The 142108-nt window shown below is 41.2% G+C and overlaps 9 protein-coding genes and 2 long non-coding RNA genes across 21 annotated transcripts in view; 8 read left to right on the forward strand and 3 right to left on the reverse strand.

Moving 5' to 3' along the window:
• Positions 1 to 5675: 5675 nt before the first annotated feature.
• Positions 5676 to 9008, forward strand: LOC139623760 (leucine-rich repeat transmembrane neuronal protein 4-like). The gene is made up of 2 exons (XM_071482250.1): positions 5676 to 5996; positions 6408 to 9008. The coding sequence occupies exons 1-2, from the start codon at positions 5942 to 5944 to the stop codon at positions 8027 to 8029; spliced, it is 1677 nt and encodes a 558-aa protein (XP_071338351.1). The 5' UTR covers positions 5676 to 5941; the 3' UTR covers positions 8030 to 9008.
• Positions 9009 to 10144: 1136 nt separating this feature from the next.
• LOC139623764 (uncharacterized) lies at positions 10145 to 12881 on the forward strand. Its single transcript, XR_011691587.1, has 2 exons — positions 10145 to 10503; positions 12480 to 12881. It is a non-coding gene; the product is annotated as an uncharacterized lncRNA (long non-coding RNA).
• Positions 12882 to 21854: 8973 nt separating this feature from the next.
• Positions 21855 to 27252, forward strand: vsig8b (V-set and immunoglobulin domain containing 8b). The gene is made up of 8 exons (XM_071482255.1): positions 21855 to 22013; positions 22336 to 22415; positions 24044 to 24213; positions 24410 to 24611; positions 24884 to 25036; positions 25118 to 25240; positions 25461 to 25599; positions 25699 to 27252. Exons 2-8 carry the CDS (start codon positions 22343 to 22345, stop codon positions 25940 to 25942), a joined length of 1104 nt encoding a protein of 367 aa, XP_071338356.1. The 5' UTR covers positions 21855 to 22013; positions 22336 to 22342; the 3' UTR covers positions 25943 to 27252.
• Positions 27253 to 27973: 721 nt separating this feature from the next.
• tas2r202 (taste receptor, type 2, member 202) lies at positions 27974 to 31286 on the forward strand. The gene has a single exon (XM_071482256.1). The coding sequence runs from the start codon at positions 29877 to 29879 to the stop codon at positions 30852 to 30854; it is 978 nt and encodes a 325-aa protein (XP_071338357.1). The 5' UTR covers positions 27974 to 29876; the 3' UTR covers positions 30855 to 31286.
• A 3757-nt stretch (positions 31287 to 35043) lies between these two features.
• dock5 (dedicator of cytokinesis 5) lies at positions 35044 to 66034 on the reverse strand. Of its 3 annotated transcripts, XM_071482254.1 has the most exons (51): positions 65877 to 66034; positions 59688 to 59771; positions 59404 to 59444; positions 59260 to 59315; positions 58891 to 58987; positions 58587 to 58735; positions 58308 to 58443; positions 58038 to 58195; positions 56912 to 56993; positions 56191 to 56320; positions 55429 to 55501; positions 52094 to 52236; positions 51806 to 51931; positions 51561 to 51685; positions 49970 to 50068; positions 49666 to 49738; positions 49440 to 49543; positions 49016 to 49196; positions 48577 to 48674; positions 48366 to 48455; positions 46102 to 46202; positions 45834 to 45968; positions 45629 to 45740; positions 45186 to 45256; positions 44853 to 44959; positions 44532 to 44668; positions 43397 to 43492; positions 43084 to 43182; positions 42612 to 42782; positions 42387 to 42487; positions 42244 to 42302; positions 41835 to 41989; positions 41617 to 41702; positions 41125 to 41281; positions 40958 to 40998; positions 40794 to 40884; positions 40521 to 40640; positions 40117 to 40206; positions 39582 to 39686; positions 39157 to 39298; positions 38528 to 38609; positions 38332 to 38416; positions 38089 to 38175; positions 37791 to 37967; positions 37124 to 37207; positions 36899 to 37036; positions 36495 to 36667; positions 36155 to 36299; positions 35769 to 35928; positions 35435 to 35553; positions 35044 to 35313 (listed from the first exon to the last, which is right to left on the reverse strand). In XM_071482254.1, exons 1-51 carry the CDS (start codon positions 65917 to 65919, stop codon positions 35212 to 35214), a joined length of 5616 nt encoding a protein of 1871 aa, XP_071338355.1. In that variant the 5' UTR covers positions 65920 to 66034; the 3' UTR covers positions 35044 to 35211. The 3 variants fall into 3 exon arrangements, with proteins under 3 accessions (XP_071338355.1, XP_071338354.1, XP_071338352.1); XM_071482253.1 differs by having other exon boundaries at positions 36155 to 36278; positions 38332 to 38609; XM_071482251.1 differs by having other exon boundaries at positions 38332 to 38609.
• A 5875-nt stretch (positions 66035 to 71909) lies between these two features.
• Positions 71910 to 75801, reverse strand: neflb (neurofilament light chain b). The gene is made up of 5 exons (XM_071482262.1): positions 75712 to 75801; positions 73508 to 74841; positions 73186 to 73310; positions 72647 to 73062; positions 71910 to 72550 (listed from the first exon to the last, which is right to left on the reverse strand). Exons 2-5 carry the CDS (start codon positions 74642 to 74644, stop codon positions 72348 to 72350), a joined length of 1881 nt encoding a protein of 626 aa, XP_071338363.1. The 5' UTR covers positions 74645 to 74841; positions 75712 to 75801; the 3' UTR covers positions 71910 to 72347.
• Positions 75802 to 75843: 42 nt separating this feature from the next.
• cabin1 (calcineurin binding protein 1) lies at positions 75844 to 113562 on the forward strand. Of its 5 annotated transcripts, none has more exons than XM_071482257.1 (39): positions 75844 to 76005; positions 76622 to 76678; positions 76843 to 76935; positions 77027 to 77140; positions 77347 to 77481; positions 77614 to 77794; positions 77903 to 78032; positions 78145 to 78294; positions 78618 to 78925; positions 79039 to 79216; positions 79318 to 79451; positions 79540 to 79757; positions 80568 to 80640; positions 81172 to 81359; positions 81460 to 81597; positions 81810 to 81998; positions 82092 to 82334; positions 82432 to 82585; positions 82683 to 82798; positions 83013 to 83174; positions 84220 to 84426; positions 84603 to 84748; positions 84910 to 85171; positions 85380 to 85550; positions 86405 to 86494; positions 86674 to 86834; positions 86930 to 87141; positions 89615 to 89680; positions 90494 to 90673; positions 91196 to 91590; positions 92869 to 92982; positions 100695 to 100858; positions 100945 to 101041; positions 101168 to 101851; positions 104640 to 104714; positions 108555 to 108813; positions 111281 to 111439; positions 111537 to 111739; positions 111870 to 113562. In XM_071482257.1, the coding sequence occupies exons 2-39, from the start codon at positions 76676 to 76678 to the stop codon at positions 112011 to 112013; spliced, it is 6696 nt and encodes a 2231-aa protein (XP_071338358.1). In that variant the 5' UTR covers positions 75844 to 76005; positions 76622 to 76675; the 3' UTR covers positions 112014 to 113562. The 5 variants fall into 5 exon arrangements, with proteins under 5 accessions (XP_071338358.1, XP_071338361.1, XP_071338360.1 ...); XM_071482260.1 differs by having other exon boundaries at positions 86930 to 87027; XM_071482258.1 differs by lacking the exon at positions 75844 to 76005 and adding an exon at positions 76025 to 76358.
• LOC139623768 (uncharacterized) lies at positions 97256 to 100688 on the forward strand. Its single transcript, XR_011691588.1, has 3 exons — positions 97256 to 98227; positions 99229 to 99291; positions 99436 to 100688. It is a non-coding gene; the product is annotated as an uncharacterized lncRNA (long non-coding RNA).
• Positions 113563 to 117780: 4218 nt separating the features above from the next.
• tbx16 (T-box transcription factor 16) lies at positions 117781 to 121203 on the forward strand. Its single transcript, XM_071484161.1, has 9 exons — positions 117781 to 118159; positions 118318 to 118474; positions 118589 to 118691; positions 119055 to 119219; positions 119450 to 119596; positions 119693 to 119763; positions 119914 to 120002; positions 120093 to 120306; positions 120393 to 121203. Exons 1-9 carry the CDS (start codon positions 118144 to 118146, stop codon positions 120829 to 120831), a joined length of 1401 nt encoding a protein of 466 aa, XP_071340262.1. The 5' UTR covers positions 117781 to 118143; the 3' UTR covers positions 120832 to 121203.
• A 2987-nt stretch (positions 121204 to 124190) lies between these two features.
• Positions 124191 to 131137, reverse strand: klhl22 (kelch-like family member 22). 2 transcript variants are annotated; one of them, XM_071482265.1, is made up of 7 exons: positions 130318 to 131137; positions 129145 to 129310; positions 128728 to 129039; positions 128111 to 128520; positions 127213 to 127405; positions 126811 to 127044; positions 124191 to 126344 (listed from the first exon to the last, which is right to left on the reverse strand). In XM_071482265.1, the coding sequence occupies exons 1-7, from the start codon at positions 130563 to 130565 to the stop codon at positions 126003 to 126005; spliced, it is 1905 nt and encodes a 634-aa protein (XP_071338366.1). In that variant the 5' UTR covers positions 130566 to 131137; the 3' UTR covers positions 124191 to 126002. The 2 variants fall into 2 exon arrangements, with proteins under 2 accessions (XP_071338366.1, XP_071338364.1); XM_071482263.1 differs by having other exon boundaries at positions 128716 to 129039; positions 130318 to 131127.
• A 202-nt stretch (positions 131138 to 131339) lies between these two features.
• npy8br (neuropeptide Y receptor Y8b) overlaps positions 131340 to 142108 on the forward strand; it is a 14898-nt gene continuing 4129 nt past the window's right edge. The window contains exons 1-2 of one of the 4 annotated variants that reach the window (XM_071482268.1): positions 131340 to 131607; positions 133360 to 133490. The gene's annotated coding sequence lies outside the window, so the exon portion shown is untranslated. Of the gene's footprint in view, positions 131608 to 133359; positions 133491 to 139072; positions 141661 to 141687 lie in introns of those variants that run through there. The other 3 variants (XM_071482269.1, XM_071482267.1, XM_071482270.1) reach the window with 3 other exon arrangements.

Raw genomic sequence — 142108 nt, forward strand, 5'->3', positions numbered from 1 at the left:
CATACACAGACAATTCATCAAACAATATGTCATGGTTAACTATGTTACAAGCTCTTTAAGGAGATCAATATTTATGTTTTTCATTAAGAGTGTGAATAATGTCAGACTGTCCTGGGATATCAAATGAACTAGCTGCATTTAATGAGCTCTACAGTGCAGGAATGAGTATATGGTTATGATGCTGTGCCACTTTCATCCATTAAGTCCCAACAATACACAATTATATACATATATTTATGGTTGAAAACTGCTTATATATTTTGGACAAATTTACAGCATAATTCTACTTTGTTATGGGTTTTATCTCATTGGTCTATTGTTAAATCTATGATGATATATGATGATATAAATACCCCAGAGATTTATATAGGAACAAAGCATTATCTACTGTTGTAATCCCATGGTTTAAAATCGCAACACGTAGCTGCTGTGCAATCATTCCATGCTGAGTTCTTGTAAATTCCTTATGGTCTGTTTATATTGTCGAACAAATCTGACATGACCCACTTTCACATTTCATTCAGCTTTTTTGGGGTATCTGGTATAACTGGCATACTCGAGCGATGCAGAACTGCCATGGATCAATAATTGAGTTTCACGGTATATTTATAGTTAACGCTCAACACTGGAAGGAATATCACTACCTCAACTTCTTTTAACTCTACCAACTTGAATGTTTTCTTGTTTTTTTTTTATCTTACTTACAACTGAGATTTGACAGCTTGTTGGAACATTTGTCAAATGAAATGACTTGTGTTTTAGATTTTGTGGTGTGCTGAGTCTTTAATGATCGTCTGTAGTGCTTGATAAGGCTCTCTCAGGTGTCATTAAGTAAAAATTAACCCCGTAAGAGAACAGAATAGCACTCTGTTGTCATGAAATGCAGAGAAATCCAGGCCATAAACAACAAAGGTATAGTACCATCATATGCACTCACCTCACTTTGCAAATAACTCAGGCACCAAATTGCTTCCTATGAAACTTTAATGACTGTCTGTGACTGACTGAGTCCTGAATAATAGAGCAACGGAAGGACCTGCTTTTTTGCAGCATAATGAATCCCACTGAAACAGGGTGTAGAAATGCATAAATAGTAAAATAATTAGGATAAAGACAGACTTAAAAGTGTGTTGAAGCAGCTTGTATTTACTCTGACCCTGATCACTGAATGTGTAACTTTTACAAATTGTACGAATTACACGTACAAAATATCTGAGCAGCAGGTAAATAGTAAATATAATAATATAAGACAGAGGTCTGCTTCCATAGACTGTAATATAAAAAGGCTTGTCCCAGAACATCTGGCACTTTGGCCCAATTGCCACTATGACTCAAAAAAAGCAATTAAAAAAAAAAAAGAAAGAAAGAAAATGCATACACTTTTCTTTGTCTTTTAATATATTATATTATTGACTTTAAATATATATTTAGTTATTTCCTTAAAACTGACCTTCATCTTAACACAAAATTAATATTTAAATAAAACATCTCAAAGTTGTGTCTCTGCTTAGAAACTAAAGCTGAACTAGAGTCAGAGCACCGAGGAGAGTCTTGAAACCTAATGATTGAAATGATGATTTATATTATGTTTTATTTTAGGCTGATATTTTCTTAGGATGCATTGTAAACATCTCGGCTTTTTAGACTGATTCATATTCTAAAAACACCAGCAGCAGAGGTGTTACAACATTCATGATGCTGATGAGAGAAAGATGCTTGAAAACACCATTAAACCACCATTAAAACACCATTGTTCCAAAGGTTAAACCAGTTCTCCTCAGTGTCTTTTCTCCAGCTACATTCCACAGAACCTGACGATACCAGGTTTGAGTTTGTTTTTTTTTTCACTCTACCTTTTCAAATATCACTTTCATGCATAAGAAAAAACACTTCTGCCAAGAAGTCTATGTGGATCAGTTGGTAATGCATTATAGAAATGATGATAATGGGCTCTATATTTAAAGCCAGAGTCAAACATCCATAATACCTGACAGGTTCCTGCAAAATGAGCAGTTTTCTGCATCACCAATGTAAATGTTCTTTTTTACCAAATCTTGTTTGTTTTATTTTTTTGTACATTTCCTCATTCATAATTCATCACGATAGCAAATCACTACACATAGTCTGCTGGGCAAAGAGGGTTGTTTTGTTTTTTTTTAAATCAAAAAAAGGTTTCAATCTTGTGCTTATATGCTTCTACTCCAACAGGGAGAAACTACAGACAAGCAGCAACAGGTAATATAACATTTATTCTGGATCAGTTAAATACTTTGCCAAAATGACACACAGCATTTCCTATACTATTGAGGTTTAAATGGGAAGTGTGAGAAAGTAAATTCAGCCAATAAGAAGACGTGATTCCTTCCTGTCGGTCATATCTTTTGCTTCACCTGAGCGGGAGAGGCTGGGAGGTATTTCCCAAAACACATACTTAAGTACTTAAGTGCATCTTCATGTACTGCAGGGCCTGAATTTACTGCCTGTGCACATCTGAAAAATAACACACTGCACAGTCAAACCAAACTTGATGCAACCTTATACTGATACTGCACCAGAAAATCATCAAGGCTTCAATGAATTTATTTCTCACATTATTTGAAAGTTATCAAGTTCACAGATTTAGCTTCAGTGGTACATTTATTTGCCAGGCTGTCACACATACACTTTAAAATATTCAATTGTTTTGGTTCCAGGACAAAATTCCCTTTAGATAAGAAGAGAACTTAATCTTAATAAGCAATGAGGAGTGTCAGGATTACAAGACTGTTATTATATATATATATATATATATATATATATATACATGTATAGACTATTATGATTAAGACTGAAACTCTATCTGCTTTGAATCATTACAGATTTTATTTTAGATTAATAATCTTCCATAAGGCATATATGTCAGTGTGACACAAATATTATATGATAAATTGTAAACATCATGTATTAAAAATGTCTCTTTTTATTTTCTCATTCCATGTTCTTTTTTATTATATTTTATGAACACTGACTAATAAACAAAAACCATGTAATGTTTTTTTTGGATCACTCATTTGGCTTCGTGAATGTTTATTTTTCTGTTACACTCTTTCATTTTACTGTTGATTGTAGAGTGCTGGCTGGTTGTTCCCATGCTGTTTGTTCTTTACGTGCAAAATAAAATTTTAATGAAGCACCTGAGATTGACTGAGTGAGAGTCACATATTTGCATGAGCAACGTAATGCTCTGAAGACCTCACACACTCTGGCAGTCTTACCATTTGCTCTATGGGCACTCAGATCAATTTCAATGTACCTTGTCTTACAGTAGCATGGTATGTGTATAAAAACATTAAACACATTTGTATTGTATTACAGTCATCACATAAAATATACATGACTTGGAAATGGTTTTTGTGGACTACTATGGTGCTGTCCACCCCTCTCAAGACAAAGGCCACCGGCTTTTATCGAGAGATTATCTTACAGTTTAAACATGTCAAATAGCTTGAAAGGCCATTTTGAAAAGATGAGCATGGATGATAATCTGCTCTTTGCTTACTACAGTGGTTTTGGTTGGGTGACATGCTTGCACCCTCTGCTCTGACACACAGAGGAAAATAGGGGCTCAGTGAGAAGGTCAGTGAAAGATGAATAAATCTATCTGTCTATCTGTACACCATCTGTGCAGATATTGCATTTATAGCAATGATAACAACTGCATATAATGCACTGTGTAATGCACAGCATGTCAGGCCTTCAACTCGCCACTTTACATGTATGCATTCAAAATCCAGCAGTCCGTAAGCTCCTGCTGTAACTTTAGCAAAGGTCATATTTTGATTTCTCTTAATGGAACAGGTTATTTGTGCAGCCTCTCAAAGTGTGATGTATCATCCACTCCCACTCCTCAATATTTTTGCTGTCATTGGCAGTTAGAAGATAGTAGCTGTCACCTGTCTGAGATTGATTACATTGTCATTGTCAATTGTCAGTTTCAAGATGTGGTTTATCTGTGAATACATAGTCATTTCTGCATTTTCATAAACAAGATAAGATCGAGCTGATAAAGTGATTGTGGAGGTGACACATGATCAGTGACTTCAGTGCAGCACCTCCTCCTGTCTGTGCAGAAACCACCACACCGCATTCTTCTGCCTAAACGTTGCAAAGTGGCCTCCCCTGACAGCGTCATTGTTGAGCAGCACGTTTTCCCTTTCTTTTCGTGCACATCTCTTCAATAACGTGATCTCCCAAGACACGTGTGAAGCAGCGCACCCTTTCAAGAGAAGATTTTTTTTGACACTCAATTGCAAAATGTGCTACTATAAGTCCAAGAGATATTATTTTAACAGAATGGCTCATTTTCACACCTCTCAAATCCACTCCTGCTGTGGTGCTCATGGAGCAGATTTTGTGAATATATTTCTTCTTAATGCAATCCACAGGCATCAGAGGGAATCTTGTTTGAGCTACAGTATTACCACATCCAAATATTGGTACGAATTAATGAGCTCATCTCTTCATCACCAAAAGTAATCTTGAGGCTGATTTCTCTCTCATCTTAGCTGAAATCTTGATCAGTCTTGTTCAGCAGCTCTTAAAGCAGAGCATTTCTCTCTACGTGCACAAGAGGTTGCTGTTACCACACATTACAGCTCAGACTCTTCAGTGCTGTGCTGCCAAATGTGCTGTTTTCCACGCTGATGTGTTCAGAGTGATGAACGCCTGTTCAAAACAGAATGAGCAAGGGATGAAAAATGAGTATGAAATGACCACAGAATTATAGGTTTTCCTATCTCCTCCTGCCTTAAGCCTGCTTCCCCCCTCCCCTAGCCCCCCACCCTCCCTTCCTCTGCTGTCTGTTGACTGCCCAATTCATAAGCGCCATTCATTTGACTACCAATAATCCTATTGTTTGCCACCTCTTCAGCAGCGTCTCTAGACACCGAGAGGTGTTAACTGTTTATCTACATTAACTCCCCCTGCTGCCTGAGAGCGTGGATGGATGCTGCATGTCAGCATCACCTTCAAGCTGTTACCATAATTATCATCTAAACAAGCAACAGAGACAGGGACCAAAAATTCTGCTTACCCAACTTCCTGCTGTTTTTGAATGACTGATTGAAAGCATTAATGCATTAATTAATTCATTTGGATCATGCCAACCTCTTATTTTGATAAAGGAAATATTCATCCTAGTCAACACTGTGCATTGATACACTGCTTTTGATGCCATCTTTATACTGTAACTCCTCCTGTCACCTCAGCAGCCTTCAGCAAGATTTGGATCATAAGCAAATAAACTGAAATCTGACAAAATAAAATAAAAAATAGAACTGTTGAGGCCACCGTGAACACACACGTACACACACACACACACACACACACACACACACACACACACACACACACACACACACGTATAAATAAATTTCATACCAACTTTTGTCTATTTTAGAATTCATAGCTGCTTCTAAAAATTGAGAATTAAAATTGAGAATATATTGAATTAATCAATGAAATAATAGCCGAATTGATATGGTTGGTATATATAGCATATTTATAAGCTCAAATGTGTGCTTAAGGACGCCTACGCCTCTGAGAGAGGAGAAAAGGGGGAAAGGGGGGGGGGGTATAGGAGACACACAGAGGAAGAGAGGAGAGAGAGAGAGAGAGAGAGAGAGAGACTGCGTGGACTGGAGGATTGTACATCAGTCTATTGGCGCTCAAATGGGTTATTGCGCACACAGCAGGCTGAACTACAGCGGCGTCTCCAACTACGACCCAAGTGTGAGGGCGTCCTATTTGTGAGCGCCAGACGGAGATCAGGGGGTGTCGGACCGCTGCGGAAAACTTGCCTTTATTTGATTTTCTCCTCAAATTGAAGACATAAGTGATGCTCAGTATGCGGACCGACCCCGAGGCTGCATGAACTGCGTTTTGCTCATCTAAGAGCAGTTTAATGTGCTCTTTATTCATTTCTTTCAGAGGATTACTCCTTCACTCAGTGACGATGGGTAAGTCATCATGTTCTTCACTATTTAGTGACACAGTTTCTCTGTCTTGGCAGCAGAGACGACAGCTATGATCAATTTCCCCTGTGACAGATTTAGTAGTTCCTAAACTGAATTTCTGACATGTAAAGAAATCTGTTATTTATTTAAGCATTAATTCAAATCCTATCCACGTTTCTCTGGGTCTGAATATGTTCTCATGTACATACCTTAAAAGTGGCAAACGTCTGTCATCAATTCTTCATGAAGCAGGTCTGGTGTCTCAGACATCAGACCCCAAACTGCTCCTCACTACATGATCTCCTGTTTGAAGAAGATATTTCTCACCTTTACTTATTTAAACGTGTCTGAGCATACATTTTCTAAAACCAAGTCATCCCTTTGATTTCCTGTGCCTCACTGTACCCCCAACAGGTTCGGTGATGTTGGACTGGAGGGTATCATGTCTTCTTCTGCAGGCAGCTGTTTTGCTGCTGCTCAGCAAGGGGGAGAGGATGTGCCCTGCGAGTTGCCGCTGCGAAGGAAAGATTGTTTATTGCGAGTCTGGCATCTTCCAAGACATCCCAGAAAACATCACCACAGGATGCCAAGGTCTGTCTATGCGTTATAACAACTTACTGGTTCTGTTGCCGTACCAGTTTGCTCATCTCAATCAGCTCATTTGGCTTTACTTGGACCACAACTCCATCAATGCAGTAGATGCTTTAGCCTTCCATGGCGTGCGCAGGCTGAAGGAACTGATCCTCAGCTCCAACAAAATAAACCATCTGCACAATAACACGTTCAGTGCCATACCAAACCTACGAAATCTGGACTTATCCTACAATCAGCTGCAGTATCTGCAACCGGGGCATTTCAATGGTCTGCGCAAGCTACAAAATCTCCACCTTCGTTCAAATGGACTGAAACAGATCCTCATTCGCACGTTCCTGGAATGCCGCAGCCTGGAGTTTCTGGACTTGGGTTATAATCGCTTGCGGAGCCTCACCCGTACAACGTTCTTAGGCCTGTTCAAGTTGAAAGAGCTTCATTTAGAGCACAATCAATTTTCCAGGATTAACTTCTTCATTTTTCCACGCCTTACTGACCTCCAAGCTCTTTATTTGCAATGGAACCGCATACGATCCATCAGCCAAGGCGTGCCTTGGACCTGGCACAAGCTACAGAAATTGGACCTGTCAGGGAATGAAATCCAAATCTTGGACCCAGCTGTTTTCCAGTGTATGCCAAACTTACAAATGCTCAACCTTGAATCAAACAAGCTGAGTAGTGTGCCTGTGGAGGCTGTGGCAGCGTGGACCTCCCTGACCATGATCAGCCTGGCTGGAAATGCCTGGGACTGCAGCCCCAGCATCTGCCCTCTCATGGCATGGCTCAAAACCTTCAGAGACTCCAAAGACATAAGCATGATATGCAGCAGTCCCAAGTCTGTGCAGGGAGAAAGAGTTGTGGACGTGGTGAGGAACCACTCCACATGTGTGGCCATGTCAAATGTGTTCACGACCACAGCTCTTATCCTCCTGACGCCAGCCCAAGTTGTGAATGTGTCACCTCAGCCCTCTCCTTCCGGGGTTACAGACCTGACTCGCAGTGCTTCACCTGCACAGAGATTAACCCCTTCGCCTGTCCATCCTAGTTGGACAGCCAGGAAGACAACAGAGTCTACAACCATGAGCTCTACAACCCCCATCTCTCCTGAACCCCCAACATCGTTTATCCCTGAGCCACAGTTTGAACATATGGCTTTCCATAAAATCATTGCAGGCAGCGTAGCCCTGTTCCTGTCAGTGTCATTGATCCTTCTGGTTATTTATGTCTCGTGGAGGCACTACCCCAACACCATGAGGCAGCTGCAGCAGCACTCAGTCAACCATAAGCGCAGGAAAAAGGCCCGCAAGCAGGAGCAGGATCTTAACTCTCAGTTGCAAGAGTACTATCTGAGCTACCATTCAAACTCAGAGACTTTGGACTCTTTGGTCAATGAGACGAGGCCGTGCACGTGCACCATATCAGGATCCATAGAATGCGAGGTCTGAGCTGCCCAGTCCACCTTAAAGAGACTAAAAGTGCCATTGCTAAGCAGAGGTAAATGGTTATTCCATGCGATTAAGTGGTTTTATCTCTAATGTGAGATGATAGATTCTGCAGCACTGAAGAAAATACTTGGGGGCATAGTACAATATAATTATGTGCACAGAAAAGAAGACTGGAATGGAGAGATATATTTGGAGAGAGCTAATTATCACCCTGACTGACACAAGAACAGTGGCAGGGTCAGCCAGGTTCGCTGTGTACGACTTAACGTAACAACCAGACCTCTGGTACAGTAGAAGTCAGCTCTGAAGAGAGACTGACCATATTCTTAGTCAACCTAGATCGCCATCAAATATGAACCAACAAGCCACTTTTTACTTGCTAGTTTTGTTTTTTATTATGTAGCTTGTAAAGCATTTAGGGTGTATTGTATGTGTGCATCTTTGAGCGTATGTGTGTGTGTGTTTGAGTGGCTATGATCTGATAATTCACTTACTTCTGGTTGGAAGAGTTACAGAGTGACAGACACTATTTGTCCAGTTATCTTGTTTTGCATTTCGTGAACTACTGTAGTGCAGCGATTAGAAGAAGCACTACCACAAAAAATATGAGGGAACAATCATAGAGAGAGGATCTTGTCCTGAGGTCTTTTGCATGAATTCATTCTCCTTAAGATGCTTCTCTCGTCTATAAAATGATCAGCTGTAACTGACAGAACAATATGCATTTTGGTTCACTGTGGTACAGACCACACAAACTAACTAGATTTAAAACTCATGAGTCTAATCTCAGGACTGATCTTTTCCAAGGTGTACAAACCTGTCAGGTCCAGCAAAAGTGATGATGTTGATTTTCATAACAAATTTTGTATTGATTATTCCTATCATTATGATTATGCATTGTTTGTGTAAAGACATAATATGGGTACTAGGCATTCTGTGTGATAATGACTGTATAATTAAAAGAAACACTGACAATTGATGAGAAGTTGTGTGTGTGATAAAAAAAAATCGATGACTGCTGCATCACATGTAGAAGAGAAATCGCTCTCTGTCTTTGCATTGTGTTCTCGATGTTAATACATTTCATTGGATTTGCTGCTGCATGCGAGGTTAGCTGACATGTTTTCCATTACATGTCTTGTTTTCTGGCTCTCTTCACTTCTATCGTCTCCTGGCACTACACTATCGACAACTGTATTGATTGCATCTGTGTTACACACCTCTCACTCAGGGTAGGGGGCCCCATGTCTGCTTTAAGTGCGAGTGGAGCCCAAGTGGGTGATGCCATTCTTTGCCTATCCATTGGACAAGAAGGCACTCCAGTCCCTGAAACCAAAAACAGATTAGGACTCTGCTCTTATATCACCGTGAATTCTCTGTCAGTTTGGAAATATTGCTCATGTGCAGTGAAAGGAAAGAGAGAATTGAGGCAGACTACTGAGGGACGCTGGGTGTTTCGGGTCAAGGCAGATATGCTATTAAGAAGATATCACCCACCTAGCTCTGTCTTCTATCATCCCCTCCTTCCTTTCTTTTCTCTGTCTCTTTTTCTTTCTTTTTTTTCCACTTGCCCGCTGTGCGGACAGAAAACTAACCTGCGCCAGAGGACATATGTGGATGTGTTAAGCCAGGCAGGATTAGACAGTGCTGGTGCTAGCACCTGAGAGCTTTCAAAAAGGTGTTTTCCCCTGTGTGAGACTTGTTGAAAACAATAATCCACTGCTTAGTATAGTCTTTCGCCCACCACACATTTATACCACAGCTGTGAGTCGTTTTCTTAGGCCTCTGGTGAAGTCTTGTTATCAGCCATGAGCATGTTCACGCATCCCGTCCGCAGCATGTTTAAAGTTTCTGTCTGGTCAAAGGTTGTTCTGATATGGATTTATGATCTCCCACAACTCACTCTCTCAACATGACTCAGGCTTTCTTCATCCTCCAGGCAGGCATGGAGGCATGCTGCCAAAAGAATTTACATCCATATATTTAGTTTCCAGCTCTCACATATATGATGAATTTGTTCTCAGGGCCGACAGAAAAATCTGCGAGGCCGTACAAAAAAATGTAATATAAACACGACAAATGATTTGTTGATTTAATTTTGTCAGATATTCTAATTAGTGTTTGATTTGTCATATTGTGACTGATGAAAAGCAATTTGCCATGTTTTGAAATCTTTTGGTGTTGTGTAGTGTTGAAAAGAATGCTGATTAGAGAGCTGTGGTCTGCATCTTGCAGATCATTATTGAGGACAGTTGTTTGAATGAAAAATTATGGCAGTGCACTGTATTGACTTCAAACAACAATGCACAAATAGAGGCAAACTCCACTGGCAAAATATGAAGAAAAAAGAAGACTAGAAATGAAAAATGCCCTTTTGAGCTAATCGGCACTCTAAGCAGATCAAAGAAACAGATTCGGTAAAATCGTGCCTGGAAACATCCAGAAGTATGTTTTTTCTGTGCTCTCTGTGTGAGGTAAGTCGCTCAGCCCTCACTAGCAGGCATGAAATTTTGATTTACATCTCTCACTGGGGATCTTTTCTAGGGTAACGTGTGCAACGTTCTGTTCATCTTTGCCAAAGGTTATGCTGGCAGTTTGAAAGGTAGGCATATTTAAAGCAGTGATGATGAGTTTTATCATCAGTACCTTGAACACATATTTTCTTTTTATCATCTGGCCTGATTTCTATTTATTAAATAAGTAATTTAAAGCAATAATTCAAAATTTAATTTACTTTCTTGACTGGTTGATTGCCTCACATAAACTGGATATATCATGCTACTCAGCTAGCTTTAGAGGTGCTAGTAGGTGAGCTTTGCTACCTTTGCTAGCACAGCTAGCTTTTCCCTTTCTTTCCTGTCTTTTTGCGAAGCTAAGCTAACTGGCTGCTGGTAGCTTCATATTTAGTGTAGCCTGCAGATACAATAGAGTTATTGAGCTTTTCATCTAACTCAGCAAGAAAGTTAATTTCCCAAAATGTTGAACAATTCTTTTGACCAAAGATTTCTTTTTGAAATAATTACAAGCAAATCAGTTATGCTAATGTTTTCCAAGTTGTCTAAATGCTTTTAGCTCTTTTCTATGCCATGAGCATTTTTCATTATTGTACTCTCTATTGCTTTTGTACTTATCAGCCTACCATCCACTGGAAGGGATTTCTTCAAGGATGATTGAGCCAGAAATCTTAAATTGGACAAAATGAGCTCACTAGACAGAAGTGAGCTCTTCTTTTCCCTTCTTTCTTTCTTTCTTTCTTTCTTTCTTTCTTTAATTCTTTCTTTTTCTTTCTTTCTTTCTTTCTTTTTCTTTCTTTCTTTCTTTCTTAACGCCTACTGGAATCACATCTACTCTTATATGAATTTAAGGATCCAACATGTTGTACCTTTAAACTCGTCAAAATAATGAGTTCCAGGCTGTTAAATTCAAATGATTAACGTCAGCTGCAAATAGAGTCAGTGAAGTATGAAGGCATTCAGAGACGGTTGTCACAGTTTGAGTGACGGAAAAAAAAAAAGTTGTCCTGATCCTGTGCTCCAAAATAGGATTTCTTTGTTACTCCACCTTTTGTGCACTGCATGTCACCTGTAAAATTCATTTGAATACTAATGCTTTACAGCTTTTGTTACGTGTCCCAGTAAGCCTTCAGAGGAGGGAGTAAAAAAAAGATTAGTCAGAGTGGTGGTGGTGGTCAAAAGGGCCTCTGAGTGCTATAAAAGCAATCTGTTTTCTGAGTAACATCACTGCTTCAACAGGAGGACACTCAGAGTAGCTAGAGTGTGGCCACAAAGAGTTTTGAAATCACCTCCAAGAAAATGATTTTGTATGATAATATATTCCCTCCCTCTCATCTTTCCAATTCATTACTCACTTGAAACTTGAACATATACAGGATGCTTAATGAGAAAGAAAAAATTTAGATTGCTCTGCATTTTGTGTAAAAGCAGTCGGAGGTAGAAACTTATATCCGTCAGCAAATGTATTCATTGTGGGCTCCTGTCCTGTCCAGTCAGTATGCGTATCTTTTTTTGTGATTTGTGTGCCTGTAATAATTCCAGTATTCACATGGTTTTTCACAATTAAAGTAGCTTTCTATTACAGCAAAATCCTTGTGTGATACTACCAAAGCCAGATTATGTTCTCTTGCATGATGAGTGACCTCAGAGCAGCTTTGGTTTACTTAACATCAGGGAATTACCTGAAGCATAAACCCAACAGTTTGACCTTCATAGCTGAAGTTTTACTTCCTTTTGACTAAATGTCTGCTACATTTAGAGCCTAAAGTAATATTAGTATAACTTGTCGCCACAAATTTGGAGCTTAGATGAAGTTGGCTTGTAGCTAACACATGGTCATGCAGACTGAGATGTAACAGTAATATAGTCCTTTCTTTTGAGATGTTACCTCATTGTTTCATTGTTTCTTTGATTTATTTCCCCTGATTCTTCAACAGCTCTGCCTCCCACACCGGAGAAATCAACAAAAAGTCAACAACAATTAAATGTATAAGATTTATAAGCAGTGCACCTAGTCATATTGTGGTTTCCTGAGTAATAAAACATCACCATGGTACCTATAATAAAGACAATGTGGCGGTGTCCACCGAGGATCCACTTTGGAGGTAAAAAAAGAAAGTGCTTCAGTTGTGTGAAAAACATTTTCATTCTCTGGTTGCCTCACACAATAATACACACACACACACACACACACACACACACACACCATGCATACCACTCAAACCCTCCTTTCAAAGAAAGTCTTGTGATTTGACAGCTGCTTATGTGACTGACAGACAAGCTGACTAGACAAAAATGGAACAAAAAATAACAACAATAAATAAAATATGTGAAATGTACCCACTCTGTCCAGATTCTTTTTTTTTTGTCACTATTGCTCTTTAAATGAAATAAAACACAACCAAATATCAAACCTGACTCTGAAACAACACATCCAAATTAAAATGGTGAATATTTATACCTCTAACTGTTGTGAATCCAAGGTTACTGCGTGTAAGAACACAACCACAAACACTGCCATTATAAACGGCTGTAAAATATTGCTCTTATTAAGTTTTTTCTGCTTAGGGCCTCCTTTTGACAGAAGTCCCTCCGGCTCAATGCTGTGGGCTTCTCTGCTACTGCATGAATGATGGCGGCATTAGCACAGTAGAGGCATACAGTCTGAACCTCCCTAATAAAGATAAAAAGTACCAAACCCATCTTTATTACCACAGAGACTCCACAGTGAAGGTTGTTAAAGGGCAGGAAAAAAAATAAAGGTTACACAGGAATGAATGGGTGGTGGATTGCTGTTGGATCACTGAGGTTTGACTGCCTTTAACAACTTGCTCCTTGTGGCGGCTGGGATTTCCCCCACAGGACCCTGTCTGATCCCACTGAAGCAGATTCTTCTTCTGTGTCATCTATCGACCTCTTTTGGCAACCACAGAGCTGTGACGACACCAGCATCGGTCTGGCACAGCTGACGCCGTGCCATAAATAATAAAACCACATTTTCAGCAGAGCTTGTTTGCTAATTAGAGCAAAGATCCATCAGCAGAAGTGTATGAATATTATAATGGAAAGTAGTGTCATGATAATCCTGTTTTTGACATTTTTTTGGCTTGAGAATCAAATGACTTTATCATAGATCCATTCTCCGTGAACCCATCATCAATATACTGCACGTTTTGGCCAATGGGACGGTAGAACTCTCACTTGTTGACAAATAATTTCAGTTGACAAACAGAACAATCTTGTATTTACATGATTGTGGTCCTCGATGTGACAATCCAAAGACACCCAGTCATCATTCATCACAACAGTTGTTGTCACAGACCCGCCTCCTCGCAGCTGATTTAAATGGCTTGTTTATATGTTTTCTCTTTAAGAGCAGAACTTGTTTCTAATGCTGATCTTTTTAAAAGCTGCATGTGAACATGTGTCTTTTAGTGAGAGTTACTATGGTTTGATACATATTGTTGTTGCTGGTGACAACCAGAGCTGGAGGTGTTAAGTTTTCAATTTGTCCATCCGTGCGTATGACTGTCTGTCTGTCAACCCATACATTTACATGATAGCTCAGTAATGCCTCAAGGGAATTTCTTCAGATTTGGTGCAAATTTTCACTTGGACTCATGGATGAACTTGATTAGAATTTGGTGGTCAAAGGTCAAAGGTCAAGGGCACTGTTACCTCACAAAACATGTTTTAGACCTCATTGATGTGATATTTCAGTAACGCCTTGAGGGAATTACTTCAAATTTGGCACAAACATTCACTTTGATTCAAATATGAACTGATTAGATTTGGTATTCAAATACATACAAAACTACGCTTTTGGCCATAAATCAAGAATTTACACGCTAACTGACTGCGACTGGACTAGCTGGCAGAAGCATACACCTGTGAGGTGGTAATTCTTGTTTTCTGTATGAAATGCTTTTCATACTGTGTGTCATCTATTGAATACTATATAACACTTCTCCACAATTCAGTGCTGTACTTAGATCCAGGTCAATAACACAGTAATCAGCTGAAGTAATGATTGCTCATGGTCTCCCACAGTCTAGTCTATAACTCATGATATTTATGAATGAGGGCTTTACTATAAAAATGTGTTTGGCATTGTGCTTCTCAAAGACAGAAGTGAGCTTCTGCTGATCACTATGAGTGTGATGCCAAATAGTGAATTAATTAATTAGCAGCTAGCTGATGAGAATGTCTTCCTTTTTGTTGACTTCAGTGCCCTAATTGCTCTCGAAATAATCACATTCATTGCTTTTGGGTAACTACTGAATTATTTTCTTTGGGTACAATTAACATAATTTCCATTTTAATTGCTTATGCAATATGTAAATATTTTTTATTGAAACATTGCTGCAGTATTCATGCATTTTGTCCTTAGCACGGTCATCTCTTTAGTGTTATGATAATTTGTGTAGTGATGTGCAACGAGTGTTGTCATAGCAAATTGCTTTGCCTGGTTACACTAGAATGATGTTTTAACATTTTAAACAGATTTATCTATTTATCTGAATACATGCATGCATGCATTGAAATATGTAGGCATGCATATGGAAACAGACACTAAGCTGACATCATATCTTTGTTGAAATGTGTATGTTTCACCTGTCTGTGGTTCTAACCTCTAACCTTCCTTTTGTAGGAAATATTACCATAACTTTTTAACATTGTCTGTACATGGCATCTACGATGTGCATTTGAATTGCAAAACCAGCATACAAATAAATAAAACATGCCCATGTAATAAATTCATAAATTAGTAGATCCACTGATCTGCATATTTACAACAGTGTAAAGTTCCTGTCAGTCATTATACAAATCATGATATTCTATTGCTTTTGTTATTTTCTCATGAAAAAACAACTTTCTGACGACCCAGTATTTCTGTGGCTGTCAGCCTCCAGCCCATTTATTCCTACAGAAGATATAAAACTTAAAAAAACAACATGTACTTTAATGTTCAAACTAGTTTCAAAGGTTACAGAGAAGCTAGCAACTCTGTCAGGCTGTATCTAGGCATAGCATTGCTTTGAGCTAAATGCTAATACCAGCGTGATAATATGCTAATATTTAGCATATATGTTGTTTACTGTGCACATCGTCTTAGTTTAGCATTAGCATGCCAACATTTTCAATTTAATTATCTTTGAAGCCATTTTTGAGCCTTAGTATGATGGAGATGTGACAACAGACAGGAAACATTCATAAGGGAAGAGAGTTGGGGAACGAAAAACAGCAAATGGCCAGGAGTCAAACCAGGGACTCACTGTTCAGAACATTTACACCCATGTAGTATGGGCCCTAATCACTCAGCTATCAGGTCACCCCAGCAAGTTAGTATTTGAATGGGGTTACAGAATTTCAATTCATACTGAGGGCAACACAAGTGTCTGCGCCAGCTTTCATGGCAATCCAATAGTAGTTGAGACCTTTCACGCAAAATCACAAATGTCAATCTCATGGTGCTGCTAGAGGAAAAGTCAGGGGATCACCAAAGTGATTAGGATTCATCCTGAAGCCAGCAGACTGACATTGCCATCCCTAGTAATGACATAGCTAAAAAGGCTAAATAATTACCTATAACAGCCTGCAACTGTAATTTAAACAAGAGTAAAGAGAGCATTTGATGGGAGCTACTTTTTGCTGTGGATGTGGAGCTCTATTGAATATTTACAGCACCAAGACGTTGTATGTGGGAGTGCCTATGTTTATTATAATGAAGGAACATGTCACCCAGTACAACAGTATGGCTCATTAATATGTTTTTAAACAACCACAGGAGAATAAGCTTTATCAGGCTTCGGCTACACAGGCAATAGAGGGATCTCTTTGTTGATTTGTTTATAATAAGGCAAATATAGAATATCACTAGACTTATATTTAAACCCTGCATTTAGTCAGCTGCAGATATTTTACCTAAACAAAGCATGGTTGATAAATCTTCTGTTTACAAAGTCCTGATTAAAAACCCTGCCTCCCTACAATACATTTATAATTGAACGAAACCCATCTAATTAAATTTACATGTAAAATAATTTAAATATGGCGAGAGGCACAAGTTATTTATTTGCACAAATGATGAAATGGCGCATGACAGACTAACACCACAGTTGCAGTTAATGCACAATGAGTAACCTCTCGCCTGGATAAATGTTAAGTGCAACATAACAAAATATCAAATCAATACTGATAAAACTTTAAATGCAGAAACAGAGATTTATCAATAAGATGTGTAACTCTCAAATTCCAAACAACTGGACATCTCTGTAAGTTTATGACCTTATCAAAGCCTCTCAGCTAATTTGCACAGTGAGTCATTAAAACACTCATTAAACATCTTGATGAGGATTGACCCATGCAGCTGCTGGAGCACACAGTACCTTATCACACACATGCACACACACACTCTGGATATGAAAGTCCTCTGTTTCAGCCGCAACATAACAAATGAGACTCCATGTTCTCAAAGCCTGAGTTTTGTTCTTCATCAAACGTGTATAAGAATTATATAAATAAGAAATTGCTCTGGTGTGGATGAGAATCTAAAGCCTGATGTAAATGACCCAAAAGATAAAAATCTATGCGGAGTAGATTGTTTAAAATATAAATATTTTGTTCAAATAATGAAGAAAAAAATGGTTGATTATTTATTTTGAGTGAGATTTTGCAAGGTTACAGCAGTGTTATGTTGTTTCTGTCACCTGTTCTCAAAACCTGCTCTATTATTTCCAACTATTCATCTGAACAGTGGAGAAAAACTGCACAGATTGGATGGCGGTGCTGCTGCCCACCTAATCCCTGTTGAACTGTGTGAGATTCATCATCTGTATGTCTAAAGTGGAGTAAAGCCTCTCTGGTCCACATTTCAGTACAAATTGCAAATTGAGTATTTCTGTCTGGTTTATTTCTCTTCGTCGCACCAGACTTGTGTCAGAACTCTTTTTTCTTTTCCATTTCAAATTGGCAGCTCAGCTCTGAGCAGGCGGTCCATCCACACCACTCATTCATCTGGATGGTGTGGGTGTGTATGTCTGTGTGTTAGAGAGAGAGAGAGAGAGAGAGAGAGAGAGAGAGAGAGAGAGAGAGCGTTTTAGTCCTTCAGAATATTATGTGAGGTCATTGTATAATGTCTTCTGGCCTGATCTTGCTTCTTAACAGGCTGGTTTACAGTTTGCAGTTTGATTTAACGTTACAGGATTAGGCTTGGGTTGATAATATGTTGAAAGTGTTCTACTCAATATTTTTATATTAACAACACATCAAATGACTGTGTGTAATGTGAAAGGTCACTCATAATGAGAATTGTCATCCTCTGCTGCAGCTCTTTTAGCATCTTTCAGCTCATTCTTTTGATTTTATAGCCCACAGCTCGACTGTTTTACTTCAGTCTTACTGCACTTATCAAGCTGTATCCAGCTACAAGAAGCAGCTGTTGTTTGTGAAAAAACATTAGGAACCAATACAACACTACCTGACCAGGACTAAAAAGCAGGCGGACTATGTTTGTGAACATAATGGAGCCTTTAGCCAGGAGTTGAGACCAAAACAGAGCAATTTTAAAACATATTAATAATATCGAAATTAACTATATTTAACGATATTAAATATTGTTTTTTATTAAGTCAAATATGACTCCAAAGCTGTGTTCACTAATTTGTAGCTGTGACAGAGAACAAGGACAAACAGCATCAAAAGAATGTAAATTCTACTCCACAAACTATTGTTTTTGTTATGATGGAAATTTCCATCACTCCATGAATTATTATGTTGATTTCAAGCATGGCCAAGCACATGTTCAAATCCATTCAACTGCGTTTGAATTCTGCAGAGATTTCTTTCATTCTTTCTAAATGAATGTTTGCTTTTTTATTGACTGAGATTCAAGAGACAATAAAGCATAACATCACGCTCACTTTCATCACCAGTCTTTTACCCTAACACAGTCATTCGACCAGGCTGTTATTCCAAGAATAGTTTTCGTCATTTGTATTTTTTTTTTTTCTTAGATAGAAGTCAGCATTAAATTACATCATTATATCATAATTCCCCAATGTGTGTGGGAAATATGAACTATCATAGTAGCAGAGAGGGGGAGAGAGATCTGAAGTTCTTTATCAGAGAATACAGTATCCATCCCACTCCTGCAAGTGAGGCTTAGGGGACTGTACTCTCCATGGACTCTCTCTCTCTCTCTCTCTCTCTCTCTCTCTCTCTCTCTATCTATCTATCTATCTCTCTCTCTCTCTCTCTCTGTGTGTGTGTACCAGACTTCACTGGGTTTAGCACAAGAAGCACAACTTATTGGATTATGGGGTCCACCGTCTATGCTGGAGGCAGTGTGTGTGTGTGCTTGTGTTTGTACATGCGGGGGAATATGTGGGTGTGCAGCTCCTGAACTGAGGGAGGGATGGAGTAGTAAATACATAATAAATTCCAATTTACTTTTCTACTTCAGAATTTCTAATAGAGCCCTACCTTTTCATGTTCAGAGGTTAGAAGTTTAAGCAGGCCCGGGGAGCAGTGTACTGTAAACGAAGCAGGACTGGCAAGCCTTGTCTTGTTTCACGTGGATTTAACTGCACCTGTTTAATTTCAATCCTCGGGAAGTGTTTAGTCTGCATGGACAGGATAAGGTTTTGGCACACGTCCCTGGTTAGATAGACTGTCTGCTGATGATAATTGTCCACACACAGACAGCAATTCACAGGGGAAGTGATTTACTGGCACAAAAACACTCTCTATTTGTGTACTTGGTGCATATTTGATGTAGTAACCCAGCTCAACCTTCCCAGATTTCAGCCCAGGTAGTGTGGGATGTTGAATTTTCATGCCGAAGTTAATCTTTCTCTCTTTTGCACTCTTTTGTCCTCATTTCACTGTACATCCGCTTTAAATGCTGTAGACATAGAAATAAAGTCATGATAATACTTTCACCAGTTTCAATATCATTAATGCTTGAGAATGGAAGCATAGTGGGGAACCAATGAGATTTTATCCTGCTGTGTCCAGCATCAGTCAAGCATGCTTTGATGGTAGATGTGCCCTTTCCTTAGTACTGAGATACAGAGGCTGGGAGGAATCCCTCCATTTGCCTCTTTATTATTTATTCTGCAGCACGGCACATGGAAAGCATGCAGGGCAGGAGCTACTAAAATTGCGCTCTGCTCAGAGAGAGCCAGTAATCACACCATTTTCACAGTGTAACAAGAAAACAGTTAGAGTCAGATGATAACTGGCAACACTTATAATGAAGCTACCTCTGTACTCATTACCGCATGGTCCAGCTAACACCACTGTAGAGGGGGTGTATGTTTATGATGGGCAGGGCATCTTTGAATATCAAGTGATTGTTGTAAAGCAGACAAAAAATCAATTTCACTGTCAGAGTGGACATTTAATTGCAGAGATTCAGGGGGTCATGAATATCGTGTGTGGCCCACAGAGTGCTGGCTGTATTCCTCTCACGTAGCTCTTTGAGGGGCTGAGTGACTGCCTCCCTCTGCCAGAAGCGCCATCCTTGTCCCAGTGGCGTTCCACCTTAAAAAGACGAATATATGTGTCTAACTGGCTCCCTGACATTGACACACCGTGACTCACGCTGCCGTGCTATTTCAGTATGGCTGCTGGCAAGCCCAGCCTCTCTGTCGCCTCTCCACTCTCATGCTTAGGTCATTTGTTTGCCTCCCCTGCTAGGTTGTTTACTTGTAATTTGGACATCTGTCAAGGTGGTTTGTTTGCTACCCTGCGGTGTGATTAGGCTACCTTTGCCAAATCTGGGAAGAAAGATGGGGTTATAGCAAATCTTGGCTGTAAAGACAAAGCCACAGTTTGGCTACTTCTCATCTCCAAAGTTTAGTAGGCTAATTAAGAAAGCGCTGGGAAACAAAAAGGGCACTGTGAAAGAGATGCAACAAGTTCAGCAGATTCAGGTCACCGGGCACAAGTGTATTCATCATGCTTGTTCACACTCTCTCTCCTTCAGTCTTAATGGTGGTCCTGTGCAGTGTCCCAGTACTGTCTGTGCGGTCCCGCCTTGTCCTGTCACACAGTCTGTTCAGCTCCGGTGCCAGATCCTCCTCTTACACCAGAGGGAAGGAGAAGGGCAATTAACCACCTGCTGGTAAAGCAGCCATACCGCATGGCCTAACACACACCCTAACATTTGCAGGATCGCTCATGAAAGCAAAGATTTATCGATACGCTGTCACTCATGCACCCCGCATGAAGCTGGTGCAACAAAAGAGGGGGCGGGGTGGTGCTGATTTCAAATTTGCTTGCTGATCATGTTTCATCCTGAGCGTTACAAATTTGTTCATCTCCTTAATGAACATTATTGCCAGGATCGCATTAACCCAGCACTTAAGTTTCCTAATGGCTAACGTCATGCTCCACGCTCACATCACATACTGTACACTCTCAAAAATGACACAGTCAATACTGAATAATTTCACCAGCCCATCTAACTTTTTTGACAATGTCTTTCTTATAATTTTTGGATCATCAGCCACAGTGAGATTTTATACATTAAAACAGACCACATTAAAAAAAAGACCCACAATGACCAGTCATCTGGAGCTATTCCTGCAAATGAAACTCTCCATGTTGGTGAATCATTCACAGCTGATAAGAACCTCTGCTATTGTGAGATGGTTCAAATAACACAGTTTGTTTGTGATGCCTGTGATAAGCTTAATCAGCTAATAAAATGCTTAATTTACAGCCTGAACGCTGCAGCAGCTGCAGTAGTTGCACAGCAGTCTGCAGCTCTGTCCCTGTGCTGCCTCTAACATACAAATCAACACACACATCTCACTGTCTGTGAACAACAACAACAAAGAGTGTGTTTTCACGGGTGTGTCAGGAGGGTGTGTTGGGGATGGGAGGCCCGGGGGGGGGGGGGTGCCTTCACACATGAAGCAGTTTCATTAATATAAAGAAGAACTGCTGTACAAAAAAAAATCAATAGCATTATATCATGAAGAAATTCTTCTTTATTGAGTCACAGTCACACACAAGATTATGATCTGCGTTACGATGGAGCGACAGATGATGGATCTGTTGATATGCACCTTTAAAAAAGCAGCACAGCAACATAGTTGTTAAACTTCTCCACACAGGCAGGTAATAATTAATCTCTGCCATCAGCTACCGTTCACAGGTGTATGATTAGAAAACATGTCCACACTGTAAAACTACTAAAACTCTTATTCACCTATTCTTATTTTTTAATATGTAAAACAATAAACATGTTTCCAAAAGTGAAACTTTTATAAGGCTTTGTCGGAAGTTGTGTTGTGTTCCCAACTTTAGGAGTGGCCAACAGATGTACTATGGACAGAGAGGGTGGGGCCACACTTACTGCTGGGTGAGTTTCACCTGAGAGCTAAATAAGCAAGCTCCACCAGTACTGAAACACTGACAGGCCTTGAAGTGCACACTTTGGATTATTTCTTCACTTTAAGGTAAGTCAGAGCTATTTTATTCTTTCTTTTACACCTTTATTGCTCCACAGAACTCCATTAGATTTTCTTTGTTGTTTGTGCTGAAGAAAGAAACAGTTTGTGCGAGTGCTTTTTGTTTCACTTTTATATTCACATATTCCTCTATTCCTATGTGCATGTTAGATTCAAGATGAGTCTATTGGTAGAGGTGGATGACAACTGTGCCAGTAGAGATATTTTTGTCTTCTGTGAAATTAACTAAGAGTCATTCAAAGATTGTAGACAGTGGCTGAAATTACATTCTCAGAATAATTTCTTCACTTCATGTTACATTTGCTCTCAGGGTCATAATGGAGCCGGTAGTCACAGGTGTGACGATGAAGGTGGCTGTGCTCTTTCTGGTAACAATTCAGCTGAGGACAGGTGAGTCTAATTTCATATCTCAGGCCAAAGCAAATATCACACCTGACACGTTCCTGATTGCCCTTGTTTGCCCATTGACTGCTGTTTTATCAGAACTAAATATTCAGAGTAGATAACATGTAATCACTGACAGAGCAGGTCTTTTGTTTTTCTGGGTGGTACCGGTCTGATCAGTGATTCATGTGATAGCCCGGGCAGTCTGACTTGCTCTTAGCCAATGATCTGAATGTCACTGAGTGAATTGCATTGCAGACACTCAATGAACCATGTATATATATATATATATAATATGAGCCCCTAACAGGTACCCTGCATAACATGCATACCTGTACTGCTGCCGGTTGCTGTGTGTAGCCTATTTGTAAAGTAAGAGCCTAAGAGACTTTATTATCCCCAGTGGTCTCAGGCTTTAATCCAATCTGCTGATTTTGACATACAAACAACATGTAAACAGAGGTGAAATTAAATCAAATGCAGAGTGAAAATAAACACTGATCATACAGAAAACATGTAAAACTCTTATCATATCCCACTCTTCATTTTGCACCACCTCGTTAGATCAGTGGTTTACTATTTAGTGTTAAGTGTTAAGAGCCTTGATTGATTCCTTAATTTGCAGTGTGACTTCCTGGTAGTGAACTGAAAGGAAAGTGTCATCCGAGCCTGTTGTCTGTGTGCAGGATTTGAATATGTGCATCTCTTTGTATTAAGCTTAGTGACTGTTCTCACTGGCAACTTAGTTTAGCTGCGTCTGCACATAGGAAACACGTCTTCTGTAGATGGCAATGCTTTGCCCAGGGGGGCTTTCACAGTGTAAACATTTGAGTGACTAATGCAAGCTTTTTTTTTTCTCAGGCTCTCTTCATGACATCTGCCATTTACACGCTTTCATAAATACCTCTGACATACTTTGTTTTGATGCAGTGGCATTAAAGTGCTTTCAGAGAGTTATAGTGGATTTAATGATGAGAGGCTGATTTCATTTATCAGCATGCTCCATTCAGATATTTAGGGAAGGTTAAACATCTAAAAAGTTGAATGATTACATTACCAGGACAGATAACTCAGATCTGTTGAAATGTGTTGCCGTGTAATAATAATTAGCATTGAGTCCTTTCTATGAACGACAAGCTATCAGGAATAATTAAAATCCACGGTCATAAACAGTGAGTCAGCAGTGTGTGTGTCAGCTGCAAGACAGATTTTAACTGCCACTTGTCAACTGCGTTTTTCATGTTTGCTCATCTATTCAGTTTTCATCAGCAGTTACCAATAAATTTCTGACAATTAATGAGCCTCAAGAGTTTTTAAATTAACACATAACTCATTTTAACCAAAAATACCACTTTTACTCTTATTCCAGCTCTAAACACTCAAATCCTCAGTTTGACTTAAGAGGCCAATTAGACACAGATCAGCAGTCCTACTCCACTCTGAGACTGTTTATGAGCACAGGCCCAGAGCTTGAATGTCATTAAGTGGGAAAAAATATTAATGCATTTGAGAGAGAAATTAGTGTATTTTTTCTGTTTAGTCTTTTGGTCGGGGAAGATGATTATGAAAGTCAGAGGGAGAATGGACTGTGGCTTATATTATAAAAGCTAACCAAAATTTTTCTGGTCCATCAGATGTGACGGGGGCAATGGAGATAACATCCTCAGGGCCACAAACCATTCGAAAACCCCAGTGGGACACAGTCAACCTAGGATGCACCTACACCCCCGGGTCAGGAGACACAGGAGAGCTGGACATTGAATGGTCCAATCTCAGCCCAGATATGACGCAGAAAGACAAACTGGTAGGTGTATGTTTGAAGACAGAGAGGAATGTCATATAAAAAAAGGAAAAAAAAAAACCTTGCTGGGAGGTTGGACAGTTGACTTCTTTAGCATGGATTAATCAAGCAAGAGGGTGGGTTATCTTTTACCTTTGGGCTCTGTTCATGAAATAAAAACCTGCTTTGAAGATCACTCAGTGCAGTCTTTGCATCTCAGATCTTATCATATACAGGGGGCCAGACGCACCACTACGGCGATGCCAGCCTCTCCAAAAGGCTCCGCTTCATAGGAGACCCCAAACAGGGGGACGCTTCCATCTCTTTCTCAGATGTGAGGCTCTCAGACACAGCCACCTACCAGTGCAAAGTCAAGAAGGCTCCGGGTGTCGACATGCGAAAAGTCACTCTGGTGGTGATGGGTGAGGAGAAATTCCTTTATACCGGTTTTACCTGTTCATTTTCTCAGCATGCTTTCATTCTTCTTTTAAATGTTGCTCTCATTCACGAGGAACGTCTGGGCTCTTTCTAGTTTCACCCCCTCTCTCAGTCAGTGATCACACCTTTCTCTGCAGCCATACCCAGACTTGTTCTGCTCCTTCACACATTTAATTCTCCACCTGAGCCAAGCAATGACGCATTACTCTAAAAAAAAAAGTTTTGTGCCATGTGTTTCTTTATTTCCTTTCACTAGTTCCCCCATCTGTGCCAAAGTGTTGGGTAGAAGGTGGCGAGGAGAAAGGTGGCACAGTCTCCCTCCGCTGCAAATCCTCTGAGGGATCTAATCCTCTCACTTATGTGTGGACGAGAGAGACCGGAGGTGCAATACCATCCACTGCAACCATAAGTGAGGAAGCCTTCTATAAGCAGATATACACATTCATTTTGTGTAATTTACTTGTACTGAATGCTCTCTCCTTTCGTTCAGATCCACAGGATGGGGAGCTTTTGATAAGAAACCATACAGACAGCAATGCTGGAACTTACATGTGTGAGGCGGAAAATGCTGTTGGCAAAGCACAGTGTAAATATGAACTGCATGCATACAACCGTAAGTCTATTATATCATCTTCTAATTTTACTCTTAAGTACATAACGCTCTTATATCCTAAAGGGACCATTTTATTTTGCTGCTGCATGGTTTGAGTGTCTGCTGCAGTGTGTGATGCAAGTAGCACCATTACATGTAAGCCTCTTGTTAAAACTAGAATTCATGACTGTAAAGAATGAGAGCAGCGCCTGTTTGATCTTACCATGTACCTCTCTTCCAGCTACCAATAAAGTGGGTGTCATCGTTGGGGCGGTGATAGGTGCTATCTTGCTGCTCCTCCTTCTCCTGTTTCTCATCTGGCTCCTGATCTGCTGTTGCCATAAGCGTCGTTATGAGAAAGAGGTTGAAAATGAAATAAGGTATTGCATCGGTGCTGGAAACAATTTCAGACATCCATGAAATTATCTAAAATCACAAGAAGCACCTGTTTGAGACCTGTGTGACTATTGTCTCCTCAGGGAGGACGCCCCGGCCCCAGAGAGCCGACCCTCCAGCAGAGCCTCCAGCCTCCGCTCAGTGCTGGGGTACCGCACCCACCCTGGGGTGCAGTACAGCTCCGTGATGAACAACCTGCCCAGTATCCGGGAATCTGGTCGAAGTTCCATCTACACAGGCAGGAATAACGGGACGTCACAACCAACCACTGCAGGGGACAAACCAGCTCCTCTTCAGTACGACCATCAATACGGATACCCCGTGTAGCTACAAAGACTTTCTATCTTTAGCATCAAACTACATCTGCTGAAGAAAAGACTTTTACTTTGAAGATACATTATCTTATAAATAAAATGAATACTCTAGGTACAGTATATTTGTGACATATGGTGTAATACCATATATTTAACTGCAGAACAATGGGAGTACTGGTATGTTGTGGCCCATAAATGTGCATCTGGCTGACTTTCATGATGCTCTGTAGCACATTACTGCTGTCATGAACAAGAATAGGTTCTTATAATCTAAGTTATCATTACACTGATGTACATAGTAAATACATAACATATTTTTGTTTAATTTTTTTTCTATGATGCATATGTAGCTCTTAGTAGTTTATGTAGTTTATTACCTTTTTTTTTAATATGTACAATAAAAAAAATTTTATTGAGGGGAAGATCATGGTTGTCCCGTATATATTCAGATTTGTTGGTCTTTTTGTGCCACAATGACGCAATAGAAAAAATATGAAATACATCTCCCACTCCCAGGATACAGAATGTAACAACTGTAACCCTTCAGAAACAGATAAACCTTAATCAGATGTTTTGTTTTCACATGCAAAGTTAGGTATGATTATCTCTACAGTCAGAGGTTCAAATAAAACTTCACTAGAGAGGGTTGTTATGTTTAAGAGTTTGGAGATATCTTGAAAATGAACATGGTGCAAAGCTGGCTGTTAGAATTCTGATCTTAGTGCATAAACATGGTCAGACAAGCAGATCTTGTTTTCATATCCTGCTGAGGAGACTGGATATTTTCACGGGTATAATTGGATCAATATAAATACAAACTTTGAGCTGCTCATGAGTCAGAACATTAGGACAGTGAAGTCAATTTTGAATCTGATCTTCTTATGTGCCTTCGCTTTCTGGAAAATTTCTCATTTGCAGGACAACGTACTGCAAAATTGCCTTGTTTGTGTTGTGCGTTTCTACAGTTTTTGAGCGTAACAGCTCGTAGCTGAGGCGCTAACCTGCAACTGCCACCCTCAGCAGGCAGAGTCAGCACTGTGCCTACGGCCCCGCCTCTCTTCAAAAGAACCTCAATTGGCCTGGACCCATCTTCAAAAGGCGTACGTTGAATTAGTAAGAGCTGCTAGTAGTGATGAAGTGGGCCCCGAGTAATAAATTTAACTGTAAAAAATTCACTTGTTTCAGCACACACACACACACACACACACACACACACACACACACACACACACACACATTAATGTGATGTTTACTATGTGCCTCTGCTGTGTTTGACCTTTTGATTTGTCTGCGTCACATGAAGATAAATTGAAAACTGTCACATTCTGCGTGTACAGATCCATGTTTGTATCTGTCTGTTTGCTTCAATGTTTGCGTCCATCAGAAGGACCAGTTCTCTGTGAACAAAAGCCTTTTTCTTGTGCGCTTACATGTCCTTTGATGCATGATGAACTGGGGCAATTGACACAATAATTAATTACAAATACTTGTCTTGCAACCTCAGTCGGAAACCACTTAATCTCTTCTTTTAATAAGTTTCTTAGAAGGCAAAACTTTTAACAGCGTTAGCAGAGTAATTATTTGAAGGGCTCCCACTACAGAGTTTGCCTTCACATCCAGATTTAAAGAGGTTTCGCATGAAAAAGAGCTTGTTTTATGCCATTGTGCAAAAAGGCAAAATCTGGCCTTGAAATCTGGCTTTGGATTGATTAGCATAACATTAGCTTTTCATCGCATTAAATGTCTAAAAATGACTAGACCTTGTGAACTTACATTTTCCCACAAGTCAATTTTGAACTTGCCAGAAGCTCAAATTTGACTTGACTATTCTGTTTTATGCCACATTTTAAGATACACTTTTCACACCTTGGTCGTTTTCAACTATATATATTAACCGGATGAAGGATTTTAGTCATCAGATGTCTGGACCTTAAGTTATCAGAGAAAACAGCTGGGTAAAAGGCAGCTCAGGTCCCATCCACTCATGGATGTTCATGCATCAACTCTGAGATACCCTGTGCCTGCCAAAGAGCGTCAGCAAATCGCTGATTTTTGTGAAACTGCTTTATTCATTGTTTCTTTTAATCCCCTGGTCCGTTTGTTATGGAGAGGAGGACACTTCTGCTGATCGGCTGCCAGTAAAAACCAGTAAAGAGTGACAGAGAAAAGAGGAATGACATGGAGTGTGAGTCACGGCCAGGGCTTGCCTGGTTGGTGGATTAGTGCCTATGTGGTGTGCGTCCTAACCACTCAGTTATTGGATCACTCCTCCATCAGATTTGATCCGCTGGTCCATTTGTAATGGAGAGGAGGACCAGAGTATAAGTTACCAAAGAAACTAAGGTGAGGAGTCTCAGTTTCCAAAGTTTTGCTTCTTTATTCTGTGTTTCCAGTAGTTTTAATCCCCTGGTCTGTTTGTTATGGAGAAGAGGACACCTCTGTGGATAATTAGGCTGGTTCACAAGTTAGCAGTTAGTTAGTTAAATTAGCTCCCAATCCTTCCCTGATGTGGGTCGAACAGCATCGATGAAACACTGTTTTAACTGTGAAACTGCTTTCAGTGCTTTTAACGGTTATAATCACAGGGTCTGTTTATTTGGAGAGGAGGAGACCTCTGCAGATAATTTAGCTCCAGGTAAAAATGACTGACACTGAAGAAATCCAAACCGGAAGAAGCTTACAGCAATGGTGGTGAAGATGACAACTCCCATGATCCCCACTATTTCATAACGTCTTCCAATGCAGTCTTTTGTTATTGTTTTGATTGAGATAAACTGTGTGTTTAACTTAGTGAAAGTGTTACTCATGAAGAAAACTTCAGAAATGCCATATTAAATGTTTGTGTAACTAGGATCTTGTTTTGACCAGATAGTTGTGTATGTAAATCAGGCAAAGAAGAAATATGAATTAAACTGAAATTTAATTTAAGTCAGCATCGTGTTAAACATCTGTCTACAAAGTTAGTGTCCTCTATGAACAGTACAAACTACAGTGATAAGGTGCTGCATTAGTGAGGCTGCTGAAGGTGATTCAAAGGTGATTTGCTTTTCTTATCTGGTAAATTGGTGTGTGTGTGTGTGTGAGTGTGTGTGTGTGTGTATGCGGTTTGGTGTTTGTAAATAAGCAGGAATATCTATTTGCATGTGTCATGCGGCACTGATCACCATACAGTAAAGTCACCGGATATCCATAATGAGCACATATCCTGGCCACCTCATGTCAATGCAAATACACCTCCACCACCACCTGCGGTTTTCACTGATGCAAATCATATCTAGTCCTTATATATAAATCCCAGTCAAGGAACATTTAAATCCAAGGACCTCACCTTGCTGTGTGCACCCAGCAGACAACTCCAGGCTAGACTTAATGCTTGGATAAACAAAACAAAGGATTGTTCAGCTGCAGCCAAAGGTACTGAGTCAGACAACGTATTGTGACGGCGAGCCGGCAAAGGGAAGGTAAGCAGGAATCTTGAGAAGGGCTCAGGGTGATAAAAAAGCCTCATCTGACCCAAGGGAGCTGTGAGGTAAAGATGGAAGATGTTTCTTGCTTTTAATTGCTCTAACCTTCTTAACACAGCTGCCCTTTGCATATGGCCACCTAAACCGCAGATTTCACATATATTCTAACCATAATAGAGGATTTTAATTGAGACTATTTGGATTTGCTTCTGTATTTCAAAAGCTAAATGTGTGAATCTTTTCCCCAGGCCCTGGTGACAAACAGCGTGACTGATTCCATTCTGTGGTGGAAATGAGGAATCGTCCGGTTTGGAGTGTGTGTGCATAATTTTCTGCCTTCTTGTCATCTCTTTGAATGCAGCCAAAACAAAACACTTGAGAACCCCACACAGACTACTGAGTGGTACACAGAGGTGTAAAGATTAAGTTATTGTCATAATAAAGGTTCACACTGCAGATGTGTTTGGGGTAAAGATTCTCATTATGTTGGGGGCAAATAAATTTGCACTCTGGGTGATGACAGGTCTGTTTGCTGTCACCACTGTCTTCTTTAATGCTTATATCTTCTTGATGAGTTTGTTGAACTATAAGCAGAAGAAGCAGTGGACTCCCAGTGAAACCATCATTGTGGCTCTGTCGGTGGCCAACGTGGCTCAGCAGCTGGTCTGTTACTGCTGGATGACCATGGACGAGGTGGACAGCAACTGTCGCATCGCTCATATTTCTTATAACATCATGCTACTGACTATCTTCAGCCTCAAGTTCACCATCATGTGGGACACTGGCTTCCTCACTTTCTACTATAGCACCAAGCTGGTGAGCACACCCAATCACTGCTACACACAGATCCAGGCCATCATCCTCAAGCACGTGACCTTAGCTGTTTTTCTCATCCCTCTGTGCGGCCTGGGCACTTGCATGCCGATGCTTGTTGTGTTTCACGCTTACAATGACACCAGTGCGCACAAGGATTGTGGGATCTTGATGCCCGACACCAGCTCTGGCCAGATTTATGAGATCATTTATCTGCTCCTCGCTGATGTACTGCCGGGGGTGCTCATGGCAAAATGCTGCATCTCCATCTCTGTCCACCTGGCCATCCATCTCCGTCACATGAAAGCCAGCACCAACGGAGCGCACGGCCCAAAGCTGGGCTCTCAGATGAGGGTGATCCGGATGGCTTTATCTCTGGTGGCCATCTTCACTCTCTTCCTTGTGGTCGACCTGTACGTGAACTACCAGATGGCTGTGCACCACGAGAACATCATCACGCTCACGTTCCTCTTCACGTCCATCTACACGACTGTTGCCGCCATGGTGCTGATCTATGGGAAAAAGACTCTGTGGAAAGCTCTGATACACGACTATAATGTCTGCCTGGATGAATATCCGTGTTTGGCTTGTCTGAAGGTGCCTGAACAAAAAGCTAAACCCAGCACTCCTGCAATTGTAAAAAAGTGAAAAGCCAATTTGCTTTGCACTGGAGGTCTTTGTGCTGAAATCAATTGGTCATTGTCTGAACTTATTAAAAACTTTGAGGAAACTTATTCTTTTATCTTTTGCGCTAGCAATTTCAGTAATGACTACTGTCCTGCTGTATCACCATTCATTCCAATTTCTCACATCCATAAGGTAATTTAACTGTTAGTCAGTAAGAGCAGGGAAGGCAGAGTCATTGCAGTGATGCACAGATCACAGCAGCCAGGTAACCACCTTACCATCCAAATCACAAACTCATCAGACTGTACCTATGAATATTAATATTTAATTAGGACAAATAATAGTAGGGGCTGCAAAATAGATCCCAAAGGATGGTTGCCCGGACATGATGTAACCCAGGACCCATCAAAAAATGTTAAAAAATACATGTGACTGTGGTGTGAGTACAGAGCATATTAATAAAACAAGAAAGTATGCACAACCTGAACTGTTTTTTTTTTTTCATCACAGAGGTTTTAAGAGGTTTTTCCTCAGTCAGGTTGCAGATGGTTTAAGCTGCTACCTGACTGAGTGTGTTTGTAAATGACGGCTGCTGGACCAAACTCCAAACTGCACCAGTCAGGACAGGAAAAAAAAGAACTTGATGGGAGGGAAAAGCTCGTATAATCACCACTTTCTCTTGTTTATCTGTTCACTGGTCCTCAACAGGACTGTGTGTGCCTGCACTCGACAGCTCCCAGGTGTGACTGTGTGTAACTGTACCTGTGTGCGTGTGTGCGTGTGTGTGGGTGTGAAGCTGGGCGTTCCTGAAAAGTGCACTCATGCCCAGCAAACCTACCCTGAGTAAATAGAGGTTTAAAAAATGCAGCAGCTCTCTTTGCAATGCTCCATTAGTTTACACCCTCTGGCACCACCTAGTGAGGTTCAAAGCAGAGATACAATAGTGCAGCTAATCCCTCTCCACGCAGAGGCTCGAGATCCCTCCAGCAGTTAAATGGACAAAGTAAGGGAGGGCATATTTTCCTTTGATGCAGGGGAGTTAAGTCGTACCAAGGCCTCGGCTTCGACCCCTCCTGTCCGTCTCTCTCTGCGGGAGGGAGTTGGGTTTGGCATGACAGGAAGGAGAACAGTTCATACGACAAAATCCTGGCCAATGTAGAAGCCATACTCATGGCAAAATACTATTCATTGTCTTTACACTTTTTACACATTTTGTTTGGAGCAGACTTTAGATCATTTACAATGTATAATACTCTATTCCGCGTAAAACCACTGCACCCCTGTGAGTTTCAGGTATTGTGGACAGAGTTAAACAGTTAGGTCCAGTTGTATTGCTACTTTTACGGCTTTTCTTCAATCTTGGATTTTTTTTTAGTGAAATATTAGATAACTTCACCTTCTTGAGATTGAAAACAGCTACTTCAATGAAACCATCTGCAAGGTTGAGAGTGAATATCCCTTTGGTGGAACTGTTAACAACTGAAAGACGTGCTATGTAATAACTAGACACTGTTTCATAGTAAGGAGTCAAACCAAAAAGAATTAGAACCACTGGTTTAATCTTTAACAGTGTATCACATATTTTTATGTAAATTCTTATAATCGGAAAATTAGCCGTTGGATAAATGTAGTGGAGTAAAAAGTACATTTACCTTCCCTTTTAATTGTATAGGGACAGTGCAGATACATAAAAACTGCACTTAAGTCCAGACCTTAATGTACCACAGGGAAATGACACCTGAGTTTGCAACCATTTGTTGAAAAAGAAATATATTTCCAACTGCTTTCCACGGAGTGCTGTCTGACGCTAAAGGAAACTGAAACTGGGACCTTAGACTCTACAGCAGTTTAAAATGAGACATGGATGTATCATCGGCTTATTGTCAGTAAGAGGAGGCTGGACAGAAATCTGCAGTCTAAATGAAAGGAAGGACACTGTGATGATTGATGTCCTCATATTTCTATACAGCATGAATTTGTAAACATGTTTACGGTAAGGGGACCGTTTCTATGGAGATGCTCCTGAGCATCCAGCTGAAGCTGGTAGTTGCAATGCTGCTCTCCTTGCACGGGTGAGCATCGCTTCAAATAATCATTTCTCCTGAGACTTGCAGGGAGAGTGGTATCCCGTACGTCACTATCTGACAGGAAGGAACAGGCCATTAACAACTCAGATTAGCAAGACCAGCACCCTTCACAGAACTCCTATAAACATCTCATAAACTCCTCCCTGCAGACGGCCTCCACAGATAACGCCTCTTTAGCTCGTGCATCAGCGTGAGCTAAAGAGGCATCACTTTCCTACACCTACTGTAATTATGTTTGAAATACACAAATCACCAGTTTCATACCAATTTGTTGGATGTTTTGAGCCTGAATAGGTCATTTTTCACACTATGAGTAGCATACAAATGAATGTCTGTGTGAGCTTCGAGTTTCCAGTGAGGGCACAGGGAATAGTCTCTATACACTATGTTGATAGGATCATACTCAAGAGATGGAGGAGATGCCTCTGAAATAATGAATGACACCAAAAAACACAGGGGTTTGCTGGTCTTTTAAAACATCTTTATTTTCGTTCAGTCAACAACAGTTTGTTCATAAAAAAAGATCATTATACATCTCTTGAGGCATTGTTTGTATAAAGTTTCTTTGATCCTTATTAGGAAAAGTGTATTGTACAAAAGAGTTTATCCCTTGTAAAACAATCTAAAATTTAAAAATAAAACGAAAATACTGACAGCTAGATTTTGAATTCAACTTGATCACTTTCAAAACAGCTTACATGCATAGATTTAGCACTCTGAAGGCACATAAAAATTTAAGCAGTGCACATTAGAGCAGTATACTGAAATTAGACCCAAATTACTCTGCATACAAATAAACCATCTCTGTACACACTGGGTGTGCAAAACAATGGAAATATTAAAATTTAATGAATAGCAATAATTTAAATTTCAATAATGAAGTGATAATTAAGAAAATCTATCTACACCTGAAATATAAAACTAAAGTGAACTTCAAAGGCATTTATACTTGTATCGTACCGCAGGTAGCACTCTTTAAAGGGCCAGTTCCAAATTTTGGTAAATGTACTTCTCTACTTCTTTGCCTAGAGTTATATGTGGAGATTGATACCTGCTTAATGTCAGTGGAGTAATAATAAAGGTGACAGCCTGTAAGCTTAGCTTAGCATTAAGACTGGAACCGGGGGAAACACTGTCTCCATCCACAGATATCAAAAATCCATCTATCAGCACGACTAAAGCTCAGTAATATCATCTCATATTTCATTTGTTTCATCTGTACAAAAACCAAGGTTTAAAAATGCCAAGTTGGGTTTTAGGGGGAGTTATGCTCTTAACTGTTTTTAGCCAGGCTAGCTGTTTCCCTCTGTTTCCCAGTCTTCATGCTAAGCTAAGCTAACCAGTTGCTGGCTCCAGCTATGCATTTCTCTGTGTATCATGAGTGGTATCTGTTATCTAACTCTCTGCAAGTAAACAAATAAGGCTATTTCCCAAAATGCTGAACTACTCCTTTAAGGAGAAATGTCCACTGAACATCAACATCAATGTGATGCAGTTTGGAAGCATCAGTTACAGTATTCAGTTCATCATTAATATCAAAAAACAAACGCATAATCTGTACCACATTCAATAATGCCATCCAGTGTTTCTGAAACATCGTGGTGTAGAGAAATTGGGCTTGATCACAATATTACTCAACACCATCATCAAACACAAAATAACTACATTTCCACACATCAGTTACATTCTGTACATTGTGTTCCCTGATCTTGATCAAGTTTGACATGTGTCTAATGCAGCTTTTTCCTGTTCAGATATGGAATGCCGGTACGCAGCGAGGGGGGAGATAAGTCATCCAGTGTCACTCCAACACATAAAAAACAAAGTATTACATTGCAACATTGGTCATTCCTTTTCCCTGCAAGTGATAAAAACGCCATAGTGACTTTTCTTAATAATAAGAATAAAAAATAAAGAATAAAAGCATCTAATCACTGTTTCAGTACCTCTTAAAAAAATCCAAGTCTGTAGTGACCTTGTGCACCCAGAATTATTGCTCCACAGTTGTACACCATTATCACAATAACCCCGTACATATGCTTCCTTGCGGCTTAAAAACAAAACTGCTAAAACTTGAGAACAAAGGACTGCTCGGAATTATTACTGACTTGCATCAGAAAGAACTTTTTCTTTTTTTACCCCGCTGAATGTGTTGCATACATCTCACGTAGATGGTCCTGCATCTGTGCCCTACTGTGGCGTTTGCACAATGCCACAAATGAAACTGCACTTATCATCGCAGCCAAATCAGAGAATTAGTGAATCTTTAAGGTCTGTGCGTAGGTGTAGCCTTACTGGGGGGTGTGCTCGTACGAGGGGAACATCGACTTCCGCGTTTTTGGAGGTGGTGGAGGAGGCTTGCTCTCAATTTTCATTGGCAGCGGAGGAGTGAACTGTGGGGAAAGAGAGTTCAGGCTAGGACTTCAAATAAAAATAAAAACAGAATATTTTAACGTTTACATTCCATTAAATATGCAATAGTATGAGGGTGCTATTTTCTGCAAGCAGGCGTACCTCTGAAGAGATCCTGGGGTTGTCAATCTCATGCGGGTGTTTCTTCGGAGGCATGGGTGGAGGGGTCCCTGGGGTGTCAATTGTATTGGCATCATTGTCACTGAGGAGCGATGAGTAACCTACCGCAGGAGAAAGAAAATATAAGCTTTTCAGACCACATGCATCAGTGAATATGTGTGTGACCTGGTTTGGGCTATACACCAGAATGTGGTTACCCAAGGTCGCAGGCATACTGTTCCTTGTTCTCTGTTTGAAAGGTGGATTTTTAAGAGAAAACAAAATGAAGACATACAGTGCGGCGTTTGTCACATGGGTAATTTTTTATGCTACGTACTGGAGCTGCGTGGAGTGTGCGGTGTGTGTGGAGAGGCAGGCAGCGGGCTGAGAGGGTTAGACTGGCTGTGCTGGGAGGAAACACCCTGGAACAGGGAGAGGGTAAGTCGTCGGTCTCCTATGTGTAAACTCTGGGGCCTCTGCTGCTTCTCTGGAGGCGTCTGGAACAAAAGTGGAAAACAAAGATATAGTAAAACAGTACTGGAGCTATTCTCCGCTATATTCTTCTCTTCACAACTAAATAACAGAAACTTCATATTAGGATAAATGGTCTCCAAGACTTGCAAACACCTTATATAATCATCTGAGAGAAAGTGCAGTATGTTTTAGATAGAAAGGAAAATATCTGAACATGTATAAAAATAGGCCATGTCCATAAAGCTGTACCTCATCTATGTCTGACTGCCTCTCCAGTAAGACCTGGGATTTGCTCACACTCCATTCCTTCCTGTTCTTTCTAGCAATCCTGTTGTCCTCCTCTGAGCGGGACAGAACAGACGCCCTGCGATCGCTGGGACGGGACAACAAGGAACTGTTCGTGAACAATCAGATGCAAAATAGAAATGTACAATCAGAAAGACAAACAGTGCTTTTGATTTGAGCAAAGAGAAAAATCAGTGTTTGAAGTAAACAGTCTCTAAAGTGGAGGCAACACAGGAACACAAACACAAAACCAGACGAGGGGAAAGATATACAAGGGATGCAGGGAGAGGATGAAGGGACTGACTCTTGGGAGGAAATGCAGGAGGGTCCGTCTGAGGATGCGGAGCTGCTGGAGAGGCCTGAGGAGGCGTTGGAGAGGGTTGAGACAGTGGACATGCGGCGCAGGGTGGAGGACATGATGTAGGGCATCACCACCGAGCCCACGCGACTCTTCTTCTTCTCAGTGAGAGAGCAGGGCTGGGACACACAAATGGGATTAAGCATCATCAGGGAATCTTGGCAGGGGAGGAGCACAATGACAGGCAAAACAGGGGTCGCACTGGGCTGGCTAAAGGAAGATTTATGGTCCTGCGCTAATATAATGTACACTCTGCTTTGAATGAGAAGCGTTTGATAGGAAGGCAAGAGGGCCAATAGCTTAAGTTGGCACCCTCTTACATTAAATTGAGTTTGCGGTTGGCAACGCACCAAGGTTATGACGCCATAATGCTTCTCCACTTTTTCCCGAAGGTCTTGGAAACAAGTAACCAGACGGTTGTGTAACGGCTTCAGCTGCTCCGTCGTCTTCTCCCCGTGGATGCGAATCCCATCTGCCAGGAGAGGGATCTGGAGGGGAAGACGGGCACTTGAGCATTACAAAACGTCATGTGCTTCCAGGGCAGTGTTAATGACGACGATGGTGGAAGGATTTACCTGCAGAGCAATGAGGTGTTTAAGGACCTCGATGCGTTCATGGTCCTGTGGGTGCTCTTGGATGTAGGTGTCTGTAAAGAATGCCTACAGAGGATGAAAGCAGGATGAAAACTGGGCAGCTTTTTGAACACTCTTTTGCTTAAAATACAGCTGCGAGAAAAGGTTTTCACAGCATGACAAAAGAGGCCACTGTGGCTCCCTCATGAATAAAACTTTGCTGCTCATAAGAGGCTTGAGGCCAGCTGGAAGTCACGTTTATGAAAAAAGAATTCACAAATTCATATTACTGTTGCAGTTGTACGATTTATTTGTTATTAATGTAGCTTGGCAACGTTTCATATCAGTGTATTCTTTTTCAGGAATTTAGGAACCAACTGTGCACACAACCTGAACCCGATTTAGCAGGTAAAATAAAAAGAGATAAATACAGTGCAGTCTGCAAGCAGTGGGACAGAGATACAATTTTTGTGATTGATGGCTATGATGAATGTAATTATTTTATTTCTCTGCATGTAGCAAGTAAAGTGGGATCTTGTCTGTCTTTTTTGCATGTGTTTGCTCCAAGGATATTGCAATCCCACTAAAATGAACCATTTAAATACTGCTGTTTTTCAGCAGAGTGCACCAATAGACAATGAAATAATCATATTAAAGAAATAAGTCAGACCTTCTCATAGTTGGAGAAGCCGCCCATGACAGCTGGATCGACAATGCCGCTGAGCATCATGGACAGTGGGTTGATGGACAGTGAGCGATCACAGGCTTGATGCTGCACAAGGTTACTCAGCTTCTCATTGGCCATCTCCATTGTTTCTATGGCATTCGCCAAAGGACTGATCTCCTCCTGCCCATCGGGAGAGTTAAATGAAGAGTAATGTAAATTAGAGAAATATTTAAAGTGAAAGAAACTATGAAAACAGAAACAACAACAACACCACAGTGTGAGCATCACAATTGCTTCTTACCACTGAGACAGATTTGACTTCAAACCATTTCAGGATCCCTGGGAAGCAATAGGCGGTAATGTAAGTTGTTCTTTCAATCCACATGGTCTGTAGGGCAGAGTAAATATCAATAACACAATAAAGGCTGACGTTGTTAATGTCTTTATTAATCTTCAGAGTGAGGTATGTGCAAACACAGGGTTGTTTCTGCTTTTTTTTTTCTTTTTCGCTTAGTGATTAAAAGTAAATTTAAAAAGTGCTCACTGCAAATTCATTGTCTGGGTCCTTTTCACCTTTCCTGAAGGGCCTGGAATACTGGAACTGGTCCACTTCATTGGTTCTGTAATAGCTGCAAGAGAACAGGGAAGGACAGCAATGAGTTAGTGGTTTGACCAGAGAACTATAAATCCCAGCGTGTTCACAAGAAAATAAATCAGCCTTTAAGTGTTCTCTTACGCACTTTAATATCTGCTCTGGAACCCCCTTGTCTTTAAACCGGTCCGGCACAGTGAGAACAGGCTTAACAGTAAAGCACTGGATGTCTGTGGAGTTCAGCTAAGGACAAGACCAGGAACAATGTGGAGGAGCAGATAAAGACAAGTTGTACTGAATCAGATTGTTTTTTAATCTGTAATTGTCTAGCAAGGTTATGAGCCTACAGCTGTGGTTGCTGCTTTGTCAGGCTGTACTCAAGCATAAATATGCTTTGAGCTAAATGCTAATATCAGCATGCTCACACGACAATGCTAGCAAGCTAATGTTAAGCAGGTGCACTGTTTACCATGTTCACTATCTTAGCATTGCGTATTAGCATGTTAACATTTGATAATTAGCAATAAACACAAAATACAAAAAATAAAAATACAACTGAGGCTGATGGAAATGCAATTATCTTTCCACGATTTTTGGCCATACACCTACTGGACAAATTAAATATGGATGACAAGTTAAGGGTTCATGAAAGCTCTTACAATTCATCCTAAATCCGTGTACCAAATCTCATGGTGCCAACATCACTGCCATCCCCACAGCCGTGTCGCTGACATACATAAAAATCTTGGTAATTAAAAAGCTTTCGTGTGAGGATACACTGTCCAGGGGAGCTGCTGATGTCGTCTCCAGGGGCGGCTGTGCTGGTCATCCGGACCGCGTTGGGGAACTGAGAGAGCAGCTTTAAGCTGAAGTCTTCAAGCCACTCGTACTCTTTGCCTCGGTAGATGAACATCTTGTTCTGCAGCAGACATATGAAACACAGCAAATGAATATGAGTAAGAAGCTAGAATTATGACCAAGCTCATTTTCCATAATATATGAGAGGTGTGCTTGTTTAACGCCTTGATGGAACTGTATTCATCCTGACATTCTCTTGTGTCATCAAAAAGCCAATAACCTTTATCGGCATTATTGCACACTGCCCTGAGAAATGTTTCGAAAAGCCAGCACACTGCATAAGCACAGGCGCACGAGGGTTTCTCTAAGTCTCTATTTATTGAAATAGGTAATCATTTTCTTACCCTGAGGAAAGAAGGGAATCCGAGGCCATAATATCCTACAGCGAAGTACTCTGGCTGTGGCCGCATCGCATGCATTATATTTTCAAAGAATTGGGCTTGTTTTTTCTGTGAGGACAAAGAAGATGATAAGGCTGCAGTACACACACAGTTTGTAGCAATTAGTGTGTTAGTAGTTACAAAATGAAATTTTCATAATGAATTAAGTGGTTACTCTCATTTTTTTGTATAATTTTGAGAAAAGATTATTGGAGCGCAATCATACCAAGTGATTAACAGGGACAGACTTAATAAATAGATTCTTCATAAAACATTCAAATTCCACAGCATCAGCAGACACTATCGGGGTAGAAATGAGTTGGGTAAACAGGCTAACAAACACTCTCCCCTGCCTTGAGCTGTTCTTTCAACCAATTACACTCATGCTGGCACACAATTCTTGTCCAGTATTACTCATCCGACTTATTTCAATAGTATAGTGTATTTTAATGTGTTTTTTTGTTTGTAGGGTTGAATCAAAATGCACGTATCCTCTTACCAGCAGCTGGCTGAGCTCCATGAAGTCAAACATGTGGCTCTCATGCATCTTGGCCAGCTGCTTGCCCAGCTCAATGGCCTTCTCCCACATCTGAGAAGACATGTGCATCGCTCAGTTAAAAGGGGACATAAAAACACAAACATAAAAACAGAGGAGCACGAGCTAGACTTTGCCATCTGGCTGCCATGGCTGTCCTCTGCGAAAGCCCCACCTCACAGCTTCGAGGGAGCAGCCAGTGAAGAGATCGCAATACTTACTCAACAGAAGAACCTGTGGCTTTTGTGTGAGCTTTAGCAACTTCCTCTGGAGTGTCACAATATTAACTGAGAGAGCAGGTTTCAGACATTATTTTGGGTAATTTATGCTTTCGGCCCCAGCTCGCAGGCAGAACAGTGAATACTCACTTTGCCCTTATCCAAGTAACATATGATCTCCTGGAAGAGCCTCTCTTTCAGCTCCTGTTGGGTCCACACATGCTGCCCATCTCGAGGTATCAGGTGAGGAGCACAGGGTTTGTCAGACCACTGAGGAAGCAAATTTATAAGTTAATAAATCAACACTCAAGTAAACCTTTAGAAGCGTTGAGATTTCAGTAAAGGTTAAATAACTCAAACATAAAAAAATTCTGATCTTGTTTGAGCCGAAAAAAAAAAAAAAGACTGATGTGTCCTCCAGACCTCCAGTAATTCAGCATGTAGTAGCAGAGTGTAGGCTGCCTCTGTGTAGTTCTCGCAGTCCAGGTGCAGATCTCTCAGCTTGTACAAGTACCTGGTTACAAGATGACATCGGTTAGATGCAGGTGGCCCACAAAACACACACTCCATGTCTCTATCTCACTCACCGGATGTAAATGTCCTCCCTCTTCTTTTCTTTGTAGAAATTCTACAGGAAAAAGAAAAATTGCATATTTCTGAAAATAGTCTCCCTCAAGCAATTTACTCAGGTAACTGCATTATGTACATGAACTTATGGAGTAAACCCTTCGGTAAATACAGGCACGGGGCATACCAGCACATTGACGGTGCAGCTCATGCGGTGCTCTGGACTTTCATCATGTGTGATGGTGCGGTATGCCAGAAGATTCTCCAGCAGGCTGCTCAGCAGCAGAGCCAGCTCCTCTCCTGACTGTGACAGGTATCTGTGGCGTCTGCAGTGCTCCAGTAACCTGCACATACAAACAAATGTCCTTCACCAACTGCTCTGTAGCTGTATAGGGGTATTTCTAGTTTAGTTTGCCTTTCTTCCTGACCTGCACATTAAAATCTGTTGTTGCACTTGGTTGTACATTCTGTCCTTGAGTGTTTACTATTGATTGGAGCTTCCTTACAATTCTAACAGACACTTTTGTCCTTCTAGTGCCTTGAGGAAAGCCTTTATTGTATTTTAGAAGCAATCCTATATGAATTCCCCATTACACAGAACAGATTGGTGCGTTGTACAACTTATACAACTCTTAGAATAAAAGAAATATTTTCTGTTTGATCTGCTCCTCTGCCTTACGTTTTCTCCAGCAGGACTTTGTACTGCTCATCCCCTTGGCCTCCTTCTACCTCTTGATCCAATTTTGTTATCAGTTCGTTTTCAAACTGCAGAGATAAGAAGGGAATTAAAAAACACACCATCATGCACATCACAAATGTCATATTTAGCCAAGAGCAGCTTCTGTCAGATTCTAACAGAAAACACTAAAGTGCTGAGCTCCTGAGATAGCTTTTTACCGTTTCAAATGTTCGTCCAGGGCTGAAGTTGTGCTCACACTGCATCATATCAAAGAAGATGGGGATGGTAGCTTTCCTCAGCTCGGGCTCAGGCACCAGTGTGACCTCCAGAATGGGCCCGACCATTGCTGGGATGAACTTCATTTTGTGGGGGCCTGGGGGACAACAAAACATTATCACACAGAAATATCATAGTACGATTTGAGAAGGCAATAAGCTGCATTTTCATCTCTCAACAAACAGAGGCCAAATCTAATAATGTAATAAACAAAAACAACAACACATTGTGAAACAGGACAATAAAAAATATTGTCTTGTATTTTCACTTGCATAACTGGCAGGTACTGAATAAACAACACTACAAACTCTATGATAATAGCAGCATTATGAGATGGTGCAAAACACTCACCAAGATTGTACCACATATCTCTCATCTTAAATCCAATAGCCTTCCTCATGTCCCCGTATCTGTCGCAGATTCAAACCAAATTAGTCTTGAATTATTTTTTCCCAATTTAAATAATCTTTTTGATGAATTGTAAATGATCTTACTTGTTCAGTATCTTATTTCGTTTCTCTTGAGAGAAGGATTCCAGCTGCAGTGTCTTGTGGGTGAGGAACGCCACGGTCAAATGAAAGTAGTTATTCCACAGCTGTGAGCGGAGCAGGGTTTTCAAATATTAATGCCATAATTAACTTCTCATAACACTGACTTTTGATTTTGTGTTTAATAAAAAATGTAACCTCTACCGAGGCGGGGGAGGGCGAGAGACGCACCTGTAGTTCAAAATGTGCCTGGTCCAGAAAATACATGTTGAGGACGTCCGAGTACTGGTTGATGGCCCTCAGGAAGACCTGCATCTGCACCAGGTTCATGATCATCCAGTCAGCGGGGAAGACGTTTCCCATGAGGTCCTTAAACATGATGAATGTCTCCATGAGGAAGTCCTGAAGGCAGAGAAGAAGCTTTACAGCAACTGTTGCTTTCATACATCAAGTAATATCTGCTTAAACCAAACTAAGCAAATCCACAGTGGTGCTGCTACATGTCAGGCACACACATAACACTCCCACAGCATAATGGAGGCCGACTGACATCCTCATCATGTCAGTCCGATCCATTGCATGAAATGTCTATAATCAATATTCTCTTAAGGAGCAGTAAGTGGCCTGGGTGGTTTAATGCCTGTTATTGATGAGATGTTTCAGGACAAGATGTAGCCAACAGGGGAGGAACGGGGACACTTACAATGATATCCTGTCTTGTCTTGAAGGTGCTGATGTAGTGGCTGTAATGCATGTCATCCATTTGCTTCAGGATGGCCGTCATGCAGGCAAGATAGTGGCCCTGCCACAGAGAGGTCCACTGTTACTCTCAGGATTTCACAGTAAAATAGCCGTAAAAAACCTGCACTCCCAGCACATCATCTTTGTTGTATTTGTGTTATTGATATATTACTTATTTAGCTCTTGTTGATGTCACTATTATTAATATTAGAATGGATGCTGAGGATGCAACTGTCAAGGGCACATTTCCTCTGTAACATCACACTGTGTCTTACTATGAGAGGGGAGGATCTGTCCATGCTGATGACAGTACGATTAACCCTGCGTAGAAGTCGCTCCATTATCAGCTGAACGTGCCCTCTGGTTGGACCCTGCAAAGACAGAACAGCCTCAGGTACAATTACCAGCTCAAACACAGCAGCGCACACATGCTGCCCAGTGCTGACAGTATTAAAGGGCTGAGTCCCCCAAATTACAAAAATCCTGTTTTTCTCACTTCTTTTTTAGTGCTGATTTTATCTGGTTTTACTTCCTCTGCCCACTACTATACAGAAAAAAACAATTTAAAAACAGAGAAAGAAAAAATTGTTCATTGTTTATTTTTCAAATACAAATTTCATCCATATCAATCTACATCCTCTAATATGTGAGGATTTTATGTTTTTCTTTGTGCTGAGACCAAACAGCTGTTGGTCAGACATGGAATTTGAAAATGTCACCTCAAATTTTAGGAAACTGTGTTGGACATTTGTCACTATTTTCTGATGTTTTAATGAACAGTTAATAGAGGAAATTAATCAGCAGCTTAAGTCATGATGGAAGTGATAATTGCAGCCAAAAAACAAAGAAATCAAAACAGTTTTCAGTGAGGTCTGAGGTTTATCCAAAGTTACGTGGACCTCTGGCAGAAATCTCTAAGATAGATATTTCAAACCTAATATTTCAAATATTTCAACCTGGACAAATAAAACCAAAACTATTTGAATAAATAGATGTTTCAGGGTCTCAGTCACAGTGGCAACAGGCTAAGCAGCACAGCCCAGATGTTTCTTCCCTTAGCTATTTCCTCCAGCTCCTTCAGGGAGACCCCAAGATGCTCCCAGGCCAGATGGGAACTGAACATCCCTCCAGAATGCTCTGGGTTTGCCCTGAGGCTTCCCTCCAGTTGGACATGTCTGGAAAACCTCTAGAGAGAGGTCCTAAAACTGGCTCCTTTAGAGGTCCCCATGGATGCCTGAGTTCTTAACTATCTCTAATGATGAGTCCTGCCACCCTGCACAGGAAGCTCATTTTGGCTGCTCATATCCACAATCTCATTCTGACTAAATGTTTTTTTTTCTGTAATTTGGATGTAATGACCCTTTAAAGTCGTTATCTCTGTGTTTGTGTGTCTGAATGTTAATTCCTCACCACATCCTTGCGGTCCAAATTGTCTAACACTGTGCTGAGCAGTTGGACACAGGCCTCATGGTCAGGCTTACTCGAGTGGTCGTCCAGCTGCCCACTCAGCTGGTCAGTAACAAGCGGCAGAAGCACATCTCGACAATCTGTGCCAACACAACAGAAAAAAAAAAAAAAAGCACAGCTTGTTGGATCAAACATCACATTTTCTGTTAATGGAGCTGACCTGACAAACTTGTATGTAGGTGTCATGCCGAGCAGGGTTTTTTTTCTCTCCTTCATCTTGCGCGAAATGTCATTATGTGGTTTTTGAGCCTTGAGGACTCCTACCTGGCTGCTTGAAAAGGTCACTCTCCACCATTTTACACATGCAGCCCAGCTTCTGACGCACAAGCTGAGAGTCGGGAATGCTCTCAATGAACTTCGCCAGGAGGACGCTGAAAAGAGAATAAAAAGAAAGTAGCTCTGACAAGTTTAATGCTATTCACATTTCACATCTAGCAATTATTGTCACTGAGGACTAATGAGCAGCACACATGATGGCCTAATTTTACAGCAGCAGGAATTGAGAATAACGCCTCTTTTACTCTGAAGTAAATATGATAATTTGCACTGAGACAGGCAATTATCATTTCCTGCTGTGCAAACCCTCTGGAGAGTTACCTGAGCTCCACGGGATCAAACACAGTCTGGATGTCATTAATGATGCTGGGGAGGTATTTCAATATTGCCCCCTGAAAGAGAGAAAAATCTGGTCTCATCAGGCTGAAGCACGAGGACGTTTTTCATTCTCTGGTAAAGCAAGCTTTTTACCAGATTTTTCTCCTCACCTTAAGCGAGACTGCAAACAGGGAGCGCACACTTATTCTGCAGTTAATTTGTAAAACTTTTCAATAACTTCTCCATAAAACAACACATTTTCACAGCTGGACTTCTGCAGTCATTTATATGCAACCTCGATAAATGCTAAGATCTTCATAGAGTCTGACTGGGTGCAATTTAGTTTTATTTTCAAGCTAAAAAAAAAAAAAGGGGGTAAATTGGTGACATTTTAAAACATATACAGTACAACTACAACTACTGTGAACAGCACTTGTTCAGTTTACCTTTATCTTCACGCCCTCATCGAGCGGTCTGTCCATGAGAGTGTTGAAAGACAAGAAAAGGGTGCGAATGGAGTTGAAGAAAGCGTCCCCATCTTCACTGTTCCCATAGAACCTGAGAATCGAAAGCCAGGGATTGCATCACAAGATGTCTTCCTCAGAATATGAGAGTGCAAAGTGGATTCTTACATGGCAGCATCTCTGATACCTGAGATACAGGACCCGGGACTGTACAATGAACCTGAACAGGTACTTCAGAGCTTTGAGTGCTACGTAGAGCCTCTCTGTCAGGATAGGCTCCTCGGCGTGGCCCACATAGTAGTTAAGCACCCTAGTTAGCTTCCTGAAAAAGTGAGTGAGTCAGGCATCAAGGTCTGCTGGTAATTTGGGTGTAGGTGGAGAAGAGGAGCAAAAGAAGCTCTAAAAATAAACAGCGTGAAGTCATCAAAGATGGGAAATACAGAACGGAGACTCACATGTAAGCCAAAGTGGCACTGAAGTGCTTGTTGATGTAGGTTTCCAGGACTGGGTTGAAGTGCTGGAATTTTATGTCGCCAATGAGTGTGATTATAAATACCTGGTTATAAACAAGAAGAGGAAACGCAATCAGAGCCTCATCTAAGGTGCAACATTATACATATACAGTACTGTCTGTCAGTGGCTCCAGACAGCTATTATTTGTGACCTCTTAAATTATAATCCTAAACATTTTCATGCAGTGCATTTTTGATACTGTTCATGGCCGTGCATGTGTGTAATCCAGCTGTTTATAATTTTATCCACCTGATATCAGAACAATTCTTTATTGCTCTCTCTGTTTACACAGTCAGAGCTGTATTACGTTACTGCTAATGCAAAACAGAGCATTATACTGCCGCTGTTTTACATTAAGGACTGGTTTATTTTAGAACAAAACAAGTCTGTACGACATGTTGTCAAAGCACGTACAAAGGCAAAAGTGGTTATAGTCATTCTGAAGGGCTACAATCAAAGACGGGGGAGGAGGTTACAGAAGCTGTTCAATCATCTGAGCAGGAGTTCTGAGTATACTGGTGCTTTAAATATATTGAATGCGCAAAAGACAGTGTTGCATGATTATTATTATTATTATCATTATGGTTATTTTTGCTGAGGTTAACGCTGATTGTAATTGTCAAAAATGTGTCATGAGAAATGTTCAGCATTTCACAAGAATGAAGCAAAACATTTGTTGTCTGAAAAATAAACAACAAACAACAAAAATGAAAATAAGCAGAGTTCAGTTTCTCTGTGACCCCTTAGATTAATCTTGTGACCCCTCATTGGGTTCCCCGGGTTGAGAACCACTGCTATGTACAATGCATTCAGAGAGTACTTTTTCCACATTTTATGTTGCAGCTTTATGGTAAAATTGTTTTTTCCACCATTTACCTACACCTCACAATGACAAAGTGAAAACTGAATTTTAGAAATGTTTGATAATTTATTTAAAGGGAGAAACTGAAATGTCACATCAGTATTTAGATTCTTTACTGAGCACTTGGTTGAAGGAACTTTGGCAGTGTTTACAGCCTCAAGTCTTCTTGGGTATGATGTGACAAGCTTTGCACACCTGGATTTTGGGGATTTTCTGCTGTTCTTCTCTGCAGATCCCTCAAGCTCTGTCAGGTTGGATGGGGATTGTGTGTGTAGAAACATTTTGATGTCTCTCCTGGGATGTTCAGTTGGTTTCAAGTCAGGGCTCTGGGTGGGTCACTCAAGGACATTCAAAGACTTGTCCTGAAACCACTTCAGCATTGTCTTGCCTGTGTGCTTAGGGTCATTGTCCTGTTGACAGGTGAACCTTTGGCTCAGTTTGAGGTCAGGACCAGGTTTTCATTAAGGAAATCTCTGTATTTTGCTATGTTCAGCTTTCCCTCAGCCCTGACCAGTCACAAAAAACACTCCCACAGCCTGATGCTGCCACCACCATGCTTAATCGATGGATGGTATTGGGCAGGTGCTGGGTACAGTTCAATCTTGGTTTCATCAGACCAGAGAGTCTTTCCTCCCACAGTCTGAGCGTCCTTCAAGCGCTTTTTTTTGTTTTTTTTCTGTTTGTTTGCTTTTTTACAAAATCCAAGCAGTTTTCTTGTGTCATTTGCTGAGGAGAAGCACATCCATCTGACCTCTACCATGAAGCCCTGATCAGTGAAGTGCTGCAGTGAAGTTTGTCCCATCTATCTCCACACAGGACCTCTGCAGTTCAACCAGTGTTCACTGGTTTCTGGGTCACCTCTATTACCAAGACCCTCCTCCCCTGATTGCTCAGCTTGGCCAGGCGGCCAGCTCTAAGAAGAGTCCTGGTTATTCTGTACTTCTTCCATGTAAGAATGATGGAGGCCACTGTGCCCTTGGGAACCTCCAATGCAGCAGAAATGTTTTTTGTAGTCTTCCCCAGATCTGAGCTTCAACACAATCCTGTCTCTGAGCTCTGCAGGCAGTTCTGCATGCCCAATCAGCTGAATTTACCACAAATGGACTCCAATCAAGGTGTAGAAACAATTCAAAGATGATCAAGAGAAATGGGAGGAACCTAAGTTAAATTTCAAGTGTCATAGCAAAGGGTTTGAAAATTTAAAATTTAACCTCTCACTTTGATAGGGGGGTTGAATATTTTCTGAATGCTCTGTATAGTGTAATATCATCCTGTCATGCACACTTCTACACTGCATGATAAAAATTACCACCCACTGACACTATAAATTTCCCAAAAACTAACCAAGGCATTGAACACCAGCGTATCATATGTCTCCTTTTCTGAGGTTTCCATCATGATGTTGAACAGGGCATCAAGAGTGTCCTGGAGAAACTGTGCATAAAACAGAAACCTATTACAAAAGTGCAATTAAAAAGGACATTATACAACATCTATAAAATCTAGCAGAACCATAGATATTTAGTGCAGCGTTTGTGACACAATGGGAACTCACTTTCACAATCTCCCCTCCCTCGACCTCCATCAGCCTCTGCAGAGTCTGTTCCAGATCTTCAGTGTTAGACCTCCAGTTTAACAGGCCAAGTAGATCCACTGGAAACACATCAACACATCACAATAAATGCAGTGGCAGCAACACCTCCTCTGTTACATTATTAGTTAAGAGTAATTGTGTTAAAAGCCTGAAATTTCAATATAAACCTAATTAGGTCTGCATCAATCATGAACACGAACACATCAGCAAAATATTAGCAAAACAGATGCTTAATTAATTTCAAGGCAATCTGAGGGGAGGAAACAATGGTGGCACTGGACCTCTATCTGCTGTAGAATCAGTTTCATTTCTTAAAGATAACTTCTGACAAGACGTTGTTTAATTATCACAGTTTTAACAGATTGGAGGATTGGGAAAACAGAAATGTGCCCTGCAGTACCGTTCTGAGTGAGTTTAGTGGAGCAGGTGAGCGTTGCAATCTGAAAGCTGTCTTTAGTCACAGGAATCACTCCTGAGTGGTGGAACTGCTTTCCTGTTTGCTTTTCCTTTTCCTCCACTTCATCCCAGGTCGCTGGCAAGGTGAGATAAACCTTTGCATCCTCAGCTTTTTTCACGTCAACCTAGGAAATTCAAAGAGTTGGGAATGAATCATGAAGCATATTGATCGATGGAGATCTAATGTCATATTTATTGACTGAGGGGGGATTCGTGCGTAACCCATCTACTGACTGTCAGCTATTCAAGACACCGATTTTTGTGTAATTAGATAAAAGCAATAAACAATCTCCTGCTCATTTTAAAGATAAGGGCAATGAATTTAATTTTATGCAACATAAAATTACATAAACATCCTGCAACAGCACCTTATAGACGATAAGTTCGTGCCTGCCATCTTTTAACGTGGTCCCATCTCCTCTCATGAGCCGGATGAAGGCCATACCAAAGGGCTTCTCTGATTTGTCCCGAGCTGAAGGACGAACAGGAGCATAAGATGGGATCATATCCACCGACAGTCTCTTTAGCTGTATTTAACATGGCGGCACAATTACACGTGGGTGTCTGTCATACAAATAAGGCACAGTCACTCACAGTCCTGGGAGGATCTGTGTCGAAACATCACCCTGAGGTGAGAGCGGCACACGTCTTCAATGGGTATTGTCACCTTGCAGGGAGGGGAGGAAAGTCAGGGGAATTAAGTGTGAGTATGAATACAGGATTATACATAGAAGAAAAGTTATCTGGTATGAATTTGTATGAGTAGCACATTCTGAGCTGGTATCTTCCCAAGAAGATTATTTCATTATATTGAGCCACAGAAAAATCCATTTGAAGAACTAATTAGAGAACATAAGATACAAAGAGCTGCACATGTGGGTCCTTGACATGAGCTTACCTTCACCGTTTCATTCCAGCAAGGCTGCTTCACCTGGTAGTAGATGACGGACCTGTATTCTGTGATGCCATCATAACCAGCCCCAGGAAATATGGCTTTCTAAAGAAATTAAAGGAGGGAGATTAGAGCAATGTCGGTTTCCTCTTTGATGCGTTTGCAATAAAAAAAGTGCCACAGTTGCAGTAATACAAGAAGATGCTTAAATAGTCTGTCATATAACCTTTAAGATGAACGAAGAAGACAGAAAACAAGACTAAGGTGCCTATCTTTACACCTGCCTAAGTGTCTTTGCTGGTTTCAGACCAATGCAGTTGTCATTTTCTTATCCAGTGCCCACGATGATTAAAGCCAATACACCTGCACCCACCTGAGCACCCATGGGTGTGTTGGTCTTAAAATGAGGTGTGTCAGGCACATTTTTGGAGCGTTACTATCTTGAAGCAGCGGAAAGCAATTGCGTAATTGACCATCCAAAACCTGGTCTGAAATCAATGGCACAGTATTTCAGTTATCTTATTATCAAATAGTAATATGCGCTTACATAGGTGGGTGCACAGCGCGTGTACACTCTGCCTGTTAACGTACAGGCGATAGAGTGTGGTGAAAATGCGGCTCAGACTAGTGGAACATTACAATACAGTGCTCTGAAGGTCAGCGCAAACTTTGTGGCACATTCTGTTGTGTTTCCCATTCTTCACCTAGACTAAATTTGTCCCACCACAGTTTCATAATGAACCAAAAATGTATTTACAGTTCTCATTATATAACATAAGAGAGGTCTAAGATTGTGATTTGCGCTCTTGCTTGTAGAAGCTGTGCACAGTGCATTGATTCACTCAGCTCTTCCTTGCCCCTCGGGGTGCACAGCCACCATTTTTTTCATTGTTAAATTAGCTAAAGTGGATATGGACAAGCCCTCAATGCATGTGCACCATGCACTTTAAAGCAGGCACTTCAGACTGTTATAATGGTGCCCTATGGGTCTACAGCCATGCAAGCAGCTCTGGAGGATGCATTCAGCTAAATGCTAACATTAGCATGATAACATGCCCACAGCGATGATGCTAAGATGCGGATGTTTACCAGTTATTATGTTTACTATGGTCAGTCTTCCCAATTAAACGAGACTGGTGGGAATGTTGTGAGTTCAGCAGATATTTTGTCAAAAAGATGAATTAAAACTTTGATCTTTTTTATCAGTTCAGTCATAATTCATCAAGAAGTTGAAAAATATCATCAAAGTTATAATTCATCAAGTGGGGTACATAATCTGTCTGTGCTAAATTGAATCCATCCAAAATCTGTGAGAATTTGCACTTAAGAGGAAAAATAAGAGGAGCACTAAAGTCAGTAGGATTTATCCTCTGGAGACTGTGAATGTTGGTGCAAAATTTTATGAGAATCTGTCAAGTAGTAAAGCAATGACCCTGCCTGATATTGCTCTATATGGAGGCATGTTGCGAGCAAGGCTAAAAAGTATTTACAGGAAAATTACAAGAATTGTTGTAAGAAGATGCTAGCAAAGTTAGTCACATAAAGCATGATTAGAAATAATAAAGAAGAACTTGTTGCATTCACTGGTTTATTTTACCTCCATGAGATTGCCTTCATCATCGTGCACCGTCAGTATGACCTCTACATTTTTTGGGGTCTTCTTTTTACCACGGTCAAACTCTCCCTGTACCAATGTTATGTAAAAATCATTCCTAACGTTTCCTGGAGAAAAGATAACAGATGATCAGATGGATGTGCTGACAATTTATGCATCCTGCTCACGGTTTTGTAAATAAACATGACCATGGTATATGCAGAGCAGCAACAGAGGCTTTAATCCACCTGGGAGGATGATTTCCGGGAAGCCCATTTTCCTGACGATAGCCGTGCTGCGGTCCACAAAGTGGGGGTAGTCCTTTCTGACTTGGGCAAGATCCCCTGGGAGGAGCTTCAGGGTCACAAACAGCCCTGCCAGGAAACATGTAAAGAAATTCAATGAGGCAGACACCGAAAGCATACACCCTATAGACCCCTCACACATCATTTATTCCCCTCAAAACAAAAAGGTCAATTTAGAGCAACCCACTGAAATCACAGGGGGGGACAGTGTCTGTGAGCACTTCATTTTACCCTGGCCTTTATGATTGACCTCCCGCGTGGCAATGACTTTGTTGAAGACAGCAGTGAGCGGCTCATTCTCCCCTATGACTCGAGATGGCATGAGTGGAGACATGATGAGCTGCCTCTGACGGATGTAGGTTTCCATAGCTATCCTGAGTGAGAGGAAGAACAATCAGCTGCCAGCATCTCTGACAGGTGACAAACGAGTGGACAGAGGAGGCGCAAAGGCAGCGTGTGGAAATACTCATGCAAAATGTTTCAGTCAAATTGTTGTAACCTTTCAATCTCAGTAATTTGGTATGGTCATAACAATAACAGCTGACATGTGAAAAATACGTGGAAAATGAGATAAAAAAGTTAAATGTCCTGGAAATTTATTTCAACATTCTCCAATTTTCAGGCAAAGTTATGTTCAGGATCATGTTGACGTTCAAATGGTAGGCCAGTTTATGACAGTATTTTGAATAGGCTGAGATCGATTTTGTTAGGCAATGCTGTGATGATTTGCAACTTAGGTTGCCAAAACCCTGAAAGATGGAAGTTACATCATCCTTTAAATGTATGTAAGTCAATGTTGGCTGCTAGCTAAGTAGTTTTTATTAGGTTTATAGATTAACATATTCTTCCCTGCTTGTTTTGAACTGCTGAATAATGGGTTAGCGTGTTGAATTCAGTTGCTGAAGTTGACAAGCTTGCTAGCTTGTTTTGCCTGTAGCTAAAGATTTAAGGTTTCTGATTCAACTCTGGCTAAGAGCAAAGGTTTCAAAATCGTGTTGGTTCATTGCTAAGTTGGATAATAATAAATGGGAAGCCGGGATCAATACAATAAAATGAAGCCAAAGTGCATATTAGTCAAACACCGGCTAAATACTTGCTAACGGCACTTTTTTATTTTGCTAGCATCTGTGTTAGCATCCCTTTAAACTGAATGCTGCATTGTTCGGGTAAAGCAGACCATAATGTGACATGAAATATTTAACTTTTGTGGCGGTAGCTCACAGTGGGTGTGATTAACCTTGTTAAAAACTTCACTTCCTATTACTGATAAAGGAGCCAAAGTGTGATTGATTACACCCAGCAGCAGCAAATAATCTTAGCAAATTCATCTCTGAATCATGCATTTAACTATGTTAAGTTCAGTCTAGATTTGTCAGTAGGGAAAATTGTACTTGCGATCATTTGTCATAATTTCATAATTAATGAAGCATGTAAGAGAACATTTAATAGATAAGTACAGCCAAGTGTAGACTGCACTTATTTTAAATCAGACTTCCACAGATAGGAACATATTGGTGTATGGCATGATTCCTGTCTGTCATATGAGCTAGATCATCACTGAAAATGTCCTGGAGAAGTCCTGGAAAATGACCTCAAGGAAAGAGTGGGAACCCTGCAGTGAGTCTACAGGCATGCTATTGGCACAGATAGGCTATACTCTGAGCTAAATGCTAAATGACTATGGTATAATGTTTACCATGTTCACCATCTTAGCAGTAGCAGTATTTGCAATAAGCACTACCATAAAGGAAAATCTGAGGCTGACAGGAATGTCATCAGTGTTGCATGTCACTCCACAAGTTTTTGTGCAGCTTATCGGGTTTTCAATTTTTGTTTCCAGGTGCAACTCATGCAAGTCAAATTTATATTAAATGGGGCGAAACTGAGTTTTCTGTACCACAGTTAGTGAACATGGATGAGGCAAACATCAAAGAGGAACCAGTCATTCATACAAAAGGGAATATATCAAAAGTGTGCTGTAGTGGAGTGGTAAGAGGGAGAGGTTGACACAGAGGCAGAGACAGAGGGAGGACAGAGTCTGCATGTAGCATAGCAGAGACGTGTGGGTGAAGGTTTCACCGAGGCAAAAGGAGCTGGTGTACTGCAAGAAAAAATATCAGATGTGAGGCGGAGGAAAAGCTGTGGCCAGGCAGAAGCATTTTGATGATAGGTCCTGATTTGCAATAACCTATTGTATTAATATATCTACTTTACTGAGCAATGTTATATTGTTTTTGTTTTTTTATATTCTACATTATTGTTACTGTCAAGAGGTTTCTGTGAATAGAGGTTAACATAGTAGATAATTTGTAGAAATGGTCTGTGTTTTGATGGATACCATTCAGTGCCTGTAGTGCATATTTAACTGCACTTCCTGTTTGTAAGTCTAAATGAGAACTATAACACAGAAACAAAATGTCTCCGTGCTTCAATGACACAGCTCCTTAGATAACTGACTTAAGCAACAATAAGGAGACATTTCATTTCAGGGGCAGTGATGAACCTGCTAATGTTATTTACTTGTAACTCATGACTTTAATGTTTTGAATGACTAAATACCTTTTGCAGTATGAATTAAATGTTGCATTATGTGGATTAATATGGTAATAACATATTGTTTGGGATCTGTAATGACATTTCAGAAAAAAAAGTTAAGCTAAAAAAGTTTAACCAACTAAAAAAAATGGTTAAATAAAATATTGATGTTCTGTTCCATTGTTCATTGGAAAATTCATTTAGCTTGACCTTTTTTGTAATTTGTACTTTTCGTAATTTGTAATTATCCAGTTCATGATTTAGTAGTGGCAAATTAGTCACTCTATGTTCATGAAATACAAATCCATTTGTCAAAGCTGCAATGCTTAACAAGTTCTTCTGTGGTACAATGTGTCTTGTGTAAAGAAAACGGTTAAACAACTGGCATTTACTGAAGGGCAGAAAATGGCATGTCCAGGAAACTTTTAACCTCTGCTGAAGTCTGGATTAGTATACAGTCCTCGAGACAAAAAAATGCAAAAGACTTTTCTATTTCAAGTTAGAATTAAAATGTCATAAAAATGCACATTTAATATTTTAAATAATTATCCAGACATTTGATGAGTCCTGATGAAAAATCCACCCCTCAAAAATGTGCCTTTTTGTCTGTACCTCCTCAAGAAGACACCATGAACTGTGACACAGAGACATATAGAGGATAAACCTTGGTAAAATTAGGTTTAGACATCAGGAATCAGTCAAGATATTTTTGGGGCTCTTCCATCTAGGATCCCTGTGAATGTATTATTGTCCTCATCCCCCCAGTGTGCAGGTGCTATGAAAACATGGCCTTGAAGCCTGTCTTTGTGAAAAGCTAGCACTCAGTATTGCACAAAGTTGTAATATTTGCCCTTGAAATGCAACATAGAAAAAGCTGAAATTCATCCTTGAAAAAGATGTGATGGAATGCAGTAAGCAAATATAACTCCAATCCTATTCCATTTCTTTTCCATTATTTGATCGTGTCAAGTTAGAAAACAAAGCTGAGCCTGTTAACAGCTGAAGAAGTGTGACAACATCAAAAGACTTACTGCTGAAAGGGGATGAAATGCTGTTTGTCCTCATCGTCTGTTTTGCCATGGGCAATATCTGTAATGTCCATCACTGCAATGACAAAGACATGAGGAGCATCACAGTACGGCTGCAGACTTGAGGGTAAACTCATTTTCCAGATGTAATGCAGTTTTCTAGTTTCTTCCAAAACAACAGCAAAATGGGGAATTTCCTGGTTTTAATAAAAGTTAATTTGCTCATTATAACTCTGGAAACTGTATGTTCTACTTTGAAATAGAAGCCGAGCCAGGTATTGGCTCTCACTCACCTGTTGCCTGGCATAGCAGACAGCCAGCATAATAAGACAGATTGAGGGTTCTTGATCTCCAGCTTGCAAATGCCTCTGGATCGTTCATTCCACTCAGCTCTTTTTCTAAACTGATTTTTTTTTTCCTGGCTAAGAATAATTTGACTTCTGAGTTCAACGTTCTTTCTGATTCTGGTTTCAGTCCATTTGCTCGAACACCAGAGGAAACCATTTCTCATCAAATCCACTAATCATCTGGCCAAAAACAAAAAGACCGTTGCTAAACCAATTTCCACTGACTCCTTTGCCAAGGCAGAGCGGAGGCTTTTTCTAGGTCAGAAAGCAGGTGTTCCCATTTCATTCAGCTCATGGATCCTTCATTTTTACACCTCGACTGAACTATTCCAGCAACTACACCACAAGAGAGGAGTGGCAGTTTTTCACTGTTGTATTGCTTAAACAAATATCAGGACATTTGAAAAAAGCTGCTCACCGGCCACACCAAACGGTCTCCTCAGCCCGCCGGTTTGTTTCTTGCCCTCTTTGAGCTCCATGCTGCCCACTCTGATGATCTGACACACCAGGAAGAGTCGCTGCCTCATTAAGTCACTGCTGCTCAGGTCCTGGATGCAAGGACACGCAAAGATGATTTATTATGGGATATTGAGTGATAAGGTCGATACAACAGGCAGCTGACTGTATGCATCACCGGGCTGTCATTATGTGTATTCACAGGGCTGGAGCGGCGGACCAGATGGAAAATATTACAGGATGAAAGCATGCAGTAAAACCCTCACACATGTCACCTTTCAAACATCTTTGTGAGTTTATTTTTCTGGCTGCTTTTTCATGTCAAAGCAGTCCAGTTTCTATCTTTGAGGAAGTGTCACTATAAAATTTCAGCTTTGATTAATGTGGTTTGATCACATTCTGAACCACTAATTCCTGGTGACACAAGATGCAGGTTAACACAATGACTTGTTTGCGGTGGAACTGCTGCCTGTGTCATTACACAAACGGTGGCAACACAATGGTGGCAAATGTATTCAAATTGTCAAAGATGTGCCGTGAATGTGAGCCATTCAGTGAAACTTTCAGTAAATTAGGAGCAATCCAGGAACAAATTGTTCTCTTTGTCACCGATTTCAGGCAGCGTTTGGATTGTTTAAATCCGGAGCAGAGGGAATACGGTCGTTGTGTTGGGATTCAGTTACCGTGAATAGTGCTGGCAGGTTGTTGAGTTTTTCAATTTCTTTAGGCATCCCCATACTGTCCCAGCGCACCAGGAAGTTCTCACTGCATGAATTTAAATTAGAATCACAGTTAGAGATCACGTTATCAAAGGCATCAGGAGAAATAGAAAAATAAAAGTAACTAATGTAAAAACTCCTGCATATTTTGAAAAGCAATAATGTAAGAGTCTATTGATCTTAGCTGATAACTTGCCAAATACACAGGTCATGGCTGAGAGGAACACAGACCTCATTAACAGTGTTAACTAGGTATTATTTAGTCATGTTTCTTATGTAAGATTTCAAATTGGCTGCTGTGTGTCACTGCTGCCTTTATTTACCCTCACCCCCTCCAGTGAGGTCAGAGGTCCACTAGAACTGAGGGGATTGAGTGTTTTTTAGTTTTCAGGTTTTACACCATTAACATTCAGAAAACCTACCTTGTAATCAATGTTTTAAAAATGTGTTGGAGGTTCTTTTAAGCACTTCCATTATTTCTGCTGGCACCATTTTTATCAAGCTCAGAGCAGAGATGTTTTCTACTAGGAGAGACTTTTCTACTCCAGCGAGCAGAAGCAGCAGCAGCCTAATAAACGCCTGAAACAAGAAGCCTTCCAGCTTCAAGTATTCATTTCAAACAGTGCTGAAGCTGCTACATCAGAGCTGTTTTGTGACAATAATGCACAACCTCCAGCCATTATTATCATTCTTCATTCCCACAGTATAACTAATTAGAATTCTTAATTCTTCACTTTGCAACTTGAGCCATAATGTGATAAAGAAGGAACAGTAGGAAATGTTGTAGCACTAGAAAAAGAAGTTGTGTTTTTTTTTTAAATAAAGTATTTTTTTAAAAAACAATTTTCTGGTAATAGTTAGCATCATTTGAGATACTTTTTGTTGCAGGGAGTTATGCTTTTCTTTGTATCATGCTGGAAGAAAGTTTCCACATTACATAACATATTTACATAACATATAACATTTTCTGCTTTCTGGGTACAAAACTGGAATTCTGTGCCATGCAGCTTTTCAAATAACAGTGACTTATACGACTTCAAACTTAATTTAAAGACCCAAAGTTGACAAATAACCTCAACTTGACACTAACCTGATGAATTCAGACTGGTCAGGGTCATACAGAGACATGAGCAGCTCCGCATCTTCTCCAATGTTGCACACAAAGTTCTTCAGGTTCATGAGCAGGCTGTAGGTGTGCACCGTGCTGAACAGGGTCTGACGCCTCATTTCCAGGTTTTGTAGCCTCGTCTGCATGAAAACAAGGCCCCAGGCAGTGCGTGGAAATGGATATTAATTGAAATGGACAGGTACTAGGGAGTGCTATGCAGCAACTGATAGCATCAACAATTCAGAGTCATGCCTTCTCTTCTTGTATCCTGTCATCAACACTGCGGGATGCGGTCTCGTGTGCCCGGAACAGACTGACCGTACTGGTCCAGTCAGGATCCAGCGTGTTTCCTGCTTCATCTCGCACCACCAGGTCCAAGCCCAGAATCCTGGGCAGCACAGAGGATGAGACAGTATCAGATGAGTTTACAGAGACTATCTCAGAGCCGTGACTCAAGCATATAAAACTTTACAATGGTGTTTATGTCGGCAGGCATTTCATTACAGTATGATAAGGCAGCAGGACTCATACCGGTTTCCATAATCAATCTTTGCTGTGACTTTCTTTTTCAGCTCAACAAGGTCATCCTTGGGCAGCGTTCCTGACACTATCTGAGATCGATATTCGATGAGGCTGTAGGCCATCTGCTGAACACTCCTGAACAGGATTGTCTTGTTCACCTGTCAGATAAACAGGAACATACTTATAGTAACACAACCATCAGAGGAATCAAACAAAACACAACTGAGTAAAAGCTGTGAGAATCAGGGAGGAGAACAAGACTGAGTGTACTAGAAACAGAGAGGGTGATAAGAGAAAGGCAATCTACACATACCACGAAGAGCTTGTGCCATATCTGTGCCCATTCCCTCAGAGTTGCTCCAAGCTCCTGCACCAGGGGTAAATCTGCTGGAATAATTATTTCCTGATGGCTACCAGCCACAAGAAGAGAATAATAAGATACTGAAGAAGTGGCTCATCACTCACTGATCATGTCATATATTTTGGACAAACAAGTGCATTTCTATACATGATAAATAGTTGGATGGTTTCCCTACACAGCCAAGTAAAGCATTACTGAATCCTCACTTATGATAATTACAAGTACACTGCTATGTTATTGGCAAATGACAAGGCAGGACAGCAAATCAAAAGCAAAGTGGATTATCATCAATATGATATGTTTACTGATATGTGATCTCACCCTGTTCCCTCAACTGTAGCCTCTTTTAAGTGGATGTAGGAAGCTGGGAAAATGCCCTGAGGAAACAAAGAGGCACTATCAGCATATATATACAGAAATTACAGCACTGGTTATAAGATAACAGAGCACTAATTAAGCCCTTACCTTGTGTGATTTCTTGCGTAGCGTGTAGCCCCTGTACCAGCCTGAGTAGATATAAATTAATAGAGAAACGTATAACAGTGAGAGAGAGGTAGTGCACAAGGTAGGAGTGATGACAGTGCAACCTGTCAGGAGGACAATGTGGTGGACTCATTTACATTATTATGTATTGCATATTGATCGCAGCTAATTCAACATTTAATGTAAGTCCCTGAGTCAGCTTGCAGAGAAAAAGGGGGGAAAAAAAGGGATGTGTCGGGGCGTGTTGTGTGTTCAGCTTCACTCACCTTCAAATTTCTCAAGTATGTGCACGGTGTCCCCCACCTGGAGACACAGCTCCTGCTCACCACTGGGATCATAATTGTAGATTGCTGAGGTAAAAAGCAGGACTATCTCATTATGAGAAAAACACACAACATCCAGTAACTACTATTAACAGAGAAAAGCCTTCGGCCGACAGTTTGACTGACAAGTTTTCTTCCTCCTCAAGGTCCAGTGGATTAAGAAAAACCCCAAATCCCTTTTCAATAACTCCTAACACATAGGAGAAAGTGTGTTTTTAAAAAGTTTTGGATCAGAGGTTTCCCATCTCTCCCAGGAAAAGGAAACCAATTCGCCCGCCTTGTCACAGAACTTGGACTCGCAGGCATAGAGGATCTTGATCTCTGATATATTTCTCATCTCAGTGCTCTTTCTCACAGCAGACTGTGAGCTGTGCAGGAAGACTGTGTGACTCAAACCTCTAAAGCATTTTGATGATTCTTAATTGAAATGGAAGCCCCCAGGCTGTGTTTAATGTTTCAGCAAATGGACTGTTCTGGAGCAGGTATCGTCAGTGTCAACAGTGAGAGGCAAAGCTTAAAAGGCGATGGTATCACACTCTCTGTAGTTCTGACATCATCATACCAATGTGGCCTTTGGTCACACACTTTCCTCTCTGCTGAAAGGCTCCCCTGTGAGCCTTGCCCCTCCCAACATTCAGTTTATTAACCTAACAGCTTTACTGGAGGCGATCCTGTCTTTTCCTTTTTAACTCTCCAACCAGAGCACGTATGGGGCGGATCACACAGGTGCACACGCAAAACCAGACAGACGTTGCAAAAGACAAACCTTGCCTAACAATACTGTAGCAAAGGTCTTTGTCATGACTTGAGGGAGCTGCAATAGTGCAGAGCCACTCATTCTCATAGTGAGATAGAGGAAGCATGAGCAGAGCTCTGCCCTGACTTGCATGGGGATAATGCTTGTTGCTGGAGGCCAGATTTCAGAGCACGCTTCAACTGGCTCAGCTTATCACACCTCAGTCTGAATACCAAAATTTGAAAAAACAGTGAATGTGACTACCCTTTTCTCTCCACGACTTCTTCCTCACTGACAGATTTTTCTAACTTTCCATTGAAGAAATTTGCACAAACATACATCAACACAGGGAATCAGATTTTACTCTGAGACTGTGTTTTGTAAAATACTAGGTTAGACCCATGCTGGCTATGTTGTTGGCTTCACCTGCACAGGTTTCTGTGAACGACAACTTACTGTGAGATTCCTCAAGGAAAACAAATACCAAAGCCTCTGCAATACAAATGATGTTTTTCTTACTTTTTTTCCCCCTGAAGTGAAAACATGATTTTCCTTACATGGTGGTCATCACTTCTGAAAACACAACCTACATTAACATGAGCAGAAAGTTCAGTCCTCAAACACCACATTCAGTGTTGTTTTATTTAAAAAGAAGTCACTGACATGGTGTGAATGCTCTTTGAAAAGAGTATTTGTTTTCACCAGGAAATTATTTGTGCAGCCCGAACAATATCCAATGAAACGTGCACTGAAGAAATGACATCTGCCTCTGGTCATGCCGGGAGTGACAATGGTCCATTCACCAACTTGACACAGTGTCCAGGCTTGGCAACAGCATGGCAAGATGCCAATGGCAGGCACCCAGTTGAGCGTGTTGTGATGCCACACTGTCTCAACTTAAGTCAGCAGTCTGGGCCTTGGCAGCACAGCTCATCTGTTCTGACTCCGGGACGCACATCTTCCTCTTAAACTTGAAATACTGAGGCTGTAGCTGCTGCTGTAAATTCCAATAAAACCTCTATCTGCTCAGGTTCAAGTTAATGTGCATACTAATGTTAAATCAAAGTCAGCCTAATTCACTCTAAATGATTTATCATAGAAGTGGATTAGCCAACAATTTAAGAACAGCAGGGCTGAACAGTTTGAGCAGCTGCTGGCAGCTCATCAAAGTTAACACAATGCAACCAGAGCCTATTGTTCTCATGACTGGCCTGGTGTGAAAAGCAAAACATAAACAAATATCCAAAACTAAGGCCATTTTAGATAACACAAATCAATAAAACAAATGGAAAAAAACACTGAAAAATTGATGCAAGATACACAAATCAAGACTTGAACATGGAATTGTACAGAGATATGTGCACGCTGAGCTCTTCTGAAAAACCTTCAGTCCGATACATGAAAGAAGTGGAATAATAAAGGCAGTACGCCATGCTCCACACAGAGAATCTGACATAAGGAAAAAAAACAATCTTCACCTTCATTATAGAAGTGCTTGAAAGCAAAGCATTTTACAAACTAAGCTATTCAAAAATAAAAGTAATCACAATTGAAAAATGTTTACTTCAAACCAAATGGACACAGATATTAAATAGAAGCAGATTTATCTTATGAATTTGTAAATGTTGTCAGGAAGACACCATTCAGCGATGTATCATGTATTTCTCATAAAGCTCGTATTCAAGCAGATAAATTTGTTTTTCCAAAGCAGGGAGAGACGGTACAGTTTCTCTACAAAAAGTCATTAGGTAAAAGCAGGTCTATTAAAGCTTGTTTTTGAGCCAAATCTCTTCAGGCAGGACATTTCAAAACATAAAGACCTCAGTAGAAAAGCCTTTCACCTCCCATCTACTGTCTAGACAGCCAGAACGATCTGTAGCTCTTAAAACTAGGCTCCAGATGATAAGCCCTTATAGGTTATCCATAAATCAGAAAGTCCCAAACTAGTAGTGCAAAAAGGGACAAAATTAGACTAGCGTTGGCTCATCTTTTAACTCTGGTAAATATTCCTGCTGCAACATTCAACAGAAAGAAAATTCCATCTGTGTTATCTGAGGGAGAAAAAACACAAATGCCTTCCTCCAGGTTCTTAAATAATTATTCTGAAATTAAGTTTTAAAAGTCACGGACTGACTGACCATCTGGCCAGTCCATCAAACTGAGACCAAGGTCAACACTTCCAATCTCCACATCACCTGCTGCAATCAGGTTTGACATTGCAAGATGAACAATCAGGGATGTAGTGATTGCAATCGATGGAGGCTGCAAATCTCAACAGTTTCAGATTTGTTTTAATAATAAGATGCCCACGCAGCCTGTGACACCTGCACAAAACTACTTTAAGCTGCTCATAATTTTAAGGAAACGCATTTGCTATTTAATTTAAGAGGAAGATGGGGTAGAGCACTTGTAACCCAGTTCACACAACCTAAAGTGAATAAAAGTCATACAAGTCAGTCTTTATGACTTAAATGGGTTGAAAGGCAGTTCCCTGAAGACAACACGTGGTAATAATAGGAGACAGTAGTGCTGTCTGTAAGAAATGTAAGGCATTATAATCATAATAAGCATATTATTATACAATATATACAAAGAGTAAACTCCAGGGTTTGCTGAATGTGAATCAAATGTAATGACTAGAACAATTATATATTAAAGTCCCCCTCTACTCAAAAATGTGCTTTGCCTCTTGAGACTTCACTTGGATGTCTGAGGTTTATTGTGCAGAGTTTGACAGTAGAAGTGTGTTCTCACATTCATCTGCTGATTGGAGGAAGTTTCTTTGCACTCACCTTAAATCTGAGTTCACGATGTTTACATACGAGGAGGATTTATGACATCACAGTTGTATGTGCCTCAGGTGCACATACACTGACAATGTTGTCCGTGAAGTAGGAGTTTAACTTTTAAAGGTATCACTGTTTAACTTTTAAATTAAAACATATTTACATGTTCAAAGAGTTCATATCTTATTATTATTCGATGAGGGAGAAGAAGCAGATGTGCTTTTATAATGTCTTTTTTTTGGGGGGGGGGGGGGGGGGGGGGGGGGGGGCTACTAAAAGACCACTCCACACTATTTAGCACTGCACTCCCATAACATTGTCAGACTCACAATAGACAGGTTTTGAAAAGAGGATCAAACATGATGCAGCCAGATATACCATCTTTTTTTATTCCACACAGTTTTCTTTCTTGTCAAAACCTAGTTTCGCCTACGTTACCCATAATGCTAGTGGCTTGTGGACCCGGAGCTTTCAATGAGGAGTGAGCTACAGAGGTCTGGTAAGCTTCTAACTCAACATCCCAAGAGATATTTTTTTCATTTTCAAACTTAGAGTCTTCAGACCAAACTGATACTGACTGAAGCCACAGCGTTTGGGATGATTTATTAGACTTCGCTGAGCCCCTTCGGCTGCCACACGCTTCAGGCTTCATAAAACTTTTAATGCAGTAGTACTCCCCAACACCTCTAAACACACTTGATGTGTCAAATCCAACCTCCCCTTCAACTTCTCAAATTACTGTAAATCAGTGAGGGCATCTGTAGGCCATAGATGTGTAATCTTGTTCATGCAAGCTGTCAATACAAATGAGCAGCTTTATCTTGGTGGTTTGTTATAATTCATGTAAACATTTACTCCTCATTAAAGAGACCTTGCCTTGGAATCTAATAAAGCCACGGGATGCCATTATAGATGCAAATCATGTAAAAACAGAGATGCACATGTTCTTCACCTGATGATTTCAGTGCTTCGTTTTAGCCTCTAGTGCAGTGCTTCTCTTCGGAATGTGAAAATTAGGACGCTATCCTGTTATTATGGTGTTACAAATTCACCATAAAAGATAGTGATATCTTAAGCCCCATATTATCCATATTTCCCTGTTAGCTAGCATGATATAACTGATATTATCAGAAACCTTGCGATCTCATCTTTCATCCCAGAATGTAGTTGCCTGTATTCGAGCGCAGCCTAATCGGATTAAAAATGTAAGACCTTGTACAGGGCCGGTTGGTATTTTAGGGATTAAGTACAGTGTTAGTGACTCCTGCCCTGTCTCTGATGCGAATGTCAGGAGAACAGCACCGTCTACAGAATCATGCAGAGCAACATTTTTGTACGCCATACTGGGAACCAAAAGGATTAACACAAAAGAATTCGTCAATATCAGCTGTTGAAACAAGGTCATACATGACCAAGTGTTTGTGCTGCAGACTACTACCTGTCTACCTAAATTGTGGGTTTAAAAATGTTTTGTAGTCGCAACAGCAACAGAGCACACAACACTGTCTTTAAAACCTCAGATAAAGCTGGTGAGAGGATCCAGCAGTGGCGAGGTATTTTCAGTCCTGGGCTCTGATTCACACCCACACCAGAAAAAAATACACACTAGGTGTATTCACTATCCCTGCATGCAGGGTTTTCTTCATGTGTTAACACATCTGCTGCACACCAGGAAACACTGTCTGCACAAGTGTCTGTATCTTTAAGCACAGTCTTAGAGGTGAGTCAGAATGGTAACCAATGACCAACTAACCTGTGCTGCCTATAAAGTCATAAAGTCAGTAAACCAGACAGGGATTGAGCCGGGGGTTGTGCTGATTTGCTTTGAGGGTGTGGAGGTCTACCTGATAGCATGAACATGCATGCACACTAGTACGCAGGCCCACAAACCCACACATACATACAGGTGACAGGGCCACACCTTTTTTACAAACCATTGGAGTCAAAATAAAACTAAAAAAATAATTTAAAAAAAACACAAATAAGGCTGAACTACTAAGTTGTGTGGAACACAGAAATATGTTTAAATGTGCTTAATAGTCAGAGTTCATTACACTGATACAAGGAAGTCCTATGTAAGCTCGGCCAAATACCACTTGTCTTCCCAATGTCTATGCAAATTAAATTCTCTTATCTCAAATACAGTACAGTCACAGCACTGGCTCCCATGTGGGGCCCTACAGGAGTCCTTAAGGGGGCTTTAAGGGGCCTTCCAGCAAAGAGAGGATTCATTAAAGTTCACTGTAACTACAAGAAGTCAGCTCAGATAGATTGAGTACAGCAGTGGCTGGTATGCTCATTGAATTATTGCCTTTTTTCCATTTTTCCTCACCACCTATAACGGACAGCTATAAAAGCAATTTTTTTTCTCATTACAACCAAATATCTGGAGTCCCTGGGACAACACGCAGGGTAGTAAATATCAAGTTGCCTGGAATAAGAAATCCGCCATGGACCAACAACAACAACAACAAAGTCGCCAATAACTTCTTCCCGAACTTCCAAACTTCCAGAGTCCCTCTTCCTTTGAAGTTGTCGCTGGAGTTGCTGGGAGTTCACTCGGCGAGCTTTCCCCCAGCAAAACGCACGTAGATAAATGTAGAAACTTACCGACTCCGTACTTCTCTTTTTTGGTGGGAATCCAACGGGTCATTGCGGGGCTGGATGTAAAGCTGGCTGAATAAATAAATAACTATGTACAGTTGCTAACGAGGACGGGCGGTGCACTCCTGCTCATACCGAAGTCTCGAGTTCCGCCATCATGACTGAACGGGGAGGGGAGGGGAGGGGAAACACGGCAGCGAGGGGAGAGGGGGATAGGCGTGAACCACGGGCTGCCCAAACTACACACACACACACACACACACACACACAACAACAACAACAACAACCACACACATCCAGCAAATTACGGCTCAGACACTCACTTCATCAAGGGTTTGTCTCCAGGAACCTTGCCCGAGAAACTACTCGGCTCTAGACGCCGGTCAATCGATACCTGTAACAATTCCTCATAAATCCTCAAATGAGCTAAAATTGAATTTAGAGAAATTACAGCGACTGAACTATCTGTGGTTGTGCTTCAAGCACTCCTGATGGTGTTCACCTCAGTCTCAGAACTACTGACACGCACATCTGACGATCTAGAGGAGAATAATTAATCTAAACCCGAGTTATAAATCACTCATGTGTCATAAATAAATTATCACCAGGTTATTGTTTTTAATTTAAAATGAAATTGAATTGCAAGCTCCTTGCTGCTGCTCACACTGACTGAATTAAAGGAGACCCACTGTATTCTGAGTGACTAGACCCGGGACATGTTTATATCCTCAAATAAGGATATATTTGGCTGTGTGAACCATTTCATACAAGCAGCACAAATGACTGTTTAGAAAAGCATAAGTATGGGTAAAACAGTTGTGCTGAAATCCATCAGTGAGGCTGTTGGCTTTAATTTTAATGTGGTTTCATCATGGTCAGTATATCACAAATACAGCTCACTACCCTCCTTCCCAGCCCAGCGAAGTAATTTACAGCTGCTGGCTAACACCTGGTAGCCCACTTAGCCTTTTGTTTGTGTTTGCCCATCATGTGTGTGTGTGTATGTGTGTGTGTGTGTGTGTGTGTGCGTGGTCAGCCAAATGGTGCTGTCAATAATGTTCAGCCATCCAATGCTTTTGTTGTTCTCTTTGACAGGATGATGTCAGTTTTTTTTCCACCTATTGTGATGTGGCTGCTTTAAACGCAGCTTGTTGTGAATTAGTACTAGCACAACACAACACAGTGTGACTGAAAGCCATCACTGAGTCTTATTACATTGCAAAAGACAACTATTGAACATGGAGACTGCAAAACAGCACTGTGAGATGTTTGTTACCGGCCAGAACTATTATCAAACATGTGCCTTCAGATGACATTTTGAAACTCCTGCTACAAAAACAGTTACACAGAAGCATAAATCAAGCCCCCCCCTCTCTCCACTCCTCCCACCTCTCCATGTTTCAAGCACACTATGCTGCTAAGGGATTGAAACACACTGACTGATCTCATACTGAAAATCAGGAACCAGAGCTGTATTTGAAGCTACATGCACAATTTCTAAGGTTGTGACTTGAGCTGTTTCACATGATTACTGCGACCGATCTCTGAGCTGAGCTGTAGGTGCTTGCCTCTGATTTTCCTCATACCTTTGGCAAATGACTCACAATTCCTGTTAAATGTGAAGAGCTGCTCTCAGGCTATTAAAAGTTAAAAACAATCAAATCTGCAAAAAGGAATACAATATTGCCATCACCTGACTGCTTTGTGCTATTGCAAACAGTAGACTGGTGTGTTACATTCTGTTGTGGCATAGTATTTTTAATGTCTGCGGCTATAGCTTAATCACCTCTTCCCTCCAACGGAGCCTTTAAAGCGAAATCAGTAAATTCACATAGTGGTGGGCTGGGTCTTTGTGTGTGGGCGCATGCCTTTCATCAGTGTGTGACAGCTGTGGCTGAGTCTTCACACAAAATCCACACTCCCATTATCTTCTAATTTAGGTGAGATTGTGTTGTGTCATATCAGACATCCTTCAATTAAAACTCCCCAACTAGGTAGTATTTTAGTAAAAGCGAAAAAAAAAAAAAAGAAAAAAAAAAAGAAAACTCTTTTGTGCAGCTGTATGAGATAAAGGTGCACATGTGTCAGAATAGTTGAACCAAAAAAAAAACACACAGAAAAACACAATTGTTTTTGTCCAACAAGAAGATCCTCTCTGTTTACTTTGCCTGAGGGTCTCTCAGCGTGTCATATCAAACGCGCTATGAATGAACATTTAGCATTTCAGGCAATTGAAATAACAGCTTCCTACACTCTAGAGTGTTTGTGGGCATACATGCTTGAGTGCGTGTGCTTCTGTGTGTGTGTGTTATTTTCATTGGCTGCACACGAAGATGAAGTACACTGAGCATCCATATGTATGAAATGTACCATATGAAAAAAGCTTGACCTGACCTGACTCCACTGTTATTCAGTCGCTGACATTAATGAACTCGGTGAACCGTGACTTCTATGATGTGGGGAACTGCAATGAGACTTCGGAGTGGTAGGGCTATGGTCATGGCCCCCACCGAGGTGTTCGGTTCCTGAGACAAAAGCAGACAAAAGGTCTAATGGATTTATGGGTCCACTGCCAGGACCACATGACGCCAGAAGCAAATTGGGCCTCAGCATCCACCTGGCTGTCTGGCAGCAGAATCAGGTAATAGCCCGGTCCTGCAAAGCCATGCAGATAGATCAATGCACTATCTGTGCACAAGGACTTAGCCTCCTGGGGCAGAAGTTGATTTGCAGTTGACTTTTGGTGCTGGAAGTCATATTGAAACTTTTCTACTTCTACAGAATCTTAAATAAAAGATGTGTTTTCTAGCTCTTGCTGCGTCGCCATGGTCACTGTGTATAATGATGCAAACTGTCGATATTTTTCTGTACTTTTTTTTGACACCTACATGAATTTCTGTACATTCACTCTGCTTGTGATCTATCTTCTGATGTACTGGTCAGATAAACAGTGTTATTTTGCACAGAAGGGTTTCACTTGCAGCCCAGCCTGAAGAAGTAAAGACAGCGGGACATATATAGTGTTAATGCATGTGATCACAGAATGAGTCTTCTGCAGGTAGGTTGGGGTTAGCACATTAACACCCACAAGTCTAACATCTAATGTCAAGGTTGTGATACATGACAAAGAATGTGCCTCGAGGCTTTCCCATCTGTCTACATCTGACTCAGTGAAGCATCCTTTGTAGCACTGTAGTGGGAATGTACACCAAGAGAAGCAAGTCTCTATTTTTAGAGTGAGAGTGCCACATCTTTAAATGAAATAGTCTGCTGTCTGCTGGCTGCCAGGCCCATGCCTCGTTCCACCAAGGCTTTTAATTAGGTGGTTCTCTGAGATCAGCAGAGGGAGCCACAACTCTTATCTGAGACTTCCTTTTCTTTGTGGAGACAAAGCGTGGCTGTGTGACAACCAAACGGGCAGACTGCAGCGTGACCACCCAGTCTGCAGTCTGGACCACAGCCTGAGCAGTCCGAGAGGAGTGTCCACACCCCACCTACATCTTCAAAAACACAATCAGGACGACAGGTGCTTCCCTCAAAGTGAAGGCATCATCTTTTCAAAGACATGGGCAGCAATAGATCTGGTTTTTGATTCCAGTCCCCCAGTATTCATTAAAAGTAATGAATGCAAATATATGCTGTCTTTTCTAGGTGCTGACATCTGTGTACATTAAAGTGCAACATTTCACCTCAGCAGCACCTTGGTTATAAACTTAAAGGTTGTCATGTGGGTGAGTACAAAACCAAATAACAAGCAGTGCTGCTGGTACTCTGAGCTGCAGATTAGATTCCTGACAAACCAGTGTACTCTGTATTCTGTATTCTCCTGAAACAGTATATGCATTTGTTGTACTGGAAAGTTGATATTCTTCTCCTTATGTAGACAATGTTTGATGACTCTGTGACCAAGCCCCCCCCCCCCCCCCCCCCCCCCCCCATTCTGACAATGATGAAACTGAAACAGTTGGAATTCAAGTGTCATATTTAGGTGTGGTGATTTACTATCTTAAGTCATGAAGTCAAATGTATTATTGACTTATGATACTCATCCTGGCAATATGAGTCAAACACAGAATTTTTTAGATTGAAAACAATCATACAGTATCTATTTTAGGGTGACTGTTCAACACTTGTTTGTTTTACCTTTTCACAGGAATCTCAGCTGCTGCCAGTGTCTCCTGCTGCACCTTCAGCTCTTTGTTTTTCATCAAAGGATTGGCACATATGGGAGGTCTCAGTGGGCATCAGTGATGGGCCGTCCTCCCTTTCACATAGCGTATACCCACAAGAGGGAGAAAGTTATAAAATTTATATACCACTCTGTTCACAGGCCAAATGTGACAGATGAAACAGGGGGGTGAAACTCAATAAAAGATGAAATGTGGTAAAAATAATACAGCTTTTTTTGATACACTTTCAGGGGATCTGTGTTACACTGTGCCCTGAGACGCACTAATACACACAAAGACACACACACAGACCTGTAAGCCTCCCCTAACTGCATGCGACACAAGCGATACCTATGAGCACCTGAGGGAGTATCTAGCTACAGTATATATCCTGTAGGTGGTTTACAGTATTTATTGTGAAGAGCTCTATCACTGCTTCAGCATTCTCTCTGCAGGCAGTCTGTGTGTAAAATCAAGCCAACAATCTATCACAAGTGCACTTTTAATCAATAAGAAAACATTTACAATATTGCTCTCGCTTTGAGTGGTGAGAGGTGTGTGTAAGCGAAGCCAAATTCATTGCAAAGTAGAATTTTTAATGATTAAACTGAGTGCTCTGCTGGACCGGCTCGAGTCTTACTGTAGCAGCTGAGAGCCACGGATGCAGGGGGATAATATAGTCTAGCCCAGGGCGGGGTAAACCGAGGACATGGAGGACAGGGAGGACAGGGAGGAGGAGGGGAGGGACATTGCTTATAGTTTAGGACATGTACCACATGTGCAAAAAGTGCAGTTATTACAGTGCTTAGATGATGCAATATTTCAAAGTGGACTTCAGATGCATAAAACAGAAGCTCCTTCTTCACATCCACTCCTGTGTGGGTTTTTGTAAAAATCTGTGTGTGTGTGTGAGAAGAGAAGACGGTGTGTGTGTGTGTGTGTGTGTGTTTGGTGTTCATTTGTGTTACAGGGATTGCATCTCTGCAGATGCCTAAAGGAGGCCCCCAGTCTCTCCACCTCTTTGCTGGGTAAAAAACAGTCTGTCCTCTTCCAAGGTTTAGTGCAGTGAGATACTTCTCCCCCCCCCCCCCCCCCGATTCGTCCTCAATCTCTCTCTTTCTCTCCCTAATGAAATAATGAAATTGCCCCCTCTCTCTCTCTCTTGCTGTCCTGCGTGAGTTGACGCTTGGCCAGATTCTTTGGTGCAGCAGACTAGCTGAGTCATAAAGGTTTCAGTGCACCCTGATTTATGGACAGTGATGTGGATGAGGGTGAGGCAGCAGGAAAAACACCAGTGTCAGCTCACTGATCACACAGAGACTGTAGGCACATCAGGACAGAGACGACCTGCTGACTTGAGATAAAGACAAAATCGCCACTGTAATTCATCTCTTTTAGTCTGGTCTTCAGTTTAGCTAAGTCAAGAGAAATCTAATGTCGACAACGTGAAGCTTAATTCTGCCTGATACAGTGATTTCTTTTATCATTACTTTTTTTTTTTCATTAGCTTGGTATCGTTTGCTGAAAAATAATAAAACAACCTCGACTTGCTGACTTTGCTGTTTGCCGCAGCCCTCCCTTCCAGTCAGATTTATCAACATGGATAGAAGCAAGAGCTCTCTGGCAGCCATCTATGTATTTTTTCCATTAACCCCCATTAACATTCTGTCAAGAAAAGAACATGTTGTTATAAAGAGTGAAGGAGCCTCGGGCTAATTAGCAAGTAAAAATCTCTTCGCTTGTTTGTGAAAGCATGGACATTGAATATCACTTTCTGCTAATGCGTCTATTTGTGCTAAATATTACTTGATTTGACACTTCAGTGCAAGTGTTTCTGTTAATAAATACAAATGAAAATCCTGGTGCTGGCTCAAGGTTGTCAAGGCTTCAAGGCTTTATTGGAGTTCAGTGCAGCACATCACGGACTAAAAGCACTCAGTGAGTAAGGCATTTCAAACTAGGTATTGCACATACAGACAGTCATATTACAGGCATGTTTCGGTGGCAGTAAAGCACAGAGGTGTTAGCAAACACATCTCCACAAAGCAGAATTTCTACTCCAGACACATCCTGTCATTGTCAGTTAAGTGATTAGCTTTTAAGCTGTTTAATTTCTTTGCTGGCACAGTGTGCATACATGTGCATACATGCTATAAGTCAGTCAGATTGATCACACACAGGTTATTTTCACTGACACTTCTCATTTCAAGAGATTCTCATTTGGTTTGACTGAGACAAACATCTCTGTATGAAGAGCACCGGAGATCCTTTAGCTACAGGCTCGCAGGTGTTTTTAAAGCATGTAAGTTTAAACTTTTTTATCTGTTGGTTTTCCATTTTTATCTTCAGCCTCCGCCTCCTCTTCTTTTTCAGCTTCTTTCTCCTCCCCCTTCTCACCACCCTCATCATCACCCTCCTCCTCCTTCTGCCCAGCATCCTCCTCTTCTTGGGGTTGGCTCTCATCTCCTACTTGCTCCTCATCTTCTTTTGCTTCACCCTCTGCCTCACCCTCTTCATTTCCGAAGTCATGTGAGGGGGGATAAAAGTTAGCATTAGTTTACAATTGCACACATGCACAAGTTAGTTAAACAAATTTACCACACTGACCTTGTCCATCTGCTTCTTCCTCACCCTCTTCTTGTTTTCCCTCCTCCTGCTCTACTTCCTCCCCTTCTTCTCCCTGCTCCTCCTCTTCCTCAGCCTCCCCCTCCTTCTCTTCCCCCTGCTCCTCCTCTTCCTTCTCTTCCTCCTTCTCTTCCTCTTCCACCTGCTCCTCCTCCTCTTCTTGAGGGGGGCTGGCCTCTGCCTGCTGTGCTTGGCTTGCAGATATTGTCTCCTCTTTGGAGAGCAATGAAGTGTACAAGCGGGAGCTCAGCAGGTACGGTGCTGCAGAGCTCAGTGGAGCCTGCATGGAGAATTGTGTTCTTCCATAAGATGGAGCAGTGTACATGGCTTGGGAGTAAGCTGTGACAGACCCCAGACTTGCTACATTTAAACGGTTCTCTTCTCCTTCAAGGAGCTTCCTAATGGAAGAAGACACACATAAAAGAAAATAGTGACCTTTTCATGAGAGTGTCATTCATTTGAAAATCATACAATATGAAAACACAGGAAAGAATCAAAGCTATATTGATCATACTATTGACCTGTAGGCTGCAATTTCAATATCCAAGGCCATCTTCACATTCAAGAGATCCTGATAATCTTTCAAGTAGCGAGCCATGTCATTCTTGTTTGCTCTCAACTCCTCCTCCAGTTGACTTATTGTATCCTGTATAGAAAAAATAAAGTTACATGTTATAGGCACATTGTGGGCAGGATGCAAATTCCAATAACTGATCATGCAGAGTTCATTCACTCACATTACACTTACATTATTTATATTCATATCACTTTTGGTCATTTTCAGTTTTTGTGTTTTTAGTGATATTTGCAGTCCTATGTATTTATTGTATTTCTGTTCCTCACCTGCAGTGCAGAGATCTCAGCACTCTGTTTTGCCTCCACGTCCTGTAGTTGGTTTTCCAGAGCTTGGTTCATCTCACGGCAGGCATCAATCTCCAGTGTTCTGGCTTTGAGGAGCTGGCGGTATTCTCCAGCCTCATCTTTGGCATTTCTTGCACTCTCAACGTTGCGAGCAGTGCCTACTGTCATCACATTCATCTTGTTGCAGAACCACTCTTCGGCTGACTGAAGGTTGCGTTGTGCCAGCTTCTCATACTGCACTCGGATGTCTCGGAGAGCAGCAGATAGGTCAGGTTTGGCGACCTCCATCTCCACTGACACCTCTGCTCTGTACTGTATTTGGGCCTGCAGCTCTGCAATCTCACCCTCACAGAGGCGCTTCAGGAAGTCCAGCTCATCCAGAAGGGTCCTAACTCTTTTCTCAAGCTCAGCCTGGCCCAGTGAAGCTTCATCTGCTCCCTTCCTGGCATCCATGAGCCTGCCCTCTGCGTCTGCTCTGCAGAGCACTTCATCCTCATAGCGCTTCTGCAGGTCCCTCAGCACATCCTCCATCTCATCCCTGTGATCCTGGGCTGCTTGCTTTTCATGGCGAGCCTCATCTACAGCAGCACGGAGCTGGCGGATCTCATGCTCATACAGACCCCTTAGGTTGGATGGCTCCGTCTGCCTCTGCCTGAGCAGCAGAAGTTCAGTCTCCAGTAACTTGTTCTGCTGCTCCAGTTCATGGACCCGCTCAATGAAGCTTGCAAAGCGGTCATTGAGGCCCTGCAGCTCAGCCTTCTCCTGGGTCCTTAGTGTTTTGAACTCAGAGCTGACCTGGGCTGCTTGGTCAAGGCGTAGCTCAGTGACAGCTGCAGACACTGGAGCAGAAAGCACAGAGGAGTAGCCGGAGGTAATTCTGGCATGAGTTGGATAACTTCTGCGTGAGGATGCATAGGAAGTTAATGGGGCTGCGTGGCTGGAGTAGGCAGACCTAGAGCCTATTCCTCCACCAGCTCCATATCCTGCACTGCGCACCACCACTCTCCTCTTGTAGGTAGAGGGGAAGTAAGGGTCAAAGCCGGTGGAAGTCATGACTTCAGAGACGGGCTGCTCTATGCCTGGGAATGTAGCTGGCTTAACTGCACAGTGAATCTGCATTACTCTGGCTTTTATAGAGCCAGTAATGACTGTGACGTAAGCAATTTTTTTCCAGCATGCTGACAGAAGGAATTGATAATGGTGCCAGCCAGCCAGTCTCAGCCAAGGGAAAGATGGGGTGGGGTAAGAATGAGTGCTAGGGATGGAGGAGGCGGGGATAAGCGGTAAGCAACAAGGGACTGCAACGGCCAGGGTCACTGAGGACAAAAACAGTGTACTGTTACTCCTAAAAACTGCAGAAGTTGTTACAATTTGCCACCATAAGTCCTGACAAAGGCATAATGTAACTGTCATGTAACTCTTGAAATACTGCATGATGGAAGACAGGGGAAAAAAACACCTTTTATAAAGATGACAGTGCTTTGCACCATTTTGCATTGTCTGTCTGCTGACAGAAAGAATATTAATGATCTAAGAATCTAAGAATCCCAGTAAAATGCCACAGGAAGTCAATGTAAAGGTATGTAAAGGTGTAAAGATGTAACATTTTGTAAGATCCTGTGAAAATAGCTCAATCTCAGAGAAAACATTTTACACTATTATAATTAAAGTTTGCCCTCTAGTGGTCAGCTGTTTACCATGCAAGTTGCACAGAAGTACTGACTATATACTGTACAACACTTACATGATTCATTGATTTAACCTACATAAACTAGATATTTAACCTAACATATATTGCCTGTTGTGCATTGCAAGCTGTGGAAATAGCGTATCTGAAGAAGATGTCATTGCATGATTGAAAATTAAAAATAAATTAAAAAGGTATAAAATAGTTTCCAGCCTATCAGATTTGGATTGGCCTGGGCTGAAACAACAGGCAATAACAGTGAAAACTGTCCTATAGTGACCACAAAGGCTGCTAATTTGATCACCTTTGTACTTTAATAATCATAACATTATGTATATCCACCAATAAACACCAATGTCTGTATTTTGAGCAATGATTTCACATACTTTGCCCGGATTGAAAACTTGTTAAATCAGATTTGCCAAATTAAAACTAAAGAAGAATTTTGTCTAAATAATTCCAATAATTCTATTATAATTAGTAACTTAACATCATTTACCTTTGTGCTAAGTGACATTTCAGTGTTGTTTTTCAACATCATAATATATGATTGGTTACGTGAGTACACACAGTATATTGACCAATGAGTGACGACCTTGCTACTTGGCGGGTAGCAAACGTCTTGCTGTGACGCAAACGCTCCCAACGTTGACAACAACAAAGGATGGTGAATAAATGAAGTTTCAAACTTGCTTTGTTCTTCATGTCCACTAGTGACCGCAGTGTTTTGGGATTTTTGTGCCATGCTACAGTGACAACGACGTTACAAATGCAGTCAAAACGGGAATGAACGGTAGGTCAGTCGCCCAGCTCTGCAAGTGATGGTTACCCGGTGAAACAGTAGCTAACGTTAGCTCATCTAATGGGTCAGCTAATAAAAGCTAGCCGAGGCAGTAATGTGAGCTGTTAGCTAGTTGAATCTGCGAGACCGTGAGGAACATACATTTATCACCTGCTGCCCACAGCTGTGGTTGAATTATTTACAAGTGAAGCTGAACACTAGGACGGGACAAACTGCAGCAATGTCCCAATGCAGAGCTAAGCTAACCAGGCCAAGTTTTGATTGAGATTTTTGGAAGGTTAGCGAATCTGTCCGAAGCCCATCTCGACAGCTGACAACACTACGCTGCGCTGCTCTTCTCTCTGGTGAGTTAAGGTGAATTCAGCCCGACAGACTCACTCAACATCCCACAAACTGAATAGTGGAGAGGCTTTTAGAGACCAGGCAGTCGGCTGGCTTTGGTAAATGAGAGAGTTGGCAGCAGCCTGGGTAGGTCTCTGTAGGTGACTGGTGATGGGACAAACAACATGATTTTCTCTTTATGTCTTTTTTAACGTCACATTTGCTCGCTCAATTGTTTCTTACCCGCGTTTATGTGTCTTTGCTTGGTTTCCATACATTTCTATAGATCCATTCAAAGTCTGCAATCCGTGAGTGGAAGCCCTGCTTTCTTGGTATTAAAATGGTAATGCTTTTTTAAAAAAATTTTTATCATTGAGTGGTAGCTTTTTATTTTGTATCAACACATCTTGTTGGTTGTACAGACTGTTCTGCTCTTGCTAGTTCCCCTCCTCACTCATACATCTGCTAGCTAAAAGGTTTTCTCTTTTTCTGTATTGGTCTCTACAGATTCGCATAGCAGCATTGAATGCTGCTGCGACAGCTGCAGATGAGTCTCAAGACCCGTTGAGAAGTAACAAGAGTCAGACGAAAGAGGCTCAGGTACAGAGCATAATGAATCAGCAATATGTGGCACTGATGCAGTCCTTTTGTCCTGTACAGTCACTAAATCTTTTTTTATTTTTATCCACAGGAAGCGGAGGCGTTTGCTTTATATCACAAAGCTTTAGATCTTCAAAAACATGACAAGTTTGAGGAGTCTAGTAAGGCCTATCATGAGCTTCTCAAAACTCCACTGCTCAAAGAGGTAAAATATCACACAGTATATAGTCTCATCAAGGTTCTCAAAAAATCTCTGCTGATATGCTTGTGCAGAACAGCCAAAACACTGTGTGTCTGGGATGTAATCGAGAGCAGTTAAACACAGTGAGGAGGACCAGTTGTTTTGGCTTAAGTTGAATCTGCATTGCGCTGTGGTTGGTGCCAAATTTGATGTGTCGTCTAATATTTTAGGCAATGCCCTCTGATGATCAGAGAGTGGGTCTCAAGCATCCTGGACTGATGTTGAAATATTCTACTTTTAAAAACCTGGCCAGTATGGCTGCATTGCGGGACGACCTGGAGACTGCCATGGAGTTTTATCTGGAGGTGAAATAGCAAGACATTGCCAGTTTAATACTTAATTATCATTCTTGGCTTTACACCAATTTTTGCAACTAAATGCATCTTTTTAATGAAGTGAATGCTCATACCATATTTTCTACTCTCTTCTTTTCTCAGGCTGTTATGTTGGACTCTACTGATGTGAACATGTGGTACAAAATTGGTCAGGTGGCTGTGCGACTGGTGCGCATTCCTCTGGCTCGACATGCCTTTGAGGAGGGATTGCACTGTAACCCAGATCACTGGCCCTGCCTTGACAACCTCATAACTATTCTTTACACACTAAGTGACTACACCTGTATGTAATACATCATCATTAGCTCTTTGCTCTGTGCTCACTGTGATTACCAGTACAAAAGCTCAAGTACCGAAAAAGAAGTAACTGTCATCTGCTACATTTTTCTAGGTTGTTTGTACTTCATTTCCAAAGCCCTAGAGAAGGATCATTGTTACACTAAAGGCCTGGTGCTGAAGGAGAAAATCTTTGAGGAGCAGCCCTGTCTGAAGAGGGACACGATGCAGATGTTCATGAAATGGTGAAGCCAGCTCACATTTTATTCCTCCGCCCGTTTAGAATTTGTTGTATCTGCGGCTTCGTACTTTCACATCACTGACGGACCTCTGTGCTGTGGTGTGGCCTATTTGCAGCGATATGTCTATTCACTATGTGGAAGTGGAGGAAGAGGAACGCAAATCCATTGTTGAAGAGGCCCTGGAGATACGAAAACGCAGACAGGCGCTCTCTCACTGTGAACCAAAACCAGACCTTGTCCTGATTCAGCCCATCAGCTGCCTCTCGTGAGTGCTGAGCTCTTGTGTTTCTGAATTGTTTTTTTCCCGCTGTTTGGGTGGTTTAGTTTAAGTAGGCTTGTCACTTTTGACAATAAATTAAACAAACAGTCAAGATTTGAGAGTATGTTATGCCTTTCTGAGGATAGACCAGTTTACACTCACGTAAAATTTTCTTAGAATTCTTGAAAATGCAGAAACAGCATATACTGTACTGAAATTCTCAGTTGAGTTCCACTGATATTGGAGTAATTGTTTTCATGGCTAAATTTTGCAAACCTTTTCTAACTTTTACAACTGAGGGTTGAACTGTTTTGGGTTTTTTCTCTTAGATGGAAGCATGTGGGCGAAAGCCTTCTTGCCATGTACAGACATCAGACCACATGTGAACCACCACGTCTGAGTTTGGGCCGCAGAATTGACTTGTCAGAGTACAGTGACCCAAACTTCCTCCAGAACCTCCCACAGCCTAGCAGTCCTGTCAGTATGGGCCAGACCACTGTGCTGAGTAGCAGTCCCAGCTCATCCCTGCCTCCAGTGTCCCTCTCTGATCAAATAGTGCTGCCCCAACCTGGCATTCAGCCTCAGGTTACCCCCAGTCAGACCACTGTGGAAATCACCACTTCTGCTCCCCCTGTTGGTTAGTTGTTCATTAACTGATTGCCTGCCTACATATGCTAAGTAATTATAAGCCTGTATAACAAATCATTTACAGAATTTAATTTTTTTTTTCATTCTACATTTTGTTTACAGCTACAGCAATGGACGTTTCCCTGACAGATAAAGTGAAGAAAGCGCCAAAAAGGAAACGTGCAATGGAAGATAGTGGGGAGACAGCCAAGCGACGCTCAGCACGTGTTCGTAACACAAAATGCAAGAAGGAGGAGAAGATTGATTTTCAGGAACTGCTTTTTAAATATCTACCCTCCAGGTATCTCACACTAAACCTAGGATAATCTGCATAAATACACAGCTTGTTATAGTTCTTGAGATTTAAATGCTAATTGCGCGAATTGTGCTTGTTCGTCTTAGGCTAAAGAAATTTGATCCTGATAATGATGAGGAGAGTCTGAGTAATCTTGAGACGCAGTGTGATGGGAAGGAGGACATAAAGGCTCTACATGGGAGTTGCTTGCCTGTTGACTCAGTTGAATATATGGAATCTGGTATGTAGAGCTTTGTGGTTTTAAAATACACCATTGTGCTATGTTGCTGTTTCTATAATATTAAGAAAGTGTGTATTCCATTCTGTAGAGCAACAGGATGTCCACACCTACCTGCTTAATAATATGACCAATGGTGGTATACTGGACCTGATGATGCGCTATCTGAAAGCTGTGGGTCAGAAGTTCATGAAGGAGTGGCCTCGAGGGTTGACTGCCGTGGTGCTGGAAGTCTATCAGACCTGGAGGAAGCACAGTAGTGGTCTTCCCAATCCTTTGCTTAGGGACTGCAGCAACAAACACATCAGGGTAAATGACAAGAAAACTGGTTGATTTCTTTATTTGTTGATCAGATGTTAACGGTTTTACACTCACTAGACAGAAATGATCACTGAATGCAATTTGTACTTATGAGCCTGTGGGCAGCCTGATGTTGTCTGGCAGGTCTCTACTCACCGTTCCAAATTCCAGATTAATAACAAGGGGGTACCAGGCCTTTTGGGGCAGCATCCAAAATTATAGAATAGCCTGCCAGAGAATCTGAGGCTCACAGATTCAGAACACACATTTATATCTTTTTTTAAAACTTGCTGATATAGATGTGTTTCTATGAAGTTGTCTTTTATCTTTGAGCACTCATGTTTTCAATTTAGTTTTAATGCTTTAATTCAAATGTTATGTGTGCTTTTGTTGTTTTTTCTACAAAGTGCTTACATTTCTTCTTCTTCTTCTTCTTCTTCTTCTTCTTCTTCTTCTTCTTCTTCTTCTTCTTCTTCTTCTTCTTCTTCTTCTTCTTCTTCTTGTTGTTGTTGTTGTTGTTGTTGTTGTTGTTGTTGTTGTTGTTGTTGTTGTTGATGGAAAATTCCTTCACTATCATTATTTTAATAGGCTAATTTTAGTGTGATATGTAATCTATCGAATCAAATCTATGTTGTATATGCATCTTAAAGATTGTTTTTGGTTTGTGTTCAAATTAAAACGTTGGTGTTGTGCCAGATGTTCTGACATTACTAGGGTCACTCTGGATCTAGTAGATGTTTAAATTTTCATAACTATAGTTTTTGATCAAAATTGGCCCCACTGACCTCTAATAAGTGTTTTTATCTGCTATATGTACAGGAAATGCTGACAATGAGCTTAGTGTGTATGGAGTTGCAGTTGGAGCAATGGTTACACAAAAAAGGGAAGACAGGTAAGTATTTCATTTATTTTAGTCATTTAGCAGACGCTTTTATCCAAAGCGACTTACAGAAAGGGGGATAGGGCCACTCGGAGCGGCATTCGAACCAGGGCCACCTGCAGTGAGGACTATAGCCTCAACACATGGGGTGGGTGCTCTACCCACTGAGCTAAACACCACAGTACCAGTGAGCCAACCCACATTGTTCCTGAATGGATTTTGACAAAGCTGGGTTGAGTGATGCATTACAGTACTGTGCTGCAGTATTTTGAAAAAACATTATGGAACCTACAGGAGCTGCACCATTGTCCATTTGTCATATGTCATATCACAAGTAACACTAACAACATCTTACCTTAATGTCTTAAATGTCACTGTTGCTTTTTTGTATTTAAAATAAAATTGACTGAGTGGCCTAAATGTGGGACTGCAATCACAGTTCTAAACACGATGACGCACAGGATTTGTTAAATATTAGTAGGTCACATGTGTGGAGCAGCATGTTTACACGTGGCTTGTTACAATATCTTTTTCCCTGTCTAGTGTCTCCAAGAAGAAGCAGTGTTGGTCCCAGCAATGACACAGCTGATTCAGAATTCCCTGGGCAGCACTTCCAGGGTGATTTATTACTCCTGGCCTTAGGTTCATCCCAAAGAGACCTGTTTGATGATGACTGGTTGGATGTCATGGTGCGAGTCTACTGGCTCAAGGCACGATTCTTGGCACTACAGGTAGGATCTTGTTTTTTTTTTTTTTCATTAACTTTTTCGCCCTCGCCTCTCTTCTCACCCAGATGTGACTTGTAAGTCTGTCCTTCTTGTCTTTTGTCAGGGAGATATGGAGTTGGCACTGGAGAGCTATGATGTCTGTATAGGCCTGTTGCAGAGCAAACCAAAGTCTCCTGAAGGGAAACCTTACACCATCAATCTGCCAAACCTACGTGTAGATGCAGCAATCTCTGTGGAGGAGGTCAGTGTTTTCATGAGTTATGACAAGAAAAAGTTTCTGGTCCATACTATACCACACTATACCATTGAAGAATGTGTCATACACTGAGAAGCAAAATAGTTCTTTTTTATATTTTTTTATAATGGTAAATTACTTTTAGCAAATCCCTTGAGGGCTTCTAACTGTTTTAATTGAAGGGTTTCATTTATGGTGTCTTCTGTCCCCTTTGACAGGTCGACAAAAGGCTGAAGTCTCTGGAACGTTGTCAGTCTTTGGAGGAGATCCAGCGACTCTTTGAGTCTGCAGACTTTGAGTCTGTTGTGCGTCTGCTGCAGCCCACTCTTAATTATGGCAGCAGGAGTAAACCCTTGGAGTTTGTGAGCTCAGCACCAGAGCGGCCTGCTCAGCTAATGCTACTGCAGGTTAGATATGCTACAATAATATTGATCGAACCTCTTTTGAAATGCGCAGTGGTTGACACTTCTCATCCTCTGAATTAAATGTCTCTGTCCTAGAACTCGCTGTTGAAGCTGCAGGACTACCAGCAGTGTTTGGAGTGCAGCGAGCTGGCTCTGAACGAAGCCCTGCAGCAGCTCAACTCAGCTTCAAACAGCTCTCCCCCTAGTAAAGAAGAGTGGGTCAGCACCATTGGAACATTACTAGATGGCATCGAGGTTTGCTTCACCAAAGACTCTGAGCTTCTGAGCAATGTCCCCCACTTCTCTAGTATGGCTCGACTGGCAAACAACTTAATTCAGGTTAGGAGAGAGCTAAAGACAAAGCTTTCCTAAAGTTTTAAGTGATACTATAATAAGAAGCTCATAAGCCTTTGTGTTGTTGATGTTGTGTTTTCAGCTGATTGATCTTAGCATGGCCATTTCCGACGATCCCAAGGAGCCTTATTTCTTCTCGGTCCTGCCGTGGATCATCCTGTATCGCATTATCAAACATGAAGAGGCTGCTTTTGACTGTATGCTTCGACAGCATATGTCTGTAGGGGATGATGAAGGTTTGTTGACATCTTGTTTTCATGCCTTTGGTTTTTCCTTGGTGTTCATGCCATGGTAGCTGTTACAGTGAGTGACCATATCAAGTCTCAATTTCAGATGACTCAGACACTCCCATGCTGCCCTCCTCCCTGATGCTCCTCAACACGGCCCATGAGTATCTCGGCCGTCGCTCCTTGTGCTGCAGCTCAGACGGTGCACTCCTCAAGTTCTTTGTAAGTTTGTTGATAGTCTTCTCTCTATGAAGATGATATGTGAATGTACAGTTTGCATACATGCCCTTTTTAATTCAAGAAGAAATTAAATGATTAAAGTAATTATTCTAGTTACATAAAGCAGCATATATTTCTTCATCTTAGTGTGACTAAATCAGTTTGTGTAGACTATTTGAACAGTTTGACTGAGCTTCATTTTAATGTTTTTCTGCAGGTTCGAGTTCTGGAAAAAGAGTTTGCAGCCTCTTCCAGCAATGAGGCTCATCCTTACAAAGAGGAATTGGAGATGGCATTGGAACAGTGCTTCTTCTGCCTGTATGCGTACCCCAGTAAGAAGAGCAAAGCCCGCTACCTTGAGGACCACTCGTCTCCACAGGTCAAACACTCAGATGCTTCTAGAAGTCTGCCATGTCATGTTGTTAATTTAGTTAATTATAATTTGTTGCATGAACTTGAAGCGGCTCAATCAAAATTAATTAACAAATGTTGATCTCAGCTAATCTTGCTTGACCTATTTTTAACCAATATATTATTTGATTAAAAATGTAAACAGTGAATGAAACAGTGAAGAAGTGGTGAAAATGGTTCAAGGCTTTGACTGCTTGATTATGATTATGATTATGATTATGATTTCTCACAGGTAGTGGCAAACCTACATAAATAGTGTTTGAACAGCAGCAGACTGTTGATGATGCAAACATGTTCCCTCACTGACCCTCACATCACAGAGGAAGTCTGCTTTATCCATTAGTGTTGTTTTGTTGGCTTACAAGGTACACATGTCTGGTGTCATTGAAATAAATGAAGGCCGTGAAATAGCATTAATGGCATAATAGCATTAATTTACTGAGTGAGAAATATGAACATGTTTAGATAAACCACAAACAACATTCCCACAAACCTCTGCTCTGCGGTAATTTACTGTCTCGCTTTTATTCAATATTTGTTGGACTCTTCTGTCTCTACCTTTTTAGAGCCTTTTCTTTTCTGCTCAGAAATTCCCGACATACAAAAAAATTGTTAATCTAGCATTTGTTTACTTTAGGAGCTATTTTGACAGCATGGATTCTTTGTGAATGCCTAGATTTGATGTGAATTTTAAAAAAAGAAAATCAGAGACAGTTTCCTAACTCTGAAAATATCATGTGAACTTTTGCTGGAGCTTTGTGGCTACAGCCCATGGTGTCTTATATTTTTGTAATACACGTGTCCGGCCACCAGGTGGGTGTCATCCCCATAACTGTGCATCAATACATTTAGGTGACCGGCAGTCTGACTGTAATTATGCAATGCCACACTGCAAGAGAGGAGTCCTCAGGAGACCTTGTTCCCACTAATTTGCTGTGGCGCTGTGTGTTACAGCTGTAACACAATACACTCTGACACTCATGTTTCCTGTGGACGTAATCTGTGTTTTGCAGGTTGAGCTGTTGTGGAGTGAGGCCCTCTTCATGTTCCAGTATTTCAAACCAAAGTCACTGCCTGAGTTTGACAGCTATAAGACAAGCACAGTGTCTGCAGAGTTGGCTAATCTGCTCAGGAGGTTTGCTGGCATCGCCCCCTCAAGTGACACTCCCGTCCTCACCATGGATGAAGTGGCAGCCTACATCGAGGGCATGACAGAAAAGGTCAGTCAGTGGGCACACACTGCATGTGCGGCTTCCAGTGAGTCACACATGCTAAACAGTGTCCTCGTTTCAGTGGAGTTTTTTTTTTAAGTCTTGCTTTGCCTTTTAACTTCATTTGCAAGTTTGAAGTGAGAATCATTACTGTTAGAGAAATGTTGACTTTTTATTTCTTGAAGGCCCCATGCCTTCCTGAGGGTAGTGCTCCTGCACCTGCAATCATTAACGAGATCTACTACCTGCTGGCTGATTACCATTTCAAGAACAAGGAGCAGTCTAAAGCCATCAAGTTCTATATGCATGACATCTGTGTGTGTCCCAACAGGTAACTCGTGTAGCAGAATCCTTTTCTTTAATTAATTTTTGAAGTTAAAATTTAACTATTTATGTTATGAATGTTAGCAAATAAATGTCCATGTGTAGGGTTTGTTCACATTTAGTACATTGAATGCAGTGACTTCACTAGGAGTGTGTGTCTTTCCTCAGGTTTGACTCCTGGGCAGGTATGGCTTTAGCTAGGGCCAGCCGTATCCAGGACAAGCTCAACTCCAACGAGCTGAAAAGTGATGTTCCCATATGGAAACACTCCCAGGCGGTGCTTAACTGTTTTAAGAGGGCCCTGGAGATAGACAGCTCCAACCTCTCTCTGTGGATCGAGTATGGTACCATATCATATGCCCTGCATTCATTTGCCTCACGGCAGCTCAAGCAGTGGCGCAGTGAGCTCCCCCCAGAGGTGGTTAAACAGGTGAGGAGAACCTTCTTGTTGCTCATCATTATTCTCTGTCAGTTTATGTTAACTTTGCTTTAATGTCATATCTTTCATGCGTGAGCTAAACCGATGTCACATCCTGCTTCTTTTGCTTGTTACTTATGTGAAAATTGTCGTAGAGTAAATTGTTCTGTCGCCTTGAGCTAAATTACTCAATAAGGCTCCACTGTGTGTGTGGTTTCAGATGGAAGAAAGGAGAGACTCCATGTTGGAGACAGCATTCCAGTGTTTCCAGGGTGCTTCCCGTTGTGAGGGTGACAGTGATGAGGAAGAGTGGCTCATTCACTACATGCTGGGGAAAATAGCAGAAAAACGCAAACAGCCTCCAGTGGAATATCTGCAGCTTTACAAAAAGGTAAACAGCTGTGGAGACTTCAGGCTACACATTTATCCAAGGAATTCAGTCAGTGATTTATGTTTGATAGTGAACTTTGGTGTTGAGGTGTTTGTTTACTCTGGCAGCAGGTAAAATGTGTCACTTACTAATAACGGATTAGAAAATTAAAGTGTGTACTGTTTTTTTCCCAGGGCAAATACAGAAATACAGGGTTCAAATTTAAAAGGTGATTTACAACACATATCTAGCACAATAACACACATAATGCAATGTGACCTGCACACTGAGTCTGTTATTTTCAAATGAATCCATGTCCTTACAGTTGAAGTCTTTATTAAGCAAGCAGTGCATATGCTTTGTGCACGCCACCCTTTTAAATTATGTTAAGATTTTCCCTTATAAAACTGGATTAGTGTGAAGGACAAAAATCTGTAGAAGTAACAAAGGAAAAATTTAAAATGTTTGTCATGATGAAAACCAGGGAAATAAAACCTTAGTTGAAAAAATCATTGTAATAATCCTGAAGTTGATTGCAGATATTTTTCTTGCTCTCCGTGGAGTCGTTTCATAATCTGCCTGCAGAAAGATCACTGCCCTTCCGCCCTCACAAGATGTTTTTTTCCTAGGGAGAAGAACGATGTATGGAGTTAGTGAATGCTCTGTAGCTCTGATTAGATCAGCAGAGGCAGATGAACCTGTATAAAACACTGTGTCATGGGGGGCAGTATGAACGTAGTGAACCCTCATGACAGCATACATAGCTGTCTAATTCTTATCGCACTCCCTCCTTCCATTTTACTAGTTTAGGAGCTGATTTATAGATGGTAGCTGATGGTGTTGAAGTGATGACTCCCTCCTCTTTGTATTTATAGGCAGCACACTATCTGCATGAAGAAGCTGCCAGATACCCTCGGAAAATCCATTACCATAATCCTCCTGACCTGGCCATGGAAGCCCTGGAGGTAAACTGCCTGTAGCTGCTAGTTCAAATGAGTCTAGCTAGAGACATCTAGCTGCTATATGTCTTGTCACATGGATGCAGTGTAATATAAAGATAACTGACTGAAAGCTTTCACACTTATAGGCATTGTTCACAAAACCTGCAGACCATTAAACTTTTTTTTCTTCTTCTTTCTTCCAGCTACACTTCCGTTTGAGTGCCACCATCCTAAAACTACTAGAGGCTGTTGAGCCTGATCTGGAACATGAGCAGTTGTTCAATTTGCTGGTTGAGGCAGCTACTGGGCCGTTTGCGAGGGGTGAAGAGAAGAGCATGCCAAGCATGCCAAGGTCCCATGAAAAGTAAGCTTTATAAACATAATGTGGCAAGAGTTAGAAAAAGCATTTGATTTTATGGCTGTACATTGATTGTCAACATTGTTCCTGGTTCGCTGCAGAGAGAAACCACCCTCCATGATGGATGAAGACTTTAATTGCTCGTCAGTTTGCATAGGGAACGTGCTCAGCTCATCCCTTCCATCAGCTGCCACCCCAGGTCTGACATCCCCTCCTTACGTGGCCACGCCATTTGACCACGATTACGCCAAACGCAAAACACTACGACGGCAGCAGTGGCAGCAGCAGCGGCACGAAGAGCAGCAGGCTGATGGTATAGTCCCAGTCCTAGACACTGTCTCTGGGGTTGGGCTCTTTGACCTTTCTGCACTGGGACAGGAAGCCCACTGGGGAGTGCTCAGATTGCTAATCACCATGCTTAATGGCTTCGGTTTCAGTTACAATGATCCCCATGCACTGGGTGATTGTGATGTGGTGAAATGGGCAATATGGCTACTGATTATTTGACTAATTTACTATGCCTGACAAAACAGCAGTGTTGAAACTAATAGATTTGAAGATTGAGTTTTGCAGAGTGCATTGAGGCCTGTGCGTGTATGTATGTGTATGTGTGCTGGAATAACATCCATTTCTAGTCGCTGCTTTGTTGCTGGTCTTATTTTCTTTCCTTACCAATCATCTTGCCTCTCCTAATATGTTACAGTCGTTGCTTTATTGTAACTTCCTGAAGCTTATAACCTCATGGAGACATCTGTGCATAATTGTAAGCTTTTGTGGTTTTTAGCCTTAATCAGATGTTGTTGGTATCACACCAAAAAAAAGCTGCAAATGATTGTTGCCTCACTGTGTTTAGTGTTCAGGGGGTTAAACAGAGTGGTTTGCATTGTCAGAGATCCCAGGTGCTAATCAGGAGTGCTTTTCCAGAGATAACCAAGTGTTGGTTATACTGGTTACAAATTTATCAGCAAGCACCTTCGTTATTACACTAACCTTTTATTTAAGTAAAAAGAAGAGACCACTGAGTGTGGCATAAGAAAAGAGAACAGAGATAAGACAAAGAACAAACCTCTGGCCACACACAAGCACATATATTACAGACAGCATCACAAACAATCCCAGACATCTCTAAAAAGATTCAAAATTAGAAGTTAAAATTCATCCAATTGGATGAGATGTTTAAGTTTTAAAGTCTTTTGTGAATTACAAGTCCATTGAAGTGTGTGGTGGAGTTGAGTTGTGTATTTTTCTCATCACATTGGTTTTGAAAAACAGACTTGATAGCTGTGGGAAATAATGTGCTGGATGTACATTATTGTTTTCAGCACATCTAGCACAGTGTACATCCAGCACAGTGTGTACACTGAACTTTATAGCTGTGCTTGCTGATTCATGCACATTAACTGTCTTTTATTTAAGCTCTTGTACAGTCAAAAGTGTCTTTGTTTAAGTTTCTGAGAAGATGCTTTAGTATACCTGAGAAAGTTTTACTGTGTCAGAGTTAACCAAAAAAAAGTCTTCACATACTTAGACATTTACTGAATATATGCAAAGTTAAAGCAGCCTGGATATAAATTTCAGGAAATTAAAATTTCATTCGCTGTAACTTTGTGCAGGGAAACAGAAGCCATAATGGAGTTTGGAGAAAACTGCCCTGGCCATTATCTCCATATAACAAAAACAGGGCCATCTGTTCACCCTCCCCATGTGTCATGTTTAGCTTGACTGTGCAAATAACGCAGCCATATTGCCCATGTTGCCAGTTTTGTCACCCTTTCCAGATTCCTTCCTACCTACCTACCTACCTACCTACCTGCCTGCTACCTCTTTGCCTGCTTGCTTTTACCACCTGCTTTGCCATGTATATGCATGTAGTTCAAATGGGGTGAATGTGTTCACGACTGGACAAAGTCAGTCCTTTATCACAATCCACTAAATTGTCTGGTGTATCATGTGGTCGCATTTTATTTGAGTTTGGTGTGGGCTTAATTTTGACAAAAAAGTCAAACTGGAGATATTTCAAAATCTCGTCTGAATCATGTGTTTGCTGTTTTCCACTAATTGGCTATAATTTCCAATTATAGCCAATTAGTGAGAAAATGCCAAATCAAGAAGAATGTGGCTGGCCTATTATTGCCGTACAACTGAGACTGAAGTCAGAAAATACCCCACCATGCACATGTTTGCTTGCAGGTGTCCAATCTCTCTGGCTTGAGTCCTGCTGACAGCACATCGAGGTGGTAAGACTGTAGGGCCAGATTCAGACATGCATTTATTGAATCTCTATCAGGGAAGATTCTCCTGTTCATCATCTACAACTTAGAAGTACTCTCTCTAGATTTTTACCATGCAGTTTCTTTATGTTGCTTCTCTATTGGCAGTTAAATGGGAGATCAGTCATTGGGCAAAGTAACAGTAGCAAGGGATATAAACACAACTGAAAGTGTCTTTGCTGAAGTAGCAGCTACTGGGTTTTATTCATTGATCATATCACAGACAATGTTCTCTTAGGCTTCAGAGGGAAATGTTGATCTTGGGAAAAATTGAACAATGAAAAACCACTGAAATGATATCAAAACAATTGCACTGCACATTTTATGTGTTTTCACGGAAATAAATATGTGTCTGAATCAGGCTCTACAATTTCAAGGGAGTGGCATCAAATCTTTTCTCCTTTGTCAAGGAAAGTCAATGATTTTTGAAGGCAATTGCAGATTATTTTTCAACAAGTTTGGAGGTGCAGTTTTGCTTGATTATATTTTAAAACCAGCTCCCCATATCTCCAACAGCCTCACCAGAGTTTGACCATGATTACTGCCTGCCCAGGTCTCCAATGTGGCTGGCTTCCCTGAATGGTACTGATCTTCAAACCCACCAAACTCTTTAAGAGGCTATGTTTTTAATCCAAAATGAAGTGTATTCTCGTAGGACGCACTGAATACACAGTTGTCAGTTCACACAAATCTTACAGTACCACAGTACCTTTAGTACCTGTACCGTTAACTTATGATTGTGAATTTTTTTTTTTTTTTTTTTGAAAACTCCTATGTGTGCATTATTCTCTGGAATAACAAAAGCTTGTTGCCCTCTTGATTCTTTTATTTACAGTTCCCTGCCAAGGACTATTTATTTTTTGCTGACTCTGCCCAACATGGCATTTAAGAGGAATGCTGCCATTTTGGTTTTGGACCACTTACAAAAACAAACTGTATTGCCTTTATAACAATGAGTCATTAGTAATGCACTATTAAGGATTTATGGCTCATGACCTATTTTTGTCTCATAATTATCTTTTATTACCTCCCCTACACCCACACACCCACATACACACATATATATATATATATATATATATATATATATATATATATTACAACTAGGAATTGCAAGGCAACAACCAACAGCTAGAAAAAGGCCTACACAGTGTGCTGTTACACATCCTGGGTAATTGGTTAAAATTTACCCATTAATGGATTTGGATGGTCCCACTTGAAATTTCAATTTAATGCTTTTTTTTTTTTTTTTAAAAAGAGTCATGCAAACACAACTTTTTGGCAAGAAAGGTTATATGTGTATTTATCCATGATATTCCAAAGGCTAAAGTTATTTGACTCTGTCTGTAACCATGCAATTGGCTGCATGACGCATGTTGTTTTTTGTTTTGGCAGAGCGCAGTCAGGACAGTGAGGTGGTGATGCTCTCTGACTCCAACTCCACCCAGGATGCCTTCACAGATCCCACCAGCTCACAAGACAGCAACCACAAACCTGCCTCTGAGAAAGTCAGTTCATTATCATCAGAGAGTACAACCCCTGTGAAGGATGGGCAGCAAGCATCTGAGGATACAGGTACAACTAACGGAACGTATTCTGACTGTAGTGAGCTACACCATTTCATTGTTTGTGCTGAATGTAATCATTGCATTAAGCAACCAGACAAGGTGAACACTGAGTCCAGATCTCCATGACAGGATTTTTTAAAAAAGCAGACAGTTTAAATTCATATTGTTATTATTATTATATATTCAGATTATAATAGTTTCCATCAGCAACCAAGTTTCACAGCAGAAAAAAGTACGTCCATAAAGACTTCATAAAATATTCCTACATTCTATCTCTCTGCTCTCCACCACATCTGTATGCATCTGTATCTGTATCTAAGTGCTTCTATTTCAGTCCTCACACATGATCTGCCTGAGCTTGCAACTGTACAACAGCTTCTGCACCTCCATTGGTCAGAACCATTCTGTAGCTGTAATGTAAAAACCATGTAATGCAGAAGCTCCAGATATTGTAGCTACAGTTATGTTGATATTTGAAAACGTCTGTCTTTTCCAAGTCCTAAAGTCTGAAATTTAAATCTAACTTCAGCATCACATGGAGAGCATACTGGCATCCAGACTGAAGAGAAAATCATACAGGAAGTAGTAGAAGCTGTGGTGGTGACCCTTCCCGAGGCTTCAGCTCCCAAAGTATCTGCAGACCCTTGTCCTCAACCTCTTCCTGTCCCAGCCACGCCTCCAAAGCCAGCCCCCTCTCAACAAGCCGCTCCTCAAACCCCAGCCAGTGAGGGAAAGCGGAAGCCAGAGCCCCCCGCCGAGGTGATCGAGGTGCCCAAGGCCCTGCCTGCAGATCGTGGCGACCAGAGGCGGATGCTGGTGGAAATGTGCATCCGTGCTCTCTTCCTCTGCCTCAGCCGCTTCCCTCAGCATTACAAGAGTCTCTATCGCTTGGCCTTCTTCTACAGCAACAGCAAGACACATCAGGTCAGTCCACCCCTGGTAACTGATGGTTCTAGTCCATTCTCATTGCATTTCAAAGGTCAAGTCATCCATTAAACCCAAGCCGTACACCTATAATCAGTATCCCCTGCCATTAATGGTGACTTTTACAGAAGATGAGTCTTACTGAAAATTCCCTGTAATTTCCTCAGGAGTCGCATGGACCTTTTGCATTGACTATTTTGGTGACAAGCACATCGAGCTGCGATGGCCATTACGTATTTCTCTCTTGGATTTTCTTGTGAGCTCTGCAGTGATGCACGAGTTGCTGAAACAGCTTGTGTTGGCTATAAGGCTCTGTGGGCAGAGGTGTGTGTGGGTGGTAGCACAGTGCTCTCTCAGCCAGTTTGGCAGAGGGAGGTTGTGTTGAGCTTTACTGTGGTGGCATCCTTCTGTCAGCACTCTGTTTGTCGAACCTTTTAAATTTAGCCTTTGTTTCTATTCTACTCATTAAGGGTGAATTGGGCATGAAAAGTCCTAGCTCTCTGTCTGTGCAGCATCATGGGTTTTATGGCTCCCAGTGATAGTGTCGTCCTAATTTTCTTTATGCTATATTATATTCCATCAGCAGTCACACGTGTGAAAATTTCCAGTTCAAGAAATATAATTTCCCTGAGACTCAGTTAAATGCAGAATAACTTTTGATTGAGGCTTACAGAGTTGGTATGGTTTCCCTCCGTTTTTGCCTCCAGTGTTGTTTTCAGCAGCCTGCCTGGATGAAAGCGAATGCACTCTGGCAGTGACTTCATGACACAGTCACTTGATGTGATCCTGTTGACAGTGGCTGCTTCCTCATAACCTGACACATCCAGTGTTAAAAGCTTCTGTGTCCCTTTTGTTCTCAGGAAAACGGCCCCACTCACGTTGACTGGCCATCTTTATCCCAGCTCCAGACATGGAAGGAGAGAGAGCCTGTAATTTCATGCTATAGACTAGTGGGATTGTAAAAGATAACATGAAGTGGCGTTTGCTTGATATCTGGTACTCAGGGTACTTGTGTAGACGCGGATTTGTGAGTCATCAAGCTGTGAAAAGCGGTCTGCATTTTCCTGATTGCCAATGAGCATAATTTTCTCCTTTTTTTTAATTTTTTTTTAATTAAATACAGCATCTGTTTAACATTTCTGTCAGTCTATTTTGATGAAGGAGGGATGTCCCCTGGATTTTCTCATAAGGAACTCTGTTGTGTTGTGTATATAATATAAAAATGTATATACAAATGTACGTTGGTTTTCTCATTTATTTATTTATTTCCTGACACAGAACCTACAGTGGGCCCGTGATGTGTTGCTAGGAAGCAGTGTCCCATGGCAACAGCTGAAGCACATGCCAGCACAAGGACTTTTCTGTGAAAGAAACAAGACAAACCTGTTCAATGTAAGTCAGAGTTTATCATACCTGCATGCCTTTTCCTGCTCTGCCTATATCATTGTGTCAGCACATTGCTTGATACATTTAGCTGACACCTGTTATTACTGCATTTATTGGCATTTGGTTATAGTGCTACCAATAACTGTTAAGATCTCATTAACATTTTTTACTTTAGGCAGAAGTAACAGACAAAGATTTCACTTGACTGACTCGTAGCATAAACACGGTTGTTGATGTTTCTCAGAGTGAGACCTGTGTGAGTACTGTGTGAGAGAATTGGCATGCTTGTGAAAATTCAATCATGCCTGAATTAATTCATTGAAAATTCCTACCTGTAGTTTAATAAATTCATGCATCTATTAAACAATGCTCCAAATTGCAATGGCAGTGCAGTACATTTAGAGCACTAGCAAATAAAGAGAAAAAAACTATAGCATATCATAATTTATTTGCTGAAATCTCAGGTCTGTAGTTCAGAAAGGCGCCAAATAAAGATGCACTGTTCCAATAACCCTTAGCTGTAGTGCCTCCTGTGTTTCTGAGGGCCTGTTCAGACCTGCGATTAACATGCGTCTCATGTGATCTGATCTCAGGTGGACAGCCCTAAGTACAGGCGTGAACGCACCCAAGACACATTGAGGACATATTTGAGATCCAATCACTGAGACCACATTTGGAGGTTTTATGCAGCCACATTCTTTTAGCAGTGTGAAGGCAAATGTGTCCTGGCCACATTGAAGGACCGCCCACTCAACTGTCGTCCTCTGCCACAGTCTAATTAGTCCCACCACAGTTTCATAATGTAACCGAACATATTTTACTGTTTCAAATGGCTGAAACCTTCTTTCATTGTAGAGCTGCGATCAGTACAGTGATTCAGTTAGCAATAATGACAAAACACTGGATTTCTTAATATCCCATCACAAAATATTTAAATATTCACTTTTAAGGGCAAAGTAATTCTGGGTCAGGTCAGTTCTAAGGTTACAGTAGCTATCACAAGACTGTCAGAGAGAGGCGTCCCCCTCTGTTTTCTATTATCTCTTGAAAACCCTTTCCTAAAACCATAACTTGTCTAATTGGCACTTACTATGCACTTTTTGATACACTTCCTTACGCAGTCTCTCAGCACTTATTAAATAGATGTTGTACCTAATACTTACAATGTTTCCCACCGCACTGTAGCCCTCTATTGTCCTTCACTTGCTTGGATAAAAGCATCTGCCAAATGAGTAAATGTAATGTAAATGTATTCTCTTATTTAACAGAAAAAAAACATTGTTGCTATTGTACTTCAGCCAGAAGCCTGCATAACACAGTCTGTTTTCTGAACACTGATGTCAGGTCAGTACATGAGTTAGCAAGGTACTCCAGAAGCCAAATTATCATCTGGGCTACGCTAAGGTTGCTGGATGAATGTGTTCACGTCTTGGTTTACCAGTTCTGTTTAAACTGTCTGTCACCTCTGGCTGCCTATCACTACACTGATGTAGAATAATTGCACACCCAATAGAGGGTTTGGATTGAATCTGATTATTGCAAACATACAAAATGCTTGTTTCACAGCCCCAGAAGCACTCATAGAATAATGTTTTTAAAACACTGTTTTGTGTGGTCTCATGATCATAAAGATTGGTTTCATATATCATCATTCATACGGCATGAGGAGCATCTAATGCCAAAGAACCTGAAGTGTGGTGACTAATCTCTCTGCATGAATGATTGGCATACTACAGTTTACGCTTTACACACATTATTCATATAATTCAATTGGATGCACAAAAATCAGTCTTAAATATGGATCTCTAGATGCAAGCTCTGCTATAATGGAATCGCACAGTGTGAGTTTGTTGAATTATCTGTCTCTCAGAATTACAAGGCTTCTGCTTCTGTTGGGTTCCAGTGGAGGAGATTACTGTCTGAATCTGTCATCTGTTTTGTATTTGTTTATTTACTTCTTTCCACTTGAAGCCAATATTATGTCTTTTCAGTGCGTGCAGAAATTGGCTTTTTAATTTGTTCTTTGTGTGCTCTCACTTTTGTTACAGGGAAGCTAATACAAGCAGAATGTCACATCACATCAGCACCTCATATCAGTCGATTGTCAGGGCATATTTTGTTGATGCACATTATTTTGGATATATAGGCTGTAGAGTCAAATTCTTACTCCAGAATGCTTTTGGTAACAGACTGTAGAAGTGATGTGGGCCAGGTCTGAGCTGGAGGAGAGCTCTGCAGCGCTCTGGCTCCCACTGGGTTCTCACAGAGCCCCTTCTGGAGGCAAACCTGCCACCCTGATATGCCAACTGTTGGAGCTTTACTGTTCCCTGCAAACCAAGCCCTCTTCCTCTACCATAGGACAATGCAAACCTTTGTAGAAAATGGATCAAACATGCTTGTTTTCATAGAGTCTATGAGTTCAGGGTTGTAAATACATTATTACATTCTATTACATTATAATTTAAACCCTTTATGTTGTCAGCAACAGTGGGTAAAAGCCTTCCTCAAGGTTTTTTCAAACCTAGTTGGATAGAAAGTCATTGTTCAGCACAGTTTTTGAACCAGCTTCAGGCCTGTTTCTCTAACTTGTATACAGGTGTGTCACTCTCAGCTGAAAGCTGGATTTGATCCTAACTACTCATGCAGTCGGTTTTTGATAAATATGTTGTTTGTGTTTGAGTAATTTCTTCAGTGACGGATTGACCACATGAGTGCACAAGAGCTGCCACAAATTGATACAGTGCATTGGTCGGATCAAACATATTGATGACGCACAGCACCTTGATGTCAAGGAGACACAACAGTCACATTAGTACGCACCTCACTGAGCCTGTTGGTGAATACTGAGTTCCCCCTAATGTGGGTCATGATGCCCTACTTTTCCTGCTGGCTTTGGCTGGGTTACATTAACTGGGACCTGTGTTAAATAACCTATATACTGCTGTTTAGAAATGATCCACATGAGGGTGTGTTGCATAATTTATTGATGGTGGTTGTCAGCACAAGTACTTTGTTGGAGGGCCAGCTCCCTTTTATACCAAGAATAAACTAATAATATCACAGAGTAAAATCATAATGATGTTGATGAAGTGAGGTTGATATTTGAAGACATATAATAGATATTGTATTATGTCATGGTACAGTGTACAGTGATACTGAGGCAGAAGTGTTTCTTCCTTGGACTGCTTTACCACTTTAGCTATTTGATGTTTTAAATAATGGCAACTATGTTTATAATCCAGCCTGCTTGTTTAGAAGGCTCAGACTCTCACTGCTCATCTTACTGCTTTGTTCTTGTAATAAAACCTTCTATTGTGCAGGAGATACATACAGCATATTCTCTTAAATGACACAGATGATGTAGCATAGCCCTTGTAATACAGGCATTGTTGTGGGCAAATTATTATTCCTATATCAAGGCTGAATCAGATGTAACCTGTTATAGATGCTGCCATAATGCCAGAGCCTCTAGCTGCTCAGGACTACTGTTGAGTGATCGTGAGGAGTCCCCCTGTGTTCTCTCAGGCACGGCGTTACCTCCTCCTTCCACCCACCACCCCTCCAACCCGACACACCGCACACACATACTCTTGCTTACATATTCTTCCACCCACTCATGCATTCACTCTCTACGAAGCTCCAGAGAAAATGGGTGCCCCTGTTGCTACATTTCAGACAAACAAAAATCTGTCCCGGTCTCGTAACTTTTCAGAGAAAACGCTTTGAACTCTTAAGGTCTATTCAGAGCAAGCTTTCATGATTGATTCAACTGCTTGAATGCAACTTTGCTTATAGGTAGGGCTCAGCGTCTCGTTATGTTAGGTCAGGATAGTCTTCTGGGGAGCTGTTACACTTCTATTACTTGACTTGGTTTGATGTATGACTCAAACATTTGTGTGTTCAGCTGTGCAGTTTGCTGTAGGTGGAGCTCCACTCAACCTTGGTTTTTTTTTTTGTTGTTGTGTTTTTTTTTTTTTTTTTCTTTGGGGAGGAGTATTGGCCCAATGAATACATTTTATAGAAGTTGATATTTTGATTTGCATGTTGGAGGGTTAACCCTGGCTGCCTGTATGATTGCCACTGCCTTCCTCTGCTCTGTGTTCGGTTGAGCTTGACATTTTTCAGCAGGTTTTTTTTCCCCTCACTTACACAACAGGAAGCAGGAAAAACAAGGTGTGTTTGCTTAGTATGTTTATGGTGACCAGCAGGAGAGACACGACCAGAGTTAAAAGAGAGGAAAGGAAGAAGGTGAGGGCTGTTGTCACTAAACTGCTGGCTGAGGAAATACTGTGTGTGTGTGTGTGTGTGTGTGTGTGTGTGTGTGTGTGTGTGTGTGTGTGTGCGCGTGCGTGTGTGTGCGTGCATGCGTGTGTGTGTGCGCGCATCACAACACTGTTCTTCGGCCTGTGTTTTCTGTGGTTAATGAGGGTTTTATCTATACAATCATGTTTTTTTTTCCCTGCAACTTTTTTGGTTTTTTCCACCATTGGTGTACCATCCTCCTGATGCATCCCACTACATTGTTATTGTTGCACTGGGTTCATTTTTCAGCCAGTTTATGTTGTGTAGCTCTTTTCCTGTTGCTCAGTCTTCAGGGTGATCACGCTCTGCCCCTCCCCCTGGCTTTTATTCGCTCTGCTCATCTCGTCTCTCTGTTGAACTCGCTCTGTTTCCTCATTACTCTCTCTCACTCCTCTGTTTGTGTGTGTATTGTGTGGGTGTGCACTGATGGGCGGGAGTTTCTCTGCTTGCCTTGGATTGGCTGGCAGAGGCCAAAGAGGATTGGCTGTATGCTGTGTATAGTGCGAGGGAAAGCAAAGGGAGGCGGGGGGAAAGAACTCCAGCGAGCTGGGGTCAGGGGAGAGCGGAGATGGAGTGCGTGGGTGTTTTTGTTTTGAGATGGCAGTGTTTGAGAGCAGGAGAGGAACGAGTCAGCCTGTCTGTCAGTGGCATACTGAGCCTATAGGCCCTGACTCCAGAGCTGCTTCTCCTCTTGCCAAGGCTGCTGCCATTCTCCTCCTCCTCTTCTTCTTCTATTCCTGTCTTCCCGTGTGCAGCTGTGCTTCCCTCTTCTCCTCTCTTGCTGCTCCCGCTGCCCTAGCACCCAAATGCAGCCCACCCCTTGCTCTCAGAGCGTGAACCTCTTTCAGGGTGGAGGCGCTGTTAGGGCTGCTGGTGCTGCTACTGCCAGCAGGAAACTGTCCAAAAGAATACTAACGCAGGTGCCGTGGAGTAGCTTTCTTTGGTGATGGTGAGTCGCTTCCTCTCTTTTCTTCTGACTTTTACTAAATCGAGCAGTGCTGCTAATTTTTTTTTTGTGTGAGCAGAGTTCCTGTGTGATTTTGTGAGAGTTAGAGTTATACTCACAGTGGTGCTCCTGTAGAGTTGAACAGTGCTACAAAAGATAAAAGTCCTTCTGATGGTCTTAATTTTAGTTCTGATGTCTGCATGTTAGGTGTACTAATGTAGAGAACAATGTAGAAAGATTGATTAAAATTACACCACCCACTTAGCAGCCATCTTGGGTGGTTAATCTAAAGTTGTAGCTAGCTGGCAAAATAGTGAAATTGTAGTTGCTGGAAATATGCAGTGGTGACAACTAGTTGCTTCAAGACAGAAGCAGCTTTCCTGCAGTTCATTTTGGGCCTGTGCCTCTCCTGTCACTGATGGCATGTTAGGACAGGAGAAGATGAAGTAGTTAAGATGACAAGTCGGGGGTTTTCCTGCAAAGGTGAAAACAACAGCCAGCATGTTGTTTTGGCACACAGTGAAGTAGAGGGAAAGTCAGTTCATAGCCCCTGTTCACCATCAGCTTTTTGCTTTCTCCCTTTATGCTTTTGTTTGTAATACTTGAATAAGTGACTGATTATGATTACTTTATGATGGGGCTTGTCCACTGCCTTTTTTCCCTCCTCGCCCTCTACAAACAAACAAGGAAATTCTTTTAAACTTAAAAGTAGTTTGAGGAAAGCTTCCTTTTGTACTAAGGGATTCTCATGTCATGTATTTATCCGTTGTTTATCCTTTGTTTGCTGTGCATCTTAATCTCTGTCTGATTCTTGCGTGATGTATTGGCCACATCTGTGCCAAAGCTGTTGCTCCAGATATCAAGCAACGATCATATTTTTATTGCTCATAAAAAAAGGGGGAAAAATGCTTAAAATCATTGCAGTTAAAGTCTTACAAATCTGCTTTAGCTGTTGTGCTACAGCATAATCTGTATAAAGCCATGGCTCTGCTTTCCCTAAACAGATTTGCTCTGGTTGGATGGTTGTCTGATGAGGAACAACTCTCCCCCATTAGAGATCTTTCTAAGTGAGTGGAGCCCACCCCCTCATCATCCTTGTCCGACTCTTGTTGGAGGCTTTTAGTAATCTGTGCATTGAAAGGTTAAAACCTTCCCAAGCCGTCCCCTTATTGCATCATCATGTAATAATAAATCTTCTCATTTTCACACAGGAATTGGAGCCCTACGCTTGTTCTTCAGAACCACTGGCTGTGAATTAGGATCATTCCACCCTCTTAAACTGGATCCTGTAACATAATTAAAATGATTAATGAGCATATTTATTCAGAAATAAATCTTAAAGAATGCCTATAAACATAAAAATTAGTCGCCGCCTTGAACTAAGAATGAAAACTGCGTCCTTGATTTAAGGTTTTTCAATGAAGACTTGGACTTGCAGACAAGAGGCACGGGCTCTCTGGGGCCAGACGCTTCCTCAGTGAGCGTGCTATAAGTCTGTCCTCAGGAATGCATTCTGTTTTGCCTTTCTCTCCTGCTTTGTCCCTCTCCAGTCACTTTGAAAATGTCATCTGATAATATGGAGCTGTCTATTAGGAGGAGCATCAGCCTCCCCAGTGCCTTCAGCAGCTGACAGAGCCATCTCATTTGTTTTGTTCCATCCTGATATGGTCATCTTTGTTTTGTCTCTCACATTTTCTGAGGCCGTAGCCACACTCTCTGCCATGTGCCATCTGCACTCGCATCAGTAGTTTCAGAGTGCAGAACGTAGCCTTGCCTCACCTGCTGAGAGGAACATGTGCTCGCTGAAAAGGTGGACTTGTCCATCAAAAAAAACAAAAAAAAAAAACATCATGCTTTCTGCAAAGGAGGACTGCTCGTTGGCAGCCAGTCTGCTGGCCTGTTGTATTGCTTGGACAGAACTGAACACTAATGAGGCTGCCTATCATGTATACCCAGAGAGAACCCCACCCTCCCCACCTCCTACATGGCCAGCCAAGTCCACAAGATCTCTCCTGCAGCCTCTCCATCCCCTCATTAGGGCTGTCTTCTTTGAATGCCATGTGTTTAACTCAAATTAATTCCTCTTGATTTCTCTTCTGCTTTCTATTTCCTTTCTTTTTTTCCACATCTAGCTGTTAATTGTTTCTGTGTCACACCTTCCATAGACATAAAAATATAAACCTTCAGGAATTCAGAAATTAGCCTGTTGATGTCCAGTCAAATGGAAAACCAGTTACATGTAGACACTTCCTCTGAGACACTGTTTGGTCTCCTTGCCCACTTTTGAATAATGTTTTGTAACTGAACCATGTTATGACATCAAGTTCCTGTCGATCTAAAAGTTGAGGCCACACAGAACAGTTTGTCTGTGCCATGTCCCACCAGCAGTTTATTTATCCTTTTTGTTTGTTGCACTGTCTAACTTAACTCCTTATTTTGCCTTTTGTTTTTTTTTCCTCATCTTTTCCAGGGCATCTGGCGCATTCCAGTAGATGAGATCGATCGCCCAGGAAGTTTTGCATCTCATATGAACCGATCCATTGTCCTCTTGTTGGAGGTGCTGTCTCAGCTTAAGGATCACGATACTCTGCTGAAAGTCTCTTTCATGCTGCAGAGAACCCCTGACCAGGGAAAGTAAGGACCAAAAACGTGCGATACTGCTGTTTCTGTTATGTGTTTGTTCCATGACATCTCACTTTGCTCCTTTCTCTTCCATGAAGGAAGTATTTACGGGATGTTGATCGCCAGGTTTTGGCCAAGAGAGCATTTTTCCTAACTGTAAAAGTCCTGGAGGACAATCTGAACAGTCTCACGGGGGTAAGGAAGCACAATTCACTGTACACACACGCACACACACACACACAAAGAGCTGAAAGCCGCTCACTGTTTCAGACGTCTGGCATGCACCCACTTCATGTTTTGACAGGTTCTGTTCTCTTTCAGGTGTCTGAGCAGCTTGTCAAAGCGCCTGCGCCCTCCATGGGGGAGATGACCACAACGGACACATCCAACAGGCCCAGTTCAGAGGACAGCAAGCATGCACTGCCAAAGAAGCCTGGGCTCACAGAGGGAGTCTGTGTCCCTGACACCGGACCCAGGGAGGCCTTGCAGGCACAACTCACCCCACCACCGCTATCCACAGATAAAGGGAGTAAAGTTCAGGAGAGCTACACTGGGAAGGTGGAGACTGCTGGGAGTGAGGAGCACAAAACAGGGACAGAGGAACCCATGGAGCTGGACACTGGCCACTGGAGGAAGCCCTCTTCCACCACAGATTCTCAGGGCAACCAAACGGAGGCTGAGATCTCCCTGAGTGCTGTGGAGCCTCAGCAGAAAGTGACTGACAGCAGCAGGACAGCAGAGCTATCTCTGGAGGAGCTAAGTATCAGTTCCAGGCAGCAGCAGCCCCAGGCCTCAACCCCCAAAGTCACTCTGGCAGCCATTGGGACTGATCAGGGGTTACTACGAAGGCCAAACAGGAAAAGAAAGCTTCTCGAGGATGTAGAGTCTGGAAAAACCCTACTGCTTGATGCCTACAGGGTGTGGCAGCAAGGCCAGAAAGTCATGACCTACGACCTGGGACGCATTGAGAAAATCATGTCAGAGACTTATATGCTCATAAAACAGGTATACGTCTTCAGTATGTACCACAACACATCCCTGTGCTGTGCACGTGCAGACAATCGTACTAGACAGACAGACAACAATATTGTAGCCAGTGTATTTGCTGCTATAATTTTTTGTCATTTTGCAAAGTCATGCATGCGTGATATGAGCCCTCCTAAAATAATTTGGACTTGAGAATCCCCCCCTTCTAACTGAATTAGTAACACAACACCCTCTATAGAATAGGGACTTTCCCTCTTTTCAAACACTGCGACACAGCCAGAACATACTGTGTGGTTTTGCTTTGACTCTCAGTAACCCACATTCAACCTCTGTGACTTTGGTCTTTCTGCTGTTACTTGTGAAACAACTTGCTGTAAAAATGTTTTCACAAGTAGGTGGGAAGCTGCAGTGGATCAGTCACTGTTGATTAATTGTTTTAAATTAAACTTGTCAGCTTTATGCATTGATTTGCTGCATTCCCTTAATTTATAAATTGCAGTGAGAGAGACTGAGATAGAATTTAAAGGCAAGTGCTGAATAATTTTCTAGTGTCTATGTCAGCCAGGTTTTGCTGCCATAGAAATGAATGGTGAAAACCTTGTTAATGTAATGGCAGTAGATCTGCTGCCAGAAGCCAAAATGTGTAGTGGCATAGTGCCATTGCAGAGGCAAGCGTCTGTCTGTATTATAAGATTATTGCAAAATATTAGGCCTTATGTCTATTATGCATATATAATTTTAAAATGTATGTATGTATGTATGTATATATGTATATATATATATATGTGTGTGTATATGTATATATATATATATATATATGTGTGTGTATATATATATATATATATATATATATATATATATATATATATATATATATATATATATATATATATATATATATATATATATATATATATATATATATATATATTTTATGACTGTAGGTTATAGTAGAAGCAGGAAGAGGGGCTGCTGAAAATCATTATGTTAACCTTCTCCTGCGTAGGAAATGTCAAAGAAGTCTCTCCAGAGCAAAAGTTTCTCAGTTGTTGAAAGTAAGTCCAACTTCAGTGCTTTCTGTGGTGCTGATGATGTAGTTGCACAGCAGCCCACATCAGCTTATGTAGCCATATTGAGCTGAAGATCAATGCTGGCCCTACAGAAGTTGCTATGTCACTGGCTGTGTAATGCCAAAGAGCTGTAGCTGGAGTGGGAGGGCAGTAGGCGAGGGACAGTAGAGGAGGAGAAAGAGGAAATCTGAGGAGATTCAGCAGCAGTTGTTTTTTGTTTTTTTTTTTAGGTTCTTGGGTTACAGCGAAGATTTTTTTTTCTGAGCTCTTTAAGAGAAAGCAAAGCGAATATTTTCTCAGACACACCCTGAGATAGAGTAACCAGAATAAGCTACAACATGTTTCCTATAACCAAATGAGTTATGAGTTAATATGTCTGGACATTTTCCAGAAGCATCTTCTTTTTGTGCACCTACTTGCACAAACAGCAGATGCTTTGTGGTTTTATGCTCTGCTGCATTGCACAGCTGCACATAGTCACACTTTAAATCTGTACCTCGCATCATTTTCATTCTTGTTTATGTTTTGTCAGTGCTGCTGCATATTTCAGTCCGATGATTGTCTTTCTTTCAGCTCACTATTAAGGTGATAAAATTCAAAGAGCCACTAAATCGTGTGTTCTAGACAGACAGAGCATTTCCTACCATCAAATTATTTTCAACTTGACAAGTGAAGCATAAATGCTGCTCAATTTTACCCATAAAGAGGCTCAGCTACATATCATCACGCCAGCAGCCCTTCCACATTTTTACAGCCTAGACTGTTGCCTCAGTGTTATAAAACACTCTGTTAATGACAGCATAGCAGTTCTTCCAACTCTGGAAAACCCTGCTGGTCCTCCAAACTCTCCCTAAGGCTTCTCCATCTCCAGTCTGATACAGTCAGTCAGACACATTTCTGTTTTGGTTTTTTTTGTTTGTTTTTTTTAATATATTTTTTTATTTCTTGAAATAATGAGAAAATAAAACTACATTAAAGATGATTTAAGTCTAAAATACAACATACAGTTGAATGAAGTATGTGCTGTCAGATTAAGTGAATGTTTTTATTTTAGAGAAATGTGATAGAGATGTCTTGTTGAAATTCCCCTTCCAATCATCATGTGACATTTAGAAATCACCATGGGCAACTGTGTCTGGTTTGAAAGGGAAAGTTTGCAGTGAGCTAGAATGAATAAAAAGCAGAGGGCTGTCCTCTGTGGTGCACTGAAGCTTGATTCAGTCCATTTAACAATTGGCATAATTTGAAATCTGGAATGAGGCTGCTGTGAAATCCCTCCCTCTGGGTGTCCCTGAACCGCTGCACACAACAGACCGCTGGAGGGAACATAACAGCTGTGTGAACAAGATTACTGCTAAGTGTACGATGTTGTGCTTTAGCTCAGCTCGCCAACTCTCACACCCACTCACTGAACTGGGCCTTAATGTGAGTCGTTCGTTACTGATGCTATGATCAGAGGGAGCTGCTCAGAGGAAAATCCCACTGGCTCATACAGAATTTGTTGTTTGTTTGGAATTAGTGTGGACATATAACATGGTATGTACACAGGACAGGTTGCTTCAGAAATATACGAATTTGCAGCTGCACACCCACTGCTCCAGTGTTAACTGAGGAAGTCCTACTGAATAGAAAAAGATAAGAGTGTGAAAGGAGTTGACACTTTGGAATATATCAACCAGCATGTCAAGATATGTTGCTCTCCACTAATGTCATTGCTGTGCATGTTCTCTCCTCAGGTTGATGAGGATGTAGCTTTGGACCAAGCTGTGAAGTTCTGCCAGATACAGTTGGCCACTTCTGCCCAAAGACAGGTAAAACACTGTAACTTAGCATGCTCATCTGCCATTTTTCTGCTACCTCTACAACTTCTCTCCCTCCTGTGCTTTTGACTTAAATGTGCATTCTGTGTATACATGTTTCATCCAAGTTGATGCCAGATATGTCTTTTTCTCATTTAATGAGATTGGATTTGCATAGTAAAGCTTCAACAATTGAAGGCTTTACTCAACAGTTTATGGACTAAACAGGATTAGACTTTAAACTTCTGGCATAGGAAGTTATCATAAAAAACATAATGTTTTTGATTGCAGCAGGTAGAAGTTTAGCCAAGCAGATGATTTCTGATAAGATGCAACCTTGGCACTTAACTGACACACTCGGTGTTGACTAAAGTCTCGTCTCCAGCATGGCAAGTGTATGCTTTACCATCCAAGATGAAATTACTATGTACATTCCACTGAAGTGAACGCACAGAGACTGAGTCTCAGACGTTTCACATATTGACTCTGGAGGGCTAACAAGTCAGGGTTTAACACTGATTTTTTTGTAATTCTAATACTACATATTACTGCAATATAATCTACACTCCTACACATATTACTACATTATAACTGACAGTGTTACACTGAGTTGTCCTGATGTTGTCCCACCCATCTGCCAATCCAAGTAGGTTAAATGCTAATTTCACTCGTCTGCAATGTAGCTCATAATCGCTGGTTTAAGGACGAATGTTCTGTCGTTGTGTTGAATGTGTGGAAGTAACATGCAGCATCTGTAGTAAAATGTGCCAAACCAATGAGTAACTTGGTAATTCCCAGACTTATTCAAGTCTATCCTTCTCCAGCCTGCCAGTACCAAATATAGCTCAAAGCATGATGTGAATGCACCCTGTTGTCTCTTCAGCCTCACGTGCTAGTTGCTAAACTTGTCATCAGTTTCAACAGAGCATTGCTGTGCATGCAGCTTATTTGCACAGGCAGTGTGCATAGAATTTACAAGGCAAAATGACAGATAAAAATATATGAAAACATTAGATAATATGTCTGACTGTAGTAAATAGTTTCAGCTAGTGCTTTGTCTTCATATTTTTTAGCAAATCATTAATTGCACTGCCTCATCCTGTGTCAGTGACTCCCCCTCCTGCCCACACAGTCATCAAGGGTCTCTGGGCCCACATCCTGTTGTCACGGTGATGTTCCCCGAAACCTCAGGCACATGAGAAGTAGCTGCAGGCAAAATAAATCTGTTTTCCTTGTTCAATTATCCTATCATCTTATTTTCTACATTATTCTTTTGTTGTCTTTGTTCCTTCTTTTCATTCATTTCTCTAATTTTAATGAATAATCACGCGACATGGAGATGATGGTGCAGATGAGGCACAGAGCTACAAGCCACATCTCTCAAATATGTAACAACCTGACTGGAATTAGGATCTTGTTTTACTGAAACAGCTGTTGATTTATATGTTTACATCTCCATGATATCTTGATGCATGAGTTTTGAAATTAGTCTTATTTTATTTCAAATTAAACTGCATATAAGCCCCAATGCAATTGTGCTTTACCTTAAAATACAATTTGAAATAAACTCAATTCAGAGTTTAATACTTTATGCAGAGTCAACTAGAAATCAAAGACACTTATCAATCAATAAAATGAGAACATAGTGAAAGAAAGTTTTCACAGTTGAAACGTCAGAAAAGGAAATGAATATTGTTTAAGTTATGATGGCAGCAAACTGACTTCAAACTAAGCAACATCAAAAGTTGTACTGAACATGTTTTTATTTTGTTGTTGTAATTGGTGGCTAAAAGTAAAAATCCTTCCCGTGATTAAATCCTTCCTGTGATTACTGTCAGGTAAACATGCTGTTATTTCTCTCAGGTGTACATGATAGTTGACTTGTTAGGTATCATGACATTTAGCCTCCATGTGGTGGCCTGTGTTCTTGTGTGACAGCATGCTTCTGCGTACAACCTCACAGTCTAATTGAACTGCTGTTTATGTGTAATTATTGTGCTACCACCAGCTCATGTCGTGGTTTGCATTTGGTTACACTTGTATATAGTAGGAAATGTGAGTAGGCACGATAGAGTTCTCAGTTCGTGAACATGAAAAATTCTTACAGATTCACACATTCCTTCAAACCCCCACAAGTGCAGAGCGAGATGAGCCTGTCGAGTGCTGAGGCGGAAAATCGGCTGCGTTGTGCTCTGTGTGTTGTTTGATGCCATATCAGGGGAGAAGAACGTGTGGGCTAAATGACCTGTGCTCTTCATGACTGTCAAGCAGTAAATGTCTTGATATATTTTCATAATCATTTAGGTTTTTACTACTTTACTGGAAGTACTTCATTAACACTCCAGTCTCACTTTCTGTATATCAGCAGAGTTATTAAAATATTAATAAGGTTTTAGTCATCAAAGAATGTGGACATTTGCTTCACAAAACACCTCCAGTACCAGTTCCCTTTGGGCAGGCAATTTAATTAAAATGTTCGTTTGGCCGTTCTTTCAATTATGTTGGAAAGATGACCCAACCTGTACACAACATCTACAGATGCTCTAATCTGACTTAAAGCCCAATCTGGATAATTGCACAGAACTGGAGCCTCAGTGTAGCTGCCAGCAGCCCACTCGCACCACTCACTGAACACTTGAGGAACCTCCAGACTGGCTACATGCTATGTGCCGCAATACTCTCAGGTACACTGTTATTCTAATGCACGTGCTCCAGCTGACTTGTTGGTGTCTTTGTCGGCGATGTTTAATTCATGAGGTATGAATCATCAGAGCTGCTCTGGAGCCGGTGCTTGCTTGAAGCTGCTCTGCTGCTCTGTGTTGGACTGAATGATCTGATGCTGTGTGAGGTTTTGGAAGGCTACTCTTGTTTGTTTGAGTTGCCTGTGCTCTACTGTGTGATTCCCGCGGGGAGCTTCTTCATACACAGCTCTGATTCAGAGCACAATTTGACTTCAACTCCCAGCAGAGAGCCTGGGAAAAACGCTATGAGAGCTCTGTTGCTGCCAGATTATCTCGTGCTAACATACTGCATCTGTCAGAGGTTTGCTCGTCATGACAGCGGTGTAACGTGGCCCTGAACGCTACCTCAAGGCTTCTGAAATATTCACAAATCCAATTTATCTCTGACTCGGAAGTCTGTATGGCAAATATAAAGTCATATTTTATTTTTTAACATGTCTGTATAATCACAGAGGTGCAATTCAGTGTAGCCTTCCATTGGATGTAAAATTCATTATTTCTTCAGCTTGTTAAATTTCTCCTCAGTTGATACATGAGCCTGAAGAGCTGGGTTTTAAGGCTTAGAAAGACTAGTTTTCATCCAACTTTTCATCCATTTTAAACTGAAAACTACAGAAGGTGTATTCACTTCTTTTAACGGTGCTGCTCTGTGTTGCCATGACAGCAGCCGTGGGAGCAGGGCGGCTGTTGTCACAGGTTGTTTGTGCAGCTCTTGTGTTTATAAGTGGTCCTCAAAAGGACACCCAGGAAAGTGGCTCAGAGGGATGTAGAGTGGTGTAGAGCTGTGCTCCTCGCCAGCACCCAACACACAGTCCTGTACACAAGTAAGACTCTGAACCCCCGGGGAGAACGCCATCGCAACTCTCTAAAGGATATCAGTACAATAGCCAAGACTAATATTGCTGATGTGTATTGTTTGAAAAGTGCAGTGGTATCGACTGTGGCTCACTGTTTTTTTTTCCGGCACTGAGTCCTGAACCAGATTCTTTTTCCGGGGAAGAGGATGTGCACTTCTCTCAAATCTACCTGAGCAGAGGATGTTTAGCGCTGCAGATGGATCCCCAAGGTCAGTCACACCTCCTCACAACCACTGCTCTTCTGTCTCCACCAGTCTGCAGGCGATGCCCCAACCACGCCTAAGTACACCAAGGAGCACAGAGACATCTTCTTCCCGGCTTCCCTGCAGACGCCCGTCTTGCTCAGCCACTCCACCTGCCACCCGTTGTCCACACAGGACGGCCAAGCCAAAGTGGTGTATGAGCCCCTGAGCAAGCTGTCCAGACCTCAAGCCTCAAGCTTCCACGATCAGCCACAGCACAGGAGAGCAGCTAGCCACGCTGCTGCAGCCATGGCCTTCCTACCACACACAGGTACAGTGTCCTTCATTTGCACCATCTTGCACCACGACATGGTTGTTCTGTGTTTTTGCCACAATTACGGTAAGTATACACACACTTTAACAAAGGTTATTGCATTGCCTAATGCTGGAGTGACTTAGCAATGAAATGAAATGTTTTTGTTAAAATTGCACTGCTGCTGAGGTGGAGCTTTGCAGTTGTCAGTTCAGTTTGTAATGGTCCTAATGGTCCAAGAGACCAGCAGGGGGCTCCTGTGGACTTCCACAGACCTGTTACATAACAGCAGACTCTGGCCTGGTTAGATTTGCCTTTTGGGTTTTGTCAGTTCCCCAACATGAGTTTTAGAAATCAGTGTCCTCCAGATTGTGACTGTTTTTCTGCCTACATGAGCTTCTGGAGGGGTTTGGCATAAGCACTGCTGATCCTCATAATGAATATTCTGGTGGATAAATGTGCTGTTTAGGTCATGGTTAATATCTAAAGATGCAATTCCTACACTCTGTCTTCAGCCAGATATTCATTATGGTTTGAAATGGAAAAATAAATCACCAGCTGAACCAGTGAGCCTGAATCTTCACTATAGAGTAGTGCATTGTTCTTGTGATATTTATAATGTTTTAATAATTTGGTTTTAATAATTTGGTTTCCTGTATGAGGCCAGGAGAGCCATTAGAGGGAGTATCGAGAGTAAACAGTATGGTGAGACACTGAAGTAAATCCTGTTGTTGTTGTTGAAGCAGCTTTCATTTCTTTTCTGTCAGATAAGTGCTCAGTAAGTGGAGTTATTGCGTTTGGCTGTAGGTGACAAAGTTGACACAGTTGTTGCCTTTGAGGTTGAGTATGACCCAAAGGAACCACATTGTATGAGGATCTTACTCAAACTCCTTAAACCAAGCAGAACCATCCAACCAAGTGACATTTATTTTCACCCAACAAGCACTTTTCTTACTCGTGTAGAATCACATGGGTGCTGTACTAATGTGATCGGCCACTTATTTATTATTTATGGATAAGATGGAAACACATACTTAACAAATATATTTATATACATTAAGAATTAACATAAAACATCATGAGTTCTAATAACATTTCATGTCAACTGTTCACTCATATAATTATTCAGAAGTCAATACAGAATCATATTTGTCGCTGTCTGCAGCAGGCAACAAAATTAGGTTTTGTTTTTCATTCTGAACAATGATTTCCTTCATATTTAGATTATCTCTTAAAAAATCAGGCTGCTTTCTACAGAGCTCAAAATGCAAATGTTATTCTAATGTCACATTATTCTCTGTTAACTGACTAGTTTCACATTTTGCTTCTTGGTTCAGTTTCCTCTTGAGGAGAATTTATATCAAGATATTAGGGGTGAAAAATCTGCCCCAAAAGTGCAAACCTTTGATGAATTAGCTTTCAAAGCCCTGCAACGTGGCAGAGACACTGAATCTTGTTTTTGTCCTTAATTGGAAAGCCACAGTGGAACAGAGCACAATTTCAGTTTTGTGAAAAGTCTATTTTATCACCTTTTACATCTGCACTGTGGTAAATTCTCTGAATCTGTCAGCTTCGTGTCATCAGAAAGAGAAAACACCATAATGCAGTGAAATTGCAAAGTATTTTTTTTTTTCAACCTATAAACACTGATTACATCAATAAACTGGGTTTAAAATGTCTGTAACCCCCAGCTGGATAGTTTGTGTGGATCTGTTCAGATACGTGCAGAGCAAGTTTACACACACACACGCACGCACGCACGCACGCTCTCATGCTGCACCAATGTGTGTTATGTAATGGTTTCCTAGGCAACGTTAATGGAGAAGCTTGAAAGAGTATTAGATGATTTCTGTTTTCATTGTGTGACTCCGTGCTGCAGGGGGGATTTTTGCAGTTATTTCACATGCAGTCATCATAAGTAGAGACTTGTAAACTTTATGGACTCATCTGATGGTTACTGGAAAGTTAAAGTTTAAATACCAAAAAATGTACAGGATGTATTTTTACATAAAATGCTTTAATCTGGAAAAAGCCTCAGTGGTTATGTCTGCCATGCTGTACAAAGAAAATTCCATGAATATTTTTTCAGTAGTTCTGCCCCTTACATCTAATAAAACAGCTTTCTTTTATTTATGTGGTATCACATCCATGTGCACAGTTTGGATGTACAGCTTCAGCATCTTGATTCAGTTGGAAAAACCATCACGTTAAAGTCAGATGTTCAGTTCTGCTTTAGATGGGCCAACGGTACAGAGAATCAAGGCTTGATGTCTTGTTATTAATCAGACAAACAACAGCAGAAAACAGACAAAATGCATAGCTATGTTAATGTCAGGGTGTTTTTCAGTGACTGATAGCATTGACCTCAGCTAGCAGTGTTTTCATTTTATTTTCTGTATTATAAAAATGCCACATGCCTGAAGGGTTCTGTTCTGATGATGTAGTTTTAACATATATTTTGTTGGTGTATGGCTTTTGCCCACAGAAGAACGGGAGGAGCCCTCAGAGGGACTTTCATACCGACAGCAGGAGTCGCATCTTTGTCAGCAGATGAAACTTGCCACTGTATCGCAAGGGCAAGAATCAGCAGCAGGCTGGTTCCAGGAGGAAACTGCCACATGTAGCACCGCACATCCTTGCCCAGGTCAGACCCGATGAATCAAAAGCGTGACAGAAAGAAGGCTTTGTGTGCCTTGAAAATGTTTTAATATTGACCATTTCCTCTAATTCTCCTCTGTCAGACCAGCAGCAGTATGCCAGCAACGAGCAGTCAAAGCTTCCAGACTCCAGCCGAATTCGCTCCCGTGTCCCACCCAACATGCCAAAGCTTTTCATCCCTTCCACAGTTACCAAGTTCCCACCAGAAATCACAGTAACACCTCCAACACCCACACTTCTCTCCCCCAAAGGCAGCATCTCAGAGGAAACCAAACAAAGACTTAAGGTACGCAGTCTGCTTCTAAACATGTATGCCTGTGAGCGTGTGTGTAAATAACCATACACACAGTACATCTGTGAGCTGTTGTCTAGTCCAGCACTCTCAACAGTGCCCCCTGCTGTCTGCTCCCGTACAGAACGTCATCCTGTCGTCTCAGTCTGCAGCCACAGTCAAAAAGGACACTCTGAGCCAGCCGGCGCTGGAGGTGCAGGAGACGTCCAGCCAGGAGTCGTCTCTGGAGAGCGAGTCAGACGAGGAGGATGATTACATGGACATCTGAGCCTCTACAGGCCCGGTGTGCACACTGACACTGAACTCTTCTCACAACCTGGGCTAACTCTGCCAAACCCTGTGCCCCTGTCTTAAGAAAAAAGGAATGGTACACGTCACTGCAGCTGTCTTTGTTGATGCTTTTGTTCCCTCATGTGCATTACGAAAAAGAAACACTCCCAAACTGAAAAAAATGCAGTATTGTCATCGCGTGTCATGTCACTGTGTTGCTGTGCTTGTCAACAGTGATGGTGTGCATGACAGACGACGATGGCTCTAGTCTCACAGCATGTCTGTAATGTGCCATTTATGCATATCACACATCAGCTTACTGAGCTCTCGTGCGCCCAACTGTACACTGGATCTGGCAAGAAAGACTGTCAGCCTTTAAAGCCAACCAGTCCTGTGTTTATGCATCTTTTTCCATGCCGTGTGCCGAGTTTATCTCAACGCTGCAGCTAAATCCTTGAGAACTCGCCAATCTGAGGTGCCTCAGTCTGGACTGATGCTCAGCAGCATGTACCTGCTGTCCTCCACTTCAGTCATTTTCTTTGGCATGAGATTTTCATCTGCAAGACACATTACCTTGATACATGATATTTTTCAATGAGCATAAAGGTTAAATAAGGACAATCGGCTGCATTCGAGGTTCGTCAGTGGAGCTAACGGCCCCACACAACCTCACAAACTGTAGCAGATTGGAAATGTTTACACTTAAACACTTGGGATGTTTTTCAGTTAGCATTTAACTTTGTGCTATTTTTGTACTCACTGTATTTCTTGTAAAAATAATTGTCCTATATATTTTTCTTTTGTTTAGTGTGCATTTGTAGCTAAGAGGAACAGTTCTTACCAGGAAGACGTCCCGTCACCAGCACTGATCTGAATGAAACAGAAATTTCAGTTATTAGAAATTAACTTTTGTACATATCATCATCCAAATATCTTTCCAATATGTTTGGCTTTAATAGGTCGAGTATTAAGCTGGAGAAGTGTGTGCATGTGTGAGAGTGTAAACATTAAGGCGAGGGCCACTTTGATTCCAGTCAACTCAGGAAACGACTCACCATTAACAGACACTTTCCGTGATCTTTCCTGACTTCAGTGGAATTGAAATGCATGCCGAGGACGACTTTCTAATACAGATGCCTTTCCATTCAAACCATTTTGCTAAATTTGTCACAATTCTAGCTTAACTCAGAGGAAGACAATAGAATGTTTTTTACAGATTGTTTTCTATTAAAAAGAAAGATATTTACTGATTATGTTTCTTCAAAGATGTCTAAAATAATTTTTAAAAATGACACAAATAATTGTAAACTATCACCCTTGATTAAAAAAAAAACTGTTTTGTATTTAATTTTATTATTTTTGTTCTTTTTTTTTGGTGTAAGATGGTTTTCTATTGTTCTGCTGAGCTTCTGGGAACGTACCATGGCTAAAGAGGAGACCGGGTTAAAGGCTTCAGCTCAGCCCGGCTCCCCTGGAGGGAAACTGTTCTCTATGTCTGGACTGAATGCATTATAGATGTCAAACCAAAAATATATTTGAGAAACACATATTTGTTCTGTGTGCTACTTCAAATATTAACCCACAGGGGTCCTCGCATCAGGTAAGACAGTGGTTTTGATTATAGTCTCTATCAACCCTCTGCAGAAAAACACACTATAACTACAGGTTATTATAAGACCTGTGGGGACACAATTCATACTGATGCTGGAAATCAACATGTACTATAATTACCTGTAGATAAGAACTCCATACATAACTACCCTATCACATATAAGTACTCACATGCAATTTTCATATACTGGAAGCATTCATGTTTTTTTTTTCTAGTATATGTTTCAGGAAAGTGACTATAATGCATGAGCAACCACTATAGATTGCTATAAGGAATTATTAGCACATTAAAATCCTACTGCAACACTTAATAATTCACTGCGGACGTGGTTGATGTTTCACAGCCAGGTTGACCACCTTTAAACACAGTTTACAGCTCATGAGTAAGATTCAAATCTTAAAGTGATGCCTTTATGCACATAAGAAGAATAAAGGGATAAATTGTGGACTTCCAGTGTTGTGAACTGGGAAAGTTTTTTTTCCCCAACTATAAATATTACATGTAAAATATATTGACTTGATTTCCTTCATTTAACTGGATAGAAATGTCATCGAGATGAAAGTCAGACTCTTTTGCATGAGCGCAGCACAAAAACATTACAACAATAGATACAATACAAACACAAACAGGCTGGGATGACTGTTACACACTATAAAGCACCATAAACAATATCCCTCTATGATGCATGAAATTAACTTTCTCTCAAAGAAGAATTTTAACTGAAAAACTTTTAAAGGCGTCTGTACGCTTCCAGGTCTGGCACACACTTAGAAGAAATGCAACTTGTCTTCTGCATCGTAGAAGGGGATGAAATAATACACAAAATATCCAGCAGTAAAGTTTGTCACCATGGACTTTATGTTAAGCTTCTGTGGCCTCTTAGGCTGAAACCGTCTTATTCACATTTATCACCACCACACCACTCAGTAAAAGGCTCATATTTTCGATCCTTACAATTATTTTTTTCTCATCAAAGATGATTAAAACTATTAATGACAATCAACTCAAAAGTATTTTATTACATTGCAAGAATTTTAATCCCTCTCCCTTTTACACTATTTTGAACTCCAGACGTGACATGAGGAAAAGCCTCTCGTTTCAGTCACTGTGCTTCCAGTGGAGCTGTGGAGTCTCTGGAGTCCTGTAGCCAGCAGACCACCCCGCTGACCACATTGACTTTGTGCTCAAAGGGCTTGTGCACTCTGGTGTGAAGTCTCCGACACGAGGGAAGTCATTAGTCTTCATTAGCAACTTCCAGGAGTTTCTTATGAAGTGCTGTGAAGTTGTCATTTGCCCCCTTTGCCAGGCAAGCTAGATTTGAGGTTTGTTTTCTTATGTGGTCGACCAAATGTGAGCTCACCCGGCCCCTAGTCGGTGCCTGTGAGATCAGGGTCACTCTGGGTTTAGGAGAGAGATGCCAGACAAGACATTTCAACTTCCTTTTTTGTTTTATTCTTGTTTTTCATATCTGCAATTTATGAAAGAAACTGTGCCCTGGGCTTTATCAAATAAAACTGGACTCTTTGGTTAAGAAGAGAGAAAAATATAGCATATGGCCTGGGTGCCATGTTATTTGTATGTAGCAGCATCTCAAAGAATATAAAGTAGAACAACAATCAACCTGTTGTCAGGTAAAGGCATTTCTCTTGCTGTGTGAGATTGTTCAGTGTCCTGTGACATCATGTTGTTTCCAGCCATGGGGCTGCTATCTCTACAAACCCCTCAAAGTGGCCAATTAAGCATCAAAAGGGCATGCTGCATGGCTAATGTGAGCGAAAGGTGTGAGATTTCTCGTCAGTCCACTCCAGGGGCTCTTTATTGGGCTGCTAGAGAGCCGTCTGATCCCCGGGCCCTGGCTGTATATTGGCAGCTGTTAACTGTTGAGCACAAGGGGATCTGTGCAGTTAAAGCAAATGGCCGAAGACTGACACCTGGGAGGTGGAACATCGCTGCCAAAGGTGGTCTGGAAGTAGACGCAGGGAGGAGAGCCACAGTGGAATGAGGCAGGAGATATGGGGATTCAAGTGACCAGGAGGTATCAGCGTGATAACATCACTGAATCAAATCTGATCTATATCTGATCAGTCATTTTGTGTTGTATGATTCTCGCAATTACCATTGAAGATTCAGTCTAGGTAAATATTAGTAAGCAGCTACATTCATACAGCATATTTGGACCTTAAATAAAACCCACCATGGTTTTCAGCCCTTGTCAGTCTTCTCCACAAAACCTCCCTGCTGTATCATCCAGTCCAACTCTCCCTCAGACTGGCTGTTATATAAGACGGTGCTGCCATCCCTCTATGTCCCTGGACTTTGTCCCCAGGCCATGTACTAAGGCCTCTTACCAGTCACACCTGTCACCCAGTGTGTAATGGGATTGACACTGCTGCTGCTGAAATGTACACCTCAGCTCTGACACTGACACACTTTTCTGCTGCCGGAGCTGAAGCGATCTGCAGAGGGTTTATCATCGCAATCTTTTCATTTCTCGTGGTATCTTGCTCCCAAACACCCAAAAAAGCTGTGTGAGCTCTGTTCCCCGTGAAATAGTTTAAGGTGATCCCCCACACAGGTCCTGCAGAGCCGACTGAAGTGAGGAGAGCCACACTGAACCTGTGATTAATAACTCCTCCACAACAATTGGTTTCACATAAGGAGGATAAAAACACATCGCACTTCCTCAAGGCCAATGTTGTGCCACCACGTTCCACAGGGGAGGGAGGGGCAGGGGCTGCATCAGGGCATTTAACATCCTAAAATGATAGTACAGAGCTCTTTGCATGTTTAAGTGCATCATTACAGCCACAATGGTATTAACCTTTTTAATTCTACATCGACCCAACACAAAGAGGGAAGTCAATATTTTCACAGGGAAGACTTTCTTGCAGTAAAAGTCTCTTTATGCACACTTAACTGCTGATTGGACAGAGTGCTGTGGGACCATTTTGATGCTGCAAACATTGCTGTAAAAATTCTACATCGTGCATTACATGTGGTTTTGGTTACTGGTCTGTTTTCTATGCAGTTACACAAAAGCAATACATACTTTTAGGTGTTAGAGAGCTGAGCTTACAGAAGGCAGTGAATGCAGCACGCAGACATGAGAATACAATGAGGAGTGGAAGTGGTGTGTCTATGCTAGGAAAGGGGCTGAATGAGATGTGAGAGTCGCCTCAATTCAAATGTTCATGTCAGGGGAAACAAGAAGGTTGGTTATTTTTTTCCTCTATGCTAATGCTGCCTGTGTTTAGCATTTGTTTTGCACGCAGTAACATGACACGCCACAGGTTGAGACAGGCCTATGAATCCTGACACCCGTGGATTCGGGCTGGATGTGGATGGTGGGAGGACGGCTGGGTTGTTGCAGCGGGCTCTTTATTCTCAGACCCCTCCTGTCCTATTCAAGGCTGACTTGGGCTTGTGGTGCTAACTGGCTGTTAATTGCCTGCCCATACACAGGGCTTTCTCCACATGCAGAAACTAGCTCCTTCAAGGGAAACTAGCTTAATGAGATTATCTATCAGAGCAGGGGCCTGTCTAGACACCCCAATACACAACCCCACTCCCACCACTGCCTGCACTCCTGCAGGCTGCAGAGGATGCCCCCAGGTAAAAGTTACCTGCAGAAAGAGTGCATGTTATCATCATTATCACCATTATGGGTTTACACAGAGTTTCCCACCCACTGTATAATTTCTCTGATGGAGAAAGCTAAGAATTTTGAAAGAGCTAAAGTTTGTCATATGAAAATTAGAAATTTGTATTATTTTGTGCACTCACAGGTCAATATATTTTATTTTTAATGGTACATATGAGAATAATACTTAAAAATCTACTTTGACTCTTAAAAATACTGCTACTGCTCAGGTGCACACACAAACCTCAGTGGATTATTCCACCCTCCACTGCATTTGTCTCAGTTGTGTCAAATGAAGTATACTGGGCATTTACTACATTTCACAAACACACTAAATGGCATTTTCGTGTGTGGTTATATCTGTGTGAATGATATTTACACAGACTCTGGTGCCGCTGTGAGCCCTGACCTGCAGCAGAGAAGTCCGTCCATATTTGTTTTAAAGTCTCTTAGCAGTTAATAAAGATGCATTTCCTCCGTAGCTCTTCCTGTGGGGATGGTATCAACGCTCTGTTAAGTCTCTTTGATTTCCAGCACCCTCCAATCACAGCGGGACATTGACTCATGATTGTGCCACTTCAAAGCCTGGGAATGGTTCTCTTGACCCCACCCACTCCAGGGCTCCCCTTAAAAGTCATGGTCACCCCATCCTACAGGACTCAGGATCTCTGATATATCTGGTGCAACAAGACTGACTGACTTTCTGACTCCCTGGGCTGCGGGATATCTGTTTTTTTGCTTTGGGTTTTTTACACATGAAGGAGGGAGAGAAGAGCTGAAGAAACACTTTGGATTTCACTGATTCTTGGATTTCTTACTGACCCTCGGTGCATGAACCTTTTCAAACATTTCCTGTGCTACTCCTGAACCTGAAGAATGCAGTCCATCAGAGGTGAGTCTTGACTGACCTTTTTTTACATTAACATTGGGCTTTTCAATCTATAACTCCAAACCAGTTCTATTGGTAGATGTTTTGTCTTTATCAGGTCACGGTGTTCTCTATCATGAATTCTGTCAAGCATTGCTATGATGAATCTTATCATCTTCTAGACTTAAAGCCCAACTTCAGTGGCCCTCCTCCCTCTTCCATGGCTGCTGGCCCAGATGCTTATCTCCAGGGTAACATCAGGATGACTCTGGAGGACCCTGAACTCTGGAAGACCTTTCATGAAATAGGGACTGAGATGATCATCACTAAACCAGGAAGGTAAGCTGACAAAAAAATTATATTCAATGCAGAATAATGGGAAAGTAGAACCTTGTGTTGCTGTGTTTGCTTGTCCTTCATGAATACTCATGCGTTCCCCTCTATGTTTTCCAGGAGGATGTTTCCACACTGTAAAGTGAATCTCTCTGGCCTTATTCCATGTGCCAAGTATATCTTACTGGTTGACATGGTCCCTGAGGACGGCTTCAGGTATAAGGTAAGACAGCAGTGGCAGCTGTTTTTAATAGAGAGGAATTTCCAACACAAAAAATAGCCTTGACTTACAGCAGCCATGGCTTTGGCTGTAGATATCCCAGAGTGGTTACCACCATCTCCAGACAAGACATCTCCTGTTTATCACCCCCCCTCTCCTGACATTGTACATCAAAGGGTGCTATCTCTTCCTGTTTTTCTATCCCCTGCTGGGAGCCCACTGTACTACCCCCCTATCTCTGTGGGTGGTACTGGCCAGCCATCACTCTCCACTCTATCAACCTCCCCTTACACTGTGGGAAGGGAAGAATCTGTAAATCAACTTGCTCTATGACAGACTGACTGACTATCTGTCTCCTTCCTACAGTGGAATAAAGAGAAATGGGAGGTGGCAGGAAAAGCGGAGCCCCAGCCTCCCTGCAGGACCTACCTCCACCCGGACTCTCCAGCCCCGGGGAGCCACTGGATGAAGCAGTCCGTCTCCTTCCTCAAGCTCAAGCTCACCAACAATACACTCGACCAGCATGGCCATGTAAGTAGAAGCACTTGAAATGGGGTGTTTGACAACAACCTGTATTTCCAAATGATATCCACACAACTTTTTTGACGGATGAAGTCCTTGGTTGACAACTGGTGACACTTTCAGTCCGAACCCTTTGGTTGCAATAAAGTGAAGTCTTGACAAGTTTGTGCTGCAGCTCAAAATGTTTGAAAAACCATTAAAAAAACTGTCAGCGTTAATCACTCTCTTCCTGTCTGCAGATCATCTTGCACTCCATGCATCGGTACCACCCGCGCTTCCACATCGTCCAGGCAGACGACCTGTTCAGTGTCCGCTGGAGTGTTTTCCAGACCTTCACCTTCCCTGAGACTTCATTCACAGCGGTCACCGCCTACCAGAACACCAAGGTCAGTTCCCAACACTTTAAACCAACACAAGCTGCTAGTGGCACATCACACATTACTGAGATTTTAACTGAATTGATGCTCTTGACCCCCTCCCAGATTACAAAGCTGAAGATTGATCACAACCCATTTGCCAAAGGTTTCCGGGATGAAGGCACTAATAAAAAAAGGTGGGTATCACACCAGTCGCATACATGTATGGATGAGAGGTGCTGCACAGGGCCCACAGTAGTCAGTTTTTCCAGCTATGCCTCTGCAGTGGATTGCAGTGAAAGTAATGTATATAGTGTTGTTTAAATGAACTTCATGTTCCTCTGCAGGCGTACAAACAAGAACCCAGCGTGCCTTGAGAAGCGTCAGAAGATGTCAGACATGCTGAACAGAGACTCTGAAGAGGACAGTCCACAAGGTACAGATTCAAGACCCTCCTCCGTCTAGCGATGTTTTTACTTTCTTGTCCTGTATTCCTAAATTGATCTGATGATTTATGTCTCTTCAGATTTCTGCCAGTCATCATATGAGGGTTACGATGGAGAGGAAGGAGAGCTGCCCAAAAGAAAAGAGGCTGAGGGCGTCAAAGAGGAGCGTTACTCCCCGTGGGCTGCTGAGAGGGAGCCCAGAGTGAGGACTGAATCTCCTGCTGGGGCCGACACAAGAGACATGTACAACGCAGAGCAGCTTGTTCCTGCTCTAGCTTCCTACCAGCCCTACAGGTGAATACTTGTAATGTTATGTAAATTTACGAAGATCGTCTCATACTGACAACCAGAGCACTGACCACCTTCCTTTTTCTCTTCAGGTTCCACGAGTATGGAAAGTCTCCCTCTCCTTCCTCCAGCATCGGCAGCAGCAACAGTGGGTCAGGACGCAGCAGCTTTGAGTCCAGAGTCCCTGATGTCGCCACTGTACCCGATCATGACTCATCAAAGCCCCGTACACATGAGACTGGCCCTTCTCCTTGTGGCCCCCAGCATCTCCCTGGCCCCCAAGACTACACTGGGGTCCTCAATATGACCATGGCCCAGGCTGGTAAGCCAGGGGTCATCGGCCACCACATCTACAGCCCCTACAGTGCAGAGCAGCCCCTGGGTCAGTGGAGCGGCCCCAGTCCCGCCCAGTATCCCCCTCCTCACCATCTGACTGCTGACTACACCACACAAGCTGTGCACCATGGCTATCACCATGGCAACGTGGCTGAGTGGAGCCAGTACCCACTGTTCTCTTATTCCTGCTGGTGAAGGGATCTTCAGTGTGAACTGACTGAGAGTGACTTAAACTGATGCTGCTGCTGCTGCTACTGTGCCATCTTGCCAGTTTGCTGATCCAGTGCTCACAGCTATGAGAATGCATGCCCAGACAAGGCTGAGGGACAGAGGCCTGCAGCAAGAATAGAAAAACTGAGAGATGAAAAGAAGTATAAGGAGCCGCCTGTCTCTGGATTCAGACTCCAGTTATCCTGAGTGCAACTACTGAAGTATGCTGCACCATACTGATAGATTGTTTTAATAATTCTCTATTTATTTTGTATTTCATCTCCATGTTCCAGTGTAAATATTATTTTTGTAAAAAAAAGGAAAGGAAGAATAAAATAAAAGTGTGCAATCTGTCTGTCTTCAAACTGTGATGTGATCTGAAAATAAAAGCCTAAAAATAACGTGATTATGTCGTGTGTGTGTGTGTGTGTGTGTGTGTAAATACACTTCCATCTTTTCAAATTAAGAGTACAAACAAAATATGCAACACAATTATAACTGAAAAATGGTGCCCATAGGTAGATCAGAAGACGCTTAGTTTATATATGACATTTTGCTTAACTCTCTGGATGGTTGATGATTGTTAAAGTAATACCATGTGAAGTAATTTTCCATATTACAAATTATCTTTAAATTCAAACAAATTGTGAAACTCATCTCCCACAGGTACAAAGGTTACAGAATCTCTGATTACTTCCCAGGTCTTTGTGTCTTTACTGACCTTGGAAATAGACTCTAGTTGTGCCAGCCATCAAGTTTCAAATACCCCCGTCTATAATTTTGATTTCCAGCCAATCCCTATTCAGCACAGAGCAAGTTTATTGAGTGAATGAGTGTATTGTAGAAGTGTCTTTGTCTGTGGGTGGACATCTGCATACTTTGCACCTGGCCAGCTCTGATAAGCAGCACGTCCTTTGGTGGTGTTTGTTTGTATTTCCTCTTTGTTGATCTAATGAGGACCACTCTGTAGTTTCGACAGGCCCAGCATGCATTAAAGACATTGTATTACTGTGACTCTGGCTCACCTGCTGAGGTTTACCCACCAACATCATAAAGTGCTGCACAACTCTCGTTCTCCATCTCAATGAGCCTTAAAAAGCATGAAAATGGGGGCTGTTGGCTCCTTTTCACAACTGAAAAACACAGACTGGGCCCATCGCCTCCACCCTGGGTGGATATGAGCTGCTAATGACTGTTGTAAAGTCCAGGGGGGAAGGAAGGGGCAGGAGGAGGAGGTCATCCTCCAGGAACAATTTTGGCATGGTGTGGATTTTATTTAGTGTGATTCATTATCTTGGAGGCCTCTTGAACCAGTCTGTCCAGCCCCAGACTTCCCCAGCTGCATAATGCACACAGTTCATTTACTCATTTTAATGAGAATAAAAACTGAGATATGCATGCAGCAATCTGTACTGCTGGGTCAGAGCGTCAGCATGATTCTTATGACGTTATATATCCCAGAAGCCTTTTTAATTAAAACCAGTAAAGATCATATTATAAGGAAGTGAGGACATTAAATCTGGTTGAGACATTAAAGAGATGTTACCACAGGATATTGTTCAGGATCATACATAATAATACATAAGGGGGGTTGTCACCACTTTTTATGCAAATACATCTGCATTTACAGCCATACAAAAACAAATATTTGTTGAGCACAATAGAAAACAGAAGTCAGTTTTAGCTTGCTGAAAGAGGGTGACATCACAGGAATATACACGTAATAAAGAATCTGGTAAAACATTTTCAACAAATTATTGTCACTGTACTTAATACAATTACATCATTGAGTGGCAGCTGAAAAAGTTACGATCTTGCCCTTTATATACTTGTTAACAAATAAGATGAGAGATGTCCCATGCACCCTTCAACAGTAATACTACCCAGCTTAATCCTTCATTCTTAAATTCAAAACATTAATATCAACTGTTCCTTTTCTGAATCCAAGTCTGAAATATCCGTGTGTCAGTTTTCAGCCTGTACCCCCAGAGGAGAGTTCTGGTTGATGTTCTTAACTGAATTGGTTAATTTAGTTTTTCCTTTAGGTCTTCTTTTTTTGGTTTGTTATATTTGATTCTAAGAGTGAAGCACAGAGCACTATGCTTAATTTGCCTTTTATTGTGTTTCTATTACACATTGTACTGGCGAAGTTGTACATAGATTTATACAATGTGACACAAGTAATAAAAATATTAAATGGACAGCTGTAGAATGGGTCATGCAGCTGCTGAATAATTTAAAGTAGAGTTGCACTCTTAAGGACACAAAACATGAGGGACCTGCCACATCTTTCACGTGGTAACTGTCAGCTACAACATGAAATTATACATCTGGAGTGACATAGCAGCAGTATAACTGAAGAGGGGCACAATGCTTTTTGAGTACAGTGTATTTGGATAATTTAATAATGGTTCTGCGTTCTCAACAAATGTTTGAAGGTCAGAAAGAAGAACATGTTAAGGAACATTTTCTGAATAATGCAAATAGGTAAAATGGATTCTGCAGCTTTTTGAGGGACATTTCTGTTTCACTTGATTAAATGTTACCTCTTGATCTATTCACCATACATAGGTGACAATAAAATGTTGTGTACTGCATATGACTTGAGCAAATACACATATTGTCATATTTGTTGCTCTTGCTCAAAGATGTTCAGGAGGAATATTGTCTGTCACAGTGGGAAGGAGCCTTTTTGAGTCCAGATCTCTATTCACAGGTGACTTCCTTTGTTCTCTATTGACTTATTGCTTGAGTTTGGACCTCCTCCTCTCCTACACAGCAGGAGAAACGAGAATGAAAGCGAGCACTTAGTAAAATTCCCTTGACACACACGTCCACGACTCCACTGGGTTTAATCTGCATAGCTCCACATCAATGGGTAATTTGGGGCTTTTAATTGCTCTGATAATGGTCCAGCAAAGAGCACCAGATCGACCTGCACTCAGATGTCTGTAAAGGCTGCTGACGTGGTTAAGTGCATGACATATGTCTTAAGTATCCCCCAGGTGGTACTACAGCTTTAGAATGAAAAGACTGATGCATAAACACAGCAGATTGTTGATCCTGGGTGTGCAGTGCTGGTGTCAGCAGATCCAACCAGACAACTTGGCAGGGGCTGGCACAATAGTGTGAAACAGAGAAGGGTGGAGGGGCACTCACTTAGGGCTGGCAGGGGGTAACAGATGTAGATGAAACAGCCTCGGAGAGGAAAGCAGCAGTCAGCCTTCATAAAGCTGATGGAGTGCAGGGCCAAATGGAGAGGAACTGGTGGAGACTGGGTGGAATAAAGGGCACGAAGCACAACCACCAGTGAATAGTTCAAAGAAGAAAGACAATCATCTGCAGAGATTTTACATTACATTTATCAAACTGTGTTGAGTCACATAAAAAGACAGTGACATGAACCTTCATAAAGAATGGAGACATAATTTCTCAACCCCAACTAAGGCTATAGCAAGGATTTTAGTAATATTGAGGGTGTGACACAAAGCCCCAACCTCTACCAAAGATTAAAAAAAAAACAAAAAAACAAAAAAAAACTCATTCACAAATTCATTTCATTTATTTGGTTTGGTTAGATGTTCAATTATATTTTCTGCAATTCCTTAAACTGCTTATAAACTCTATGCAAAGTCTAAATGTTGTAAAATTCTGATGGAGAAATACTAAATTGTTGGTACAAAATACTAATACTAATACTACTAATACTAAATTGTTGGTCTAAAATTAGTCAAATTTTAAAGTAATACAATCTGCTTTATTAATACCCAACATGTGTTTTTCACAGAGGAATATAACTCCCCCTACTTTGCTAAAACCCCCAAATGCCCCTCAAAAGATTTCTGAGCACCTAACCTCAGTGATTATGGGAACTACAGCCCTGACCCCACTAATGTGCATGCATGACAAAAGCAATATCCTATGAGATACTTTTATTAAATTTAAGAACTTGTCTCATTAAAAGAGAACTAACTGTTGCATATGTTGTGTGACATACATTGCAGTCCTTAATCAGGCTCCCATTCTATGAAAAAGACAAATTGACTTGTTCCTGGAGTTTTTCAGCAAAAGAAATAAATGATGCATAATGGAGGAGGTGTCATTTCACATATTATCTGACTATATCAAAGAGGGAACTGAAGCAACAAACAGAAGCACGGAGCAAAGCTCAACTCAGCCAACAGAAATATTCTGCGACTACTGTTCATTGTGGTCTTTGGATTCTGCCATACAGTTTTAAAGATCAATGAAAGGATACGAAACATATTACCAGAATGGTTTGGTTTTCATTACACAAATATCAAGATTTTACACTCCTAACTAAATTACAGACATGGCAACATATTGTGAGATGAGGTCAACAACCTATAGCACCAGTGCTTCATCACTCAGTTACAAACATTGTTTTTTTTGTTTTTTTTACAACAAACTCTGATATCAGAAGCACGATACCTTAGGCTCATCTCCATCTGAACATACAGTGATAAACAAAAATACACTTACACTTAAGTGTAATCACAAAAAAGGCACAATGTTCAAATTCAATAGCTTAATGATTATTCAGTAGTATGGATACACTGATAACTCATTTGCAGTTCCTAGCAATAAACAGTAGCTGCTAGGCTGGAGACGAGAACTAAATCATATAAAAGAAAATCTTTACTTCTAAGAAATTCTCATTTTAGCTTACTATCTAAGTAATGACATTACAAAGGGTAACAGCTCCCTCTAAAACTCTGTAGTCTATACATACGCAGCTGAGACTACTCCACACTACCATTTTATTGCATAGCCTGTAATCTTCACTGCTTTATTTCGCTTGATGATAGGAAAGGTTTTCTCTCTGATAAACAACTCAGAAGCAGCTACAGTGACAGGAAATAATGAGGGATCAGTGCAGTAGCATTAGCATTCAAGCAGGCAGGGATTCATGGAGTATCTAAGATCATATCTGAGAACCAACAAAAAGTGTGCAAAGGTCCTGAATGACACTTTGGTTCAGAGGCACTCAAAGTGGTCGACATGCAAAAAGGACACGATGCTGCCGTAACCAGTGCCATAAAAAATATCCTCAAAGTGCTTAAAATTTAACATGCTGATTAAAAAAGTGCCACAGCAGTCTCCAGTGCACATAGATTCACTTCAACGCAACTGCTTCAGTCCTCACTATAGTCCTCTGAGTTGTCTATGTCCACGTCCTCCCATGAAGCCTTGGTGCGCTCCTCCCAGCTCCTGGCCTGGGCGATCAAAGCAGGGGGCATGAGAACCACGCAGGCAGCCAGGCCAGAGACACGCTCCTTAAACTCTGTCTCACTCTCCCACTCGTCTGTGTCGGTGTTGTACACGTGAACGTACTTCATCCTGTTGCCTTTGTCATGAGAGCGTCCACCCAGGATGTAGATGCGACTGTCGAGCACGGCTACACCGGGTTCTCCATGTCCAGCGGGGAGAGGGGTCATTAAAGACCAAGAGTTGGCTGTGGGGTCCAAGCATGCCACCTGAACAAAAAAAAAAAAAAAAAGGGGAGGAGAGGCACTAATTAATAAAGTGCTGCCCATAATAATAACCTCTGTCGAAAGATGTCTCTCTGGCTCTTACAGAGCCAATTTAATTAATTCAGTAAGTCAAATCCACTTGCCTTTTTAGCTCATGAAGGACTTCACCAGAATGTAAAATAAGGTTGGACTACAGAACATTTTCTGTGTTTAATTTAAATTAAAATTTTATAAGAGAAAGAGTGAGGAGAGATCAAAAAGTCAGACCAAAAAAGTAACATACTCATACAATAAACAAATAAAAAGGATAAAAAAACTGAAATATGTGATAATGCAGGAACACGTCTGTGTCAAAATTTGGGAAACAACATGAAAAACTGGTGTAGATCAGGCAACATTAAAAACTGTATGAAAGACTGTTTACAAGTGTAAAACACTTTAACACCACTGATGACTTATGACATTGCACCTTGAGGACATCACGCCGATATCCACGCTCATCATTGCTTCCCCCAATAACGTAGATGCGTCCGTTCACAGCAGCCATGCTGTGCCATGCCCGCTCCACTGGCCCGTCTGCACACGCTGTCCAGTGATTCGCCGCAGGGTCGAAACAGTAGGTCTCTCTGAGGTATGCCAGGCCTCTGCGCCCACAGGTTATATACATTTTCCCATCCATCACTGCTCCAGCATGGGCGTACACCTGAGGGGAAGGTTAGATTGGTATTAAAGGCATTTCAAGAAATGGGGAATACCTGGTACACAGCTGGGAAGTCCCATGAATGATACTCAGCTGAGTATGTAGCACCATCATGTGGATGTTACAGGTATTGCATGCATTTCCTCATCTTTCAGCTCTTAACTCTCATACCTCTCTCTTAAGGGGTGATACAAATTCCCACATGTTGGTGTGTGGATCATAGCGCTCCACTGAGTCCAGTTCATTACTGTAGTCCCGCCCTCCGATGGCATAAATATGGCCCCCCACTACACAAATGCAGTGGTCAGCATGCTGCTGCTGCAGAGGCTGGATGGAGCACCAGCTGTTGTGACGAGAGTCGTATCTGGGAGAAATGGACAATGTGTTAAAACAGCAAGGAAGAAATATGAAGCTAGAAATACAATCAGCAGAAAACAGATCTTTGCACAAAGTAGATCTGAGGTCAACTGAACTGTGAGTTCAGAAACAGAGAGAAATGACTGAAATCTGAATCTTAACTTAACAACATAACAATTTCCCGTGAGGGATTAATAAAGCATTTCTGATTCTGAAAAAAACAGATCAGTCTAGTAATTTTAATTAGGGAATGAATCACCACAAGCTCCATTTAGTAGCTGTTCTGGGCATTTGATCATATTCCATGATCTTCATCATTGTGGTATAAGTGATGATTTCAGTTGGAATGTTTTTTTTTTTGCATTTTGTTAAAAATTTAAATGATGATGTGATTTTTGTTGGGGATTGTACCAAACAAGCATGTTCCCTTACGTCTGGAGAACACGAGTTGGAGGCCAGGGCGTCTCTGTAGCTCCACAACACTTATGGTGCTGACGATGCACAAAAATGTTGTGACACATCTTTATCAAAAAAATTGCAGCTCCGGCAATGGCATTATATACTTGGCCATATTGCAATTTTGATTATATTTCAATGAATTGTGCAGCCCTTGTTTTGGTAGTTGTAGACTTGAGCATATCTCAATATGAACCAATCATGGTGTCAGGTCTGGGTTCTTTTGAACTGAACAAATCTTCTGATGGGATCTCACCTCCAGCAGCGAGTCTCTGCTTGAAATCCACTGGTGTTCTTGTCTCCTCCAATAAGATAAACAAAGTTGTTGAGCACAGCGATGCCCTGGTTGGACATTCGGGGCGCATGAGCTGCAGTGAGAGTCCTCCACTCCTGCCAGCTTGGGTGGAACACCTGGAACAACTGCTCGTTGTCTGTGAGGGAGCTGGAGGTGAACATCCCCCCGAAGCCCAATATACAGTGGAAGGTGGAGCGTGGCTGGGTGAGAGGAGTCTGCAGGACTGGCTGCCAGATCTCCTGCTCATGGTAACGCAAGGCAGCTGAAACTAAATCCTTCAGTGGACATTGGTTCAGTCTGCCATACAGTCTCTGCAACACTTGCTTCTCAATCAGGCAGAAACGCACAGCATCAAGCATTTTGAGATTATCCTTTGGGTCAGAGAGATAACAAATGACGGAAATGTTACGAAGGATGAGAGAGCTTGGACAAAGTGTGAGTAAAACTAGAACAAAGTAAGACTAAGCAGGCATATGATCAAAAACAGCGATTCCTTTCTTATTTCAGTAAATACAGTACTGTGTGTCTGATGGATATGGAGAAATGAGTACAAAATGCAGACACACCTCGGGACTGACCTGCAAATACACCTGGTCAGTTTCCACCTGCTCGGGGCTGTAGTGGTAGTGAAGTGCGGCCTCGTACACCTCGTTCTCACTGTTCACCTGAAGCTCCTCGCTGCTCAGTGCTCTGAAGACTTCATCTTGGGGGAGCTGTCTGTACACGTCAGTACGAGACAATGTCTGTATGTTCCTGAGCATGTAGGAGTGGATCCTGGCATTAAGCTGCTGCAGTCCATACAGATCAGCTAGATGATGCACTTCTAAAATGTTGCTCTCATCCAGCCAAGAGAAGAGGAAATCACAGCAGAAGTTGATGACGTTCTCGAGCTTTAAAACACAAAAGGACAAAGGACAAAGGTCAGTTTAAAAAAAAAAAAACCTAAAAACTAAACAACTTCATTTAGCCAAAAACAAGAGCAACAAACATCCTACCTGTACCAGTGTGGCAGCTATCAGGACTTCCTGAACACACTCCACGTCTAACTCAATCTCTGAGGTGTAGATGTAGTCAAGTATTTTCTTCATAGCCATGTAAGATACTCCATGGATTGGAATCTCCTTTTGCTGTGTCTCTCGAAGGCCTCCAGCAAACATCCCCCTGGTGGAAAAGAGTGACGCACTGTTGAGTCAACCTGGTGGCCCAGTGACGATAACATAATCCATAACATGAATTCTGCCAGATGCTTTTGCTGCTCAATATCCACCTCCCTTTTTCTGCAGGTTTCCTGTCATTTCTTACTATAAACTGTCTAATAAATACAAAATACCTTGAAAAAGGTTTATGTTAAGCAGACAATTCACCTTAAAGGAGAGGAATGCAATTAAAATGCTCCCAAAGCTGAGGTTTCTGTACCCATGACAAAATCTTCTTATGCTTTCAACCTAATCTGTGTTGAAGTAATTGAGCCTCAGTTGTTATTCCCCTCAACCACTGGTACAAAGCACATCCAACACGATGCAGCAAATGCATATGTGCAAAGGGACGTTGGTGCCTTGTCTTAACCTAATTTTGGTATCATAATGGGATTGCAAGGCTAGCTACTAAATGTAGGGCTCTGGTTTACCAGCACAATGCAAACCTCAGAGAAGCATCTTCTGACCAACTTCACGTTGTGTATGAAAGCTGAAGGTTCGTTTCAGTCATGGTATAAGCAGACAATTAAACACGAACTAGGCTGATGATCATATGAGAATGCTGATAAGCTGCAGAAAATGTACAAGAGAATTAACTTCGTTTTAATGGGACTCTACACCAAGCTGTCTGAGTCTTGTGACACAGGACTGAAGACACTTGCACTCACTGATTAGATTTTGCTGTTGTGTATGTAAATGGAAAACATGAATAAAATAAAACGAAATGTGTAAAACAGCTTCACTGGGACACATTTGGTAGCCTGGAGGACATTTGGTCATGGTCGGCATGTGAGCACTGTCTGTATAGAGCTGCTCCATCTGCTTTTAAGCGAGATTTGACTGGTATCTACGTGGATGGAAACAAAAAGTGAAAGTTGCAGAATGCCTCGCTGATGCCGTGACACAAATGAAGAGAAGAGATAAAACAGAAGAGAATTACGAAATGAAAGTGAAGTACCAATGACCTTTTACCTAAAATAATCGCAAGAGGCTGCCAGGAGTATACGGTGGGCTTGGATGGGTCGACCCTCCACCAGTAGCACCACATCAAACAGGATGCCACTTTGTCGGAGGGCCAGCAGGCCGTCCAGAAGGCTTCGGAAATGGGCCGAACTTCTGTAGGTCTGTCGGCCGGGACGGCCCGACGAGCCAGCGCGTCCTCCCATCGGACTCACTTCTCCATCCGCAGCCATGGCAAGATACCGACGTTCAGGCTTCATCGCTTTTATCTGTCCAGAGCTAACATCACTCTAAGTTTTCTTCACATACTTGTCAGGAACCCATGCCACCAGTGTAGTCGACATGCAGGGAAATAAACAGGAAGAGGAGGCTTGGCTTTACCGACTGCTGAAGGGTGGTTACGGTTGTTTTTTGCTAAGCTAGAACAAGTTACACAAGCCACAGCCTCGTCTATCCAGCAACAAGAAGGACGTGAAGCTAGAGCCTGTAGTTATATGTATCCGCCCTTCATCAAACTACTGCTACCTGCCACTACGCAGCCACACCGTCAGCTAATGTCAGGTTTAAACGGTGTCAGCTGGCGGTGCTAACAGCTGTTAGCCTGCTAGCTGGAGTAACGCAGAATAAAAACAGCGAGTCAGACTCTGAAGCCCTGAAACAAAACGACTGCCCCAAAATATCTTCGCGTTTGTCAGAAACAAACCGTCCTGCTTTAAGTGTCTGATCACAGTGACACCAGATCCGTTGTTATATCACCAGCACAGTCGCCTGATTTTTTGACAGATCAAAACAACTCTGTTTACTTTTTGGTGTCAGGCGATGAGCTCAAACCCCATTGGTCGTTGCTCTCGTATAGTCCCACCCAGTCTCGAAGAACGAGCCAATCAGAGACGTGCGTGACATGGGGGGGGGGGGGGTATGATATTTTTGGTTCGTCTTTTAAAAATCATCATGTGTTTCTAGTGTGTAGAATTGGCCATTTTATGATTTCTATCCTTTGTTTAGTTTCCGATTACTTACACCGATAAAGTCAGATTTCTAGGCAAATACATACTGAGATACTGTGACTCTCTCTGCCCGACACAAGAGGATGCTGTTTCCTTCTCAATCGTCTGTAAGATCATTTCTGAAGGCTCTCCGTGTGTCTGCAGTCTCTCTGCGTGCTGCACAAACATCCAAGCACCAGAGGTTGAAAGTAGTCCCAAGTACATTTTCTCTGTCTATACTTGACTAAGTATTGGATCTTTATTGAAGAGAGCAATTTGCATTTTTCTATTCCCCTGCAATTAGGGAAGTAAAGGGGTAAGTAATGTACTTTTTACCTCATTGCATTTCATCAACATCACCGGTTACTAGTTATCACACAGACTTATTAACTTCACAGCGAGTTAGGCTGAGGAACGCCTGAGCGAAATACATAAAGACAAATCATTAATAATCGCGCATGAATACTTCAACTTTTTTTTTTTTTAATGGCATTTTTTTTGTCATTAGTACTTTTACTCCAGATATTTAGATACAGTGGACAGATAGTACTGTACTTTTACAATGACTTGTAATGGAGTGCAATATGGTGTTGCTGCTGCAGGTATTTGAAAACACAAAATGGCAGTGAAAACACCTTTATCAAATGTTCATCTAAACAAGATATATATAGGCTATTGTATCGTTGTATTTGAATAACACATTTACATGCCACATTAAAATCATATATCATAATATCATTATAAGGAACAACTTTGATTTTCAGAGACTAAAATTACTTGTTATCATTCTATCCAACAGTTTGTCGTATTTATTATGTTTGTCCCCCCAATATTTGGTCTCCATCTGATCAAACACTTCCCAGATTGATTTGACTACATTTTGATAACTGCATGAGCTGCCAGATAGATTTCCTAAGGCAGGCTGTCATGATGCTCTTTTTATAAAATTGAAGCTTCCATATTGCTTAGGTTCACAATCTCATTAATCTTCTGTCGAGGTTTCAATTTGCATATATCATTTCCTGACATGAAGAGTAGAGATTTTTCCACCCGCAAAAAATACTGTTGGAATAATCCATCACTTGATTTATTTCCAGTCCAATATACGTTGCAGTGGCAAGCACAGAGAGAATTGACGAGGGAAAGCTCCCCTGGCTTTTTGTCTTGGGTGCAGAAATGCCCTTTTCACATAGAAAATCATAACTTTTTTTTTTTTTTTTTTTTTTTTTTGCTGTGACACATTGTCTGTATTTCATCATCTGGCTGAAGAAATGCCCTCCCATAATTCCTGCCAGTGAAAGAGACTAGTGCAGCTCCCTGAGTGGCAAACACACACATTACTGCACACATATTATAACCCCACTTAAGTTCACTTCTACAATATCAGGTTTTTGACAGCTAGATCTGCAACTATTATTTGATTAATTGATTAGTTGATTAGCAGGAAATCTATTCTGATGAACTGCTTAAATCAGTTTTTAGTGAAAATTACAGACATTTCCTATTTCCATATCTTGGTTCTATGCCATAGTAAAAAGATTATCTTTAGATTTTGGAAAGTCAATTGTCCAAAACAAGCAATTTTATGACCACCTTAGACTTTGGAAAAATGTTTCACTATTTTCGACATTTTATGGACCAAACCATTAATTGGTTAATTGAGAAAATCATATACAGATCAATCAATTATGAAAAGCCATAGTCACATCCTGTATTTTTCAATTATCTACACACTGACAGAAAAACTACAGTAGTGTTATAATGGCAACAATCATAACCAGACAAATATCTCTCATCAGTCACAGACAGTAACGGTGCTGATGGTACCTATATGGATTACTGTTTTTCCAGAAAGATAAATCTTGATTACTGACTTTAACTCTGGTTATATAATAATTATATAATTATTCAAATGTGATGTTATTTGCTAATTAGGCTGACATGATCACAGGTACACAATGAAAAGTGTAGTTGATAGGGCTGTGTTACAGTGCTCTTGTTGTGACGTCAGTCAATGTGAGAGACTGAAAACATGTTTTGTTTTTTTTTTTGTTGGACCTTCCTGGAGGTCACAGAGAGCTTGGTCTTGCTGTTCCTGAGACCAGAGCATTCCAGTACATTAGCAGCCTCTTATCCAAAAGGCTGTGCCGCAGGAACTCCAAAGGCCACAGGAAGAAATGAAAAACAAATGAAAATAAGGTGGGCTGAATTTACTGAATTAACTCTGACCTTGAGCTTTTAAAAGCCTCCCTGTTACACAAATCCTACAATTGCTAAAACGCTTGACCTTCATTCAAATAATTGCTGAAGGAGACCATCTTACTGTGCCATTACTGGCCATCCTATGACGTGGAGTTTGAGAGTAGTAAGGAGGGTTATGTGTGCTGTGGGTACAATGGGCTCTAACAAGGAATAGTGCAGTGCAGCAGGTTGCTGGAAAAACCTGAATATACCAGCCATGCTCCACAGCATGGCTTTTGCATCCTACATCTGATAAAAGAAGAAACCGGCAGACCAGAGGACAATAGGACTGATTAGTCTGGGACCGCAGAGCTCCAGTGGTGCCATTCATTCTGCTCGATCCCCATCTAACATGGTTTCCATACCAACTATCTGCCATATTTAGTGTGGCACAGGAGATTTGACCGGCAAAGTTTGGCAAAAAAAACAAACAAACCAAACAAAACAAAACAAAAAACAAAAAAACTGTAAACTTGCACACTTGACTTGAATCCTGGCTATATTTGACATTTGAAAGCTGACCCATACAGAAATTATACACATTTCCCTATATCAAGAGTGTTGCTATATATGTCATGTATAAGGGGCTATATTATTATCATATGTGTACATCCTCTGGATACATGAAGATATGAGTTTATAACATATATGAAATACCCAAAATAATATTTGTATATGTACATATATTGCAAACATCTTTATGATGACATTTTTTATAGTATTATAGTAACATGTTTGAATAATTTATACCAACAATATATATATTTAATTTATATATGCATGTTTATTAAAACAACATACATCTAAAAATTCTATGTGCTCATATATGCTTATCTTATCAATTTCTCATTTATATTAAACATGTCTATCTTCTCATTCTATGGTCTCAGACATTTGACATTATTGTATATAATATCAACATATATTGACAGGCTTTGGGATGGATATATAGTTATGTAACATATTTGTAAAATATAAGCATACATACATACATATGTAAAAGAATATATATATATATATATATAATAGTTCCAATTTCTAATAGGTTTCATATGTAATTTTTACATATGTGCTTTTATTTTATATGTACATATACTGTATGTCATATATGGAAATCCAATGTATGTACATATATTACATTTGGCCATGGGTGAAATCTTCATTAAACAGCCTTTTTGTCTACAATATTTGTAAAATTTTATGTGAGTAAAGCAGAACCTGTTGGCAGAGTGTGAAGAGTGCAAATCTTTTCAAAACCAGACAGATCAAGCAGGTATGGGAGCAGTGTGAAATGTCTTACATGTTCCCTGCTCTGTGATTCATAAATTGAATGGATGGGTGTAAAGTGACTGAGGTACGGTCCCAGCAGGTGCAATTTTGCTGTGGCTGTTCGGTTATTGTGAAGTGAGCAATCAATTCTCCTCTGCACCAGAATCCTGTAACACAACATCTTCCAGTATTGGTGTTTGACAGAGCCTGCCAACCGTCTTAAGATCAAAGCTACTGGATGATACATAATTCAAAAAATGATAGACAGTGGGGGTCATTCACACTGTCACAGGATTTCGACCGATCTACCTCATTATGTTTTGTTGTAATTGAATTGAATCATTTTGTGAGAAATTGCAATGGCACTCCACGATGTGATTTTCTGAAACAATGTAATTTTTTACTCCACACTCAATAAGGAGTCAGGCAAATTAAAATTACATGGAAAAATGCTAACATTTATTGTTTGGCTATAATGGCAACTCCCAAGTCAGCTACAGCAGTTACTCTTTCCTCCTTTCTCAGAGGTCAGAGTCATCTTTGGAAAAGGCTGGGAGATTACCCCACCTCACTGGGGACCTAGAGAAAACAAACCAATGTTACTGAAATATTTAAGCCTCCCAACAGTATGTGCTGCTCCACAGGAGCAGGAGCAGTTTTTGTTGATCTAAAGAGGGAAAACGGAAGTAAAATCACATTGTCACATGTTTTGTCCATTTGTTTCACATGCTTGTTCATCACTGCTCATTTAAAGATTGTAAAAGGCTGGACACAACTTTATAGCTTCCTGCTGAGAAAGACGGGGGGTTGGTCATCACTTATTTTTCTCACATGGCCCACACATGGTAGGAAACTGGCATTTCCCACTGGAAAAGATTTTACAAGACAGCAAGCAGGGACTTGATTGCACCAAATAGCTTGGCTGGACTGTGCTTTGACAGCTGCTCTGAAAGGAGAGATTTCATCTGCGACATGCACCGTTTGCCCACACTGCTAATGGAATATCAGAGGTGATGGAAATAGCTTTACGTCTGTAGTTTGACACGGACAAGAAACGATTAATGATTAATTTACATTTTGAAATGATTGCTTTACATTATGCTCACAAATGCATTCTCAGTTAACATTTAATATGAGATTTCATAAGCATTTCAGCAACATAGCCATGTACAGTAACCGTGGTAACGGCTGTCCATGCAATGAGGCCAAGTAGAATGGGACTGATGGTGGATCAAATTTTAATTGGGATAAAGCTACAATGGCCAAGAACCTGAGTGGGCGGTTGGTCATATCTGCCATGTGTCAGTGGATCTGGACTTATATTGAACAGGGCTTCTGGGGATCAATAGCAACTTGCTGTCCTTCCTCTATCACGTTATGCTGCCTCTGAATTCAGTTTTCAGCTCTTGCTATTGGGATGAGGGCTATTTTGGTGTGTGACATCCACCGTCTTATTTGCTGTGACAACGTTAGTGTAAACTCTGAATCATATGCCGACACCGAGGAACACTGAGGGAGAAGTGAGGCAGTAAAGAAAATTGTCTGCTGCTCACAGATGTGACCGGAGCTGAGCAGAATCTTAACGTGGCTTTAGAAAGCAGGAAGGACATGCAGAACATTTATATGAATTAAAGGAGGAGGGTCAGCAGGTCTAATGCACAATGGATTGATTCTACCTTTCGTTCTGCTAATGCAATTGTGTTTTAATAAACCCCAATCTCAGGCTCCTCTCTGGTCTATTTCTCTCTCTCTTCTCTCTCTCTGCTGCTGCTCTTTTCTCTTCTTCAAATCAGTTTATTCCACTATACTAAATGTAATTCTTGAAGTAGCACGCACTGACATTGAAATCAGTTTATTTTTAGCTTAGTTTCATTTCATGCTTGACAGACTTTATGCTCCAAAACTATAACACTAAGTTCCATGTTGGCCATGACTTGGACACATATTAGGAATGAATGTGGAGGAATTTGACACTGAGAATAGTTTGACATTTTGGAAATATGCATGACTAGATAAATAGATGAGAAGCTTGATACCACTCTCATCTCTGTAATGTAAATAAAGCTGCAACTTGGAGATGGTTAGCTTAGTCCAGCACAAAATTGGAACTATGGGACATAGGCTCTGTCCAGTGGTAATAAAATCTGTGTTCCAGCACATCTAACTTGATTACACACTAATTAAAATATTTATTCTGTTTATTTGGTACAAAAATATAACCAGTAGGTTTTTTTTTTTTAGTTGACTGTAAAGAACCAAGCTAGCTACATGGAGCAACATTAGCATTCATTCACAGTTGTGTTTACCATCTGATGAATGTAAGTCCTGTATAAACTTTTACCTCCATTATTGGTGTCCACCAACTACTGAAGGAAATATCTAGCTCTTTAGCTCTGCTATGTTCACCCACTAGTAGCTAACTTCATCCATCTGCTGCTTGGCATTGGAGAGATAGCATACAGTAGATTTATATGGGCTTCTTTTTGGCATCAGCTTACTGATGCAGACAATAACAAGGCTGAGAGGTGAGGTGAGAATGAACTAAAACAGTCAAGATGTAGGCTATAGAACCAAAACAATGAGCTGAAAGACACTAAAAAGCTATATAAAGCTGAGGGGGACTGCATGGCCACTCAATTTAATATTTACTTACTAACTGCTCACAGAGGATCAAAATAAAACAGTCCAAGTGAAAAGAGGACCTACAGAAGGAATATGTTGAAAAATGATTAGGTTTTACTGTAGGCCTATATGAACTGTGTTTTTCTATAATAGTCACCGGCGTTTGCTGCTCCTAAAAGTCACATTTTAACAGGAGAGCATCAGGGTGAGCTTATGTGTCAGATGTGATCTGTGCAACTGATGGGAGTTGTTTGTCATCCACGACTACCTGAGGCATTGTGGCATTTGTTCTTGGCTGGGGTTATTTACAGCCTCAGGGATTTATAGGACTGTGCTGCAGTGATGGTGTCAAGGATCACTTCCACTTGGTTCATGTAAAGGACTGTAATACTGCAGGGGAGATTGTCCTTCGCTCAATGAATTGCTTTCTGAGCACAGTGTGTACGGTTTCAGGGTTGCAATGACAGAGTTGAAGGCAAAAAATTGAGCCACTTGATCAATATGGTTTCTGTGTTCCAGTGTTTGATTTTCATCGACTCAAAAAGTTGACAAGATGGATTAGACCTCAGCCATATTCAGATTTTGTATTGTTGGCTGTCAGCTTTTCAAGACATCAAATTCCTGGAGTAATTTTACTGCTCTTATGAGGCGAGCACGGTGAACAATGACAGATCAAACGTCTAATTAAACAAAGAGTCATGATGGATTACATATATTTTCCTTTCTTGTATATTTCCCTACACTTTATTTCTTTTCTCTTCTTTCTTTCTTTCTTTCTTTCTTTCTTTCTGTCTTTGACATGAAAAACCCATCACATATCATCATACACAATATTGTTAAATATCAGAATACATATCACATACAACACGCATCACATACATTTACACACATACCCCAATAAAACATTGCAATTAAAAAAAAAGGTCAGTGTCACCCATTCTCAAAAGGTGCAAAGAGACTCTGACTGAAGGACAGTGAGGACAGCTTTTGATTGATTAGTGCAATTACGATATCCTCTGCCTCATACAATCTGCACATACGTGTATGCATAAGGTTCCTTATCACTGCCTGACATATGGTTATATTCATGCCAACCAATATATGACTAGCACTTAAAAATGTTGGCACAGAATCACATCCCCATGGCATTATGATTAGGGTTAGCAGCTGTAAATCTTTTCATACTGATCATTTTACACCATGAGCTGGAAACAGGAGCACACAGACACCCTGACCTCATTTTACAGTAACAGGTGAAATTTACATACAACTGTGGGACCCTGTCTTATAATTTATAATGGTGGCAATATATGAAAAAATATATAGTATATCATCATTATCTATATCTGATGTATCTCTCTTATCCATGACTTTGGAAAATATTTGACGTTACTGTTCACTGTGAGAACTCAGCGTAATTTTCTATCTCATTTACATGAGTTATTGTTACATAAGTATTTTTGGCCGTATATACTCATATTTATCAATGCTATTACTGTAAGACATGTTTTATCCTTCGTTATATGACTATCAGTCCTGAACTCATATAGTCAAGGAGAGAACCATACCAGCAACAGCAACAGCAAAAGGGGCAAGAGGAGTAATTCAGATGTTCGGCAGGAATGTGACACGAGTTTGTTCTTCATTCTGTTTTTTTTTTTTACTCACTGCATTGTTCCCTTTATAAACAATAAACCCTCAAACAAATTTTACTTACGCTTCTGCCATGATTTAATTTCACCTGCTCTACTCTCCATCAGTGTTAGATGTTTAAGAGGTTTCGTTCAAAGTTCATAAAACTATACAGTGATCAGCTCTCATGAAAACCATATTTAATTCAAGCATTACTCAAACATACTATATACATACTAGAGCTCAAATGCGCTAACATACTGTATTCTGAAATATGGTCATACACACAACATGTTGTGGTTACCTTTCCTATTAGGGTTTTACAGTTAACTGTTGTTTACATCTTTCTTTCCTTCTGTCTTTCTGTCTTCCTTTCTTTAACCTCGTTTTGAAGCACAGCTGAACAAAGTGTGAAGTTACAAAGAGCCACCATTTCTTTCTTTGTTCTGGCTGGCTGGTGTTCAAATCTATTTTGAAGCCCCACTGCATCACAGAGGATATTAAAAGTCTGTTAAAGTGAGAGTTTTTGTCAAGACAAATATATCACCAAAAAACAGGCTTTGCGCTTAAAAATACACACGAACAATCGCTCCCCAAATACTATTAAACATGGATATGGGGAGCTACAGCAGGGGAACAATTCATTGTTAATGGGGCAGACTACTTTATTGATTTACACTGCCAGCGACACATAAAACTATTAACCATTTTCCCACAAGAACAAGTTGTACAAATGCCTTATGTAATATGAGTCTCACTCTGAATCCAAATATGGCAATATTTGAATCAAGCTACATTATGTACTGTATTGTGTAAATGGTCACAGGATGGGAGTTTAAACAGCTGATAGCGTGTACCCAATGAAAGAACTCGCAAAGAGCGATCAAATATTTCATGTGACAGCAAGATAATGTTTCAAAAATGTTTGGAGTATGGCATCTGTTCTTGTTCCACCTTATCACCTGCGATGGAACAAAACTAATCTGCTTTCTGTTTATATACATGTGCTCCTCACCAGAAAGGCTAGTTTTAAAAACCATGTTCCCTTCTCCATGTGTCAGCATCCTTGAGCCCATCAACCTGCCACTTATCAGTGACATTAAACTGGTGGACACACTGTCAAAAAAACATTTCTTGTCACCATAGTGCTCAGTTGTCTAGACGTTTCAGACATACTCTTAGAAATGATTTCCTCTCTCCTCCTGTCAAAATAGACCAAAGAAAAATCAAAATGTGAGTGACAGCAGTGGAGATTGCACAAGGGGAGAGGTACAACATCCATTTGAAGTCCCAATATATTGAATAGCTGCATATTAGGGACAAAAAAAAAAAATCCTCCTGCAGTACAATTCAAGTTTTTCAGCATTCCTGCTTTTCTCCGACAAATATGTGCATAGATTAATCGTTTTGAGTGACACCCGTGTCTCTATGTCAAGTAAACACCCATGGAGCTGTTGTGGTTGGTGGCAAATCATTCCACTGTTCTGCCTCTCAGACAAACAGCTATTACTGTTCTCTCAAACAGCCTCCACTTGAAACAGGAGTGTGTGGGGACAGTGTGAAGAAGCAGTTAACAATCTGTTGCACAAGCAAGAGAGGTGCAAAAAACAGGTTTAAAATAGTTCTAGGTGTTATCTGCAGAGGGATCTGGACTGAGATTATAATCGTGACCATGTTTCGGTCAGATTGAATGCAGAAAAATTATACTGCAGGTGCAGAGAACATGTGACCTGGGTGGTCAGTTTTGGGTATCTTAATCAATTTCAGACATTTGAGACAACGTTTATCATCTTTATATATCAGTAAGTACCCATCAATATTCATTATTAAATGCTGGCAGCAAAATTTTTTTTTTTTTATGATTTATGCATCAAAGTGTTTTGGGTGACAAATTATACTTCAGAGAAACAGGAACACAAGATGAAGTCCTCTGTAACTGACACCCTGTGTTTATCTTCCTCAACAAACACATTATTCATAAGAGCTTCACAGACTCTCACAGGGTGTGAAAACTTAAAAAAAAAAGAAAAAAGTCACTGCCACTGATTCTGTTCATCCACAGCTAACATCCACAGAAAAAATGTTCCCCTTGTCGAAAGCAGGGCACAGTATAATACATTGCACATCTTACTGTGTATAGACATTATATAGCACCGCAGACAGCCCTATAGGAATTACTGCACTACAGTAATATCATACATCAGTATTATATTTCAGTGATATTTTAGCGATCTGGCATTTGGGAGGTATGAAACTTGCTCAGCTTGTCTCTTGCAACAGACTAAATAAAGTATGCCATGTCGCCCACTCACACGTTTCTGGGCTTTAGGTGGGTGAAACGGACCATGTGTGCAAATTTCAAATAAAACTGTTTCCCCATTGGCCCCCTCGTATGCGTGCGTGCCTCCGTGCGTGCGAGCCGGGGAGAATTGATTATGTAACGTGTTCATCCGCCGGTGTGTGAGGCGGGAGGTCGCTTTAAGAGATGTCCGCTCCCCTCCGTGCTCCCGGCAGGACGCCTCCTCGCGTCTCCTCCACCTAAAACTCTGCTGTGTCTCACCTGCTGCAGAGCAGCGCGCCAAGTCCCCAAAGAACGGACATTTCGGTAAGAACCGGTGGCCGATTTGACGGCTGGTTGAAACACGGCATATTGGGTTGTAGCCTAACAGTTGTTTTTTTTTGTTTGTTTTTTTTTTTGAGGGTGCTGGGTTACCTGAAAGTGAGAAATGAGATTTTCTTTAAGGGTCGGCAATGTTTGGTTTCTTTCATTCCCGAAGCTTAAATGACTCTAATATTTCAGTCTTGTGTTTCTTTGCAGGGTTTTAAGATGCGTATAGTGAGTTTTTATAGCCTGATCGTGCGTGCTGGTATGTGAGGCTATAGAAGCTGTTGTTGTGGGATTTCCAGTATCCCTTGCGAGATGTTTAGTGGTCATTCAGTGGGTCTTGAGGTGGAAATGAGTGAGGGGTCTCCCTTGGAGAGGAGAGCAGTGAGCACACATGGTGGCACACTGGAGGTCAGATGGAGTCTCCTGCTCCACCTGTCCGGAGCTG

This window comes from Trachinotus anak, unplaced genomic scaffold, assembly GCF_046630095.1.
Source record: "Trachinotus anak isolate AG129_WGS33_773 ecotype Australia unplaced genomic scaffold, CSIRO_AGI_Tana_v1 ptg000008l, whole genome shotgun sequence".
NCBI classification, from domain to species: Eukaryota; Metazoa; Chordata; class Actinopteri; order Carangiformes; family Carangidae; genus Trachinotus; species Trachinotus anak.

Coding starts and splice junctions, on each gene's coding strand:
- LOC139623760 (XM_071482250.1), top strand. CDS start 5,942: ATGTGCTCTTTATTCATTTCTTTCAGAGGATTACTCCTTCACTCAGTG. Junction 5,997..6,407: donor CCTTCACTCAGTGACGATGG/GTAAGTCATCAT, acceptor TACCCCCAACAG/GTTCGGTGATGTTGGACTGG.
- vsig8b (XM_071482255.1), top strand. CDS start 22,343: ATGGAGCCGGTAGTCACAGGTGTGACGATGAAGGTGGCTGTGCTCTTT. Junction 22,416..24,043: donor AACAATTCAGCTGAGGACAG/GTGAGTCTAATT, acceptor CTGGTCCATCAG/ATGTGACGGGGGCAATGGAG. Junction 25,600..25,698: donor GAGGTTGAAAATGAAATAAG/GTATTGCATCGG, acceptor TTGTCTCCTCAG/GGAGGACGCCCCGGCCCCAG.
- tas2r202 (XM_071482256.1), top strand. CDS start 29,877: ATGTTGGGGGCAAATAAATTTGCACTCTGGGTGATGACAGGTCTGTTT.
- dock5 (XM_071482251.1), bottom strand. CDS start 65,919: ATGACCCGTTGGATTCCCACCAAAAAAGAGAAGTACGGAGTCG. Junction 56,994..58,037: donor GACCAGTCTGAATTCATCAG/GTTAGTGTCAAG, acceptor AAATTCATGCAG/TGAGAACTTCCTGGTGCGCT. Junction 48,456..48,576: donor AGGGAGGGGAGATTGTGAAA/GTGAGTTCCCAT, acceptor TTTTATGCACAG/TTTCTCCAGGACACTCTTGA.
- neflb (XM_071482262.1), bottom strand. CDS start 74,644: ATGCAGATTCACTGTGCAGTTAAGCCAGCTACATTCCCAGGCATAGAG. Junction 73,311..73,507: donor CTGAGATCTCTGCACTGCAG/GTGAGGAACAGA, acceptor TTTTCTATACAG/GATACAATAAGTCAACTGGA. Junction 73,063..73,185: donor ATTGAAATTGCAGCCTACAG/GTCAATAGTATG, acceptor TTCTTCCATTAG/GAAGCTCCTTGAAGGAGAAG.
- cabin1 (XM_071482257.1), top strand. Junction 78,926..79,038: donor CACTTCTGCTCCCCCTGTTG/GTTAGTTGTTCA, acceptor TTTTGTTTACAG/CTACAGCAATGGACGTTTCC. Junction 81,360..81,459: donor CACGATTCTTGGCACTACAG/GTAGGATCTTGT, acceptor GTCTTTTGTCAG/GGAGATATGGAGTTGGCACT.
- tbx16 (XM_071484161.1), top strand. Junction 119,597..119,692: donor CCGCCTACCAGAACACCAAG/GTCAGTTCCCAA, acceptor ACCCCCTCCCAG/ATTACAAAGCTGAAGATTGA. Junction 120,307..120,392: donor GCTTCCTACCAGCCCTACAG/GTGAATACTTGT, acceptor TTTTCTCTTCAG/GTTCCACGAGTATGGAAAGT.
- klhl22 (XM_071482263.1), bottom strand. CDS start 130,565: ATGAAGCCTGAACGTCGGTATCTTGCCATGGCTGCGGATGGAGAAGTG. Junction 129,040..129,144: donor TAGCTGCCACACTGGTACAG/GTAGGATGTTTG, acceptor TGTGTTTTAAAG/CTCGAGAACGTCATCAACTT. Junction 127,406..128,110: donor GCAGAGACTCGCTGCTGGAG/GTGAGATCCCAT, acceptor CATTTCTCCCAG/ATACGACTCTCGTCACAACA.